The sequence below is a fragment of the Ornithorhynchus anatinus genome, chromosome 20 (genome assembly GCF_004115215.2).
Source record: "Ornithorhynchus anatinus isolate Pmale09 chromosome 20, mOrnAna1.pri.v4, whole genome shotgun sequence".
Classification (NCBI taxonomy): Eukaryota; Metazoa; Chordata; class Mammalia; order Monotremata; family Ornithorhynchidae; genus Ornithorhynchus; species Ornithorhynchus anatinus.
The window spans coordinates 25,085,670-25,228,222 of record NC_041747.1 but is presented as its reverse complement, the minus strand read 5'-3'; the positions used below and the strand labels follow the sequence as shown (position 1 = coordinate 25,228,222).

The window sequence follows — 142,553 nt, the reverse complement described above, 5'->3', positions numbered from 1 at the left end:
CATTTTGGAGATGAGGTAACTGAGGCACAGAGAAGTGAAATGACTTGCCCAAAGTCACAGAGCTGACAAGCGGCGGAGCCGGGATTAGAACCCATGACCTCTGACTCCCAAGCCCTCTTTCCGCTGAGCCACGCCGCTTCTCACGGTACCCATCTTTCTTGGTGCAGCCCCGGCCAGTTTCGTCTCTGCCCACCGTATATATTCTTGCCGTAACTCCCGCTGCGGGGGGATCCTTGGTCTCGCGGGGGGGGGGGGGTTCCCCGCCGGATCGACGAGTCTTCGGAGCACCCTGATTTCGGAGGAGAAGACGGGGGAGGAGATAGGATCTTCTTTTCAGTAGGAGTTGCTGGTCCCACCCCCACTGCCGCTGCGGTGGGAGCTGGGAATGGGAGTTTCTGCTGGAGCAACAGTGCATTATCTGAAACTCCCAATCTTCCCGCTCCTTTCTGCCTCAGTCTCCCTCCTGTGCCACCACCACAAACACCAACACTTCTTGCTCCTAACGCTCACCGCCGGTGTCGCGCCCTGCCACCGACTCAGGTTGGGGTAGCGTCGGCGGAGAAGCAGCGTGGCCTAGTGGATAGACCATGGGCCTGGGAGTCAGAAGGACCCGGATTCTAATCCCGACTCCACCGCTCGTCTGCAGGGTGACCTTGGGCAAGTCACTTCGCTTCTCTGGGCCTCGGTTCCCTCATCCGTAAAATGGGGATTGAGACTGTGAGCCCCATGTGGGGCGGGGACTGTGTCCAACCCGATTATCCTCTGTCTATCCCAGCACTTAGAACAGTGCCTGGCATATAGTCAGAGCTTAACAAACACCATAATTATTAGTATTATTATTATTAGGAGGGGCAGCCCCCGGTGCCCCCATCCCAAGCGATTACAGGAGAGGAGCAGCAAACGGCAAGCCGCAGTGGTGGCGACTTTGCTCTAACCTTCCCCTCTAATTTCACGCCACGGATCCGAAAGGTTGCGTGTTCCACAACTGCTTTCAAGCTTTTTTCTCTTTTTCTCTCCCCGACCACAGCCTTGCTTCTGTTGCCGTGAGAAATCTTCTCCTCGACACCTTCTGTCCTCTGCGTGGACATTCGGACTGCTGCTTCGGCCCAGCCGCAGCGTCCCGGCAGCCTCACCGAGAACACCGTCATTACGTGTCACTCGCTGCCTCGGTGCCAGCTGGCCTCACTGTATGCCTTTTTCTCATTTATCTTCCTCTCCCGAGTGACTCTCAGGGCTAAATATAAAGAGCTTCACCTAGGAATTGTGGAGCCGGAAGAAAAATCCACCGGGTCCGTGGCTCCTCCACTTATCTGGCTCGATCTTGGGCGAGTCATTTCACTTCTCTGTGCCTCAGTTCCCTCACCTTGAGGAAAAAGTGACACGTAAAGAAGGGCCCACGTGGGAGGGTCCCAAAACCGTGTTCCTGGACAGTTCTTCTTACGAAGAACAGTGTGGCCTAGTGGAAAGGCCTAGGAGTTAGAGGTCCGCCATTTGTCGGCTCTGTGACCTTGGGGAAGTCGCTTCACTTCTCTGTGCCTCAGTTCCCTCATCTGTAAAATAGGGATTAAGGCTGTGAGCCCCATGTGGGACAACCAGATCACCTTGTATCCCTTGATTCTATTTAGTTGCCATTGTTTTTACGAGATGGTCTTCCCCCTGACTCTATTTATCGCCATTGTTCTCGTCTGTCCTTCTCCCCCGATCAGACCGTAAGCCCGTCAAACGGCAGGGACTGTCTCTATCTGTTGCCGACTTGTTCGTTCCAAGCGCTTAGTACAGTGCTCTGCACATAGTAAACGCTCAATAAATACTATTGAATGAATGAATGAATGAACATAGACTGTGTCCAACCTGATCTGCTTAGCACAGTGCCTGGCGCGTTGTAAGCGCTTAACAAATACCATAAAAAGAAACAAAAAACTCTATTGTACTGTGCTCTCCCAAGCACTTAGTACAGTGTCTGTGAGCCCTTCGTGGGATAGGGACTGTGTCCAACCTGATTAGCTTGCATCTACCCCAGCGCTTAGAACAGTGCTTGGCACATAGTAAGCGCCTAACAAATACCATCATCATCTCATATGGAGTCTTTTCTTGGTAGGTGAGAGAAGAGGCCGGTACCTGCTATCGTTATGCTGAGTAAAGATTCTCAACAGCCTGGAGAGAATAAAACTCTTCAACCCGGGAAGACAAAGACTGAGAGGGATAAGATGGAGGCTTAAGGAAGAAAATGGAGCATGGACTTGTTCACTTGTTCCTCAAGTTCCTCAACATCAGGAAGAGGTAATCCCCACCGAAGGTGGAAGACGGTAGACTCCAAACCAGCGAGAGGAAAGATTTTGTCCAACAGAGGGAGGTAAGACGATGGAATTTGCTACCACAGGAATTTGTGTGGGTAGAAACCAGACACAGCTTCTTCCTCCCTCAACTGTGAGCTCCGTGAGGGGCAAGGACTGTGTCCAACCTAATTACCTTGCCCTAGCGCTTAGTACCGCGCTTGGCATAACGTGAACAGTTAACAAATACTGTTCTTGTTATACCTTCAGTGAGGGTTTGGATAAATTCGTGGATGAGAGGACTATAGAGTGTGGGAAAAGGGAAAGCTAACGGAAGTTAGTATGAGGATGGATGTCAAGGAAGACCACTCTTCCTTCAGGCGATCTGTACTCACCTGGTCCAAAGGACCGTTGGTCTTCCCTGTAACGGCATCTCCATTAGGGAAAGAGCAGGGGCCGGGGAGTCAAGAGGATCTGAGTTCTAATCCCGTGCCCGCCACTTGTCTTCTGTGTAACCTTGGATAAATCACTTCACTTCTCCGGGCCTTAGTTACCTCGTCTGTAAAATGGGGATTAAGACTGCTAGTCCCATGTGAGAGAGGGACTGTGTCCAACCTGATTAGCTTGTACCTACCCCAGCGCTTAGAATAGTGCTCGACGCGCTTAATAAATGCCATTATCATTATTATTAAATAAGGTCCTATAGGAATGCCAGCTCGTGGAATGATCGGAGAAGGCAGAGAGATTCCCAAAGGAATCAATCGACCACTGCTATTTACTGAGCAGTTCTGATGCGCAGAGCACAGTACTGAACGCTGGGAGAGTACAATGCAACAAAATCAGCAGAAGCTCGGGTCCGGACCATCCTGTAGATTTGACCGTGTCCACAGAGCAGCAGCTTGAATTGGAGAATCTCCCTACTGGGAATAACATTGTAAAAATTTCCTCAGGAGGTTAAACCGAATGCCTAGATTCGCCATGAGAGGGCCCTCAAGACCGTAAGAGTAGTTCATTCAACTAAACTAGGTTTTCGAAGATGATTTAGGGATGATAAGATCATTTCCCCCCATACGTGGATGACTGGAAAGCCCGTGTGACCAACGCACCGTGCCGTAGAGTCTGCGTTTAAGAACAGGGCCATTCCCCCCTCTAGACTCTAAGCTCGTTGCGGGCAGGGAACGTGTCTGCTCGCTCTAATAATAGTAATAATAATGAAGGTATTGTTAAGCGCTTACCAGGTGCCAGGCACTGTACTAAGCGATAGGGTGGATCCAAGCAAATGGGGTTGGACACGGTCCCTGTCCCACGTGGGGCTCCCGTTCTCAATCCCTATTTTTACAGCTGAGGTCACTAAGGCACAGGGAAGTGAAGAGATTTGCCCAAGGCCGCACAGCAGGCAAGGGGCGGAGTCGGGATTAGAACCCATGACCCTCTGACTCGCAGGCCCGGGTTCTATCCACTAGGCCACGCCGCCGCTCAGTTCATTCATTCCGTCCTATTTATCGAGCGCGTACTGTGTGCAGAGCACTGTACTAAGCGCTTGGAAAGTACAAGTCGGCAGCAGATAGAGACAATCCCTACCCAACCGCGGGTTCTGTTGCACTGTACTCTCCCAAGTGCTTAGTACGGTGCTCTGCTCATAGTAAGCGCTTGATAAACACCATCGATTGATTGATTGATTCAGGGCCTGTGTCTCCGCCAGCCTGCCTCGGTATCCTGATGGGAACTGTACTAAGTGCTTGGGAGAAAACAATAGAACAGTAAACAGACACATTCCCCGCCCACAAGAAGGTTAAAGTCTAGAGGGGTTTTACAGCCTAGAGCGTGTGAGGCTCCAGCCCGTAGCCGTGGGCTCTCTGGGTCCTCTCACCCTTCCCCTTCCAGTTTGATTGAATTCAGTATGAAAGAGTAGACCTTGCTGCCTTCTTTGGGGAGAAGGTTGGGCCAGAAGGGCATCCGGTTGACCGAATAATAACAAGCATAATTATTATTATGATTGTTATGGTACTTAAGAGAAGCAGCGTGGCTCAGTGGAAAGAGCCCGGGCTTGGGAGCCAGAGTTCGTGGGTTCGAATCCCGGCCCTGCCACTTGTCAGCTGTGTGACCGTGGGCAAGTCACTTCGCTTCTCTGGGCCTCAGTTCCCTCACCTGTAAAGGGGGATGAAGACTGTGAGCCTCACGTGGGACAACCTGATGACCCTGTATCTCCCCCAGCGCTTAGAACAGTGCTCTGCACATAGTAAGCCCTTAAAAAAATACCAACGTTATTATTATTATTATTATTAGTATCATTATTAAGGGCTTATTCTGTAGCAAGCACTGGTCTGAGTGCTGGGCTAGATACAGGTTATTCAGGTTGGACACAGTCCCTGTGTCCACACTCTTAATCCTCATTTTACAGATGTGGTAACTGAGGCCCAGGGAAGTGAAGTGACTTGCCCAAGGTCCCAGAGCAGACAGGTGACAGAGCGGGATTAGAACTCAGGTCCTTCTGCCTCCCATGGAGAAGGCAGTCAGTGTGAAACAGAAATGGTTGCCCTGCTTACTGCGGAGGCCCCGAACTGAAGACTCTCTCTCCGTGCGTAGCACTTTCTTCCTCGCTAAAATCGGATCGGTAATACTGACCTAAATCGGAGGAGAGCTGAGAGGCTAAAAGAAAGATTGTAAATTGAATTACTCCTACAACTTCGAGAGGCTCAAATGAAAGGCACTTCACGGAGGCCCGGCATCATCACGACTAATGGTATTTGTCTTCTTCGAACGTGTCAGGAGACAGCTCTCGATTTAGTCGCTTCATCGGCTCGGCAGTTTCTCGCCCGGAAGAGAGAACGTCTTCTGAGCCGGAGAAACCCCGTCATGAAACTTTTATTCGCTCAGAAATCTGTCGGCGTCATAAAAAGTGAATTACGTTTCCGCGCCCCTCCCGCCGGAGCCCTCTAAATTCTATGGATCGCCGAATGGTCCGTTTGGTCCAAGGAGTTTCACTGGGGCCGGGAACCAGGATCCTCCTATCGGGCCTTTTGCGGAGCCCAGCCAGAAAAAGGAGAAGTTCGAACCGGAGTAGATTGCCTGGGGGATGGGTGGGAGCGGAGGGGAGTTTGAGTGGAGGAGGAAATGGCAGGAGAGATGGAGTGCGTAAGATAGTGGCTGTAGGGTAGCAAACTAGACTTTCTTTTTGGGTCTGAGCCTAGGGTAGGGGATGGGGAGATGGAGGAGGCAGAGGAGTAAATCGGAGGAAGGGCTGTTCTTGAAAGTGGAATAAGGTAGTCATAGCTTACAGTTCCCTGGGCTGTAAACTCACTATGGGCAGGGAAGGGTGTGGCGTACTCTCCCGAGTGCTTAGTACAGTGCTCCGCGCACAGTAAGCGCTAAATAAATACGATCGAATGAATGATCGAATGAACGTTCTGCCCCCTCCGCCTCCGCCTCCCATCTCACCACCTCACCGCTCACTCCCATCCCCTCCACGGGGAACCTCCCTGCCCCCCGCCCCCTTGGCCTCCTTTCTGTCAGGCTGCTGGAGACGGAGTTGAGGCCGGAAGATCGCAGTGTGGGCCCCGGAGGACAGGAACTGGGATCCGCTCTTTGGCGTTCACCTCAAGCACCGGTGGAGAACGGAGGAAAAGCCTGAACCCCCTGTGGGCCAGAGGGAGGAACTATAGAGGAGAAACTGAGCCAAATCCCGCTGCCCCGTGGCCTGACGGGACAGCGGAGGGCCTGGGGCAGGAGGATGGAAGGGTCAGACGAATCCCAGAAGGATATCTGCTGTGAGAAAAGGGAATTTTCTCAAGAGGATCAGCATGGTCTAATGGATAGAGCATGGGCCTGGTTCTAATTCCAGCTCTGGTATTCGTCTGCTTTGTGACCTTGGGCAAGTCACTTGACTTCTCTGTGCCTCAGTTATCTCATCTGTAAAATGGGGATTAAGACCGTGAGCCCTATGTGGGACACGGACTGTGTCCGACCCAATTACCTTCTATCTACCCCAGCGCTTAGTAGAAATGAGAAATACCACGGTTATTATTATTTTTATTAGTAGTAGTAGTAATAAGAAGAAGAAGAAGAATGCAGTCCTTTGTCGGAGAAGCAGGGTGACCTAGTGGATAGAGCATGGGCCTGGGAGTCAGAAGGACCCGGGTTCTGATCGCGGCTCTGACACTTGTCTGCTGTGTGACCTTGGGCAAGGCACTTCACTTCTCTGGGCCTCAGTTTCCTCATCTGTAACATGGGGATTAAAACTGTGAGCCCCCTACGGGGCGAGGCCTGGGTCTAACCTGATTAGTTTGTTCTACCCTAGTGGTCAGTACAATGCCCGGCACATAGTAAGTACTTAACAAACGCCATAAAAAAAGGAAAAAAGCTGAAAAGAAACCCAGTGAACCATTAGAGAAGCTTGGAGGCCGTTCAAAACCAGCATCTAAGAGAGACGGATAAACGTGGGCCACGGAGCGAGGAGGCAGATGACCGAATAGAAAGCCCACAAAGCAGGAGAGAAGAAGCTGGCCAAGGGAGAAAGTCATCCTTCAAAGGACGAAGAGCTCACTAGAAGGACACAGAGAAACCCATAAAGAGTAGCAGGCTAGGTGCAAACAGGAAACTAAGTAGCTAAAAAGGAGTTTGAAGAGGACTTTGCGAGGGGTGCCAGAGCTAACAATAAAAATTCTTCAAGTACATCAGAAGCCGGAAGCCGACTAGGGAATCCATAGAGCCACTTGACGATTATGGGGCAAGAGATGAAAAAAAGTTAACCGTCAGGATCAGGGAATTCTTCACTTTGGTTTTTACTGAAGACTCGTTTGTTATGACAATGAGGTCGGGGGAACTGGGTCAGATGGTGGGGGCCTCACAAAATGTCTTAGGTCAGACGTGTAAATGAGGAATCCACAGATCACTGAAACTGGTCGGCCTCCACTGAGAACATGGAAAGGACTCGGCGGGGAAGGTGCAGCGCTCTTTACAAAAAGGTATGATCTATCGCTACAAGTCGCCACCGGAGTAGAGGATTGGTAGTTCTCCAGTATGACATCCTTCTACAGGGAGGGTTCCTGTCAATCACTGGTATTTATAGATCACCTGCTGTGTGCACATAGTACTAAGCACTTGGGAGAGTAAAATGCAAGAGGAACATCCCTGCCCACAAGGAATTTACAGTCTAGCTAGGGTGACAGACATAAAATGATTATTAATGATAATAATAATAATGTCGGTATTTGTTAAGCGCTTACTATGTTCAGAGCACTGTTCTAAGTGCTGGGGGAGATACAGGGTAATCAGGTGGTCCCACGTGAGGCTCACGGTCTTCGTCACCGTTTGACAGATGAGGAAACTGAGGCACAGAGAAGGGAAGGGACTTGCCCACAGTCACGAATAAGAGGAGGAACTGCTCAAATAGCAGAGTATGTATAAAACAATATGTACAAGTGTGCAAGAAGAAGTAGCTAGTGAAAAAATACCAGGATGTTGAAAAAGTATGACGATGATAGCAGGGAGGATGTAATCTGGGGAGAAGAAAATTGAATTTGGGATACCTCCTAAAGGAGGTGGAATTTCCAAGAGGAGCTGAGGCACAGAGTTGTTAGGTGACCTGCCCCAGGTCACACAACAGGTTGGCAGTAGAACCCAGTCTCTCGACTCTCTGCGCCATGCTCTTGCCCCTAATAATAATAATAATAATGTTGGTATTTGTTAAGCGCTTACTATGTGCAGAGCACTGTTCTGAGCGCCGGGGCAGATACAGGGTAATCAGGTTGTCCCACGTGAGGCTCACAGTCTTAATCCCCATTTTACAGATGAGGTCACAGGCACAGAGAAGTCAACTGACTTGCCTAAGGTCACACAGCTGACAAGTGGCAGAGCCGGGATTTGAACCCATGACCTCTGACTCCAAAGCCCGTGCTCTTTCCACCGAGCCACGCTGCTTCTCTAGGCCATATTGAGACGTTCCCCGGGGATTCTATTCTCTGTTGATGAACAAACGGAGGCCTCTAAGAGTCAGATCCCCAACACCAAGACCCTGAGCACAGCCATTCCTGGGTCAGACACTGGTCTCTCCCTCTAGACTGTAAGCTCATTATGGACAGGTATCACGATCTGCTTAGTCTCTTGTCTTGTATTCTCCAAAGCACCTAGACAGTTCTCTGTACACAGTAAGTGCTCGGTAAAAACCAGTGATGGATTGACCGATTGACTGGCTGGCCCACCCAGGCCAGGATTCGGACTCGGTTATGGCAACAGGCCACTTAGAGGCCTCATGTATCATCTCACATCCCTAACCTTTCCTCCACTAGCCCTTCTTAGAGTCGTGAATCTATCAAACCCCCTTGGAAGCTTCTAGCATCCCTAGCTTTTCCCTCTATATTCCTTTCCAAGTAAGCCATTATAGGCCACTCATCCGTTGCCGAACTGTACATTCCAAGGGCTTAGTACAGCGCTCTGCACACAGTAAAAGCTCAATAAATACGACTGAATGAACGAGTGAATGAATCCAGGAATTCACCAGGTTCTTCTCTCTGCCCAGCTTCCTGTGGTAAGTCACCAGTTTCACTGGGTTTGTTTGGAACCTGTCAACTGCAAGCTTTGAAGGGTGCCACCTGGCCCTGGGACAGCGGGGGATCATCCACCAGTCTGAACAACTTTTCTCAGGACCTTGGGCAAGTCGCTTAACTTCCCTGTACTTCAGTTTCCTCATCTGTAAAATGGGGATTAAATACCTGTTCTGTTTCCCCCTTTAGACTGTGAGCCCCAGGTGGGACAGGGACAGTGTCCGATCTGATGGGTTTTTTTTTATATATAGTATTTGTTAAGTGCTTACTGTGTGCCAGGCCCCGTTCTAAGTGCTGGGGTAAATATAAGTTATTCAGACTGGACAGTGTCCCGCATGGGCCTCGTGGTGTTAATCCCCATTTTGCAGATGAGGGAACTGAGGCACAGAGAAGTGAAGTGACTTGCTCAAGATCACCCAGCTGACAAGCGGAGGAGCCGGGATTAGAACCCAGGTCCTTCTGACTACCAACCCGTGCTCTACGTGCCCCAGCTCTTGGTCCAGTGCTGGGCACGTAGCGCAGACCGACCGCCAACGCTGCAACTGTTATTATTATCAAATCCACCCCCACCCCACCTTCACGTTTCCAGACCAAAGGGCCACATCCCTTTCCTCTCTCCTCCTCCGGACGGGGCAGGCTGGCATCGTAGCCTCAGCTGACCTCCGTTCCGGCCCGGGAGAAGAATGCGGGAGCATCGGTGTCTCTTCCTGGGTGGCAGAACAGGGCAGGTCTGCCTTGGATTTCCTCCTCCATCCACAGAAGTCCTTTTTTCTCGGCCTCGAAATGAGGTACTTGGCATGTTTCATCTTCAAAGTGCCCTGCAAAAAGTAATTAATGAATCCCCGCAGCAGGGAGCTGGTGTTATTATCTCCACTTTATTGGTGGGGAAACTGAAGTAAAGAGGCTGGGACACGTCCAAGGTCGCAAGGAGAGACAAAGCTCGGGTCTCCCCGACGCCCCAACCGGTACTCGCTGCCACGGTCTGCTTCTCCTCGGGACAGCTCCGTGGAAGTTGCTCTTCTGGGAGTTTGGTTGCAGGGTTTAATAATTAATAATAATAACCGTGGAATTTCTTAAGCGCTCATTATGTGCCACGCACCGTACGAAGCGCTGGGGTAGATACGAGGTCGGCGGGTTGGACGTAGTCCCTGTCCTTCGTGGGCCTCACAGTCTTACTCCCCATTTTTCAGAGGAGGGAAATGAGGCCCGGAGAAGATCGTATCCACCCTGATTTAGCTCGTATCTACCCCAGCTCTTAGAACGGTGGCTGGCACATAGTAAACGCTTAGGAAATACCATCAAAAAAAATAGCTGATCAGGTTGGACAGAGTCCATGTCCCACCCGGGGTTTACACTCTTAATCCCCATTTTACAGATGAAGTAACTGAGGCCCAGTGAAGTGAATTGCCCAAGGTCACACAGGAGACTCTGTGCCTCAGTTACCTCATCTGTTAAATGGGGATTCAATTCCTGTTCTCCCTCCTACTTAGACCGTGAGCCCCATGTGGGACATGGACTGTGTCTGACCTGACTATCTTGTATCTACCTCAGCTCACAGTACATAGTGCTTGGCACATAGTGAGTGCTTAAAAAAATACCACAAACCGTTATCACATTAATCCTCGTCCCCCCACGAGTGCACCAAGACCCCAGAGGGAGGGGGACCACAGTGGTCCTCCATTTCCGGAGTGGCCCAGCTCTGGAGAAGGCACCCTGGAAGGTCTTCTGGTCCGGCCCAGATCCTCCACCCCACCCCGATTCCGGTCTCTGCCCCGGACCCCGGGAAGCATCTAATGACCCCACAGCTCCCGGCTACATCTGGGCACCACTAACTTAATCACCGTCCCGATTAGAAGAGACAGAGAGACGCACGGCCCACCAAGCCCCCGCCACCCACCCTCCCACGCCAACCCGGGGAGACACCCGCCGGCCCGGAGAGACAGCCCCGGAGACGGCGCTGGAGATACAGCTGCAGATGGCTGCTTCCCCGGCCAAGATAAGCCCATCATTTCGTGCCACTGATTCTCCGGGCCAAAACGAAAGATAGTCTTATCTGCGGACCGCGGGCGGGCACCGGGCCTGGCACCGGCGCCTGCCTGCTGGGCTCGTGGCCATCTCCTCTGGCACGGATCTGGATGGAGTAGATCGCTTCTCGCCGGCTCTGGACCCGCGCCGGAACGACGCACCCTTCTGTAAACCGACAGGCAGTTTAGTCCCCAGCGAACCGGCGGGGTAGACAAGCAGAGGAAAATGATGAAAATAGCTAATCCGAGGACTCGGATCCACTTTATTCAAGTCCAGGTGACCATACCCTTGTATTACTGGCACATAGTAAGCGCTTAACAAATACCACCATTATTTTTGAAACATCATTTTGAATAGCAGAAGTCCCTCTTCAGTGCCAACAGATGTGTTCTGAAGAGAGCAGCAAAACCTCCTCTCCTCCTCTTTGCACTATCATTTCAGTGAATGCTAGGCGATGGACTTCAAGCTGGTTCAACCCATATGGATTTTCTGGGGATCGTCATCCTCATCCATGTTATTTATTGAGCGCTTATTATATGCAGAGCACTGTCCTGAGCGCTTGGAAGAATACAGTACAACAGAGTTAGAGGACGGTAAGTTACCATCTAGAGGATGGAAGTGGTATGTGATTTCTTATTTTATCTTAGTGTTGCTTTTTAGGTGCCACAGGCCTGGGCGCTATAAAGCGAAAAGAGTCACCTGGAAACACTCTCTCTCTCTCTCATGGATTTCCCGGTCACCTAGAGGAACACAGTCTGGAGTCGGGCAATGACAAGTGAGAGAAGTGATGCCCAAGTGTCTTGTTTCTGCCTCTCAGGTAAGTTCTGGGCCTCCGTGACTGGTGACTAGAAAGAGGCCCGGAACGAGGCAGATGCTGAATTCCTTCCTTTTTTTTGCTCACTGGGAACAAGTCAGTGATATTTATTGAGTGCTTACCCGGAGCGGAGCACTGAGCTAAACACTTTCCAAGGAGGCCAGGTCCTCTGGGTAGCAGCAGCAAAGTCAAGGCTCAGACAGGACCTGACCCTTCAGAGACGGTGACCACAGTCCCCAGCTAAAGGACAGTCTTCCCCCGAGCGAAGGCCACCGGGGACGCTCAGCCCCGCTGGCTCCGCGGGGACGGGTGTCGGTCGGGGGCGGGTGACGACGCCATCGACGGCGTCGACTTGGAACCCAAGGAACGACTTCCCGTGAGTCCTTCTCAGATGAAGCTCGGGGAGAACGTTTGTTTGACATTTCTGTGACCGGGCTGGGTCTATGCTAGGCTAATAACTCACTTCTGGGACCCTGGTATTATTTGTTTGATTCTATTGCCTCTAAAGGGAGGTTATTCATTAGCATTATGTGAGCACTTCACTAGCATCTGGGAACAATAAACCAGTTCCGGCGGGGTGTGTGTGTATGGTGTGTATGTGTGTGGTGTGTGTGTGTGTCTGTGTTTAGAAAGGGGTTCTACTTTGCACAGTAACAGTATTTCCCAGTACAGCTCCCATCTTGGAAAGCAGGATGCTGTAGTGGATAGAGCACAGGCCTGGGAGTCACAAGGTCAGGGGTTAAACCTTGGGCAAGTCACTTCACTTCTCTGGGCCTCAGTTCCCTCATCTGTAAAATGGGGTTTGAGACTGTGAGCCCCTTATGGGACAGGGACTGTGTCCAATCCAATTTGCTTGTATCCTCCCTGGTGCTTAGTACGGTGCCTGGCGCATAGTTATGGGCTTGACAAATACCATCTCTATGTTAAGTATTCTCTTGAACAAGCAGCACACCCATATACTCTTTCCCAGCATTTAATACAGTGCTGTACGCTCAGCAAGTGCTTAATAAATACTAATATTACCACTAGCTGCATGGCAGGACGGATCGATTGATTAAATGATCTCTATTATATAGGGGAGGAAATGGAGGGACAGAGAGGATAAGCAACTTGCTCAAAGACACACACAGCAGGCCCGTTGTAGAGCTGGGACTTGAATCTAGGTCTCTTGCCTCCCAGCCCCGTACTCTTTCACCAGGCCACACTGACTCCCCTGATAGCAGGGATAATAATAATAAGAAGAAGAAGAATTGTGGCACTTGTTAAGCACTTACTAAGCTCTAAGCTCTGGAGTAGATTCAAGCTAATCAGGTTGGACACAGTCCCTGTCCCACATAATCCCCATTTTATAGGGAAGGGAACTGAGGCGCAGAGAAGTTAAGTGACTTGCTCAAGGTCACACTGCAGAGAAGTGGCAGAGCCGGGATAAGAACCCAGGTCCTTCTGACTCTCAGGCCTGTGCTTTACCTCTCAGCCATGAAGACACTCAAACTCCGATCTTGGAATTAAATGTCCCTCCCATCCTCCTCGTCATCTCTTCAGCATATCCTGAGGAAGAGACTGTGGATTTGGCTGGCCTCCTAAATGAAAGAGCACGTGAGGCTCTCGTCCATATTGCCCTGGGACAGCAATCTGGCCAACGGGAGCCCCGTGCACATTTCTGCCGCTCGACTGTGTGCCGGGCAGAGGAGACCTCCCCTCATCATAACAATATTGATAATTGTGGGATTGGTTAGGTGCTTACTATGTGCACTGTGCGCTCAATTCAGGTTAATCAGGTTGAACCCAGCCCCTGTCCCTCACAGGGCTCACGGATGGAAGTCCTGGGGGACAACAGATATTCAATCCCCATTTTACAGTTGAGGAAACAGAGGCCCAAAGAAGTGAAATGACTTGCATGAGCTCACACTGCAGGCAAGTGGTGGAGCCGGAATTAGAACCCAGGTCCTCTGACTCCCGGGCCTGTGATCTTTCCGCTAGGCCACACTGCTTGCTCAAAAGATGGGAGGAGCCTCAGGAAGCCTGAACGAGCCACGGTCTCCATCTTGTCAGACCCAGTATTGCAGAAGCCTCATCAAGGATCAAGGGTCCAGCAGCCAAGGGGGTTCTCCTTGTCGATCACAGAGAGAAAGGTTGAAGGGGACGCTCTCGGGAGGGGACAAAGCTAGAGCCCCTTTGATGACTACTGGGGTTGGACTGGGGGGAGATCATCTGTCAGGGAAACTCTCTGACAGCACAAAGGTGCTAGAAAGGACACGTAAATTACCACTATGTTATCGTGCTGACTTTTCACCCCCAACTTCTTCCATGTTCACTCATTCACCCGTAGGAGAAGAAGGTTATTATTCACACACTCTCAGAGACAAAGTAGGAGAAGACAGAGAGGCCCAGGCAGGAGCGGGACTGTGCCTGAATTGATTATTTTGGATTTATCTCAGTGCTTAGCATAGTGCTTGGCACATAGCTAGCGCTTAATAATTGCCCCAACTAACTAAGGAGACACACTAGTTTTCATGAAAGAGAATGGAGTGTTAAAATGAAGAGGAAATAGCCTGGAAAATTCAGTAGAGCCTCCCTAAATCAGACTAAAGGGGCAGAAAAAAGTCCAGACAAAATTGGTGAAAAGTCTGAACCGCAGAAATACATTTAAGCACAATTTTACAATAGTGCCGTAGGAGAGTGTCTGTCTGTCTTTAAGTGCTTTTGGGAGTAAGCCAAGTGCAAGTTTAGTTTCCCGGTTTCGGTTCTATGCTTTACTCATCTCTGACCATCTCCTTAAATCTGCCCGTGACAGCTGGAGATTAAAGTCTTTCCCTCCTGGCCTCCCCTGCTTCCTTTTCTGGCCCTTATGGAGTTCAGTCCATCCATCGGTGGTATTTATTGTATACTTACTGTGTGCTGCAGAGTCCTGGACTGAACGCCTGGGAGATGATGAGGCAGTTGGTAGACAGGATCTCTCAAGGAGATTACACAAGAATGTAGTTAACTGAAGTCTGCCTGCCTCCCCCATTAGAGTGTGAATTCCTGGAGGGCAGGAAGCAGTCAGTCAGTCGTATTTATTGAGGGCTTACTGTGTGCAGAGCACTGTACTAAACCCTTGGGAGAGTACACTGTAACGGACACATTTCCTGCCCTCGAAGAGCTTACAGTCCAGAGACGAGTTTATAGCCTTTCGTTTATTTCATTTTAACGTCTCGCATGTCTTTCACTTTAGCAATACACCCCAAGGGCCCTCTTGAATGAAGGAGCTTTAGAAAATGTATTTCCAGAAGTGATGGTTTTTTACTCTTTGTCCATCATTTCTCCTCGCCACTTCTTCTCCCCCTACATCGCTTTCCCTTCCACCCGTACTTTCTCCGCATACAGTAAACACTCAACGGATCCCACCGGTGGATTCACTTGACTTTGGAGGGTATTAATAATGTTGGTATTTAAGCGCTTACTATGTTCAGAGCACTGTTCTAAGCACTGGGGTAGATACAGGGGAATCAGGTTGTCCCATGTGGGGCTCACGGTCTTAATCCCCATTTTACAGATGAGGTAACTGAGGCACAGAGAAGTTAAGTGACTCGCCCACAGTCACACAGCTGACAAGTGGCTGAGCTGGGATTCGAACCCATGACCTCCGACTCCCAAGCCCGGGCTCTTTCCACTGAGCCACGCTGCTTCTCTATAGCCACGCTGCTTCTCTAGGGTAGGTGTAAACACTTAAGCTTCCAGTAGCTCAATCACAGGTAATCCCGGAGAGATATTTCCCGGAGTGGGAATGAAATAATTTGCTGGAAAGATTTTCCATTAAATCCTTCCCTGAAGCCCAACCCTTCATTTGAACATGTGTTTATGCCGTTCCCCCCTCCCCCAGAGCATTTTATAAACCTTATTAACACCTCCCAGGGTGTGTTCATTAGATTAATTCCACACTCCTTGGGTGTGGATGGGCACCGGGCTGATCTCTGGGCCTACGCACACCCCAGGTGCCAGTTTATTGGCTGGCGGGACAGTTTTCTCACGTCTCATATCTGTCAGTCGACAAAGCCGTCACCCCCAGTGGAATTTTGGCCAAAGGCGGAAAACCCTCCCTCTCCTTCCTGACCGAGTCTGCCGTTTCATAGGCAGGGTGTTCCGGTGAGAAAAAGACCTGTAAAAGTTTACGATTCGGTTCGGTTTTTCCAAGAAAATGTGTGCCGAGAGCTGACGTCAGATCCCTCCTCGATCGGCTTCTCTCCTGCCAGTCTGACGTGGGTCAAGCCAGGCGATCGGTCCTCGAGTGAGGGGGTCATTCGATTCATATTTGCCAAATCTCACCCCTGGGCCTAGGCGAGGAAGAGGTATGAATCAGGTGAAAATCATGGATCCTGTTACTCTGATAGACTATTATCATTATTAGTGTCACTCTCCTAGTTTGGGCCTGGCTGTGGATCATTATGCACGGTGACTTGATACTGATTGTATCGTATGCTCCCGGATGCTTAGTACAGGGCTCCTTCCACTGTGAGCACTCAGTAAATACCATCGATCGATACCATTTTGAAGTAATCATAAGACCTCAGGGGTCCTCAGAGAAGGACAAACTTTCCAGGTAACCAACCGCATGCTCTTTGTAATAATAATAACAACCACATAATAATAACGGTAATAATAATGATAATTGTTAAGTGCTTACTATAAGCCAAGCGCCATACTAGACCAGAGAAAATCAGGTTGGATACAGCCCCCGTGCTGTACGAGGGTCACAGTCTAGGAGCCATATTGAATCCCCATTTTATAGATGAGGAAATGGGAGCGCAGAGAAGTGAAGGGATTCGCCCAAGATCACACGAGAGTGACGGAGCCGGGGCTAGAGCCCAAGCCCTCTGATTCCCAGGCCTGGGCTCTTTCATTCATTCAATCATATTTATTGAGCACTCACTTTACTAAGTGCTTGGAAAGTACATTATAGCAATGAAGAGAGACAATCCCTGTCCACAACGGGCTTTCGGTCTTTCCACTAGGCCACAGAGCCTATATTCTCCCAGGTGCTCAGTCCAGTCATGGTTCATTGGAAAGAGCCCGGGCTTGGGAGTCAGAGGTCATGGGTTCGTGTCCCTGCTCGGCCACTTGTCAGCTGTGTGACGGTGGGCGAGTCATTTCACTTCTCTGTGCCTCAGTTCCCTCATCTGTAAAATGGGGATTAACTGCGAGCTCACGTGGGACAACCTGATGACCCTGTATCTACCCTAGCACTTAGAACAGTGCTCTGCACATAGTAAGCGCTTAACAAATACCAACATTATTATTATTATTATTACCAGTGCTCGGGCACACTGTAGGCACTCAGGAAATATCACCGTCTGAAATGGGGGTGGCCTGGCTTCGGCAAGGCCCTCGGTTGACTTAACCAGTGAGGCGGCCCATGGTTCACTGATGCAGGGCTGCGGATTCAAATGGCGGCGGAGCTCTGTCCTGGATCAGGTGAGGAGGAGGAACCCCCACCCGCCAAAACAGACTGGAAGGACCCCCAGCGGACCATCGGGTCCAACGGCGATGCGCAGGTAACGAGGGATGTGGAAAACTTGGGGCGGTTCCCCGAGGAACTTCAGGCATGATTAAAGGGTTGGAAACCGAGATCTCCGAGTCCGAAGAATTGGGATTATCTAGCCCCACAGAGATAAGCCTGGGGGACAATTTAATCACAGTCTTCTACTATGCCGATAGTTCTCACCCAGAGGAGAGTGATTAAATAACCTCCATTCCCACCCAGGAGAGGAAACAGGCTAAAGCAGCAGCAGGATTTCCCCTTGCCAAGAGGAAGTATTTTCGCTCAGTGAGTGTTGTCAACCCAACGGGTATTTATTGAGCACCTACTGGGTGTACCACACCTTACTAAGTTTGGGAGAGACGAAAGAGGTAACCGCCTCGCCCTCCCCCAGGACCCCCCGTCTTCCAGCTTGCCGTTGCCATTCAGATGTCCAGATCTTATGGGATGATGATAATAATAATGGTACCCGTTAAGCCCTCACTATGTGCCAAGCACTGTTCTAGGCACTGAGGTAGCTACAGAGTATCTACGTGAACGCTTTGGCTCGTCGGAGTCCTCCTCTCCTCCGTATCGGATGGAAGCGCATGGAGGGCAGGGTCGGAGCCATTTTAATCGCGCGCAGTGCCACGCGCGGGTAGGCATTTAATAAACCCTCTGCTGGCATTCCGACAAATGAAGACTCGGTTCTGTCCTCCTCGCTCCTGTAATCGTTACTTTTTAGTTCCCATAAATGTCAAGGGAGTCACCAGAGAGGACTTTTGTCATGCTTTAGTAGAAGCGCCGGAAGGGCCTGTGAGGCGGCACCTCGCTGTACCAGACCGGGGCGCGGCGGGGGACGGGGGAACCGACGCTGAGCTCGGGAAATCTGCCTGGGCCACCCGCAGTCACCTCGGTGTCACCCGCAGACACCGCAGTGTCGCCGTGACCTTTAGATCCTCAGGCTTCTTGCCCAATTACCCTCGACCCAGCGTGGCTGTCCGGCTTGAGAAGCAGAGTCAGGCGGAGGTTCTCAAGGATTATCGATGGGGGTCGAGGAGTAATAATAATAATGACGACGATGTATTCGATAGGCACTTATTATGTGCAGGCACTGTACTAAGCAATGGGGTGGATACAAGCAAATCGAGTTGGACACAGTCCCTGTCCCATGTGGGGCTCACAGTCTCAATCCCATTTTACAGATGAGGTAATTGAGGTACAGAGAAGTGAAGTGACTTGCCCGAGGTCACACAGCAGACGAGTGAAGGCACCTTTGAGCTGGGCTCCGACACTGGCCTGCTGGGCGACCTTGGGCAAGTCGCTTAAGTTCTCTGAACCTCCCTTTCCTCGCCTATAAAATGGAGATTAAAGACCCCAGCAGAGATGACGGATTTATCCACACTACAAGCGTTCCCTGCCACCTTTATTCCCACTCCCTCTACATGTCCTCCTCCGCCCCCACCTCCCAGTGACTGACAAACTCCCTCCTGCCTATCCAGGCCAAAGCAATTCACAGAGGGTCCCGCCTGAGGCCTTTCAAGCGTCAGGATGGAGCCCCCAAAGTGCAGCCAATCCACTTGATGCGAGACGTCCGGTCACCCCGCCAATAGGGGAAGGAGGGCTCTCGCCGGTCCACTTAGTGACCCCAAATCTCACCCTGTTTTTGAGGCGCTCCGGGCGCACGTGCCACGCTTCATTATCAACGACTCTCAGGGGACAAAAATAACCGTGGGGTGTGAACAGAAGCTTGGCTCCCAAACACAGTCTATCAACCCATCGTCTCTGTTAAGGGCTTACTGGGTGTAGAGCACCGTACTAGGCGTTTGGGAGAGTACCCGTAAAACAGAGTTGGGAGACAGGTTTCCTGCCCACACGAGCTTACGGTCTATTGGAAACAGACATTTTTATGTCAATAAAATATGCATATGAGTATAAACGCTCTGGGGCCGAGGAAAGGATGAATAAAGGGAGCAGATTCAAGTTGCACTTCAGCTCTCCCTTCCTTCCCCCTCCCTTCACCCTCCTTCCCTTTCTCCTCCCTTCCTATTTCCTCCCTCTTCCCTAGCCCGGAGACGATTTATGAGCCGGTCCCCGGGAATCTGTACGCCAGGAACAGACATTCAACAGAAACCTCTAAATCGAGAGTCTCCCCCATTCATCGTGACACCCAAACCGTCTTTTAAAAACCGACCGGTCCCTGCCCTGCCAATAAACACGGAGATTAAAGACCCGGAAGCCTAAATTAGCAAGGGGGCACCGATGGCTCCTTACTTCTGGCTTTATTTGTTCTCTCGCTGCCCCTTTAAGGGAACACCCTGCTTAATTTAAAGCCTGTCGCGTATTTGAAACGAGTTCTCTCGTAGAGCTCCCGAGGTCTATCTTCTCCATCCTCCCAACGGGCCCTGTGGCGACGCTGTTCATAATCTCTGGAGAAATCAAACCTCGTGTTCTCCCGGTTCCCTGGGGAATCTGCTCCCGTCACCTTGCTTTTGGTCCGGGCGGGAGCGGTGCTGATGGGGATTCGGGAGCAAGGAGGGATATGTGTGTGTGTAGGGGTGCGTGTGCGTAGGGGGTGTGCATACGTGTGACCGTGCTTTCCCGGAGGTAATGCGTTTCCCCGGGCCCTCTGCGGACCGGTTCTGAGCCCCACGAAGGGTTTCCCGGACGGGTGATTTCCCACCAAACTGACAAAAACTCATCCTTAGGAATTTGGTAAGATCTCCGTGGAATGACAGTCACCCAGGCCTCCGGAATGTGTCTGTCCCGTCATTCATTCAGTCGTATTTATTGAACGCTTACTGTGTGCGGAGCACTGTACTAAGCGCTTGGGACGGTAAACAGACACGTTCCCTGCCCACGACGAGCTTAGAGTCTAGAGGGGCTTTTACGGAGCCTGTATCGTGGCTTTTGTTGAGTGCTTACCGTGTGCAGAACACAGCAAGCCCTCGGTAAATCCCACTTATTGATTGATAGATTGATAGAGGGTATGACTGGGAATGAGGTTGGGGGTAGAAGACCCCCGGTGTGGGGGATTCTATGGGTCTTGCTCTTGGCCTGACTAGGCCCCTCCCCACACTTTCCAAAGAAACCCGCGGAGGCCCTCCCGTTGTTCGCTGGGCCCGGGAGAGGGCCGGCTCGCTGACCTCTCCTCAGGGGACGTATGAGTCGAGACTGTCCGTCACGTATAACCTCCCCACCAGTGGTTCTCCAGGATGACCATACCCACTCATTTTGGCGTGGCCACTGTCCAAATAATAAAAGGCCACGGTCAGAGTAATCAAACTAATAAAAGCTGTCCTTGGAAAATTTCCATTTTTCATGCGTTTAAGTTCTTAATTGGTAACAGACCGTCATCTTAAAACCATCCGTCATTATTAGCTTAATTTTTAAAGGGCCCCAGCCACAAAAATGTTCCGGTGGCCATCTTCTGAGGACGGCACTGCTCTCGAATGGCCTTGCCCTTGTGGAGCAGTGTGGGCTAAAGGAAAGAGCGCGGCGTTGGGAGTCAGTGGCCCTGGTTTCTAATCCTGGCTGGGCCACTCGCTTGCTGTTGACCCTGAACAAGTCACTTAAATTCTCTGCGCCTCAGTTTCCTCATCTGCAAAATGGGGATTCAATACCCGTACTCCCTCCGACTTAGATTGGGAGTCCCACGAGGGACAGGGACTGTGTCCCATCGGATCATCTCATATCAACCCCAATGCTCAGTACAGCTTTTGGCACCTAGTAAGTGCTTCCCAAATAACACAATGATTATTATTTTCCTCTCTGGGGCAGACTGGGAGCGACGGGGGGTGGGGAGGAGAAACTTGAATAGAAAGGTGGCTTCTGGCCGGGAGAGCAGGCGCCGGCAGGCGAGAGGAGCGAAACCCTGAACAAAAGCGGGCAGGGATTTCCTCTCTTTACTGCTGAATTGTACTTTCCAAGCACTTAAGTACAGTGCTCTGCACAGAGTAAGCGCTCAGTGAATAAGACCGACTGAATGAACGAATGAATGAAAAGTGGGGAAGACTGGGGGAGGTCTGTGTGGAGGCTGGTTGAGTCCATCCTGCATAGACCTGGCCTCCACCTGCAGCAGGGAGACTCCTCTATCCTCCCTCTCTCCATCCATCCCTCCGTCTCTCCCTCCCCGTTCCCTCTCTTCTCTCCTCTGGGGGCCCAGCCTTCTGTTCTCACCCAGCTGATTTGGGATGGTCTTTCCGGTGAGAAAAAATTACGGATGTGCAAATCGCTCTAGGCTCAACGTAGACTTGCTCCGGGTGGACCAAAGCAATCTGCCCATGGCCCTGAGAAGCTGACCCCTCCCCTCCCCTTCTCTCTCTCTCTCTCTCCTCCTGAAGATGGAATCCAGATGGGGAGCTGGCAAGGAATATCCCAGTAGCCTATGGGATTACTGCAGATCATGTAATATGAGAAACCAAATCTCGTCGCTGAACGATGAACGAATCCCGAAGGAAGGCCAGACTCGACGGGAATTGTTGTTTCAAAACTCCTTCGTATTGCAGATGGCCATTAGAGGGAGCCTATATCATATCCAAAAGGGCGGAAGAGAGGGATTGAGAAGCAATCGATCAGTCGGAGTCGTTAATTGAGCGCTGATCGGAGACCTTTCATCTGAGAATCTCAAAACACGTTACACATTATCTCAGAATATTCCTGGGAGGCCAATAGGAGGCATGTATCATTAGCCCCATTTTACAGGGGGAAAACCGAGGCCCATCCCCCATTTGCTAAGCGCTCCGGAGACTAGACGCTCTCCGTGCCCCCAACGGGCTTACGGTCTAGAAAAGCAGCAGAACCGTTATTACTTGCTCCAAAAAGTAACGTTCCGGGAAGCAGCGTGGCACAGTGAACGAGCACGGGCCTGGGAGTCAGAGGACCTGGGTTTTAGTCCTCGCAGTGCTACTTGCCTCCCCATTTTACAGATGAGGTAACTGAGGCACAGAGAGCGCTCAGTACGGTGGCTGGTACATGCATAGAAAGCACTTGAGAAGAATGTCATTAACAACAGCGACAACAATAACGCTGGGACCCGGGAGAACAATCCCGATCGAATCCACTGGAGAATCCCTCTCCGGGGAAACCCCCCAGACCTGAAGCCGGCGAGAGAGAGGTCTGACAAGCTTGACCTGCGGCTGGCTTGTGGGAAAAGAGATCTGATCGGTTTTATTAATCGTTAAAGACGTGAAAAATTCCCATAAAAACCGAGCCGGGGAGGCAGAGTCGGGGTGCTTCAAGCCCCCACCCCCCGACAGAAGAATGCGGGGGAGTGGGGGGGTTTTAGGCCCCAGGGCGGACGGGCGGGGACGAGTTGATGGTCGGCCTAAGAGTCTCACCGAGGGGGGCTTGAGTGCCCTCTCCCTTCTGCTGAAAACCTCCCAAACAGTGGCCCTTCGGCCTCTCTCTGCGGGGATGATAATAATAATAATAATAATAATACTTGGCATTTATAGAGACCTTTCATCTGAGAATCTCAAAACACGTTACACGTTATCTCAGAACATTCCTGTGAGGCCGATAGGAGGAATGTATCATTAGCCCCATTTTAAAGAGGGGAAAACCGAAGCCCATCGTCCATTTGCTAGGCCCACGGAGCTAAGAAAGGGGCCCCGGTTGCTTGAACCTGCAGTGCGGTTCCCCGTAGATACGTGCTTATTTATCTCAATCCCATTTCCACTGTTGGGAAAGTTTCTCCTTCCGGGAGATACTTCAGTCCCCCGACGCCGATGTCCAGATGCGAGCACATCTGGGCCTCGGTCGTCTGTCCGGCTTCGGACCTTTTTCTCCCTCGGCCTCCTCGTCTCTCAGTCGATCGATCGCAGGCGTTTGTTGGGGGCTTTCTGTGTGCGGAGCACTCTACTAAATGCTTGGGAGAGTACATCGTCTCTGCCCCCAAGGAGCTTACCATCGAGGGAGGGAGACTGACACTACATTTTTAGTAAGTGCTTACAATGTGCCAGGTACTGTGCTAAGTACTGGGATCTGTACAAGATAATTAGACCAGGCAGTCCCTGGTCCATACCTGTGAGCCACAGAGGAAGAAGAGGTATTTTAATTCCCATTTTGCAAATGAGGAAACTGAGGCACCAAAAAGTGAAGTGACGTGCCCAAAGGCCGCACAATAGGCAAGGGGCAGAGCCAGGATTACAACGCTGCAGCGTGGCCTCATGGAAAGAGCCTGGGCTTGGGAGTCAGAGAGGGTGGGTTCTAGAGAAACAGCGTGGCTCAGTGGAAAGAGCACGGGCTTTGGAGTCAGAGGTCATGAGTTCGAATCCCAGCTCTGCCACTTGTCAGCTGTGTGACTGTGGGCAAGTCACTTCACTTCTCTGGGCCTCAGTTCCCTCATCTGTAAAATGGGGATGAAGTTTGTGAGCCCCACCGGGGACAACCTGATTCCCCTGTGTCTACCCCAGCGCTTAGAACAGTGCTCTGTGCATAGTAAGCGCTTAACAAATACCAACATCATCATTATTATTATTATAATTGTTATTATCAATCCTGGCTCCTCCACGCGTCTGCTACGTGACCTTGGACAAGTCACTTCACTTCTCTGGGCCTCAGTCCCCTCATCTGTAAAAATGGGGATTAAAAAATGTGAACCCCCGTGGGACAATCTGATAACCCTGTATCTACCCCAGTGCTTAGAACAGTGCTCAGCACATAGTAAGTGCTTAACAGATATAACAGTAATAATAATGATAACCCTGGTTCCTCGATTCTCACCTAAATGCTTTATCTACCATTCTGCACCGGCTAACCAGCTGCCTTCCTTTCCTTTTCTCCCACTCCCTTCTGCCCTGACTTGTTCCCTTTATTCATCTCCCTCTCCCAGCCCCACAGCCCTTAGCTCCGTAGCTGAGATTGATTTATTTCTGTTAAAGTCGGTCTCGCCCTCTAGACCGTAAGATCGTTGTGGGTGGGGAATGTGTCTGTTATATTGTTGAATGGTGCTCTCCCAAGCACTCAGTACTACTACTAATAACAGCGTGGCTCAGTGGAAAGAGCAAAGGGTTGGGAGTCAGAGGTCATGGGTTCTAATCCCGGCTCCGCCACTTGTCGGCTGTGTGACTTTGGGCAAGTCACCTCACTTCTCTGGGCCTCACTTACCTCATCTGTAAAATGGGTCTGAAGACAGGGAGCCCCATGAGGGACAACCTGCTCACCTTGTATTCCCCCAGCGCTTAGAACAGTGCTTTGCACATAGTAAGTGCTTAACAAATGCCAAGATTATTATTATTATTATTGCAACGATGGTATTTGGAAGTGCTCATTACGTGCCCGGCACCGTACTAAGCGTTGGACAGTGCTTTGCGCACAGTAAGCGCTCAGTAAATAGGAGTGACTGACTAACCCTAAGACCCAAGGAGAAGGAGGGCGGTCCAGAACACTGGGTCTCAGAGGCCTTTCACCTGAGCACCGGGTCTTGAGCACTGGGGGAGAGTCACAGCAGGGGGAGGCTGTGTTGAGCGAGTGCCGTCGGAAACTGACAGGAGACGACGCGTTCCCCGAGAAGCGGTGTGGTGCAGCGGATAGAGCCCGGGCCTGGGAGAGAGGAGGTCACGGGTTCTATTCCCGGCTCCACCGCTTGCCTGCTGTGTGACCTTGGCCAAGTCACTTTACTTCTCTGTGCCTCAGTTGCCTCATCTGTAAAACGGGGATTGAGGCCGTGAGCCCCACGTGGGACGGGGACTGCGTCCAGCCCGATTTGCTCGCATCCACTCCACCCCACTGCACAAAGGAAGCGCTTAACAATTGCCGTTATCGATATTAAAGCCCGCCAGCCCCCCCGGAGGAAGAGGTCTTTCGTGGGCCGGGCCAGCACTCATTAAGGCCTGCGTTCCGGGAGGCCGGCGGGTTCGAACAGCGGACAGGTTGCTAAGCGGACGTTTAAATGACGATGATGACCCGCGTTAAGTGCTTACTGTGTGCCGGGCGCTGTACTGAGCGCTGGGGCGACTCCAAGCAAATCGAGTCGGACACAGTCCCTGTCCCCCGTGGGGCCATAACTGACAGATGACATAACTGAGGCCCAGAGGAGTGAAGTGACTTGCCCGAGGTCAAACAGCAGATAAGTGGCAGAGCTGGGGTTGGAACCCATGACCCTGTTGCGGGCTTCCCTGCAGGATGTGCCTGTTGATAATAATACTACTATTACTAATAATGCTGCTGCTGCTGCTGCTGCTAATAATAATGTTGGTATTCGTTTAGCACTTACCAAGTGCAGAGCACTGTTCTGAGCGCTGGGGGAGATACAGGGTCATCGGGTGGTCCCACGTGAGGCTCACGGTTAATCCCCATTTTACAGATGAGGGAACTGAGGCACAGAGAAGGTAAGTGACTTGCCCACGGTCACCCGGCTGACAGGTGGCCGAGCCGGGGTTCGAACCCGTGACCTCTGACTCCGAAGCCCGGGGCTCTTTCCACAGAGCCACGCTGCTTCTCTAATGATGATATTTGTATCGTATCATATCTCTATGATGATATCATATCTCCGTGCTGCTAGTTGTCGCGTGCTTACTCTGTGCCAGGCACTGTACTAAGCGCTGTTGGGCTTAGCTCCCTCCTCTCTCAGCTTGCAGGTGCTGCTGTTACTTGTGCCTCATCAGCACAGCCGCCAGCCCAGCTGACAGTGCAACCCCAATAGGCCTCCGGGAGGAGGTGGGGCCCGTTCACGAGTCTACGCACCTCACCCTCAGCGTGCTCTTTGAGAGGCTTGGATTCCTGGCTCTCCAGTCAGTGTATTTATTGAGCTCCTACTGCTTGCGCTGCACTGTACTAAATACTCGGGAGGGGGAGAAAGGAAGCGAAAAAAAAACCGGTCCCTATCCTTAAGGATCTCAGAGTCCAATATTTCAGAAACATTGATTTTTTTTTTCCCTACTCCTGTTCTTCCCCCGCCTAATTTTCTCCAATCTCAATCCTGCTGTTTGCTGTTCGTCTCCGCAGTCAGGCTGGTCGGAGACACCCCAGTTTGGAGCAGTGCCTTCCGGAGCCGTGAGTCAGAGTTTTAACTTTCGTTTTTATGGGCACCCACCTCATCCCTACTGCTGTGCTCCTACCCGTGCCATCTAAACACTTCAAGACTTCCCATAGCCAATTTTGGGGCATATCTCACAGGCCCTATTATTTAAGCACTAACTCGTGTATATAGCCCCTTCTCCCTCTTATCTGTAATTGATTTTAAGATTGCAAACTCCTGGGGGGAGGGGGGCGTCTAGTAACTCTATTATACTCTTCGAAGAGCTCGGGACACTGCTCTACCCAGAGTAAGTGCTCAGTAAATAATTCACTGATTTATCAATGTTACGCCTGGGAGAATTCAATCGAATTAATGCATCTCTAAGGATTCTATATTATAATAATAACGTTGGTATTTGTTAAGCGCTTACTATGTGCAGAGCACTGTTCTGAGCGCTGGGGTAGATACAGGGTCATCAGGTTGTCCCACGTGAGGCTCGCGGGCTTCATCCCCATTTTGCAGATGAGGGAACTGAGGCACAGAGAGGTGAAGTGACTTGCCCACAGTCACACAGCTGACAAGTGGCAGGGACTTACAATCTAGGAGAGGAGACAGACGCTAAAATAAAATTAATAATAATCATGTTGGTATTTGTTAAGCGCTTACTATGTGCCGAGCACTGTTCTAAGCGCTAGGGTAGATACAGGGTAATGAGGTTGTCCCACGTGAGGCTCACAAATTACAACTAGGGGGGAGCAACAGAGTATAAATATATGGGGAAGAGTTCTCCGGGAAGTGGGGAAGTGGGAGTAATCAATAAATCCGTGCTAACCAAGCGCTAAGGTGATGCGGTAGTGCCGAAATCCGATTTGCTTGTATTCATTCACTCGTATTTATTGAGCGCTTCCCGGCTGCGGAGCACTGGACTGAGCGCTTGGAACGGACAATTGGGTAACAGAGACGATCCCCGCTCAACCACGGGCTCACAGTCTAGAAGGGGGAGACAGACAGCAAAACAAGTCGTCGGGCATCAATACCATCAAAATAGATAAACAGAATCACAGACATATACACATCATGAATAAAATAGAGTAATAAATAATATATACAGAGAGACACAAGTGGAGGGGAGGGGAAGGGGTTAGAGCACAAGGAGGGGATGGGGGGATGGGGAGAAGAGGAGGGGTGGAGGGAAAGTCTGGGAAGGCCTCCCGGAGGAGGTGAGCTCTCAGTAAGGCTTTAAAGAGGGAGAGTTGTTAGTAGAGTGCGTGACACATAGTAAGCGCTTAACAAATTCCACAATTATTACCATTAAATGGCAGGGAGCGGGTGTGGGCTTGGAGAGAGAGAGGGTGGGGAAGGCCCGCAGGTGAGCTATGCCAGCATTCACAGAGCACTGCACCAAATGGGCGCTCGGTAAATGCAACTACCGACGGGTGGCACGGGAAGACTCTTAGTGACTCATTTGGGAGCAGGGTAGCATCTCGCCCGAGTCTTTGCCCCATCCCTGCCTCCTCACACGTCCAACGCAGGAAAGAGGGAGTGGAAAAGATGCCAGCCACGTGTCTGGGTACGTGAGGATTGAATTTTTCCCTCTCCCATCATAGCTCGTTGGGGGCAGGGCCCTTATCTGTTTACTGTGTATTGTGCTGTCCCGAGCGGTCAGTGCAATGCTCTGCACACCGTAAGCTCTCAATAAATACGACTGACTGACTCAGAGAGACATTTCCAGACTAAGCCCCCTCGTTTTCCCCGCTCCCTTTCTCTTCTGCGTCGCCTTCGCAGGTGGGTCTGTCCCCTTTATTCATCCCACCCGTCGTTGGGCAGGAATCGTCTCTATCTGTTGCCGAATCGTACATTCCAAGCGCTTAGTACGGTGCTCTGCACCCAGCAAGCGCTCACTAAATACGACCGAATGAACGAATGAATCCCCCCTCAGCATTTATGGCCAGATGGCAACGGAGAAGGCTTGGGAAGCAGAGGACGTGGGCACATCCTACAGCGGAGAAATGAACTTCGGCTTACCCGGGGCCTCTAAATGACGCCCTTATAGAGTAACGATAATCATGTCGGTAGTTGTTAAGCACTTACTATGTGCCGAGCACTGTCGTAAGCGTCGGGGGAGGTACGGGGTCATCAGGCGAGACTCACAGTCTTCATCCCCATTTTACGGACGAGGGAACGGAGGCCCAGAGAATAACGATAATCATAATAATGTTGGTATTTGTTCAGCGCTTACTACGTTCTGAGCGCCGGGGTAGATACAGGGGAATGAGGTGGTCCCCCGCGAGGCTCCCAGGCTTCATCCCCTTTTTCCAGATGAGGGAACTGAGGCCCAGAGAAGTGAAGTGACTTGCCCACAGTCACCCAGCTGACAAGGGGCAGGGTCGGGGTGAGAACCCATGACTTTCCGACTCCCAAGCCCGGGCTCTTTCCACCGAGCCAGGCTGGATGAGGTCCCCGAGGCGCGGAGGAGTGAAGTGACTTGCCCAAAGTCGACCGAAAGAGTGAATGTCGAAAGACCCCCGCCGCCCCTTCCCTCCCACCACCCCAAAGAGGAGGCTCCGTGTCTCTCCTTCGGCCCCGTGGGTCGACTAACCGGGCAATTTAAATTCCCGGCTTTACAGCCCCGGGGCATTTCCCAAGAAATGCCTGGTTTTTAGAAACGGCTCTTCTTTAATCTCGATGAATCACTCCGGCTGAATCAGCCCGCGAGCTTTAATGAAGTGTTGTACGGACATCATTTTAACAGTGCTACAATGGTCCTAATGAAGTGATAATTTATGGATGCAAGAGGCATGTGAGGCAATAGGTAGGTGGCTTGTCGGTTTGGGTGAACGCTGAAGCGAAGCTGAGGCGTCTGCGGGACTTAAAAGCTGTTTATTACCATTGGTCCACTCACTTCTTCTACACACTGGCCTGTTAGGGGAAAAAATCAGATTAGTAAGGGGAACGATCAAGAAATGAGCTTAGAAGACTAAAATGTGTCATACGGGAAAAGGAGCGGGGCAAGCGGTAATGAAACCCGTCTGAAAGTGTTACATCAGCAGGGCTCCTCCCTCTCCCCCTTAATCGATGTTCAATTTTCATCTCGATATTTTCTCTCATTCCTTTTCCGAGGGCAATCGATTCCCGAAAACGCCAACGGAGTGAGGAGGTTCTTTTTACAACGCGTAGGGAGTCTGAGCTTTTAATAACAGCGATGATAATTGTGGTACAGTGCTCTGCGCACAGTAAGCGCTCAAGTATGACCGATTGATGGATTGACTGATTGGTATTTAAGGACTTCCTGTGTGTCAAGCACTGGGACAGACACGATGCGATCACATCAGACACGGTTTCTTTTCCTCTTGGAGTTTACGGCCTAAGGGGGAGGGAGGACGGGTATTTCATCCCCATTTTTCCCAATGAGGAAACCGAGGCACGGAGTTCAGTGACTTGCCCGAGGTCACATGACAGGAAGGTGATGGAGACAGGCGTTTTGTTTTTTTATGGTATTTGTTAAGCGCTCACCGACCTCTGGGGTGGATACAAGCCAATCACGTTGGATACAGTCCGCGTCCCACATGGGGCTGGCGGTCTTCATTCCCATTTTACAAAGGAGGTAACTGAGGTACAGAGAAGCGAAGTAACTTGCCTGAAGATCGCGCAGAAGACAAGTGACGGAATCGGCGTTAGAACTCAGGTCCTTCTGACTCCCAGGCCCGTGCTCTTTCCACTAGACCACACTGCTCTGGACCCTTAACGCGCTCTACGGATAATGGCAGTGGATAACTGAAGAGGGTCTGGGACAGGAAATAAAGGCAGAGAGAGTAATGGAATTCATGTTGCCCGTGTTCCAGGATCTGAGCGTGCAGGGGTTTGAAGTGGAGCACCTTTTCCCCGGCCTGCACCACCCGGGACGGGCTTCAGTGGCAGGTTCCAGCTGATCATTCCGAATTCAAGTGGGTGGGTGAAGTCGGGCAAAAAAACCTCCCACCTCGAGAGAGGTGGCTGGTCAGCGTGGGCCAGGGAAGGTGGCAAAAGTTCATCCGTGGGTCTTCTTCGCCCCAGTGCTTCGTAAAGAGCAGTGTGGCCTAATGGAAAGAGTTCTACTCCCGGCTCTGCCACCTGTCTTCTGTGTCACCTTGGACAAGTCACTTAACTTTTCCGTGTCTCACTTCCCCTGTTCTCCCTCCTACTTAGACTGCAAGCCCCGTGTGCGACAGGGACTCTGTTCCAACCTAACTCATTTGTATCCCTCCTGCCCCCCTTAACCCATGTTCAGTTTTAATCTCAACGTTTTTCGTCATTCCTTTTCAGAGGGGAATTGATTCTGGAAAATTCCAATGGAGTGAGGAGGCTCTCTGTGCAACCCGTAGCGCTTTGAACAGTGTTTGACACATACTGAGGACTTCAATACCATTAAAAAAAATTAGATCTTAATCCATTTTTACTATTCCTTTTTCCAGAGAGGAAATCCTGTTAGACGTCCCCTTGAGGCAGCCAGGGAGGAAGGAGGAAGTCCGTGGTGGGTGTGAACCGTGTTGCAGTTCCCAGAATCCTAGATCAACCCCAACTAGGGCCAACACCTTCGCACCCAAACCATTCTGGACTGGACCTTCCCCCGCTTCCAAGCCTAATTGAAGGCTCATCTCCTCTAAGAGGCCTTCCCTGACTAAGCCCTCCTTTCCTCTTCTCCCTCTCCCTTCTACACCACCCTGACCTGCTGCCTTTGTTTATCCCCGCTACCCCAGCCCCATAGTACTTATGTACTTATCGGTCATTGTTTGATTTATATTAATGTCTGACACCCCTCTAGAACATAAACTCGTTGTGGGCAGGGAATGTGTCTGTTTATTGATCTACCGAACTCCCCCGAGCGCTTAGTACGCTGCTCTGTACGTAGTAAGCGCTCAATAAATACGATTGAATGAGAGGGATTTACCCGGGAGGTTTCACACAGTCCAGGGTGGCAGTTCCCAGGCCCAGTCTCTCTCTCCCTGACAGAGATCCCTCCCCTCGAGCTCATCTGAGAAGCGGCACGACGTAGTGGATAGACCGTGGGCCCGGGCGTCAGGAGGTCGTGGGTTCTAATCCGAACTCTGCCACTTGTCTGCTGTGTGACTTGGGACACCTCTCTGCGCCTCGGTGACCTCAGCTGGAAAATGGGGATTGAGATCGTGAGCCCCTTAGGGGACAGGGACTGTGTCCAGCTCAATTTGCTCGTACAGCGCCTGGCACACGGTGGGCATTTAACGGACACCATTATCATTATTATCATCCCAACCCCTCCCGCCGCAACAGAAGCTTGGGTCCCACTCTGCAGCCCTCCGTGGAGAGAGGAGTTGTTCTTGTACTGAGACGTGCAGGGAGGACAGGACGGGACAGGATGGAGGCTGAGTAATGGAAAGCCTCCTTGACAGAAAACGCCCTGCCTTGACTGATGTCTTCTTCCCGCGTCCTTAGCTCGTGCCCATCCGCGGGAGAGACGCGGAGGAAGGGACACAGCCTTCGCCTTCATTTGGCTGCTTTTTATGGAGTCTCATATTTCAAAGCCGTTTTCACTTTGTGCGGCCTCAGCGACTGCCGTGAGGCATCGTTGGGTACAGATGTGGTTAACCGGGGACGGTTCCCCGTGTCGATCGCGCCTCTCCGGAGGGTGTAGACACTACTCGCTGCCAACCGGTTCCCACACTTCGGGGCCCAAGATGGGGGAAGACCTGGTTTGGCTCCTACCCTTGCCAGAGCGGGTTTTTCGGGTAGGGGGTTGGAGGGCCACCTGGATCGTCGTCCCTCTTCGGAGCTGCTGGCGCTGAGCCACGTTTGGCCCTCTAAACGCTAACTGTGGTATCTGTTCAGCGCTTGCCATGCGCCAAACGCTGTACTAAGCGCTGGGGTGGTTACAAACAAATCGGGTTGTACACAGCCCCAGTGCCATGTGGGCTTCACGGTCTCAATCTCCATTTTAATAATAATGATGTTGGTATTTGTTAAGCGCTTACTATGTGCAGAGCACCGTTCTAAGCGCTGGGGTGTACAGGGTGATCGGGTTGTCCCGCGTGAGGCTCACGGTCTTCATCCTCACTTTACAGATGAGGTAACTGAGGCACAGAGAAGTAAAGCGACTTGCCCGAGGTCACGCAGCAGACGAGAGGCAGAGCCGGGATTGAACTCACTCTGGGCAGGGAACGAGTCTGTGGACTCTGTGGCGTTATGCTCTCTACGTGACCGTGTGCGTGACTCTCTCTGTGTCTCTGTGTGGGTTTCTGTGTATGTCTCTCTCTGTGTATCTCTGTCTCTTTCTTTCTCTCCCCATTCCCCACCCCCAGAAGCTAGTTCGAGGAAGACAGGGTTCTCAGAGCCAGCAGGAAGAGCTTTTCAGTAAAGCGGCCCTGCGGCCCCTCTCCCCGGGCTCCGAAGCTCACCGCCACCGGGAAGCCAACAGAGCCTGAAGCCTACGCTCTCCCCGCGGTTGCCTTCGGCACTTTCTCTTCAACCGGGTCTTCCAGGAGTAGGGCCGGGGAAGGGCCATTCGTGCTTCCTTTTCTCTAAGGTTGTCTTGGGAGACGTTACCCCTGGTGAGGCTGGGATAATGAGATGTTTTAAGGAGATGTTCGTCCCCTCGATTCTATCTATTGCCATCGTTCTCGTCTGTCCGTCTCCCCCGATTAGACCGTAAGCCCGTCAAAGGGCAGGGACCGTCTCTATCTGTTACCGATTTGTCCGTTCCAAGCGCTTAGTACGGTGCTCTGCACATAGTAAGCGCTCAATAGATACTATTGAATGAATGAATAATAATTATGGTATCTGTTAAGCGCTTACTATGTGCTGAGCACCGTTCTAAGCACTGGGGTAGATACAGGGTAATCAGATTGTCCCACGTGGGGCTCATATTTTTTAACTCCCATTTTTACAGGTGAGGTAACTGAGGCACAGAGAAGTCAAGTGACTTGCCCAAGGTCACCGGCAGACGAGTGGAGGAGGCGGGATTAGAACCCTCGACCTCTGACCCCCAAGCCCGGGCTCTTTCCACTAAGCCACGCTGCTTCTCTAGCAGGGCATGAGGCTCCTGGTCTTAATCCCTGTACCAAGTGCTTAGTACAGTGCTCTGCACATAGTAAGTGTTCAATAAATACTATTGAAATACTATCCAATGAATCCCTATTTTACTGATAGGGCAACTGAGGCACAGAGAAGTTAAGTGACTTGTCCAAGGTCACACAGCAGGTAGGCTGCGTTCTCCCTCCCACTTGGACTTTGAGCCCCACGTGACCCCAGCGCTAAGCACAGCGCTTGGCACACAGCACTCGCGTTCTTCTAATGATGCCAAATGCTTCCTGGATCCTGAGCAGCTGGTGGGTAGGAGGGACTTCCCTTCCTGCCTCTAGGTACCACCAAAGGCACCACCACCTCCCAAACTCTCTTTCCCTCTTTCTCATTCACAAACTCATTTTTTCATTCTCCCTATCTCCCCGTCTCTCTGACTGTCTCTTTCCGTCTCTCCCAATAGCAGATGCAGTTGAGCCTGACCATTGCTGGCTGCCTGGAGTTCCCTAGAAATCCAGAAGTCAACTCTTCTCTGGGGCCACGGGAGGGAGGAAGCTGGGGCAGTGAACAGCGGAGGATAGACGGTCCTGTTCCTCAATCAACCGGTTAGTGATGATGGTCAAAAGACCGATTTTCAGTCCAAGTGGAAAATGGAAAATTACCACCATCGGGAGACCAAGGGAGAAAGGGACCCAGAAAACGATGGCGGTAGATACGACTGAGATCGAAAACACCCACGGCCGCGGTTTTCAAGTTTCCGTGTCTTCTAGCCAAGGCCACCGTGGTTAGGTAACTGCATATCTGGATATCTGGAGTCCCAGTGCCCCGGGGGACTGGATTCCGTTCTTCCATCTCTCACCTTCTTCCAGAGTCTTTCCTCTGTTCTCTCACATCCTCCATCCCTCAGGTTTTCTTCCACTATCCTCTCTCTCTCAGGGCCTCTTCCCCACATCTCGTCCTTTCCCCTCTGTCCCCGTCTCCTTCCCAACCATCCCTCGGAGGCCCAATAACAATATAAGATGGATCAACTCTGCCCATGGGTAATTCGCGGAAGACAACGTAAATGAGATCCGGTTTCGCCGCCTTTGCAGATGCATTTTTTAATACCTCGGCCGCCTGTGAGGTCACTTAATGCGTTCTGAAAGTGAAGTCACTTATCAACATAATTTTTATTGCATTTACGTGCTGCTCGTTCCCGTGGGCATGGTTAACCCTAAAATCTCTGTGTGTATGTGTGGTACCTTTCACCTGGGAGCCTCAACCTCTTTACAAGCCCGGAGATTGTCTTTCTTTTGGGCAGAAGGGTAAACGGAGGCAAAGTGAGGTTTCCCTCTACATAACCGAGGACCGGAAGAAATAACGTTAAAGGCTCAGACCACCGGGCCATCCAGTCCGGGATCCCATCCCACGCGGTAACAGCGAGATGCTTGACGGTTGTCCTCCTTGGCATTGACCCTAAGGCAGTGAGTGAACCCTTAAACATCTCGAACCCCATAAGCCCCACGAGGGCCTAGGACTGTACCTTGTAACTTGTACTTTCCCTCTCCACCACCCAGCGCTTAGCACAGATGGTCCATCCGTTACCACGGCGATGGATGTTCGCAAGATGGCCACCATCACCCGAGTCCTCCAAGCCCCATGTGGCCACTGTTGGAGACAGAATCCCGGACGGGAGGATGGCATTGCTTCAGGTTTTAGGTTTTTGTCACGAGCAGGACTTTGGGGACGAAGCTGAAAGAGCACCAGCCTCGAGACCGTAAGCTCTCCCAAGCACTTAGTACATGAGAAGCAGCATGGCTTAGTGGAAGTCACTAAACTTCTCTGTGCCTCAGTTACCTCATCTGTAAAATGGGGATTAACTGTGAGCCTCACGTGGGACAACCTGATTACCCTGTATCTACCCGAGCGCTTAGAACACTGCTCTGCACATAGTAAGTGCTTAACAAATACCAACATTATTATTATTATTATTATTAAGGATCCCGGGCTTTGGAGTCAGAGGTTGTGGGTTCTATTCCCGGCTCCGCCACTTGTCAGCTGTGTGACTTTGGGCGAGTCACTTCACTTCTCTGTGCCTCAGTTACCTCAACCTTAAAATGGAGATGAAGACTTCTAAGATCCACTTGGGACAACCTGATTACCTCGTATCTACCCCAGTGCTTAGAACAGTGCTCGGCACATAGTAAGTGCTTAACAGATACCATTATTATTATCAGTGCTCTGCACACAGGGTAAGCGCTTAGTAAACACTGCTGATTGACTGAAGCGGAAGATGAAGTGGGCGAGAAAGAAGGGAAGGACAGAAGAGGCCGGCTGCCTGTGGTCTGTTCTATATTTTTCACTCTTAGAGCGAAACACCTCCCAACCTGCACTCTTTTTTCAGTTCCTCGCAGTAACGATCTTTGTTCCCTGTTCTCCGGACCTTGGTTTCCGGTGTCCCGTGACTGGGCAACCAGAGTATAAGCCTGCTCAGGCTTTCTCCAGGGAGGCTGCCCGGCTGTGGGGCTCTGGTCCTGATGGGCTGGTTGAACCTGGACATCCAGTCATGGGAGCAAACACGACAGATAACCGACTCAGGGACTGGCCCATGAAAAGGACTGGAAAGGGCAGGTGGATGCTCCCAGAGGATCATGTGAGTCTAAGGCGAAGGAGAATAGAGTCCCATCTCCCGGCGGGACCCTCTTGGGATAGAACAGGCTTTGGAAATAGGGCCTGAAACCTTATAATAATTAAGGTATCTATTAAGCACGATGTACTAAGCGCTAATACCCAAACCAGGACAGTGTCCCCACCCGACGTGGGGCTCGCGGTCGGTCATTCAGGCAGTCAGTCAGTTGTTTTTATTGAGGGCTTACTGTGCGCACAGCACTGTAGGAAGCACTTGGGAGAGTTCAGCGTAACGATATAATAGACACATTCCCTGCCCACAACGAGCTTACAGTCTAGAGGGGAAGGCAGATATTAAATAAATAAAATTACCGACGTGTAAGTGCCGTGGGCCGGGAAGGAGGACGAATAAAGGGAGCAAGTCACGGTCAAATAGGGAAGAACATATATTTAATTCCCATTTTATGGCCGAGGAGACCGAGGCACCAAGAAGCTAAGCGACTTGCCGAGGTCAAACGGGCAGTTGGGGGAGCCGGGTTTAGAACCCATGTTCGATAGACACTCTCCCTGTGTCATCCCGCCTGGCATTCTGTCTCCCGCTGGGGCGGCAGGGTCTTTGGAGCAATTGTCTCGAAGGGGAGAAGGCTCTTGGTCACTTTTCTCTGTCCTGGGGTTCACGTGGGCTCCCCCCTAGCCGGGAAACTGCTCCTCTCCCTCCTTCCTGTCCGTGAGGTAACTTCCTGCTGTGGCACCCTGCAATTTGTTGCCAGTTAATCAGCGTCTCTGATGCCATATAACAGGGTTTCCAGAACAGCTCCCCTCGGCAGGTGGGACTTTGAGGAACCCAGGCGGCAAGCCTGGCGGGCCCCTTGCCGGGAAGCAGGTCAGGCTGCTCCCGATCCTTCCCCTCCCCCGATCCCCCCCCGGGGTCCTGGCCGGCTCCTCCGCATTCCCCGGGGTCCCAGTGCTGAGCGCGATGTTCCGAGGACACCCCCACAGCGTGCCGTTACTGCCGCCGAGGGGAGCGGGGTGAGCGTGGGGGGCGGGGGTCACGGAGACCCCCTCGGACTCCAACAGCAACCGACGGGATCTTGCTTTCATCCCATCCCATCCCTCCTGGCTCCTTGGGGACACTCAAATGGCCGTGGCAGGGCCGGGGGAAGACACGGACACCGAAGGCGAGAGGCAGCGAGGCCTAGTTGTAAAAACCCGGGCCTGGGAGTCGGGATACTTGGGTTCTAATCCCGGCTCTGCCGCTGGCCTGCTGGGTGACTGAGGGCAAGTCACTTGACCTCCTCTGGGCCTCAGTTTCCTCACCTGTAAAACGGGGAGAAGATCGCTGCTTTCCCTATCTCTCAGATTATGAGCCCCAACTGGGACGGGGGCTATGCCTAATCCGATTATTCTGCACCTACCGCAGAATTTGGCAGAGTGCTCAGCACGCAGTAAGCATTTGATAATGACCCCGAGTATCGTTTTAATGTGGTATGCCTTCTAAAGTGGTATGGGAGACTGTGGTGGGGGACAGAACTGTCCCAAATCAGGTGTTGAGGTTACTCAGTCACTGAGGAGAGTTGTCAGAGCTTTGCCCTGCCTCCTCCCTGACCCCCATCCCCTTCAGGAGTTGGTTGGCTGGAGGGTTGTTGATCAGAATGTGTGTCTCTATTCAGTCAGTCAGTGGTATTTATTGAGCACTTACTATGCGCGGAGCACCGATCCTGGTTCCTCCGCTCGTCTGTTGTGCGACCTTGGGCACTTGGCTTCTCCGTGCCTCAGCTACCTCATCTGTAAAATGGGGATTGAGACTGTGAGCCCCATGTGGACAGGGACTGTGTCCAACCTGATTTGCTTGTATCCACCCCAGCGCTTAGTGCAGCGCCTGGCACGTAGTAAGGGCTTACCAATACATAATTATTATTATTATTGTTATTAATGGAACTAGCAGACATGCCCTCTGCCTTTAACAGGGTTACAGTTTAGAGAAAGCAGGAGGAGACTCCAAAGAAAAGGACCGCGTGTCAGCTTGGGCCTCAGAGTCCCTTGGCTTTTTGACCGATTGAGCTCAGGGCGGAAGTCCCCTAGCAGACAAGTCCTTGCCCTTTTCTGGACTACAGCTGGCCCTGGAGGAATAACAGGGATAACAACAGCGTTTGGCACATAGTAAGCGCTTAACAAATAGCACAGTTATCGTTATTATTATTAATAAGATGCCCCGCTTTGGGCTGATAAGCATCTTTCATTTCCCAGGAGATGGGGGATCCGGTGACCCAGGTCAAAGCGGGTTATGGGAGGGGTAAGGGTGGTCAGGATTGGGTTGGAACCGAAGCCGTGGTGGCCAGGTTGGATCAGAACGGGGCTCGGGTGCAACCGAGCCCACACGGTGGTCCCCGAGGACTGCTGGGACTATACCTGCCGTATGTCCCTGAAGGGCGAAGGACAATCACTCAGGTGCAAAGCTGCAATTGCAGCTGTAATGCAGCCTGTCTGGACCCAAATAGCCCTCGCTGGAGGGAGGCTCAGGGGCCAAGAGAGACTGAGCCTTCTCAAACCACAAGTGTGGAGTCTGAACCCACGTAGGTCCGTAGTATGAGGTGGGTCTAATCTGGGAGTCTCCCTCGTTTCCTTTGTTTAGCCAAGGGCAAAAGGACATAGAGTAGAGGAAGGGCCACTTAACTCACAGCTGGGCTACTTTCCCCTTGGGCTAATGTCAAGGCCGTCTGCTTCGACCCGTGTCACCAGACCACCCGTCTTCTGGGAGATGAAAGATGGCTATCACCCCATCCAAAGTGGGGCATCTTAATAATAATAATATTGTATGCTATTTGTTAAGCGCTTACTAGGTGTCAAGCACTGTACTGAGTGCTGGGGTGGATATAAGATCACGAGGTCCCACGTGGGGCTCACGATCTAAGTAGGAGGGAGAACAGGTATCGATTCCCCAGTTTTACTGATGAGCGAACCGAGGCCCAGAGAAGTGAAGCGACTCGCCCGGGTTCACAGCAGGTATGCAGCAGAGCTGGGATTAGAACCCAGGGCCTTCTGACTCCCGGGCCCGTGGTCTTTCCTCTAGGCCACACTGCTTCTCAATATTGTTGTATCGTACTCTCCCGAGCGCTCAGGGCAGTGCTCTGCACGCAGTAAAGGCTCAATAAATATGATTGGCTGATGGATTGACAAAAGTCACGTGGGTAGGATGGGGCTGAGGGAAGAGGCCTGTCCCCCGCCCCCCGAGCCTGAGCGTGTGTGGTAACAGGTAGCTCCTGGCACGGCCTGCCCGCCACCAGAGGAGGCTTAGGCCTTGGGGCGCTCGATCCAGGGTCTCTCCCAAGTGCCAATTACACCCGAAACTTCCAGTCTCGCATTGAAGTGTAAATTCGGCCTGAGTCAGGGCCTGTGTTGTGGTGTGTGTGTGTGTTCTTGGGGGCAGGGCCCTGTCATCGTACAAATCAATCAATAAATCAGCTATTTCATTGGCGTGGATAGAAACCGGGATATCAAACATCCAATTTTATGGCAAGTTAAAATGGATGTTAATTCAAATCCCTTTGTACCGAAACGGATCATCTGGGTCTCTCCTGAAACCCCGCGTGTCTAGATGCGTATTTATCGGGCCTGTCGACTGAAGAAAATAATTGCTGTCTTCCCCGAAGCTCGGTGGCCGGCGTTAGGCTGGGGAGAGCCGGGTGATTGGTTGTCGGGATCAAGAGGGTGGACGAGGCCCAGTGAAAAGAGCACAGGGCTGGAAGTCAGGAGACCTGGCTTTTGATCCCAGCTCTGCCATTCGTCTGCTGTGTGTCCTTGGACAAGCCACTTCTCTTTATTTCCCTGTGCTTCAGTTTCCTCACTTGTAAAATGGGGACCTGTTCTCCCTCCCCATTAGACTGTGAGTCCCAGGTGGGACAGGGACTAGCACTTAGCACACTGTCCAGCACCTAATAAGCACTTAACTGATATAACTATTATTATTATTACTAATTATAATAAGACTCCCACACAGTCATCATCACCATCAATGGTATTTATTAAGCACTTACTGTGTACAGAGCACCGTACTAAATGCTTGGTAGAGTACAACAGAGTTGACAGATTCGTTCCCTGCCCACAACGAGCCAATAGTCTAGAGAGAACTAACTGTAACACAAACACACAAACTCCCCCTCTCTAAAACTACGAGGTCCCTCCGGGATAAGGACCCTATTGAATCCTCGGCCCACAGTGAGCACTCGACAAATATCACGAGCATTATCGCAACTCGGAGCGTCGGGTCCGGTCGCTTTTCCGTACCATCGTTTGGCCAAATTTGTTTTCTCAGCAATGGTATCCAAAGGACCCAACGCAGAGCATCAGGTGCCCTTTTGGATACCGTGGCTGGGAAAACAAAATTTGGCCAAACGATGGTACGGAAAAGCAACTGGATCTTATACTTTAATAATGCCCAGACCTCCGGCCTCTATCCGGACTCTGGGAAGGGGGAGATTTAAAAGTGAGGGGACCAAAAGAGAGAGGTTTTCCTCCTGAGATGAAGCACTTTCGTTTGACCTGAGGGCCTGAGATTTTTTTTCCTTTTATGGTATTTGCTAAGCTCTTGCTATGTGCCGGCCACTGTACCAAACTCTGGGGTAGATAGAAGCTAATCAGGTTGGACGCGGTCCGTGCCTCACGTGGGGCTGGGCGGTCTTAATCCCCATTTTACAGATGAGGTAACTGAGGCCCAGAGAGGTAGAGCGACTTGCCCAAGGTCCCACAGCAGGTATGAGGCAGAACTGGGATTAGAACCCAGGTCCTTCCGACTCCCAAGCCCGTGGTCTATCCACTAGGAGGTTCACGGAGGAGACCAGCCCGCGCGCCTGGCCCCGGTGGCTCCCGGAAGCCTCCCTCCCCTCAGCGACCGGGGATGAGCAAGGCAACCCGGCTCCCGGCAGTGGGTTTTTCAAGTGGGAATCGGAAGAGTTTGTGGGTGAGCGCGGGGGAATTAGGGAGGTTCCCCTAGACGTGGGGCGCCCTTTTATGATGGGAGGGATTCTTTTTCATGTGGCCCCGTAAAACAAGTCGGAGAGGGGCAGAGTCTCGGGTCAGGGCGAGATTCAGATTTCCAGGGGCCTGAATCAGCTTTATTCAAATTTCCATATGTAGGCTAAGCAGGGGTGGAGAGGAAACGAAGAAAAGTGGAGGGAGTAACACACGCCTTCCTGGCTAGGAGGTGAATGGCTAATGGGCACCTCGACCTGGCCAACTACCGTGTTGCCTCCCAGCGAGCCGAGAATAAATGACTAGGCCCCGTTCGCTCACGCACCTCCGTCTGTCGTCCCTGCCCCGACCCCGAGCTGCCTGACAAGTGGGGCCCGGTTTCCCGGCCAGGCCACACCTCGTTTGGGATTGGCTCCGAAGGAGGGGGAGGACCGTGAGGGCCAAGACGAGCCCGTCTCTCTCTCTCCAGGCCTCTGCTGTCTGACTTCCACTCACAAATGCCGCCCGCCTGGCACATCCTTGTCTGTACCTTCCTCTGTCTGTCTGGGCTGGTTGAAGCGGTGACCAGGACGTACTATATTGGGATTGTGGAAGAACACTGGAACTATGTGCCCCAAGGGAAAAACCTTATTACAGGAAAGAGTTTCACAGAAGACAAGTGAGTGAAGCCGGGTTTCTGGCGGGGATCTCTGGGCTCGGCTCCTTCTCGATCTCCTCGGGTGACGTGGGGGGCTCGGGAGGTGGGGAGACGCGGCCATTCACGTTTTGGGTCGGTGGGGTAAACTGACGGTGGGGAGGCCGATTTGGCTGGGCTGGGGAGAGGGAGGACCCTAGGTGCTGGTCATTTTGGGTGGGAATTGAGAGTTTGTACTCACAGTAAGTTTATTTTGTGAATGTCATTTCACAACCAGTACATTTCAAGGTCCTCAAGGGCAGGAATCATGTCTACTGTGTTGTATTGTACTCTCCCAATCGCTTAGTAATAGTGCTCTGCATGTGGTTAAGCGCTCAATAGATACCGCTGTTTGGCGACCAACCCTATGTCGGGGGAAACTCACTCCGATTCACTCACTCCGATTCACTGGTGACCATGGTTTGGGGACTGTTAAATGACTTAAATTGAGTACAAATTGTGAATTTTCATAAATTTCCCCCCCTAATTTTTCAGCGCTAAAAGCCACATGCTGTTTAGTTTTCCTCAGGAAAAAGTGATGCCTTTTATAGGCTTAGAAGAGAAAGGAATGAGTCTTTTGTTTGTTCATAAGTGCAAGTAATTTTCTGCTCTGTCTCTGGTGAGGAAAATCCATTCCCTCCCTGCTGTTTCTACAACAGGGCCAAACAGCCCAAATCCATATTTTGGATGTAGTAGTGAGTTACCGGGACTTTTATGTCTGAATTTGAAGAGAGGAGGGAAAGGAACGGATCGTTTTCCTCTGAAATGTTCCCTCATTGGTGTTTGGTGTCTGGAATTTTTCACTTCCCTTAGAGTTACCTCCAAATTTCCTATCTCCTGTGAGAGATGCTTGTCTGTCTCCCTGGTCCGGTGGCTAAATAACTACTGGGGTGTTGATTTTAACAACAGAGCCGAATAAGCATCCTGTGAGCATCCATGAGAAACAGCGTGGCTTAGTGGAAAGAACCCAGGCTTAGGAGTCAGAGGTTATGGGTTCTAATCCCAGCTCTGCCCCTTATCAGCTGTGTGACCTTGGCCTCAGTTACTTCATCTGTAAAATGGGGATTAGGTCTGTGAGCCTCACACGGGACAACCTGATTAACTTGTATCTACGCCAGAGCTTAGAACAGTGCTTGCCACATAGTAAGCCCTCAACAAATACCATCGTCGTCATTATTACTTTATTCACTCATTCATTCATTTGTGTTTATTAAGTACTTACTTTGTGCAGACCACTGTACTGAGCATTTGGGAGAGTACAGTACAGTGAGTAGACATGATCTCTACCTTCAAGGAGCTTTCAGGCTAGAGGGAGAGACAGATATTAAAATAAATTCTAAATAGGGGAAGCAGTAGAGTGAGTGTTTACTTGAGTGCTGTGGAGGGCAGTGGGAGAGAGTGAGGCTCAAAGTCAAAGCAGGTTCGATCTCAAGTGCAGAGGCAACATAGAGGGGAGGGAGAGCGGAGGAAGAGGTTAGTTAGGGAAGGCTTTCCGGAGGAGAGGTGATCTTAGTAGGGCTGAGGTCTCTCGGATCTGACCGTAGACTCTAGACTGCAATCTCGTTATGGGCAGGGAATGTGTCTGTTATATTGTTACACTGTACTCTCCCAAGCGCTTGGTACATCGCTCTGCACCCAGTAAGTGTTCAGTACATACGATTGACTGAGAGGAGAGGGAATTCTAGGCTGGAAGGAGGGTGTGATAGATAAGACTGAGGTACAGCGGGTAGGTTTGCATCGGAGGAACCAAGTGTTCAGGCGGCGTTATAGTAGGAAATCAGCAAGATAAGGTAGGAGACGAGGAGCTGTTTGAGTCCCCTAAAGTAGATGGAAGGAGTTTCATTTGACCTGAAGAAGAGCAGCGTGGCCTAGTGGAAAGAGCCCGGCCCGGGAGTCAAAAGGACCTGGTTCTAATCCCGGCTCTGCCACTTCTCTGCTGTGAGAACTTGAGCGAGTCTCGTCACTTCTCTGTGCCTCAGTTACCGCGTCTGTAAAAGGGGGAGTGAGACTGTGAGCCCCGTGTGGGTCGGGGACTGTGTCCAACCTGATAAGCTACTATTGACCCCGACATTTAGTACACTGCCTGGCACATAGCAGGCGCTGACAAATACTATAAAAAAATAATAATAATAACAATAATGTTGGTATTTGTTAAGCGCTTACTATGTGCCGAGCACTGTTCTAAGCGCTGGGGTAGACATAGGGGAATCAGGTTGTCCCACATGGGGCTCACAGTCTTAATCCCCATTTTACAGATGAGGTAACCGAGGCCCAGAGAAGTTGAGTGACTTGCCCACAGTCACACAGAAAAAAATGTGGAGATGGATGGGCAACCGTGGAGGTTTTTGAGAAACAGGGAGTCATGTGCAAAATGCCCCGTTTGCCCAAAACAGCCCCGACTTCCTGGGCACGGTTCTAACCTCGAACATCCTCGTGTTCAATCCACGGACCTTCTTGGCGGGAGAGAGATCTCTTCAGGATCCTGGGGAAGCCCCGTCCGCCATCCCAGTGTTCATTTCGTCCCCTCACAGGAGGCATAGCTTGAGAGTAAGTAAGAGTGTGAGCTGGGGGCAGTAGGAGAAGAGAGCGTACAGTTAATCAAGTGTCTTAAAGCCAAGGGGCACGGGTTTCCGCTCGTTGGGAAGAGGAGAGCACAACCCCCGGAGGACTGTGAGAAATGAGGAGATGGGTGTGGGATGACGTTTCAGAAAAATGATCCGCTAGTCCACGAGACGGGACGGGGGTGGCCCGTGGAGAGCTTCGAGGTTGGCGGTCTCCAAATGGAGAAGCTCTCCGGCCGAGGGGGTTTCTTCTGCAGGGGCCCGGCAGGACCTCGCGCTAACAGGGAAAGAGCCAGTCGGGCGGATCGTGGAGCTGGATAGTCATTCGTGTGTGGCAGATGTTTCCTGAGGGCCCACGGTGGCACGGTAGAGGAGCCTCAAGAGCTGAGCCGCCATGCACGGCCCAATCTCGGCTTGAGTTCTGAGGTGGCTGGGGCCGTGTGGTTCGTCATCAGCCTACGTCCTGCCCCTGCCGGCGGCCACGGGAGAGAATGGTCCAGGGGATGGGGAGAGAAGAGACGTGTTCCCCTCTGCATCCTGCGCCCGGGCAGGCTGACCCTACGCCAGCCGGGGCACCTGCCTAGCAACGCTCTGCCCAGACGGTCAATCCCCCCGACTGGCCCAGGGGAATTCTGGTAACTCCTCTTTTTTAAGGAAACGGTCACACGCCCGTCGTGAGGTTGGGACACCACAGCTAGCCCCCTCTTCACCCTGCGGGTCACGCTGCCGCTTCCCCCACAGGATGGGGATGGGAGAATCGAGCCGTTGGATCGTTCCTTATGGTTCATTTTTTGTTTCCCATTTGGTAGAAAGCCCACCCAGGCACTGAAGTGCTATTTGAGGAGGAGGAGGAGGAGTATTAGGAGGAGGAGAAGGAGAAGGCTGATGATGGTTGGAAGTGGATGCCAGGGTTCCGGGTTCCAAGACAGCTTGGGGATGTGAAATTCCTCAGACCAACCCCTTTCACATGAGTTGGCTTCAGGTTGCCAGCCCTCAGGATACGTAAGATAATGATGATGATAATAATAATAGTAGTAATAATGCACTTACTAGGTGCCACTGTACTAAGACCTGGGGAAGGTACAGCACGATTATTATTATTATTCTTATGGTATTTGTTAAACCCTTACTATATTCCAAGCACTGTTGTCAGCACTGGAGTAGATACAAGGTAATGTGTGAGCCCCACGTAGGACAACCTGTCTTAATCCCATTTTACAGATGAGGTAACTGAAGCAAAGAGAAGTTAAGTGGCTTGCCCAAGGTCACACAGCAGACAAGTGACGGAGCCGAGATCAGAAACCACGTCGTTCTAAATCAAATGCCAAGTACGGTGCTCTGTACACAGTGAGCGCCCGATAGATACGTTTGAATGATTAAAAGATCGATTGAGAGGCTGTAGCCTGTTTGGGAATGTTTATATGGTGCTGCCTCCTTGGCCTTAATTCGATCAAACGATCTGTTCTGATTTGCTCAGAAAAACCGCTGGCATCTTCATCCAAAAAGGCCTTGGATAAGCGATCCTGAATTTGGTGTCAGAGGCTCTGAGGGAAACCCCATATAATAATGATAATGATGACATTTGCTAAGTGCTAACTATGTGCAAAACACCGTTCTAAGCGCTGGGAGGATACAAGGCGATCAGGTTGTCCCACATGGGGCTCACAGTCCTAATGCCCATTTTACAGTTGAGGTAACTGAGGCACAAAGTGACCCAGCCAGGCCAGCTAATCAACCAGTTTAGCCAAAGTAATAATAATGTTGGTATCTGTTAAGCGCTTACTACGTGCAGAGCACTGTTCTAAGCACTGGGGTAGATACAGGGGAATCTGGTTGTCCCACGTGAGGCTCACGGTCTTCATCCCCATTTTACAGATGAGGGAACTGAGGCCCAGAGAAGTGAAATGACTTGCCCGCAGTCACACAGCTGCCGAGTGGCAAAGCTGGGATTCGAACCCATGACCTCTGACTCCCAAGCCCGGGCTCTTTCCACTGAGCCACGCTGCTTCTCTAGAGTACTTATTGAGCACCCGCTGTGTGTGGAACTCTGTACCGAGCGCTCGAGGGAATAGAATGAAATCAATAGACGTGATCCCTGTCCTGGCCCGGCTGGGTTTTCAGTGCCGCAGGAGAGGAAGATTGAAAATCGGTTGCAGATTGGAGGAAGTAATGAAGTCTAAAGCTACATAAAGAAGTGCTACAGGGCCGGTGTAAGGACCCCACTGCTTAGGTAGGTGCTGAGGGGGCACCTTCGGGGGTAGAGAGATGAAAGATTAATCAGGGAAGACCTCTTGGAGGAGAGGAGATTTTTAGTAGGGCCTTGAAGATGGGCAGAACGGTGGTCTGCCGCATATGAAGGGGGAGGGGGTTCCAGGCATTTTATACTGTCCATACCTTTATACTCCTTTACTTCCTCATGTCTGCATTGTATTCTGTATCTGTCTCCTCCGCTAGACTGTAAACTCCTCGGGGTCCGGGCTTGCGACCGTTCACTCAAATGTACTCTCCCAAGCGCTCAGTACAATGCTCTGCACACAGTAGGTGCTCAGTAACTACTCTCGGTTGATTGATTTACTGTTTAGCGATAGGGTCACCCCCTTTCAAGTTCTAGTTTTCCTGCTGCTGCTGCTGCCCATTTCGGGGCGAGGAGCAGCAGGGAGATAGAACCCTTCTGACGGAGGATTATAACTCCCAGTGGCTCAGGAGGGTTGTAGTCTGCTTGTTTGGGGGCTGCCTTTCTCAAGAAGCTCGGGGAGACAAAGACGGCCCCCGATGGCCCTCGATAGGCGTTTCTTTCCCAGATATTTCTGGGAAATGTCACCCAAAAGGAAGAGCTCTGCAACCGAGGAGTGCGGCACCTACTCCAGCACTTCCTGTTGAGCCCGAGCCTCTCCCCTCTCCCCTTCTTCCCTTCCCTTCCCCCAGCCGCCTCCCCTCCCCACCTCGTCCCCGGCTTTCATACTCCAGATCCCGGCTAGGGCCGCCAATTATATAGTCAGCCTAATTACAATGCATCTGGATTTTTCATGCTGGAAATACCTTGAGGTAGACTGAGTCACACAGCATATGTGGGTTGATTTTGGGTGTTTTTTTTTACTATGGGGGCAGTGTGGGGTGGGGGCAGGGGGGGTGTCATGATCCAGTCAAGTTTTCCTCTCATTAGACGTGAGACATCCCATCACCCGGCAATTAAAAATGCCCCTTCTGACCCCTGCTGCCGGTCTTCACGCTTTGTTGTTCCTCGTTCTCTGCCCCACCTAGGCACCTTCCCTCTCATCTCTGCTCCTCCCCACCTCCCGGCTTCCTCGCCCTCACTCTTCTCCAGCGGGCCTTTGTACATATCTATAAATTATACAACAGAAATTATTTATATTAATGTCTGTCTCCCCCTCTAGACTGTAATGTCGTCGTGGGCAGGGAATGTCTGCTTATTGTTGTATCGTACTCTCGCAAGAGCTTAGTACAGCGCTCTGCACACAGTAAGTGCTCAGTGAACAACATTGATTGACTTGATAGAGAAGCAGCATGGAGTAGTGGATAGAGCACGGGCCTGGGAGTCAGGAGGTCATGGAGTCAGAAGGTCATGGGTTTTAATCTCAGCTCTGCCCCTTGTCTGCTGTGAGACCCTGGGCAAGTCGGTTCACTGCTCTGGGCCTCAGTTTCCTCATCTGTAAAATGGGGGTTGGGACCGTGAGCTCCGTGTAGGACAGGGACTGTGTCCAACCCAATTTGCTTATATCCACCCCAGTGCTTAGTACAGTGCCTGGCACGGAGTAAGCACTTAGCAAATACCATAAAAATTATTATTATGACTATTATTATTGACTTCCTGCCTCCCTCTACCCTACCTGTATTCATCTTCCCCATTCACCTTGTTCCCCAAATTCCCCAATGCCATCCCTTCTTTTTTATTGGCATTTAAGTGCTTTCTATGTGCCAGGCACTGTACTAAGCGCTGGGGTAGATATGAACTAATTAGGTTGGACACAGTCTTAATCCTCATTTTACTGGTGAGTGAACTGAGGCCCAGAAAAGTGAAGTGACTTGCCCGAGGTCACACAGCAAACGAGTGGCGGAGGCCGGATTGGAACCCAGGTCCTTCTGACCGCTAGGCCTGTGCTCTATCCACCAGGTCACGTTGCTTCTTGATCTCCTTCAATCTATCAATCAATTGATGGTATTTACTGAGTGCTTAACTGTGTGCAGGGAACTGTACTACGCGCTAGTGAGAGTACAGTGCATCTGAGATGGAAGACACTTTCCCTGGTCACAGAGAGCTTATAGTATACAAGGGGAGGCAGACGTTAGAATAGATAATGGATAGGAAAATCGAGTATAAGGCTATTTACTATAAATGCTGTGGGGCTGGGGTGAGTTTCAAAGTGCTTAAAGGAGTTTACGGCTAAATTCATAGTTGAGCCGGGGGGAGGATGGGTGGGGGGAAAAGTGGCCTTATTCAGGGAAAGCCTCTTGGAGGAGATGTGATTTTTGGAAGGTTTTGAAGGTGAGGTAACTGGTAGAGATGAAGGGGAGAGAGTTTCGGGCCCGAGGGGATACTAGGGAGAATCTGTGAAGGGGAAGAAGAGCCCACAACAGAGAGCTCTCTCTGTGCGACCTAGTCGGCTTCTTGTATCTGCGGTCTTGCGTGAAAGCTCCGTGAGTGTGCTATGTCGGGGACACAACACCTCGGTAGAGACACCCGGGAACTAGCTCACTAATGGTCTCCTAGGGCGGACGGTGGGACTTCGATCCGTAAGATCACATCCAGGAAAACAAACGCGGGGCTGAGAAACGGAGAGCCGGTTTAGAGATCTTCCTCCGCTACTGATTTTTCTGGGCTCTGCAGATGATGGGGTAGGTAGCCGCTTCGGGCCTAAATGCTCAGACTGTGAGCCCCACGTGGAACGGGGATGGTGTTGGAGCTGATTGCTTTGTATCTATCCCAGCGCGTGGAACAAAGTAAACGCTGAGCAAATACCGCAGTTATTATCATTATCGTTCTTCTCACCTCCCTCGCAAAGAAATGAGAATAAAAATGCCCACTCCTTCCCAGAAACCACCTGAGAATAGTTGTGATAATGAGAGACAGCGAGGTCTAGTGGAAAGAGCACAGGCCTGGGAATCCGAAGGACCTGGGTTCTTATTCCGGCTCTGTCACTTGTCTGCTGTGTGACCTCGGGCGAATTCATTCTCTGGGCCTCAGTTACCTCATCTGTAAAACGGGGATTAAGACTGTGAGCCCCGTGTGGGATAGGGACTGTGTCCAACCCAATTTGCCTGTAATCATCCCAGTGCTTGGAACAGGGCCCGGCACATAGTAAACGCTTAACAAATACCATATTAAAGAAAAAGAATAACAAGCAAGCACCCTTTTGTCTCTGCCGCTGTGCTCCTCACACGCGCTGCCGTTCCTGTTTCAGACTTGCCATGCTCTACCTCGAGCGAGGCCCCAACCGGGTAGGTAGCGTCTACAAGAAGGCCGTGTACAAGCACTACACTGACGAGACCTACTCCACAGAGATCCCCAAGCCCCCCTGGCTTGGCTTCCTGGGCCCCATCCTGAGGGTTGAAGTGGAAGATGTGGTGGTCATCCACCTGAAGAACTTCGCCTCCCGCCCCTACTCCCTGCACCCGCACGGAGTGTTCTACGCGAAGGATTCGGAAGGTAAAACCCTGTCCCGTCTGCTCAGTGGGGCAGAAGTCCCTCAGGGACAGTGGAGGATTTGGGGAGGGGGAAATGGTTAAGATTTGATGCTTAATGATCTTCCCTTCTCGTCTTTTCTACCATCCTCATTTCTTTCCTCTTTTTATTTCGCCTTAGCCCTATACTATGTCTCTTTTCCCTTTTGTATCTTCCCCATCTCTCTTTTTCCCTCTTTTTATTTCACCTTAGCTGTTTACTTTGTCTCTCTTCCCTTTGTATCTTCCCTGTCTCTCTTCCTTTTCTCCTGCTTCTCCTCCTCCTCCTTCTTTTTTTCTTTCCCCCTGTTCTTTTGGGTCTTGTTTCTTCCTCCTCTCTCCCTCTCCCAACCAAGGTCTGCTTGGAAGTTTCGGTAGCTTGGAAGCAGTGAAGACTGTAAGCTCATGCACAGGAAACATTTCTACCAACTCTATTATATTGCTATAGTGTACTCTCCCGAGTGCATAGTACACTGTTTGGCACACAGTAAGCGCTCAATAAATGTGACTGATTATGATACAGTCAAATCAGATGCAGTTCTTGTCCCACATGGGGTTCACAGTCTAAGGTAAGAGAAAACAGGAAATTAAACCTCACTTGGTGGACGACAGCATGACCTACCTGGGGGTCAGAGGACCTGGGTTCTAATGTCAGCTCTGCCGCTTGTTTGTTGGGTGACCTTGGGCAAATCATTTTGCTTCCGTAGGCTACAGTTTCCTCATCTGTAAAATGAGGAGGAAATTCCTACTCTCCATCCCTATTAGACTATGAGCTCCGTGTGGAACAGGGATGGACTCTGACCTGATTATCTTAAATCCACCTCAGTTCTTAGTTCAGTATTTGGTACATAGAAAGTGTGTAACAAACATCACAATCATTATTATTACTTTACAGATCAGTAGTAAATCCAAGGCAGAGAAATTGATTTGCCCAAGATCATGCAACAGGCAAGCGGTGGATTCAGAATTGGGCCCAGGCTCTTTTCCACTGCGCTTCACTGGCCTTCCACCATTCCCTGACCATGCTCCCTGACGAAACCGACCTCCCACGCTTACCTTACGCAGGGTGACCCTGGTACTTCTCTCCTTCCTCATGGGAGAGGCACATTCTTTTGGATGCGATGAAAGCCTCTGCAAGCAAAATTATCAAAATGGGGCATGAGTACTGACTGGGGAGACACACGGAGATCTGCCTGTTAGCATTGCTAAGGAGGGCAGGGCGGCAGGGACAGGTGTCCGACCTGGGTGGCTCAGACGATTACAGCGATGTTAGACAGGGATCAGGAATTCATAATTCGGTGGGTTTTCCTGCCCCTGTGGCAACTGCAAGTCAGAGCTTGGGGGTGAGAACCCCCACCACAAAGAAATATCGATTTGTTGGGCGTTGAGACCCTAGCTGTGGATTTCTGTTTTGAATGGACACTATGTCCATAGTATCTTCTTTATCCTACTGTAGTCTCCCAAGTGCTTAGTTTTGGACTTTGCCCAAAGTGGGGGCTCAGTGAATATCACTGATTGATCAAAGTCCAAAAAGAGACGATGATAATAACTGTGGTATTGTTAAGCGCTTACTCTATGCCAGGCACTGTTCTAAGCGCTGGGATAGATACCGATCAGGATGGACACAGTCCCTGTCTCACATGGGGCTCACAGTCTTAATCCCCATTTTATAGATGAGGTAACTGAGGCCCAGAGAAGTGAAGTAGCTTGCCCAAGGTCACAGAGCTGACGTGGCAGGGCCAGGATTACCACCCTGAACCTTCACCCCGGTCTTCCTCCGTTTCTCCTTCTAAACCCAGCTCCGCCACTTGTCCGCTGTGTGACCTTAGGCGAGTTACTTAATTTCTCTGGGCCTCAGTTACCTCATCTGTAAAACGGGGATTAAGACTGTGAGCCCCAGGTGGGACATGCACTGTGTCCAACCCGATTATCTACTATCTACCCCCAGCACGAGTACAGTGCCTGCCTGGCACATAGTAAGTGCATAGCAAAAACCATAAAAAAAAAAAAACCAACAAACTTCCTGGATAGAGAATTTCTTCCCATTTTTCATCGTCCTGCTTTGCTTTGATGGTTTAAGGGAAGGTTGGCAGAGCCTTGTAAATATCTCTCTCATGAGGTTTACATCATCACTGGCTTTAGAGAATTATTCTATTGCAACTCATTTCTGGGCGACTTCCCCCCAACCTTTTAGATTTAAGGACTTGCCCTCGGCAGCTCTGCCAAGATCCTGCTGTGCTCCTTGAGTGGGAATCCGCTGACGCAATGAACTAAACACTACCCAGCTGCCTTATGGAGATACAGCTGCTTCACTGAGTCCCACAACAAAGGGAAGGCACGTGTTCCAAAATAAAACCTGGGGCCTGGCCAGAGTACATTTTTTTTTATAACGGTATTTTTTTTAAGCACTTACTATGTGCCAGACAGTATACTGAGCGTTGGAGTAGTTACAAGCTCATCAGGTTGGACACAGTCCCTGTCCCACAGAGGGATCACAGTCTTATCCCCATTTTACAGATGAGAAAAGTGAGGCACAGAAAAGTGAAGTGACTTGCCCAGGCTCGCACAGCAGATGAACGAGTTCATTGTGGGCAGAGAATGTGTCTGTTTTTTGTCGTATTGTGCTCTCCCAAGAGCTTGGAAGAGTGCTTTGCACTTAGTAAGTACTCAATAAGTATGATTGAATGAACGAATGAGTGGCAGAGCTGGCATTAGAACCCAGGTCTTTCTGACTCCCGGGCCGGTGCTCTATCCACTAGGCCATGCTGCTTCTTATATTTTGGATGGGGTGACTTATTCTCGGTAGATAGCGTGGCCTAAGAACCAGAAGTCTAATCCTAGCCCTGTCACTTTCATTCAATCATATTTATTGAGGATTTACTGGGTGCAAAGCTCTGTATTAAGCGCACTTCTCTGCTGTGTGATCTTGGGCCAACCATTTCACTTCTCTGTGCCTCAGTTACCTCACCTGCAAAATGGGGATTAAAACTGTGAGCCCCATGTGAGACAGGTACTGGGTCTGATCTTACTACCTTGTATCTACCGTAGCGCTTAGGAGAGTGCTTGACACATAATAAGCACTTAACATATACCTCTGTTAACTGGGGAAGGTCAAGAATACATTCCTGACTGGGATTTTCCCTGTCATTCATTCAGTGGTATTTATTAAACGTTTACCCTGTGCAGAGCACTATACTAAGCGCTTGGGAAACTCTCCCTCCATCTAGCCGCAGGGGAATCAATCCTACCCACTGCCCCCACAGGGTAAGGGGGAGAGGGGGAGTGGCCACGAGCAAGTTCTCTCCTTTCCCCGATTTAAAACTGCTCTTTCCGTTCCTCATAAGAACAGGAGGACATGTGCAAGGCTATTTCCAGTTCAGATCAGTGGTCCATTTTCCTGAGGATTCTGCCTCCGGCGGTGGAAACGTGTGATTTTTTTCAATGGTATTTATTAAGCGCTTATGTGTCGAACACTGTTCTAGGCACTGGAGTTGATAAAATTCAATCAGATTGGACACGGTCCCTGTCCCTCATGGGGCGCAAAGTCTAGGAGGGAGTGGGATTGGATCTCAATTTCACAGTTTTGGAAACTGAGGCACAGAGAAGTTAAGTCCCAAGATTGCAGGAAGCAATTAGCAGAGCCAGGATTAGAACCCAAGTCCCCTGGCTCCCAGGCCTGAGTTCTAGCCACTAGGCCACGCTGCTTCTCGGGTTGTAGGAGGGTCCCATCCCTGGCTCCCAGACTACCGGTCCTAGCCCTCTGCAAAACCTTCTGCGTAGAGACAGACCTCAGATTAGAAAGATTAGAAAGGAAGAGATTCCTGCCTTCAGAGATCAGAGAGGAGGAGCTCAAACCCTTTAAGAAATGTTTCTCCATCCTGAAGCTCCACAAAGGGCAGCTTCAACTGCTTCCGCCTGGTTTCTCCCCGGAGCTGGAGAAGAAGCGGGCCGCTCTTCCTCCCCGGCCCCGAGAGCCGTTGGTAGACCATCCTTCAGCTAACTCTTCTCCATTCCAGCCCCCGGGGCAGTTGGTCACTGATATTCCTAATTTTCCCCATCTCCCATTCCTCTTGAGCAGAGGAGTTTCCCGTTCATTTCGAAGACTTATTGAAGGCCCATCTCCGCCTACAGGCCTTCCCTGACTAAACCCCCCTTTCCTCTTCTCTCATGCCTTCTGCACTGCCCTGACTTGCTCCCTTTATTCATCCTCCCACTCCCACAGCACTCATGAACATATCCGTCATTTATTTATTTGTACTGATGTCTGTCTCCTCTCCATCATTCCAGATCGGAGAGTCCTAATCCTCCAAGGAATTACAATCCCAAGCGTCTGGATTCCTCCTCAACTATTGGGCAGAGAGCCAATGACTCCCAGTTAATAATAGTAATAATGATGGCATTTGTTAAGCACTTACTATGTGCGAAGCACTGTTCTAAGCGCTGGAGAGGATACAAGGTGATCGGGTTGTCCCACGTGGGGCTCACGGTCTTAATCTCCACTTTACAGATGAGGTAACTGAGGCACAGAGAAGTGAAGTGACTTGCCCAAAGTCACACAGCTGACAAGTGGCGGAGCTGGGATATTACCCAATTTATTTTTGTTAATGAGGTGTACATCCCCTTAATTCTATTTATCGTGATTAAGTTGTCTTGTTTTTGTCCTTCTGTCTCCCCCGATTAGACTGTGAGCCTGTCAGTGTGGGCCGGGATTGTCTCTATCTGTTGCCGAACTGTACGTTCCAAGCACTTAGTACAGTGCTTTGCACATAGTAAGCGCTCAATAAATAGTATTGAATGAATGAACGAATTAGAACCCGTGACCTTTTAATCCCAAGCCCAGGCTCTTTCCACCGAGCCACGCTGCTTCTCTAATATTATCAGTAATAATGATGATAATAACTGTGGCATTTGTTTAGCATTTACTATGTGCTGAGTATTGCTGTGAGAGGTAATGTGGCCTTGGTGGATAGAGAATGGGCCTGGGAGTCATTCACTCATTCAGTCGTATCTATTACATGCTTACTGTGTGCAGAGCACTGTACTAAGATCTTGGGAAAGCACAATACTAAAATAAACAGTGACATTCCCAGCCCACAACGAGCTCAGAAGGACCTAGGTTCTAATCCTGGTTCTGCCGCTTGTCTGCTGTGTGACCTTGGGCAAGTCACTTCACTTCTCTGTGCCTCAGTTACCTCAACTGTATCAGCTGTGTGACTTCGGGCAAGTCACCTAACTTCTCTGTGCCTCAGTTACCTCATCTGTAAAAGCGCTTAACAGTAAGCGCTTAACAAAAACCATAATTATTATTATTTTTAAAATGAGGATTAATACTAGAGACAGGGTCAGGGACTGTGTCCAAGCTGATTATCTGAGTACAGTGCACATAGTATGTGCTAAACAGGTACCATAAAAAATTAAGCACTGGGATAGACAAGACGACTGGATAGGTTACAGGCCCTGCCCCGCGGAGGGCTCACGGCCAAAGGGGAGGGAGGACAGATAGGGAATTTCCATTTCACAGATGAGGAAACCAAGCCCGGAGAAGTGAAATGACTTGCCCGAGGTCACCCATTCATTCATTCAATAGTATTTATTGAGCGCTTACTATACGCAGAGCACTGTACTAAACGCTTGGAATGTACAGATCGGTAACAGATAGAGACAGCCCCTGCCCTTTGACGGGCTTACAGCGGGCGGAGCCGGGACGAAGGAGTCAGCGGGTCTCCTGACTCCCGGCGCCGTGTCGTCAGCCACGGAGTCATGGTCTTTGTGTTTTCTTGCCAGGTGCCCTCTACCCAGACGGGACCTCGGGGAAGAACAAAGATGATGACATGGTCCTACCCGGGAGAAACTACACCTACGTGTGGTCCGCCAAGGAGGAGTACGCCCCAACTCCGGCCGATGCCAACTGCCTGACGTGGGTGTACCACTCTCACATCGACGCGCCCAAGGACATATGCTCCGGCTTGATCGGGCCACTGCTGGTCTGTAAGAGAGGTACGGAGCCAGGTCCCACAGAAGGACTTGGTCCCCGCTATGCTCGTCTAATAATAATGTATTTGTTAAGCGCTCACTATGTGCCGGGCACTGTACTAGGCGCTGGGGTGGATACGAGCAAATCGGGTTGGACACAGTCCCTGTCCCACGTGGGGCTCCCGGTCTCCATCCCCATTTTCCAGATGAGGGAACTGCGGCCCGGAGAAGCGAATCGACTTCCCCAAGGTCACACAGCAGACGAGTGGTGGAGCTGGGATTAGGACCCATGACCTCTGACTCCCAGCCCCGGGCTGTATCCACTCGACCGTGCTGCTTCTCACTCCGTCTACTTTCAGATGGCCCAGTACCGGTTCTGGTCTCCTCCTTCACCTCCCCCGGCCCCAAAATCGTGCCTCTTTTTCGGGGATTTCTTCGAAGTTGAGCTTAGAGGCGCCATCTCCGTCACCAGTGGGAGTGGCTGAGGGGCACCCCTGGCACAGCCCCAGCCCCGACCTATCGACTGACCAGGGGGTGGTCTTTATTGAGTCCCCTCCCTGTGCGGAGCACTGGTAGAGCACCTGGGAGTTGTCCAGAAAAAAGAGATGAACTCTTCCCTCAGGGAGTTGACCGTCTAGCAGGGGAGACCACTAATCGATCAATGGTATTTATTGAGCGCTTACTATGTGCAGAGCACTAAACTAAGAGTATGGGAGAGTATAATACTGTGTGTGACCTTGGGAAAGTCACTTCACTTCCTCTGTGCCCCAGTTACCCGTTCTATAAACGGGGATTAGGATTATAACCCCCTCCCCCGTGGGAGAGGGTCTGTGTCCAATCTCCCCCGATTAGACTGTAAGCCCATCGATGGGCAGGGATTGTCTCTATCTGTTGCCGAATTGTACATTCCAAGCGCTTAGTACAGTGCTCTGCACATAGTAAGCGCTCAATAAATACTACCGAATGAATGAAAGAACCTGACTTGCTTGTATCCCTCCCAGCGGTGTGTACAGTGCCTGGCACTTAGTAAGTGCTTAACAAATACCATACTATTATACGGCGGAATTAGCAGATACGTTCCCTGACGTTTCAGTGAATTACAGCTAAAAGGAGAAATCGAGGCTATAATGTATGTATATGTGTGACGGGACTGTGGGAAAATAGTGCTTAGGTAAATAAATCAATAATGATTATGGCATTTGTTAAGCTCTTAAGGTAGGGCGGGAAGGCCATCCTATGGGATTGTGGAAATTCCCATAGACACAATAGAAGGACAGGGATTGTGTCTAACCCGATCGTGCCGTATATTCTCCAGTGCTTAGTACACTGCTCAACACAATGCTTAAGAAATGCTATTATTATTATACTAGCTGGCTGCCCTTCCAGGGCACTGCGCTTGGGAGAAACCAATCCACCAATCGGTGGTATTTTTTGGGTGCTTACTGCTTGCAGAGCGCTGTACTAAGCGCTTGGGAGGGTACAGTATAACAGAGCGGGCAAAGCATGCGTTCCCTGCCCAGAACCAAGAAAGCAGCCTCCCCCGATTAGACCGTAAGCCCGTCAAACGGCAGGGACTGTCTCTATCCGTTGCCGACTTGTTCATCCCAAGCGCTTAGTACAGTGCTCTGCACATAGTAAGCGCTCAATAAATACTATTGAATGAATGAATGAATGACTTCTCCCGGCTGATCGCTTGCTCGCTCAAGGTAAGCACGAGCCGTCTGTGGGTGAATCCGGGTCAGCTCTGTTGCATCACTTGGATTCACCCACCCCTTCTCCAACCCCCCCGGGATGCCATTTCTTTCCAGCACGGGGCAGGGGGAAATGGGGCTCCCGGATGTAGGAAGCCCACGTCCGGTGAGGCAATGATGTCCTCTGGTGTTTCCTGTTCCGACGCTAAGAGTGCCTTAGGACACATTGTGGGGAAGAGACTCTGTAATTATTTTATATTGCCTCTTGCACACAAATGCATCCCAACCACTTTACAGCATTGGAAAATGAGTTGTGGAATTATATAAATGGAAGAGAGCTAGGGAGGTCAACTTAAGAGCAGGTGGGCCTTAAGGATGTGACTGAATTCAGTTTGGATCCTTGGGAATTTAGCGTTTAGCTCCCGTTGGCTTGCTCTCTGCCCTTACGGTCCTCTAGACTTTAAGCTCGTCGTGGGCAGGGAATGGGTCTGTTTATTGTTCTGTTGTATTCTCCCAAGCCCTCAGTACAGTGCGCTGCACACAGTAAGCGATCAATAAATGCGATTGCCCGACTGACCTTCCTTCGAACACGAAAGATGCCAGTGGAGCCTTCGAGATGCGTAGGTTCCAGTGTTACCTCCTGCGTTCTGGCCTGAAGGCTTGGCCGTGGTGTCCTTGGCAGAGGAGGATATCGGGAGTACTGTAGGTATTTCCACCCCTGTGTTTGCCTGGCGCGTGGCTCAGTGGAAAGAGCCCGGGCTTAGGAGTCAGGGGTCACGGTTCTAATCCCGGCTCCTCCACCTGTCAGCTGTGTGACTTTGGGCAAGTCACCTAACTTCCCGGTGCCTCGGTTACCTCATCTGTAAAATGGGAAATGAGACTGTGAGCCCCACGTGGGACCGCCCGATGACCCTGTATCTACCCCAGCGCTTAGAACAGTGCTCAGCACATAGTAAGTGCTTAACAAATACCGACTTTATTATTAGTGGGGAGAGTTGAGAGGCTCCCAATCTGAGTTACCATGAAGCGTATTTAAATTATATATTACAGATTACTTATTTAATAATAATAATAACAGTGTTGGTATTTGTAAAGCGCTTACTGTGTGCCGAGCAGTGTTCTAAGCGCTGGGGTAGATACAGGGTAATCGGGTTATCCCACGTGAGGCTCACAGTTAATCCCCATTTTACAGATGAGGTAACCGAGGCACAGAGAAGTTAAGTGATTTGCCCACAGTCACACAGCTGACAGGTGGCAGAGCCGGGATTCGAACTCATGACCTCTGACTCCCAAGCCCGTGCTCTTTCCACTGAGCCACGTGTCTGTCTCCCCCTCCAGACTCTAAGCTCATTATAGGTAGGAAGCCTGTCTGCTAATTCTGCTGTATCGTACTCTCCCGAGCACTCAGTACGGTGCTCTGCACATGGTAAACGGTCAGTAAAATACCATGGATTGATGGATTGATTTCAGGTGGATCACTGGTCAGAAAACGGCAACCATTTCCTTGCTCTCTTAATGGTAGACAGAAGAAGTTGAAATAGGGTAGCCCTGAGGCAGGAAGGATTGAGACTGGGGAGAAAACTTGCAGCAGTGGGAATTTACATTAGGGCTAATGCTAAAGAGGAAGATTTGTTAACAGGCCATCTGACACAATATGGGATTACTCAGGGAAGTTGTGGAACTGCTCTGAAAGGATGAGACATTAGAACATGTTCTAACTAAATTTATTAATCCATTTTATTCCCCAAAATGGTTTGAATGGTTTATAGATTTGTAATTTATTTTAATGTCTGTCTCTGCCATTAGACTGTTAAATCTGAGACATGAGAACATGTTCTAAATTTATTTCTTAATCTATTAATGCAATTTTAATAATTTATAGATCTGTAATTTATTTTAATGTCGGTCTCTCCCATTAGACTATACGTATAGAACTCTCCCAAGTGCTTAACGCTGTGCCCCGCACATTGGAAGTGCTTAATAATTACCACTGACTGATTAACTCACGCAGGCTGGTGGATGGATGAGATGACCTCTCGGTATCTCCTCCAGCCCTCTAATTCTTTGACTTTTCACTCTTGCCATGGCTGCATTTCCTGCATTTCCCGTGGCTCGGTGGCCCTGTCTTCCCACCGCCCTGGCCATGGAAAGGGGGCTTGACTCCTTCACCTATCCAGCATACGGTTTACCCGGGAATGTAACCCGCACTTGCCTCTGCCCTGCAGGAACTCTGAGCGGCTACGTAGGGACCAGGGCCGACGTGGACAAGGAATTCGTGCTGATGTTTACACTGGTGGACGAAAATCAGAGCTGGTACCTCGATGAAAACATCGAGCATTTCTGCTCGGATCCCGACACGGTTGACAAAAACGATGCGGTTTTCCAGCGGAGCAACAAAATGCACGGTGAGTGTCCTTGGGGAGTCTCACACACTCTGGAGAATAATGGAGCACACTCGGGAGAATAATGGATAATAGATAAGGTCTCTGTGTGCTCTTTGTTTTGAGGTCAAAGTCCGGCACCTACTATGTAATTGATTAGGAGTGTGACAATTGTATGGGAGAGTTAGCCACACTATCTGTTCACTCAGACCTAAGCAGAGGATGGAGAGGCACAAAGGGAAAATAAGGAAAAAGCAGCATCCCCTTCCCTTACAGCTAATAAGTCAGTCATTCATGGGGTTCAGTTGCTTATGCAGCCTGTATAAGTGATAATATTTCAGGGCAGGGCAAATTCTCTCCGGCTGCCCAGAAACACAGTGGAGCAAAGACATTCTGCAAAGAGAATCCGACCCTGGCCTAGTCTGAACCGTTTTGAAAATTCCCTCTGGAGACAGAATAGTCAACTGGAAATCACTGATAGTAAATCACTTCATTCGATGGTCGGTTTGAGCTCCTGATCCATATCACCTCTATAGCATCAACAGCACAGGCTGAGAATAAGCCAATTTACAACGGCTTCTTGGGTGGCGTAGATAGTCACTATGAAGCAGACTGGCCCACTAAGGGATTAATTTAGTAGCCTCATTATCTCATTGCTTTTCATTGCTGCTGCAGAGGTCCTAGCCAAAATGAGAAGCAGTGTCGCCCAAGCGGAAAGCGCATGGGCTTGGGAGATGGGCTTTTTTTAATGGTATTTGTAAAGCGCTTATTATGTGCCAGGGACTGTTCTAAGCTCTGGGATAGGTATAAAATAATCAGATTGGACCCAGTCCCTGTCCCATATGGGGCTCACTGTCTTAATCCCCATTTTCCAGATGAGGGAACTGAGGTCCAGAGATGTGAAGTGACTTCTCCGAGGTCACGCAGCAGACAAGTGGCAGAGCTGGGACTAGGACCGAGGTCCTCTGATTGCCAGGCCTTTACTCTTTTCACTAGGCCACACTTCTTCTTGCCCAAAGTCACTCAGCAGGCCGATGGGAATGTCGGGATTAGAACCCAGGGTCCCTGGTTCCCAGTCCTGTGCTCATTTCCCACCAGGCATCGCTGTTGCTCTACAACAGCACCTACAGAGTTTAGAACAGTGCCTGGCACATAGAAATCTCTTAACAGATATCATTATTATTATCGTCATTATTATTATTAACAGAGTGAGCTCTCAGTAGATGCCATAGTGTTCTGCCCAAAACATTCATTCAGTCGTATTTATTGAGTGCTTACTGTGCCCAAAGCACCATACTACGCACTTAACACATGCACATACTGTCCATGAAAAGCCTTCATCCCGCTTTGCTCCGCACCCTCACGGATTTTGTTTCTTTTCAGCCCTCAACGGTTTCCTTTTTGGAAATCTCCCAGAGCCGGCCATATGCGCCGGGGAATCGGTGTCCTGGCACCTGTTCGGGATGGGGAACGAGATCGATGTCCATTCCATCTATTTCTACGGCAACACCGTCAGCAGCCGAGGGCATCGGTCCGACGTGGTCAACCTGTTCCCGGCCACCTTCCTGACGACCGAAATGAGGGCCGACAACGCCGGGAAGTGGATGATCACGTGCCAAGTCAGCGACCACCTTCAAGGTGAAGAAGCCCAGGCCGGGGGCAGGGGGAGGTGGGGAAGAGAGAGAGGGAGAGGCGCTGGCTTCCTTCTAGGAAGGCCAGGAAGCCGCGTGGGAAGTAGAGAGAAGCAAAGCTAAATATTCCAAGGACAACGGATGCTCATCCAGTAATATTTGAACAGCTGTTGCATGCAGAATACTGTATGGGCACTTGAGAGAGCACACGAAAATGCTTAGCTCCCGCCCTAGAGAAGCCTACAATCTAATGGGGGAAGATAGGCAGATAGAAATATTTACATGTAAATCCCAATCAAGCCCTCCTTTTCCTGGCTCCCTTCTTTCTTTTGTACCACTTATGCACTTGAATCTGTGACTTTTAGGCATTTGGTATTCATTCATTCATTCAATAGTATTTAATAATAATAATGTTGGTATTTGTTAAGCGCTTACTATGTGCAGAGCACTGTTCTAAGCGCTGGGGTAGACACAGGGGAATCAGGTTGTCCCACGTGGGGCTCACAGTCTGCATCCCCATTTTACAGATGAGGTAACTGAGGCACCGAGAAGTTAAGTGACTTGCCCAAAGTCACACAGCTGACAAGTGACCGAGCCAGGATTCGAACCCATGACCTCTGACTCCAAAGCCCGTGCTCTTTCCACTAAGCCACGCTGCTTCTCTATTGAGCGCTTACTATGTGCAGAGCACTGTACTAAGCGCTTGGAACGAACAAGTCGGCAACAGATAGAGACAGTCCCTGCCGTGTGATGGGCTTACAGTCCCCACAGCACTTAGGTACATATCTTTAAATTATACATTATAAATGATTAATGTATATTAATGCCTGTCTACCTCTCTAGACTGTAAGTTCTTTGTCGGGAATGCTAGTGCTTTGTACTAAGCACTTAGTACAGTTCTCCACACACCGTAAGCACTCAATACCACTGATGGATTGATTGATTAATGAAAGAAAATGATGCGATTCTAGCTTTGAGGTCTCAGTAGTAAACTCTGCTGACCCACAGATCAAAATGGACTCCATTCTGGTGATGCAAATCCCATCAGGGTCGGGGGAAACAGTGACCTGGCCCACCCTCAACTCTCCGCTGTCTGAGGATCCGGGTGCCGGGAGATGGATGGATTCCCCTTTCTCTTTCTTTGGCTCGGGCCACCTAGTGTCCGTTAGCCCTGGAAACGCAAAAGGAGAATAAAGGATGGCTCTCCAACTAGTCAACTTTTCCATTTTTTTCCCCCCCAGCTCTGATAGCAGGGTTTGGTAGGGAGAGAGAGAGAAGTTGAGGCAATGAGCTAAGATGAAGTTTAATTCACATCTAAAATGCACTTGCAAGGAGAGGAGCAAACAAATTTGAGAATGAGATCTGATCCAGCGTCCGTCCATGGCCTATTGGACAGAGCACGGGCCAGGGAGTCAGGAGGACCTGGGTTCTAATCCCGACTCTTCAAGTTGTCTGTCGTGTGACCTTGTGAAAGTCACTTCCCTGTGCCTCAGCTCATCTGTAAAATGGGAAATTAAGACTGTGAGCCCCATGTGGGAGGTGGTTTGTGTCCAAGCTGATTACCTTTTTTGTACCCCAAGCGCTTCTTACAGTGTCCGGAACACAGTGCTTAACGAATCCCATTTTAAAAAATTATAGAAAAAGAGTTGACATTTGCCCTCCCAAAAGACAATCTGGTGGTGCCCTGCCCTGGGCTCTCGAGATCGTCTCTGGGACAACGGGCACTAACGTTAGCGTCTGCTCGGGTCGTGACTCGCGGCCTCCGTCTACCTCACAGCTGGGATGGTGGGCCAGTACAGCGTCGAGACCTGCAGGAGCGGAGGCCCCCCGAAACCCAAGCTGCAAGGCCGCCGGAGGAGCTACTTCATTGCAGCCGAGAAGGTGCTTTGGGATTACGGTCCCGCCGGCTATGACAAGTTCACCGGCCTGCCATTGAACGCCACTGGAAGGTAGGCTCCTCCTCCCTGCGACCCTCTCATTTCCCTTCAGGAGGACGTTCTCCCTGCTGCTTAGAAAATCTTTGCCTGGGTTTTCATCTTCCCACTCGGAGCTCCTGGGAAGGGAATCTGGGGGAAAAAAAGGCACCTACAGGGAGCAGGAGATGCTACTCTTAGCCGATAGTATTTATTGGGCACTCACTGGGTACCTTTTAAGCTTGCTGTCGGGAGGGAACGGGTCTGCACGACTCTTTTGTATTGTACTCTCCCAACTGCTTCGTACAGTGCCCTGCACATAGCGAGTGCTCGGTAAATGCCGGCGATGACGATAATGAAGGCAGAGCACCGTAGTGTTCGCTAGGGAGAGACAACGCTTTAGAGTTGGTAGACGTGGATCCCTGCCCTCAAGAAGCTTACAATCTACCAGGGCAGACAGGCACTCAAGCAGGTAACTGTGCAAACACATCAGGACAAAGAGCCTGAAGAAATAATTGAATGTGCGGAGCAGGCGTTTGTTGATAAATAAAAATGGATTCATACGTGAGGACTGAGGAGGGGATGAAATTACACAAGTGAATTGGATCCCTGTTTGGCAGGGAGGGATGAGGCTTCATCTTGCTGGGATCAGGATGCTTCCCCCTCTAAACTGTAAGCCACTGTGCACGGGGAACGCGTCTACCACCTCTTTCGTACTGTATTCTCCCAAGTGCAATGCTCTGCCCATAGTAAGCGCTCAGTAAATACCATCGATAGATTGAAAGTTTGGCCGCTGTGAAAGACAGCCCAGGAAAGCCAAATGGAAAACTAGTAAGCTCATCTCTAGACTGTAAGCTCGTGGTGAGCAGGGAATGTGTCTGTTGTTCTATTGTCGCTCCCAAGTGCTTAGTACAGTGCTCTGCCCACAGAAAGCTCTCAATAGATATGATCGAATGAACGAATCGAATGAGCTAGGAGGATGCGCTTCGGTTCGCAAGGGGCGCCGCAATAGAAACAGGGCAGCTTTAGGGAAAATGCAACCATTTTCGGGGCGATTGCAAATCGGAGTTCTGACCAGCTTCTCAAAGCCCCGAGGGTTGGGTGGCCGCTCTGGGGAGCTTCCCCGGAGGAAAAACTCCCGTCTTCTCGGTGACTCCGGGAACTTTTTGGAGTGAGAGGTGCGCGTGCCCAAATCTGTTCTCAACCAGGCCCCCCCCCCCCCCCCGGTCCTTTCACAGTGACTCTGAGCCCTTCTTCACCCAAGGAGACGCTAGGATAGGAGGAAAGTATTGGAAAGTTCAGTATGTGGAGTTTACCGACGCCACGTTTACCCGACGAAAGAGCCGGTCTGAGAGAGGGACCACCCACCTTGGAATACTTGGTACAGTACATCGTTCCAAATATCTCGATTCGAGGAGATTTGTTTTTTTCATTGGTGCAGACGGATGTCAATTGAGCGTTTCCTTCCTCTTCCTCCTCCCTCATGCTGTCCGCTCTGGTTGCCCGCTAGGCCCGGTCATCAAAGCTGAGGTGGGGGATACCCTGTCGGTGACGTTCTCCAACAGGGCGGACAAGGCCTACAGCGTCCTGCCCCATGGTGTGTTCTACAGCAAGGAGTCGGACGCGGCCCCCAACGAAGATGGTGAGTCCCAAGGTGGCTGGGGTGATGTGGGTCGGGAAGCAATTAGCAACCACCCTATCACCCGTTCTTCTTTCGAAGGTGGGCCCTGTTTTCCTGTGGATGCTTCAGGAGGGCGATTCTGCTGCCTCTTTCTTTCCTCTAATAGCCTCGGTCAATTAAAAGCATTTATTGAACCCCTACTGTATGTAGAGCCTAATGTTTGAGAAGATCCCCCTTCTCTACTCCACCAAGCAGAGATAAGGAATGACCTCCTTTTCCTTCTCCCGAAGTAGCTCGAAAACTCATTCACGTTCATGCTCCAAGATAATGTGCGAGGAAGTGGCTGTGGGATGTTTCTTCATTTTTATTATTGTTGATTAACGTCACCACCCAAATTGGAGGGTGTCTATAAACTATGAGAGAGGGACTCCAAACCTTCCTGTGGATGCAGCCCCACCACCATCACCGTGGGGGGAAGGACTGGAAAATCCTTTCCCCTCAATTGATAGTATTCATTGAGCACTTACCGTGTGCAGAGCACAGTACTAAGCACTTGAGAGAGTATAATACAGCTAATAGACAAAGAGCTTACAGTCTACAGTCTGCAGAGCACTGTGCCTACTCTCTTGAGAGAGTACAATAATAGACACAATTCCTCCCCCCCACCCAGGAGCTTTCAATCTACTGGGTGCAGAGCTTGTCCTCAAGGAGGTTCCCATCTAAAGGGGGAATTGCTCTCACTCCAATTCACACATCCTCAAGCCCACCCAGGTTTTGCTCCCCTTGGGGGGAGTTGGGAGGAGGAGATTTGGTTCAGTTTCTCACTCCTCCTACCTACCCTCAAGGTCTGTGCTGCTTGTCTATCCCCTCTCCTACCCTCCAACCTCACCTGTGGCCTCTACTTCCTTCCAGGTGGAATGGGACCTTTGAACAGATCAGTTAAAGGAGTAGGTTCCCGAGGTTAATAAGGATAATAACTGTGGTATTTTAAAAAATATTTTAAAAAATATCTTAAAAAGCACTTACTTTATGCCAAGCGTTGCAGTAAGCACTGGGGTAGGTACAAGATGGTGTTGGGTACAAGATGGTGGAACTCAGTCTCTGTCCCACTTGGGGCTCACAGACTAAGGAAGAGGGAGAACAGGTATTGAAGTCACATTTTACAGATGAGGAAACAGGCATAAAGAAGTGAAGTGACTTGTCCAAGATCACCCAGCAGGCAGGTGGCAGAGCTGGGATGAGAACCCAGGTCCTCTGACTTCCAAACCTGTGCTCTTTCCACTCAGTCTCACTGGTTGCACGTCAGAGTCCTACAGGAAATGTTTGGTGGTGATGGGCCCTTGAGCGTCCTTGTGTAGACTTCTGTATCTGCATCTCTTTCCGCCAGGGACAGGAGAGTGTTCCGGCTGTCTTTTCCCTCCCTGGTCCCCTCGGGTTTTGATTCTCTCCCTCCCCAGTCAACCCTAAATGGCAAAGGTGTGATCCCTTATCCCAGTGTCTAAATCTCTTCCCTGACATTTTCCCCACAGCGCCTCGGGGTCGACCATCCTCCAGAGTTTCAAAAGCTCCTTCTTCTCTCCTCCTCTTTCCCAGCTCCACTTTCTCCCCATTTCCACCTGTGCATAACATCTCCATCTCCCTTCCTTTCCTTTCCCTACCTCCATAACCCTGTGTCCTTCCAGATTCACCCCCTGCCTCTTCCACAAAGGTTCTCGCTTAAAAGAAATAAACCACCGGAGGTGATATCAAGACTAATAATTATGGCATTAAGCACTTACTCTGTTTCAAACACCACTCTAGGCACTGAGGTACGAGGTAATCAGCTCTAATGCAATTCCCATCTGACGTGGGGCTCTGTCTGAGAGGTCAGGAAGGTAGGTTTCTCCTCCCCATTTTACAGATGTGAGAACCGAGGCCCAGAGAGGTTCTGTGACTTGCCCAAAATCGCCCAGTGGCCAGGCCAGCAGCAGAGCCGATCTGGGTCTCCTGACTCCTGACTTACTACTAGGCCACACTGCAGTGGATCTCTCTTCCTCAATGAGAGAAGACCATAATCTTCTGAGAATTTAATCTTTTCTCATTCCACAGTGAGAGAAAGACCACGCTGTCTACCATGTGGCCCAATGCTTAGAGCACGGGCCTGGGAGTCAGAAGGACATGGGTTCTAATCCCAGCTCTGTCACTTGTCGGCTGTGTGACCTGAGACAAGTCACTTCACTTCTCTGTGCCTCAGTTACCTCATTTGTAAAATGGGGATTAATGCTGTGAGTCCCATCTGGGACCTGGACTGTGTCCGACCTAATTAGCTTGTATCTGCCCCGGTGCTTAGAACAGTGCCTGGCACACAGTGAGTTTTTAACCATTACCATCCTCGTCATCATAATATCACTGATGTCCCATGAGGTAACGGTTGAATCAGTTTTTGTCTTTTCCAGGGTTTCAGAAGATGGGAGCGCACGTCCTACCGGGAGAGACCTTTACATACAAGTGGACGGTGCCCGAAAGCGTGAGCCCTCTGGCCAGTGACCCCCCCTGCCTGACCTACCTGTACTTCTCAGCGGTTGATCCGATCAAGGACACCAGCTCCGGCCTAGTGGGACCTCTGGTCATCTGTAAGCCAAACTCTCTGAACGAGGATGGAACCCAGGTACCAAATCGGGCTTCTCCAGCTCCTTAAACCTTGACATTTCTCGCTGGGGATTGAATCGAAGGGCCAGTTATAAAATGAGATGCTCTCTCCACTGGTTTTCGCTGCAAAAATCAGAGTGGAGATGAAAAAGCACTTCTTCTCTGGGATTGAATTTGCAAAACTTCATTCTAGCGTACTCTCCCAAGCGGTTAGTTCAGAGCTCCACACACCGGAGGTGCTCAGTACCTGCTACCGCTTGATTGAATCGATCGATTGATTGATTTGTGAAACGGCAGGGCAGGTCCCCCTTTTCACTGTTTGTAGAGTTTGTAAAATTGGATTTCCTGGCAATCCCTCTAAGCCAGCGAAATATTTGATACCGGGAATGGGTGATGGGCCATTCTGTCTTGAGGATTATTGTGGCATCTGTTGAGCACTGTGTCCTCTGGACCCAACACTGTGCTGACTGCGGGAAACAGAACAAGGAGACCAACCCTATGACTATACATGATGAGGAGAACATTGCAGGATAGAGGAACCATCAAAGACGGTGTTGTGGAAGCGTGATTGGAATCAAATTGGATTAGAGTTTAGAGAGCATAGGATAAGGAACAATTCTTCAGATGGCTTTAGTCTCAATGAATTAATTAAACCTGAATTTAATCTGGTTATCTGAAGATTTCAGCTCTCATGTCTATATTTCTTACAACCAGTCAGCTTTGTGTATATCCAGAGTCCTGAAAAAAACATAGGAAATACCCTCGGGTTTTAGTAAATCATCATAATAATAATGATAAAGTGCCGCACAACATTTTATTTACAATATAATAAAAATTGTCCCGAATTTCCCCATGGTTTGCCTCAGTGACCGTAGGCAGTAAGAACCACCGCAGATTGATTGAAGGATTTGCCACAGGGTACTAATCTGCTTTTGCCGTTTTCTGTTTTGTGAATTTGTGCCCTTTAATTTCACTGTGGAGTCTCCCCTCCAGAGGGTCCCCATGAGCTCTGTCAGGGAAGGAGACACCCTCAGTCCTGCCACGTTTCATGTTTTCACTGTGCATTTTGATTAGCTTGTAGTTAGGGAATTTAGGAAAATTCATCTGACAACACAAGCCTCTTGGGCTGCGGTGTGCTGCATGTTGGAAGAAATAGCCTGTGAACGTGTGTGGCATTGGAAATGAGAAGCAGCATGGTTCAGTGTATAGAGCAGAGGCCTGGGAGTCAGAAGGACCTGGGTTCTAGTCCTGACTCCTCCACTTATCTGCTGAGTGACCTTGGGCAAATCACATCACTTCCCTGGACCTTAGTTGCCTCGTCTGGAAAATGGGGGTTAAGACTGTGATCTTCATGGGGGACATAGATTGTGTCCAACCTCATTACTTTCTATCTCCCCTAATGCTTAAAACAGTGCTTGACACATAGTAAGCACTTAACAATACCATAAAAAAAGCTAATTGTATGGGAACAGCATCAGAAGAGATATGTTGGGAATGGGCACAGGTACACAAGTACATGGCAACAAACTGGGTGAGTACTATAGCATAAGTTTTCCTTTTATGTCAGGTTTCACAGGAGTGCAACCCCCACATTTTAGGAGAACTGGGGTAGATACAAGATAATCAGGTCCCACCTGGGGCACACAGTGGAAGTAGGAGGGAAAACAGGTATTGAATCTCCTTTTTGCAGGTGAGGGAACTGAGGCACCGAGAAGTGGAATGACTTACCTTAGGTCCCACAGCAGGCATGTGGGGGTGGGTTATGAGGAAATAGAGCTCAGAGTGAGACTTGTACTTGTGTTTCTTGAGCTCCCACTTAGTGCAGACACTTTCCTCAGCCTCATTTGAAGCCTTGAGTTGCTCAGCGATCTCCATTGGTTATGACACTGAATCCTGACGTGATTTTGTGGGTCGTTTTTGACGTCTCCATTCTTCCTTTATGGTGATCTATATGCACTTTTTCTGCCTCTCTTTCCTCTCCATAGAAAGGAATAGACAAAGAATTCTACCTCCTCTTCACTGTCTTTGACGAGAATCTAAGCTGGTACCTCGATCAGAACATTCAGAAATTTACCTTGCGTCCCTTTGGTGTTGACAAAGAGGATAAAGAATTTGTGAAATCCAACCGAATGCCTGGTACTTAAATCTTTTTAATGTCTGAAAGTGAAAGATTTCCTTCCTTACTTTAAAAGTGTGAAACATGTTGACGCTTGTAAAATTTATATTTCACTGCCGTCTGAATCATTCTTCTTTGGAAGAAATTTTGAAGGCCATTCCATTCATCGTCCTTATTGGCATTTTGAAGACATTTCGAGCTGGGGCCAGGCTGCCTGAGTTCTAATTTTGACTCATCAAATGCCTGCAATCAGGTCACTTCAGTTCCTCAGTTTCCCAATCTTTAAATGGGAACATTGAAACTTATCTGTCTCACCAGGAGGTTGTGCAGTTTAATTAATACCTGCAGGACCTTTTATGAGCCCCAGATGAAGCAATGCACCTTCTGTAGATGTTTAGTTATGTTATCAGGTAGCCCATTGCATCACAAATGTGAAAAACAAATCAATGAAATACCAGCCACAGGGTTCATAGTAAAATCAGTAAGCCTTGGGCTCTTAGAGATCTCATACATCATTTGCTAATTATTCCTTTATAATCATTTACAGTTGCCTTTGGCAAAAGGTAACTTGTAAAAATGTGAGCTGGGTGAATACAGTCATTTGTGGATCTTCATTTATGAAGGATTAATCAAACATATCTATTATTAATAATAATGCTGAATGCTTACTGCATGCTGGGCACTGTACTAAGCGCTTGGGAGAGTACAACACGATATGACAGACACATTCCCTGCCCACAACGAGCTTATAGTCTAGAGGAGATTCCTTCACATTCACGCCCTCCATCTCAGACAGGGAAATAGCAGGGCTCCTTGCTGATCATGTCTAACGCTGGGGCGGCCGTGAGTGAATCAATCAATCATATTTATCGAGCACTTACTATGCGCAGAGCACTGTACGAAATACTTGGGAGAGTACAGGACAATAGAATCGGCAGGCACGTTCCCTGCCCGTAACGAGCTCCTCTGGGAAGGCAGGATGATGGGCCTTGACCCAGATGGCCTATTCTCGGTATTAGGAGCCGATCAGCTGGACACTCCCTGCTCCGCACCGCCCTCGCAGCCTAAAGCCAAGCCTGAGATTTCAATCAATCTATCGAAGTATTTATTGGGTGCTTGCTATGTGCAGAGCACTGTACTAAGTACCCTCTAGACTGAAAGCTCAATATGGGCAGGGAATGTGGATGGTCTTCCAATGACAGTGAGCCAATCCTGGCTCATCCCCATTCTCCAGAGAGGCAAAGGTTGGTCCGGAACTGCACTCCCGGGATCCAGATCTCTGTGCCGCCTCTGTGGGCTAAAGGGGAGGGAATCCGAATTCTCAGGGCTGGGAGAAAGGGATGGGGATCTGGATTCGCTAAGGGTCCCAGCTAGAAACCTCAAGGGAGCCCCGGGTGGGCTTGGGCAGGACCAGGCCAGGCTCAGGTACAGAGCAAGGCAACCAATTGCTCGTTGAACTGGGAGCTGTCAGTCAGCAGATGGGGAAGGTGCAGGTCCTGGCGAGGGTGGGGGTGAGGGGTGTGGGAGATGTCCAGCTGTGAGCCTGTGGCCTAAAAAACTGGCTTCGGGAGAGCAGGGAAGGATTGTGGACAGCTTCCGGGCAAGGAACACGTCCACCAACTCTGTTACATCGTACTCTCCCGAGCACTTGGAACAGTGCTCTGAGCACAGTAAGCATTCGATTCATTCATTCGGTCACATTTATTGAGTGCTTACTATGTGCAAAGAACTGTATTAAGCGCTTAGAGTACAGTGTAACAATAAACAGACACATTCCCTCCTCACAACGAGCTTAGCCTCAATAAATACAATTGATTGGGCAATAAGTACTGATGAATGACAATTTCCCAGCCTATTTCCAGGACAGTTATGTGTACAACTCCATCCCCTTCTGTTTTAATGCCACAGAAAAATGCTTAAATTGTATTACCTCTCTCTGAAAAGGATGATGCTACTTTGTGCAGCAGAAGAACTAGGAATATTATAGTACTCTAATTAATGGTTTGACTGTTTCCCCCTCCTTCCAGCCGTAAATGGTTACATGTACGGAAATCAGCCGGGCTTGAACATGTGCAAAGAAGATAAGGTTTCCTGGCATCTGTTTGGGCTGGGGACGGACACGGATATGCACGGAGTTCATTTCCAAGGGAACACCGTCCATTGGAGAGGAACCCACAGGGATACTGTTGCCCTTTTCCCTCATTCCTCTCTGACTGCGTTTATGCAGCCAGACCACACAGGTAAATTTGTCGATCGTAGTCTCCGGTGGCCAGATTCTGGCCCTGCCGTTGAGCCTGGGGAGCTCTCCTGCAGGGGAATTGCTCCTTTGGAAGTCAGAGGAAACAAACTCGTCCACAGGGTGAGGAGCAAGAGGGGACGCTGGCCGGTTTGTGGGTTACCATCGCTTGGCATGGTTTCATTCGGTCGGGACGTAGCCTCCAAACACCTAAGGGAGAAAGGGCCCACCGTGTGGGTCTGGGGGTTGAGCCACAAGAGAGGGTATCTCAACTCCTGTGGAGGACGCCTGATCTCCCTAGACTGAGCTTATTGCTCTCTGAGCTGGCAGGGCCTTCATCAGTCATCCGGGAGCTATCCGCAGAACACCCGCCGGGGGTGCAGGTGACGGAGTTGTTTGATTTGTTCTAATGGTATTTGTTCAGCACTTACTATGTTGATTCATTCTTTCTTTCATTTAATTATATTTACTGAGTACTTACAGTGTGCAGAGCACTGTACTAAGTGCTTGGGAAAGTCTAATACAATAAGCAAACCCATTCCCTGCCCACGACAAACACCAGGCACTATATTAAGCGCTGGGGTAGATACGCGCTAATCAGGTTGGACACAGTCCCTTTCTCATATGAGGCTCACGGTCTTAATCCTCATTTTTACAGATGGGTAACTGAGGCCCACAGAAGTGAAGTGGGTCTCCCAAAGAGGTGTGATGGGCTCTGCCGCCCCCAGGCACTGGTGGCCTCCCACTGGTGGACCATCCACCCAACAGCTCGGTGGGACCCTCCCCCAGGCCTGCATCCCGTGGCCCAGGAAAGCCCAGAGGACCCCCAGGGACAACCAGGGTGGCAGCCCGTGAAGGGCAGGGCAATCAATCAATGGTGTTTACTGATTGCTTACTATGTGCAGGGCACTGTTCTAAGCGGCTTGGGACAGTACAGTAGACAGGTAGACAAGTCTCTGACCCCCATCTCCTCGGTAATGCACACTATATAATTCACGGACTTCATCGCTTTGCAGCATTCTCCCAGTTTTGTGTTTTCATTCATTCAATCATATTTATTGAGCGTTTACTGTGTGCAGAGCACTGTACTAAGCGCTTGGAAAGTACAATTTGGCAACACACAGAGACAATCCCTACCCAACAACGGACTTATAGTCTAGAAGTGGGGGGAGACAGACAACAAGACAAAACAAGTAGACCAATAGCATCAATATAAATAAATAGAATTATATAGACCTCATTAATAAAATAAATAAAATAATAAATATGCACATACATACCCAAGTGCTGTGGGATAGAGCAGAGGGAGGGAGCTCTCACTAGTTTAGGCCTAAATCCTGTCCAGAAAGGAATCAGCCTTTTGAAATGAGTATTCCACCTGTTTTGTCAGATTTATTAATTGAGATTTTACTTGTTTGCTTCAAACACTGATTTGTGTTTAGTGGTCCCTCGGTGCCATCAGTGAAGACCTGGTCAGCAGTGTACCTCCGATGCTTAAACTACAAAATCTTTGCCCAAGAATGGCCCAAGATAGGAGCTCTATAATCTTTGCCTTGTAAGCAGTTTTAGTTTTCCTCATTTACAGTCCAGTTCTTCATCATCATCATCAGTGATATTTATTAAGAGCTTACTATGTGCAGAGCACTCTACGAAGCGCTCGGGAGAGTACAGCAGAGTCGATAGACACTTTCCCTGCTTACAACGAGCTTACACTCTAGATATCAGATGCGATTTCAAAAAACAGAGGGATGCCTAACACACATAGCTAGTCACGCTCAATTCCCTCTTCCAGGATGAAGGGGAACAGCAAAATAAACCAAGTTGATAAACTCGGGGGCTAGGAACTACTGAATGACTGGAATACTCTTGTAGGATACAACACCCATTCCACTGATTGGCCGGAACAGTCTGGAAGGACCCAGCACCTCATTCCGTGGATTAGCTAGGATACTTTTGCAGGACCCAACATTCATGCCACGGATTGACTGGAATAGTCTGGAAAGACCCAGCACCTCATCCCTTCCCCTCATTCAAATCTCTCTCTGTCAACGGGAAGGCCTCGTGGATAAATGTCTTTTAGCCGGCATGGGTAGCAGACATGCTAAGTATGAGGCTATTTACCTACTGTGGTTTGAATCTTATTACTGCTCTTCTAACCCATTGTGCCCGATAGAATATTTAGAATACGTCGAGTCCAACACTGCCTTATACTTGAAGAACAGAATACCTCAATGCATTTTTTCTCTCCCTTATTTGAAAAAGGGACCCTAGAAGGTCCACTAATCTCAAAATCTAAGAGGTGTATCCAAGTGTTTAAATACCAGACAACCTAGACGTGTGCTTAGAGAAATAAACAGCCCCTTCAGAACTCTTTGCAGGTCCTACAGTTGCTTAGAAGAATAGGAAAAAGCAGGGGTGGGCTAGCCAGGGTTAATCAGAAGAGAGTTAAAATCCTTCTGAGTAAAAATGCATAACAGTAAGTAATAGTCATGGCAGAAAGAGCATTTATTCAGCATCCACCGGAGCCAATACACTGTACTAAGTATTTGGGAGAGTACACTAGAATAAGTAGCCACATTCCCTTCCACAGGGAGCTTACACTCTAATGGGGAAGCATAGTCTCTAATGGGATCTGGTGGTATTTTTGTTTTACAGGATTGTCATTATTGGGTCAGACCAAGTAGTGCACCCAACCCAGTCCTCTGTCTGACAGAAGTCACAGGATGCTTGGAGAGACAGTATGACCAAAGGTAGCCCTTTCAAATGTATAGGAAGAAGACTAAATGCATTACTTTAGGAACCCTAAAATTAGGCCCGGTCGGGCCCAGGGTTATTGGAACACTTTTCCACAGAATTTCTGGGACAAACAGATTTTCCGGTTCAGCAGACACAACCTTTAGGAAAGACTCAGTCAAATCTCTGAGGTGGTAAAAATGAGTTTCGGCAGGACAAAAACATTTCTGACAGGAAAAAAAAATGATCTTCTCAAGTAGAACTTTTCCACGTGACTGTGTCCCTCATCGAGGAGGTTTGGTGACTAAAGGAAAAGTGGCTGAAAGCTGGTTAGTCAAGTTTCCTTTAGAGAAAAATGTGGACGTTTGCTGTCTTTTAAGAAAAGTAATATCAAGGTCATTTTCTCTCAGGCATTTTCAAAATGGTCTGTAGGACGATGGACCACTTCACTAGAGGAATGAAGCAGATCTATGAGGTGAACACCTGTGGCAATCCATCCGCCCCAGCACAGCCCCATGGGACAATCCGAGTCTTTTACATTGCGGCCGAGGAGGTGGAGTGGGACTATGCCCCCAACAAAAATTGGGAGCTTGAGAAGCAGCACATGGATTTTGGAAGAGAGAGGTACTATCAATCAATCCATCCATCGGTGGTATTTATTAAGTGTTTACTCTCTGGATAGCACCAGACTAAGTCTTGGGAGAGTACATTATAATAACGTTGATAGATACAGCCCATGACCTCAAAGAACATACAGTTAAGAGGGAGAGAGGTACGAAGCCAAACCCTTCAAATAAACCCCAGTCACCGGGAAATGTTCCGGACGGGGCTAAACTTGGAGACGGCTTGGCTTTTCTAGTTCTTGAATCAGGGCTCTGAGCTGGGGATTTGAATGGGACTCGTGAGAAGCGGCGTGGCCTAGTGGAAAGAACACGGACCTGAGAGTCAGAGGACCTGGGTTTTGATCGTTCTAATCCTGGCTCTGCCCCGTGTCTGCTGTGTGACCCTGGGGAAGTGACTTAACTTTTCTGTGCCTCAGTGACCTCATCTGTAAAAATAGGGATTTAGAGGGTGAGCCTCATGTGGGACATGGACTGGGTACAATCTGATTAGCATGTACCAACTCCAGGGCTTAGGACAGTGCCTGGCGCATAGAAAGCACTTAACAAATGCCATAAAAAAAGCAATGGGGAGAGCCCCCGATTAATAATAATAATAATGATAATGGCTGTGGGATTTGTTAAGCCCTTATTATGTGCCAGGTACTGTTCTACCCGTTACCAAGACCTGCCGGTTTCACCTCTACAATATCGCCAAGATCCGCCCTTTCCTCTCCACCCAAACGGCTACCTTACTATTACGGGCTCTCGTTATATCCCGGCTAGACTACCGTGTCAGCCTTCTCTCTGACCTCCCTTCCTCCTCTCTCGCCCCGCTCCGGTCTATTCTTCACTCCGCTGCCCGGCTCATCTTCCCGCAGAAACGATCTGGGCATGTCACTCCCCTTCTTAAACAACTCCAGTGGTTGCCTATCGACCTCCGCTCCAAACAAAAACTCCTCACTCTAGGCTTCGAGGCTCTCCATCACCTTGCCCCTTCCTACCTCTCCTCCCTTCTCTCTTTCTACCGCCCACCCCGCACGCTCCGCTCCTCCGCCGCCCACCTCCTCGCCGTCCCTCGGTCTCGCCTATCCCGCCGTCGACCCCCGGGTCACGTCCTCCCGCGGTCCCGGAACGCCCTCCCTCCTCACCTCCGCCGAACTGATTCTCTTTCCCTCTTCAAAACCCTACTTAAAAATCACCTCCTCCAAGAGGCCTTCCCAGACTGAGCTCCTCTTCCCCCTCTACTCCCTCTGCCATCCCCCCTTTACCTCTCCGCAGCTAAAGCCTCATTTTCCCCTTTTCCCTCTGCTCCTCCCCCTCTCCCTTCCCATCCCCACAGCACTGTACTCGTCCGCTCAACTGTATATATTTTCGTTACCCTATTTATTTTGTTAATGAATTGTACATCGCCTTGATTCTATTTAGTTGCCATCGGTTTTTACGAGATGTTCTTCCCCTTGACGCTGTTTATCGCCATCGTTCTCGTCTGTCCGTCTCCCCCGATTAGACCGTAAGCCCGTCAAACGGCAGGGACTGTCTCTATCTGTTGCCGACTTGTTCATCCCAAGCGCTTAGTACAGTGCTCTGCACATAGTAAGCGCTCAATAAATACTATTGAATGAATGAATGAATTCTACTACTACTAATAATACTACTGGTAATACTAGTAACAATAATAATACTGTTCTACTACGTAGATGCAAAATAATCAGGTCGCAAAGAAGTCCCTGTCCCAATTAGGGCTCCAAGTTTAAGGAGGAGGGGGACTAGGTATTGTATCCTCCTTTGACGGCTGAGCAAACGGAGACACAGAGAACTTAAGTGACTTGCCCAAGGTCACCCAGGAGGGAAGGGGCGGAGGGGAGATCAGAACTCAAGTCCCAGGCCCAGGGTCTTCCCAGGAGGCCACACTGCTTCTCTGTCCATCACTGGAAGGGAATCAGAGGCAATGGGTTTTGGTCCCTTCTCGAAGCTCTCATGTTCCAGAAGACAGTGCCCTATTTATCCACGAGGATAGGGTAGTGCCATCTTCTGGCTAAATGAAAATTTCCCTATACATTTGGAGGTCACGCCTCCCTCCACCACAATATAATGAGTGAAATATTATTTCACTCAGTTTCACGCAGGGGGAAAGGTGACTTTTGAATCGGTGGTATTATTTCATGGAATTCGGCCACTCCGGGGAATCGGCTAAGCGGTGGTGTTTCTCCTACGTAGGTATGGGGAAATATTTATGAACCACACGGAGAAGTGGATCGGCTCTCAGTACAAGAAAGTGGTTTACAGGGAGTATACGAATGGGGAATTTGTGGAGATCAAGGCGAGATCACCCCGAGAGGAGCATCTGGAAATCTTGGGTAAGTGACCCCCCAGCCACCCACACCCACCCTCTCACCTTCAGCCTGCTTCCTTAAGAAACAGACCCTCTTAGATGTTTGGCTGCAGTGGGCAGGAAGGAAACAGCTCTATCAATCGATCAATCAGTGGTATGTATTGCGTGCTCACTGCAGACCAATGTATTAGACGCTCGGGAGAGTAAAGTATGGCTCTGACCTCTTCCAGTTAGTCGGTCGCTATCCGACCTGTTCCTTGTAGGGAAAACTTCGTTGATCTTCTCCATCGTGGAGGATGTTTTTAGAGGGGGAACTTTGAGGCCAGGAAATACTTACCTAATGGGGCTTCCTAGTTCCAGATGTTGCACGAGAACATAAAGGACAGTCAAAAGAGAATTACTTAGTATCCACAATCATAAAGCAATGAATCAATCCGTTACTGAGCACTCGCGTGGTGCAGAGCATTGTACGCGGTGCTTTTTTAATGGTATTTAAGCGCTTACCATGGGCCAGGCACTGTAGTAAGCGCCGGGGTAAGTACAAGCTAATCATGTTGGACACTATCCCTGTCCCACATGGGACGCAAGGTCTTAATCCCCATTTTACAGATTGGATAGCTGAGGCATAGAGAAGGGAAGCGACTTCCCCAGAGTCACACAGCAGACAAGTGGCGGAGAGACGTTTTGACTCTCAGGCCTGTGTTCTAGCCACTGGGCCATGCTGCTTCTCGTTGGCACTCGGCGAATCCCGTAGCTGGGGCGATCCACGTCCAGGCTAGAAGCAGACGGTGGAGAGAACACACTGTGCGAATGGGGCTTGGAGGTGTCTGACATCCACAGGCACCTGGGCTTGGCCAGGGTGAGGTTGGCTGGAAAAGAGAAGCAGCAGCTACCACAGAACCTTTCCAGCTGTAAAGCGTGGGCTCATAGTGCTTGAGTTTGAATGGGAGGAACAAAGCTGATCGCCACAGGCCTGTTGTTTTAATTTAGGACCCATGATCCGGGCAGAGGTTGGTGACTCCGTCCTGATCGTATTTAAGAACAAAGCCAAGCGGCCCTACTCCATCGCTGCCCACGGCGTAGAAGATATGGATGGTGGCAAAAGGCTCGAAGTGCCCAACACCAGGCCAGGTAAGGGGAATCATCAACCCCGATTCCACTTTACTGGTAATTGGGGTGTTTATTAAACACTTACTAAGTGCCAAGCTCTGTACTAAACTCCGGGGTAGATTGCAAGATAATCAGGTCCCACAGGGGCTCAGACTGTCGAATCCCCATTTTGCAAATGAGGGAACTGAGGCACAGAGAAGTGAAGTCATTTGCACAAGGTTGCACAGGCAGACAAGTGGCAGAGCCGGGATCAGAGCCCAGATCCTCTGAATCCCAGGCCTGGGCTCTTTCCACTAGGCCACGCTGCTCCTCTGTCCGTCTGTCACCTAAATCACATGCCTATGCTTTCTTCCTGAGAGGGCTCCCAATTTTCCCACCCTCTGTGCAACCTGCTTTGAAGTTGGTTTGAAAATGTCAGTCTTGGGATTTACTACAGGAAGGTGAGAGGTAAGGATTATGGTGAAGCTAGGCTTTAAACTGATAATAGGACCTTAAGTATGCTATATAAATATATATTATGTCTATGTGTGCTGTTTATAGGATATGCATTATAAATATATATGTGCAATTGATTGGGGAAGGAAGGGGGAATAGAAAAACTGGGCACATCTCCATTCTTCATTGTCACTTCTATAATATTTTCTAAAGTTCTTCTCTTAATGACAGAGTTAGAGATCGGCGAAAATCCAAACCAAAGGTCCATTTTGGCACTCCCAAACTATTTGGCGGAACTTGGACTATTTGCCAAAGACGGGGAGATTTTTCTAAACGATAGAAACTTATCTTGCGGAATGCTTCGGTAAATCGAGAGACTACAGTCTGACTTAGCCAACTGGGTAATTTTTCATCTCCTGTGTTTCAGGCGAAATAAAAACCTACCGGTGGAATATCCCTAAAAGGTCCGGCCCGGGTCCCTCTGACCCGAATTGTATCTCGTGGGTGTATTATTCCACGGCAGATTTTGTGAAGGTAACGATGATGGTGGCCAGAATCCAAGATGCTTTAAATAGAGGCATTGTTTTGACTTGATGTTCCGGGTGGTTAACAGACAGCGTTTTGTGGTTGGAGGGTCTGTCTCATGGACCAAAAAAAAAAAAAAAGTTGAAAAATTGAAAATGCTGGTGTCGTTCTCAGTGATCCAAGCTGCACAGGATACTGAGTGAGTTGGCAGCGGGGGTACTGGGAAAACAAGAATAATAACCCCCCACCCTGCCAATCAAGGGGACCCTATCATTAACCAACCCGCCATCCTAATTGGCAGATTGCAGTTCAGACTTTTCCACCTCCCTTCCCTCCCACATATCCTGTCACGCTTTTCCATTTCCTCACCCCCAAACCCCAAATTCTCACCACACATCCCACTGCACCCTTGAAACGACGCTCCCATCCTCCCAGAGTCCGGCCACACAGGGTGACAGGATGAGCCACCAGCAGCCTAGGATGAGCTTCTTGGCCAATCAAGAGACATATTTGAGAACGAGATTTGGGGGGAAACATGTCTGCCCCACTTCATTTTGAATCTGCTCTGTCCTTTCATGCCAAATTGAGGCAAACATACTGGCTGGGAGCAAATCCACTATCTTTGCTCTTCTTCTGGTATTTGTAAAGCGTTTACTATGTGCCAGGCACCGTACTAAGTGCTGGGGTAGATAAGCTAATCAGGTTGTCCTCAGTCCTTGTCCCACGTGGGGCTCACGGACTCCACCCCCAGTTTACAGCTGAGGTAACTGAGGCCCAGAGAACCAAAGTGACTTGCCCAAGGTCACACAGCAGACAAATGGTGGAGCTGGGATGAGAACGCAGGTCCTTCTGACGCCCAGGCCCGGGCTCGATCCAGTAGGCCACGCAGCCTTATCTCTCCCTGGTCAACAAGTCAGGAACTGTTAGCATCACTAAGGAAAAGGAAGTTATCCTCCTACAAGTGCCATTTGCCGACCCAATCGTTGTGCCCTGGAGGTTTGGGGCATTTAGGCGATAAAAAGAAACAGAAGCAGAGCCAAATGGAAGAGAGATCACAGTACAGCAAGGGGCGATGTGGCCAGGGTGGCTACCTCTCTGCTGGCTCTACTTCAAATTACAAAGAGAGGACCTCAACTCTGCTGTCCCCTTCTCCCCCTCCACTCCTCCCTGATACCCAAACGCTGAGTCCCTGCAATCTAAGGAGCTATTCATTCATTGAGTTGTATTTACTGAGCGCTTACTGTGTGCAAGGAACAAAAATCGAGTTAACTGTGCCAGATTTTCCTCCAGCAACACTTCATCCTGCATCATTGTGCTTACCGAGTGTCCCTTAGATTCAGACCCCATAAACAGAAACTCTCAAACGTGTGTCTTAAAAGTGTCTATTTTTGCATCGTGGAAACAGACTATTAGGATGAAAAAAATTTAACACCAGCAGATGGCTTTACAACTACGTTACCGTCAAACTACATAGAGAAGTTATCACAATTAAAACTGGAAAGCCTAAAACTGACTAGCAGTGTAGGCGTTATAGTTTAGGGAGATGGCATTAAGGACAAAAGAAAACATAATTTATTAAATTTCTCTAAGGTCAGCTTTCTGAGCTTCATTAAGCCCCCTGCCAAATTTCCTGGGCTCTGGCCTTGGCTGCCCCAAGCCTCTAGCGCTTTCAATGACTATTTCTGGTTACCAGCGTTTGGGTTACGAGGATACTTAGTTCTCTTCTAATACCAGGGTTGCATTTTGGCCACACCTCACATTAGGAAAAGCTCCCATAGTCATCCAGTCACACACACAGACTGTTATGCCATTGTGGTTTACCCTATCCAAAAAGGCTTGTGTTTTGAGATAAACATTCACCATTCCTTAGCAGTGGTCTCGCCAAAATGCTTAGAGAAAACAGGCCCGGTGGCAGATTGTGGTTAATTGCTAGGATCTTTATCTCTCCACTCCTCGGTTTCTCCTCCTCCCTCTCAGGATACCTACAGTGGTTTGATAGGCCCACTGATCACATGTAGAGAAGGAATACTAAATGAGATGGGGCGAAGAAGTGATGTCGATTATGAGTTTGCGCTCCTGTTTTTGATCTTCAATGAGAATGAATCCTGGTATCTGGATGAGAATATTAAAAACCATCTTGATAAGGACCCTGCTGATTTTAAACCCTCCGATGACTTCGAGAAGAGCAATAGGATGCATGGTAAGTTCGACTTGGCCTGGGAAATGTAAGAGGGCTTAAGGCTCTCTTCCCATCTCCACAAAGGAAGAAGTATAATAGCTATAGTAGTAACACCGGTATTCATTCATTCAGTCGTATTTATAGAGCGCTTAATATGTGCAGAGCACTCTACTAAGCACTTGGGAAGTACAGTTCAGCAACAAAGAGACAATCCCTGCCCACAACAGGCTCACGGGGGAGGCAGACATCAAAAGAAGTAAACGGGCATCAGTAGCATCGATCTAAATAGAATTATAGCTATATACACATCATTAAGACAAATAAATAGAATTATAATTATAAATATGTACGTATATACACAAGTGTTGTGGGGCGGGGAAGGAGTTAGAGCAAAGGGAGTGAGTCAGGGCGATGGGGAGGGGGAGCAGAGGAAAAGGGGGGTTCAGTCTGGGAAGGAAAAGGGGGCTTAGTCTGGAAAGTGGGAGTATTGATAGTTGGAGAAGAATTGGTAATAGTAATAGAAGTGATAGTAATCGTAATAGCAGTAATAATGGTAGTAGTAATTTTTTCTTGTCTTATGCTAAGTCATCTCCGACCCCTAGCGACACCGTGAACACATCCCTCCCAGAACAGCCCATCTCCAACCTGCCATCGTTCTGGGAGCGGATCCATAGGTTTCTTGGTAGAAATCCGGAAGCGGTTTACCATCGCCTCCTTCCACGCAGTAAGCTTGAGTCCCCACCCTCCACCCTCTCCCGCGCCGCTGCTGCCCAGCACAGGGGAGTCTTGCCTCATAGCAGACGGCCTGCCGCCCGCCAGCCACTGCCCGAACTAGGAATGGAATGGACGGGCCTCCGCTTGGCTCTCCCTCCAGTAGTCGAGACTGGCAGAGGACTGGAAACTCTCTAGGTGTGACACTGAGAGGGAGGTAGTAGTAATAATATTGGTAATAATCCTAATAGTAGTAGCAGTTTCTGTGGGCCAAGCGCTGTTCTAAGCGCTGGAGTAGATACAAGGTAATGAGGTTGTCCCACGTGGGGCTCCCAGTCTTAATCCCCATTTTACAGATGAGGGAACTGAGACCCAGAGAAATGAAGTGACTCGCCCGAGGTCACACAGCAGACAAGTGTGGAGCCGGGAGTGGAACCCACGACCTCTGACTCCCAAACCCGGGCTCTTTCCACTTAGCCACGCTGCTTCTCGTAGGATGCCGTTAATGCTAGTGATATTAGTAATGCCATTAATAGTAGTAGGAACCTTTATTGAGAGCCCTTTTGTGCACAGGATTGTTTTAGGCACTTGGGAAGTACAGAGTAACCAAGTGACGTGTTCCCTGCCCACCAGAAGCTTACACTCCAACAGGGGAGACAAACGTAAAAATATTTACCAGTAGGAATATCAAAAACAAATGAAGCAGGACATAGCTCTCTGAGGACTAAGGAATAAGTCGAATAAGTGTTTGAGTTGACGGAAGGGATGCCGTGATTCCGGGTGCTGGAAAATCAATCAGGGTAAATTCGTTGGAGGAGACGGCCTCAGATCCCTCAAGCTCTTGACCTCTAGACCTTTGAGCCAACGATGGAACCCCAGAAGGAGGAAGGTTGTATTGAGGTGTTCTACCAACTGTCTGGCTCCCTCCCATACTGCCTTCTGATAGAGCTTTAAAATGGAGGAAACGATTGAAGTTTTCTTATCAGAGGGCAGGCGTGGATTGTTGAGGCACCGCGAAACTCTCCATCAATTGATTTATTCAGATAATTTTGCTTATCCCCATTATCAGGAACCACTATGTCATATCTCGGGTACTAGAAATGTGTATTTAAAGGGGTATCCCTAGGACAATCCTGGTTCCCCAGTTTTTAGGCTATGATGGTAGCACATACAGAAGCAGTCAGGGTGGTTGGCAAAGGATATCATCTTTGCAGATGATGGGCAACTATCTATCTGTAAATCGGGGAGATGGGCATCAAGGAATCTAGAGTTGTAGAACGGCTCAGGGGTGACTCATGGCAGGGGCCCTTCCCAACTCTAAACCCAGTTGACCTCCTCAAAGAACCTCTGAGATCGTAAAGCACTTCCCATTTTATCGCTTCCGGAAAATCGTTTTAATGAACTCGAGGAACTCCAGAAGTGTTTGTTCAGGTTAAATTTGTTTTGCTAAGGACACAGCCTCGATTGGGTGACTCACCCTTGCCTGTCTGAGCATTCCTGTCCTTGATTCGCTCTGTGTTTGTTCTGGAGGTAATCAGTGGGGCTGAGGAGTCTCTTGAGAATATCTTTCAGGGGAGGTCTGTTGTTTTAAACTAGGGCATGAGGTGCAGGGGGAAGGAGAGAGGTTGGAGAACAGTAGTTGTAATTGTAATAATAGTATTCAGTGGTATTTAGTGAGCGCTTGCTGTTTGCAGAGCACTGTACTAAGCATTTGGGAGAGTGTAATACAACAGAACTGGCAGAAACATTCCCTGCCTCCAGGAATCTTACAGTCTAGAGGATTGATTAAGCACTTAGCAGGTGCAGAGCACTGTACGAAGCACTGGCAAAGCGTACGCAGGCGGGGACTTAGACATGCAGATTGAAGAGGCAAATTATGGCACGTTCCAGAGGTGTCTTCTAATCTTTTGGGCTGGTTGCATTGATCAGAAGCATCTACTGAGCACCTATTGAGGGTAGAGCACTGTACTAAGCACTTAGACTGCAGCAGAGGTAAAAAAAAAAAAAAAGTGTCCCCACCCTCAAGCAACTTATGGTCCTCCGACCAATAAGTCGTGGTTTTTTGGTTTGTTTAGGGTACTTGTTAAGCGCTTACTTTGTGCCAACCACTCTACTAAGACTGTGGTAGATACGAGACTGAGTCCAAGCTGTTCCTTCCCTTTTTCAGCAATTAACGGGAAGATCTACGGGAACCTCCACGGCCTGGTAATAAAGGAAGATTCGAAGACCGACTGGTACCTGTTGGGAATGGGAACGGAAGTGGACATACACACCGTCCACTTCCACGCAGAGAGCTTTATATTCAAGGTGAGCGACCCACCTCTCCCGGCCTGCCCCCTCCTTTTGAGCTGGTGACCGTTTGTAAAGAAGAGGGGTTCAGCTCCAGCCCAACTCAAATGGGCCTGGGTCAGCGTGGGGCTCTTTTGCCGGTCCATTCCAGGGCAAGGTAGTACCGGCATTTTGATTCAGTCTGAGTTTACCGGGCCCTGAGGTCTTGGGCAGCTTGGTTCTCGGCGGCTGAAGGGCCGGAGGTCCACTATCCAATAATGATAATAACAAAAATAATGGTACTTGTTAAGCACTGGCTGTGGGCCAAACACTGGTCTAAGCTCTGGGTTAAGTACAAATTAATCAGGTCAGACACAGTCCCTGTCCTATAGGAGCTCACAGTCTTAATCCCTGTTTCACAGATGAGGTCACTGAGGCCCAGAGAAGTTAAGTGACTTGTCCAAAGTTGCATAGCTGACATCAGCGCTTAGAACAGTGCTTGGCATATAGTAAGCGCTTAACAAATACCATCATTATTATCATGTGGTGACCAGGCAGAGAGGGTCACGCTGCTTCCCCTAGTCATGGCTCTGGAGGCCCAGGATATACCCCAGGTTTCCACAGATTTGATCTGGACACCCTCCACCCCCCAACCAGGAAGACCCCAAACTCAGCTCCTCGAAGGTCTTTTTTTATGATATTTAGGCCCATGTTCTATCCGCTAGACCATAGTGCCTCTCTGAAGCCTTAGGTCTGTTACCCCCGGGGGCACTTTTCCTTGAGGAACTCAAGTTGGTTGAGGTAGAATTGGGGAACTAGCCGTTTTTCAATCCCCACCACCAGTTTTGTAAGAACAATAATAATAATAGTGATAACAATAATAAATAATCGAGGTATTCGATAAACACTTAATATGGGCCAAGCACTGTACAGAGGGCTGAAGTAGATCCAGTGCACTCAGATCAGACAGCGTTCTGTCTCCGTGGGCTCTCGTTTTTCCCACAAAATAGAGAAGTTATTCGGTCGTGTAGTTGCTTGCACTTGGAGACAGTTTGTAAAAATAATAATAATAATGATTATTTTATTTAAGCACTCTGTGGCAAGCACTGTACTAAACGTTGGGGTAAGGCACACTACACAGCCTCAAATCTCACCTCTCTGTTGCTGAATTGTACTTTCCAAGCACCCAGTACAGTGCTCTGCACGTGGAAAGCTCTCAATAAATACGATTGAATGGATGTAAGTAGTAGAGGTGAATGATTTTGTTAGGCTAAGGGTCTTCTGGCTGCATTTCGTCTGTCTTATTGAACGTTCACCCTCCTTGCAAGGTGACAAGGGAGGGAAGAAGACTGTCCTAGGTGTGGTGTTTTGCCTCCTGCAGATGGACAAGTCTTACCGAGAAGACGTACACGATCTCTTCCCGGGGACCTTTCAAACCATCGAACTCATAGCGGATCACCCGGGAACGTGGCTGCTGCACTGTCACGTGACCGATCACATCCATGCCGGCATGGAAACGACCTACACCGTCCTGAGGAACATAGGTAGAGCCACTGGGCCCCTGCTCTCCCGCGGTTCCTTCTCTTAAAGTTCCCAGAACACCGCTTGGGTCGGAGTGTTCAGAAACGCAGTACCTTCCCTGTGTCTGTAGAGCACATTTATGTTCTCCCGGAGTGCTTTCCACAGGAACGATCTAACCCGGGCCGCACAACGTCCTTCTGCAGTAGGGAGAGGCCGCGACGATTATCTTCGTTTTGCAGATGAGGAAACTGAGGCACAGAGAGGTCGAGCAAGGTGATCCAGCAAGCCAGGGGCTGAGCTGGAACCGGAGGCCAAGACTCCGGCCTGCTGGCCCCGACCGCTTTCACTAGGCCCCAAAGGGACGAGGGAGGGAGCAGGAGGAGTATTACTGAGGGCCCACTGGATTCAATTCATCGGACTAAGCGTTCGGAGAGTACTCAGCAGAGAAGTGCCTCGTGTTGAGGAAAGCAAGGCAGCATTTCAAAGCCAGTTGAAAGTACTGGTGAGGCCCATCCCGGAAAAAGTTCACCCCCATCTCCCGAGAACCCCCATCCAGGCGGCCTGCCTTCTCTGGCCTACAGGGACCGGTTTTAGCAGCGGGATGGGCAGTAGAGTGGGATGCTGCTGAAACAGCCACGGGGCCTCCCAGCACGGCCGAGGCGGGGAAGGCTCCTAAATCATCTGTCCAATTAGCCCAGTAGTTAGAGACCCCGCGGCTTTTAGAGGAATTCAAAGCGAGTGGGTAGCTTAGCCCCCGAGGGTGGAACAAAATCGTCGGGAAGCATTAATTCTCAACATCATCTCTCTCTCCTCGGCTGGCTCTCGTCAACGAAACGTGCTGCTCCTCTGGTCCCGGCAGACAACAGGATTCCTTACTCGACCAAGGTGCCTTTTGAAGAAGCAGCCCCTCCGGCCACCATACCTACGGATGGTATGGAAGCCCCTTTCCGTCTCCCATCCTGTGAGGGAGTGGTTGAGAGGGAGGATGGGGTGAGGCCCCTGGACGGCAGCCGCTCACGTACCCAATTCTCATTTTCACAGACGGAAGTAACCAAGAGAGGATACATTTCTTGGGCAAAAAGCTGGATCCCAGAGGGGCCAAAGCGGCCCTGGTCAGCCTCTTTATCATCGGATCTCTCCTCCTGGTCGCCGTCGTGGTCCTGTTCCTCAGCCTCCGCTCCGTTCGGAGGAGGATGGCCTATCGAGCGGTGCACACGTGCGCTCTCCCGACGGACACTCTGTAAGCCGGTCCCCTCCCCGGCCCTCCCTCCCAAAAGTGGGGGAAATAGCGGGCCCGGGTCCCCAACCTGGACCTGCGACTAAGTTCACAAAGTTGGCAATAGACGCTGTACTCTACCCCGGATTGGGCCCCCAAAGCCGCTCTCAATACTGCAAAGGAAACGCAAGCCGCTTGCCGTCCTTGTGTGAAACGGGCTGTGAATCGCTTTCAGGCGCAAAACACAGGGAACGCGAAGTGGGGAGGGAAAAGAAAGAAAGAAGCATTGGCTGGACAGAGAAATGTTGAATCTGAGTCACTCCCTAAGTGAGATTACTTAAGAGGGATGCAGGGTTTTGCCTCTGACTTAGGAGACGATGCCTTCAGGGGTGACCACGATCAGTATCCAGATTGACAATACCATCACGATCTAGATATCAATGGGAGAGGACTGATTTTTTTCCCCTCCATCCGACAGGGTAGTTTCTACCTTAAAGTATTTCAGGGTCAGAAACCTCTACTAGGATTTTAAGCATCTGCAGGCAGAATTTAACCTAGTGAATCTGAACACTTAACCAATTCTCCTCTCTTCTTCCTCTTTCACCAACAGGTCGTGCACTGAGTTAGTTACGGGAAAGATGGGGTTTTTTTCATTTTAAATTGCTGCTTTTTTTTTTTTTTTACATAAACTACAGAGAGACATTTGAACTTTTACAACTCACTTAGACCTAGGTTTTACTATGACGTATGTCTGTGGACGAGGTTTTATATCAACAAGTGTCTTCGTACTGATGCTTCAGAACCGAGGAGGGGTCGAGTCTGAGAAAACATCCCGGCAGACAGATTCTTCCACTGTGGCTGGTTGCCCCCGAGGCCTACTCCTCTGGCTTCACTCTGAAAATGAAGGTTTATTATTCCTGTCTGGGAGAGCAGGTTTTAACGTCCTTCTCCTTCTTAAGCAACAGAAACAACATTCTGCAGTATGAGAAATAGCGTCAGTAGGTTTCTGTCATCACGAGGGGCCTCCGAACCAACAGAATCTGTCTGGACCCCGGGTTTAAGTGGGTCTTTCGGAACTAGCACATTCTCGTTATCGGATGGACCTAGGGGGAGAGATTTAGAAAACAACAGCCCTGATTGGGTTGTGGAGTTCGGACCCCTGGCTTCTTGATTTAAAAAAAAAATTACTTTTTTTAAACACCGTAGCATCCTTTCAAAGAACTGCCAGGCCAAGAAAGTCCTCTCCTCCTGACCCCAGGGAGCAGAATAAAAATAATAGCAAGGGTCTTTATCCCTACCCTGAAACCACCTTTCCAGACTCAAGGCAGGGTACCACTGTACACTCTCCCAGACGTTTAGTACAGTGCTCTGCACCCAGTAAGTGCTCAATCAATAGGATTGATTGATTGATGGGCTAGGCGCGGGGCTGTGTTAGGGCTCACGTAGGGTGTCTTTGTTAGCGGCAGAGTGTCCGGGCACACGAGTAGAAGTAGAAGCTTTGGTGGAGGGATCTTTCATAAGGAAAAAAGGGTAATTTAGAAGGATCTTTGATGGCATCATACCCCTGAACAGTGACTGGATCACTTGTAGACTACTGTCCTTTCCTGTTCCAATTTCCTCTGTTAGGGAACCCCCATATATTTCCAGGTCTGGGCTCATCTGCCCGCTCATTAACAGCCTGTGAGTCAGATCGTTTAGTACATTGAACACGGCATCCAGAGATGGATCCTGGGCCTGCTGGACAATTACGTATAATCCCAAATACTTTAGGTTAACCCTTTCGGTCCTTTTTTTTTTTTTTAATTGACAGTAGTAATCTAATTCCTTAGAGATGTTTCTGTCTTTAATTTTTTTAAGTGGAGCCATAAAGTAGTCTGACTGTAGCAGGTTCTCTATTAAATATAAAGTGTAGCATACCAGACTGTTATTTGCATTGTTTCTTTTTGTCAGAAGCTTGTAAAGTAATAGCGGGGAAGCTCCGCCACGCCACAATTACCCGTGCTGGGTCAGCAGTGGGGGTGGGTGGGGGAAGGGGGCAGGGAAAGGACAGCGGGCCTGGGGACGGGGAGGAGAATGACGGAGGGCCAGTGCCCTGAGTGGAGAAGGCTGAGGCAGTCGGGAGGGCCGGGGCGACGGGGGGGACCGGGAGGAGAGCAGCGCTGACCCCACCTGCCCAGGTTTATGGCTGTGGAGTTTTGGCAAACTGTCCCAGGAGCAACTCGGACTCCAACCTTCAAGCCTTCCCCCAATTGGTCCCGCTATTTTCCTCCCCCTCCTGGTTTCATTCGATCGTATTTGTGGAGCGCTTATTATGGGCCGAGCCCGTTTTCCATCAAGGGGACTGGTGGATGATCCTGAGTCAACTGAAGTTGAAACTGGGACCCCCCCCCCCCCCCGCTCCCTGCCATGGGATTGATGGCGGCCTCTTCCTTGCTTCCTTCTTAAATGTGGCGTAATAGAGCACCAGCCTGGGAGTCAGAGGACCCGAATTCTAATCCCCACTCTGCCTCTTTTCTGCCTCTAGGGCAAGCCACTTAACTTCTCTCTACTTGTTTCCTCATCCGCCAAATGAGGATTTAATACCTGTTCTCCTACTTAAACTACGAGCCCCTTGTGGGACCTGATCGACTTGGATCTACACCAGCGCTTAGTACAGTGCTTGACACATGGTAAGCACTTAAATGTTACTATTATTGTCATCATGGCCTTTCCCTGACCACCCCCTAGCTAACTAGATTCCCTCTGCCCTGAGGTAAGCCCTGCCTTTCTTGGGGTCGACGGATGGAAAGTGCCCTTCGGATGGACAATAATAATGTTGGTATTTAAGCGCTTACTATGTGCCAAGCACTGTCCTAAGCGCTGGGGGAGATACGAGGTCATCAGGTTGTCCCACGTGGGGCTCACAGACTTCATCCCCATTTTACAGATGAGGGAACTGAGGCCCAGAGAAGTGAAGTGACTCGCCCACAGTCACAAGGCAGACGGGTGGCAGAGCCGGGATTCGAACCCGTGATCTCCGACTCCCAAGCCCGGGCTCCTGCCACCGAGCCACGCTGCTTCTCCGTAATCCGACAATCCAAGTGCGCCGGGCAGTCCAGGTAGGGGAGAAGTAATGGGGGAATTAAACAGGGCCCAGAATTTGCGGGGGACACCAAGAGCAGCTGCCCAGCGCCAGTGGAAGTTCCCCAGGTATTTCTGGAACTACCAGGGGCTTGGAGAGTCCACCCCCCCTCTAGAATTTATTCATTCAATAGTATTTATTGAGCGCTTACTATGCGCAGAGCACGGTACTAAGCGCTTGGAATGTAGAATTGCAGAAAGCACACGAGTTCCGTGGCTCAGTGGAAAGAGCCCGGGCTTGGGAGTCAGAGGTCACGGGTTCTAATCCCCGCTCCGCCACTTGGCAGCTGTGTGACTTTGGGCGAGTCACTTCACTTCTCCGAGCCTCGGTTCCCTCATCTGTACAATGGGGGCGAAGACTGTGAGTCCCATGTGGGACAGCCTGGTCACCCTGTATGCCCCCGGCGCTTAGAACAGTGCTTGGCACATAGTAAGCGCTTAACAAATGCCATCGTTCTTATTATTATTTGGCGACGGGGGATGCCGAAAGGTGCTCCTGTGGGATCTGTCTGGGATCTGGGAGGCGGGGCGGCCTGATGGAAAGATCACAGGACTGCGAGACAGCGACCCGGGTGCCAGCCTCCCTTTTGCCGCTGACCCGCTGGGTGACCCTGGACCAGTCACTTGACCTCTCTGGGCCTCTGTTCCTTATCTGTAACATGGGGATTAGGTAGATTGCCCGCCCTGTGTAGGAGAGGGACTGGATCCAATCTGATAACTGCCCCTGCACTTGCTGAGGCCAATCTGATAACCTGGGCCGTACCTCGATACTTAGCACATTACAGGCTCTTAATGAATGTTATTATTATTACTATCAACATCAAAGGCCATATCAGCGTGGTGGGACGGAGCCAGGGTTCTGAGAGCTGGCTGCAAGGTGAGGCGGAGTGGCTGTGTGCGTAGTTTAAGGGTCCCCCTGCCCCCTGCCAGCAACTAATAATGTTGGTATTTGTTAGGCGCTTACTATGTGCACAGCACTGTTCTAAGCGCTGGGGGGAGGTGCAGGGGAATGAGGTTGTCCCGCGTGAGGCTCACAGTTAATCCCCATTTCACAGCAGCAGCGTGAAGCAGAAGCAGCGTGGCTTAGTGGAAAGAGCCCGGGCTCGGGCGTCAGAGGTCGTGGGTTGTAATCCCGGCTCCGCCACTTGTCCGCTGTGTGACCTTGGGCAAGTCACTTCACTTCTCTGTGCCTCAGTGACCTCATCTGTAAAGATGGGGGTTAAAAAAGGTGAGCCCCACGAGGGACAATCTGATTACCCTGTATCTACCCCAGCGCTGAGAACAGTGCTTACCGTAATTATTATTATTACAGATGAGGGGACTGAGGCCCAGAGAAGTGAAGTGACTTGCCCACAGTCCCACAGCTGACAAGTGGCAGAGCCGGGATTTGAACCCAGGACCTCTGACTCCAGAGCTCTTTCCACTGAGCCACGCTGCTTCTCGGCGTGTTGGGGCAACAGCAGTTCCCAAGTGTCAGAGCGGCAGAGGCAACGAGGGTGGGTCACCCCTGCCCCTCCCCAGTCAAACGCTTTCTCCTGTCCTCCTTTTCTACCTCCTCCACCTCTTTTCTGTTTTCCCTTTCTCTACCCACCTTCCAAGAGGTCAGCAAACATAAAAATCTCACCTTAAAATTGAGGGAAGGAGGAGGGTAGGATTGCATTAGAGGAGCAGCGTGGCTCAGGGGAACGAGCCCGGGCTTGGGAGTCAGAGGTTCACGGGTTCGAATCCCGGCCCTGCCACTTGTCAGCTGTGTGACCGTGAGCAAGTCACTTCACTTCTCTGTGCCTCAGTTCCCTCCTCTGTGAAATGGGGGGGGAGACTGGGAGCCTCACGTGGGACAACCTCATCAACCCCCGTAGCTACCCCAGCACTTGGAACAGTGCTTTGCACATAGTAAGCGCTTAACGAATACCGACATTGTTATTATCCCGGCTCTGCCACTTGTCAGCTGTGTGACGAGTCACTTAGCTTCTCTGTGCCTCAGTTCCCTCATCTGTAAAATGGGGGTGAAGATGGTGAGCCTCACGGGGGACCACCTGATGACCCCGTATCTCCCCCAGCGCTTAGAACAGTGCTCTGCACCTAGTAAGCGCTTAACAAATACCGACATTATTATTGTTATTTGGTGTGGTGGACTGGACTAGGCGTTTGGGAAGAACGGCGTGTTCCCCGCGTGGTGGAGACCAACGGCCACGTAGGAATGAGTCCTAATTCATTGAATAGTATTTATTGAGCGCTTACTATGTGCAGAGCACTGTATTCGAATTAGCCTCCATGTGTTCATTAGCCTCTCCACCTCCCAAGGAGATGGGGCTGGACTAGAAGCCCGAGGTCACTGCTGACGGCCCTTTTGGGTACCGGTCACGTAGGTGCCTGTGACATCGTGTGTGTTACACTGGACATACGGTGTCATTATTATTACGGCATTTGCTAAGCGCTTACTATGTGCCAAGCACTGTTCTAAGCGCTGGGGAGGACGCAAGGCGATCGGGCGGTCCCACGTGGGGCTCCCAGTCTTCATCCCCATTTTACAGATGAGGTGACTGAGGCACAGAGAAGCGACTTGCCCAAGATCGCACAGCTGGCAAGCGGCTGAACGGGGATTTGAATCCACGACCCCTGACTCCCCAACCCGGGCTCTTTCCACTGAGCCACGCTGCTTCGGTATGTAATGACATAATAATAAGGACGATGGTATTTGCTAAGCGCTTGCTACGTGCAGAGCACTGTTCTAAGCGCTGGGGGAGACGCAGGGGAATGAGGTTGTCCCCCGTGAGGCTCGCAGCCTTCATCCCCATTTGACAGATGAGAGAAGTGAGGCTGAGAGAAGTGAAGTGACGTGCCCACAGTCACACAGCTGACAAGGGGCAGAGTCGGGACATGGCACGCACCGTGTTACAGAAGTCCATCACAGTCCCCCAACGCTCGCAGCGTGGCTCAGTGGAAAGAGCACGGGCTTTGGAGTCAGAGGTCATGGGTTCGAATCCCGACTCTGCCGCTTGTCAGCTGGGTGACTTTGGGCAAATCACTGCACTTCTCTGGGCCTCAGTCACCTCATCTGGAAAATGGGGATTGAGACTGTGAGCCCCACGTGGGACAACCTGATCCCCTTGTGTCTATCCCAGCGCTTAGAACAGTGCTCGGCACCTAGTAAGCGCTTCCCAAATACCAACATTATTAGATTAGAGAAGTAACGTGGCTCAGTGGAAAGACCCCCCAGGGTTGGGAGTCAGAGGTCATGGGTTCTAATCCCGCCTCCGCCACTTGTCAGCTGTGGGAGTGTGGGCGAGTCACTTCACTTCTGTGGGCCTCAGTCACCTCCTCTGTCAAATGGGGATGAAGACCGTGAGCCCCACGTGGGACGACCTGATGACCCTGTATCTCCCCCAGCGCTTAGAACAGCGCTTGGCACATAGTAAGCGCTTAACAAATACCAACATTGTTATTAGTGGGCGGGGCCTGGGGTGCACGAGGCTTTGTCATTGGGCGGTTTGGGGGTGGGCGGGGCCTCGTATGGGGGGTGTGGTGGGCGGGGCCTGGGGTGCGAGGGGTCTTGCCATTGGGCGGTTCAAGAGTGGGCGGGGCCTGAGGTGGGCGGGACCTGGAGTGAGCGGGGCCTTGCCATTGGGCGGTTCAAGGGTGGGCGGGGCATCGGGTGGGGGGGTAGAGGGCGGGGCCTGGAGTGAGCGGAGCCTTGCCATTGAGCGGTTCGAGAGTGGGCGGGGCCTCTTCTGGGCGGGCGGGGCCTGGGCTGCTCGGGGCCTCGCCATTGGGCGGTTCGAGAGTGGGCGGGGCCTGAGGTGGGCGGGACCTGGAGTGAGCGGGGCCTTGCCATTGGGCGGTTCGGGGTGGGTGGGGCCTGAAGTGGGCGGGGCCTTGCCATTGGGCGGTTCAAGAGCGGGCGGGGGCCTGTCGTGGGCGGGGCCTCGGTTGGGGGCGGGGCCTGCGGTGCGAGGGGCTTTGCCATTGGGCGTTTCAAGAGTGGGCGGGGCCTGAGGTGGGCGGGACCTGGAGTGGGCGGGGCCTTGCCATTGGGCGGTTCAAGAGCGGGCGGGGCCTGTCGTGGGCGGGGCCTCGGTTGGGGGCGGGGCCTGCGGGGCGAGGGGCCTTCCCATTGGGCGGTTCAAGAGGGGGCGGGGCCTTCCGTGGGCGGGGACTAGAGTGAGCGGAGCCTTGCCATTAGGGCGGTTCAAGGGTGGGCGGGGCATCGGATGGGGGGGTAGAGGGCGGGGCCTGGAGTGAGCGGAGCCTCGCCATTGGGCGGTTCGAGAGTGGGCGGGGCCTCTTCTGGGCGGGCGGGGCCTGGGTTGCTCGGGGCCTCGCCATTGGGCGGTTCGAGAGTGGGCGGGGCCTCTTCTGGGCGAGCGAGGCCTGGGCTGCTCGGGGCCTCCCCATTGGCTGGTTCGGGAGTGGGCGTGGCCTCGGCTGCGAGTAGGGGGCGGGGCCGGGAGTGAGCGGAGCCTTGCCATTGGGCGGTCGGAGAGTGGGCGGGGCCTCTCCCGGGCGGGCGGGGCCCGGCCTGCTCGGGGCCTCGCCATTGGCTGGCTCGGGGTGGGCGGGGCCTGGGCCGGAGGTAGCGGGCGGGGCCGTGAGGAGGGAAGGAGGGGGGGGAGGAGAGCGGCAGTGCGCCTGCGCAACGGGGAAGGACCGGCCTCCCGCTCCCGCCGCTTCGGCCGGGGGCCAAGGGGGAGCCATGAGGCCTCCGGACGGGGAGGAAGAAGCCTAGAGGAGGAGGAGGAGGAGGAGGACCCGGGCCATCAGGGCCCACCATGGCCATCGCCCACCTGGCCACCGAGTACGTCTTCTCCGACTTCCTGCTGAAGGAGCCCCCGGAGAGCAAGTTCAAGGGGCTGCGACTGGAGCTGGCCGTCGACAAGATGGTCACCTGCATGGCGGTGGGGCTGCCCCTGCTGCTCATCTCGCTGGCCTTCGCGCAGGAGATCTCCATCGGTGACGCCTCCCCCCCCTCCCTCCCTCCCCCTCCCCCATTCATTCGTAGTGACGGAGCGCTTCGTGCAGAGCGCTGGGCTAAACGCCGGCTCCCTCGGCGGACGGTGAGGCGGGAGGGGGTCGGCCGGGCCGTCGTTGTCGGTAGCCTCGTCATCCTTATTCTCGGGACGACGGTCGGTGGAACCGGCTCCCGATCACTGTCGGTAGCGTCGTTATCATTATTATTATTGGTATAACTGTTGGAACCGGCTCCCCGAGTTAATCAGGATGATGAGGTTGGACTCGGTCGGCCGGCAGATCATTGTCGGTAATAATAATAATAATAATGTTGGTATTTGTTAAGCGCTTACTATGTGCCGAGCACTGTTCTAAGCGCTGGGGGAGATACAGGGTCATCAGGTTGTCCCACGTGGGGCTCACAGTCTTAATCCCCATTTTACAGAGGAGGGAACTGAGGCACAGAGAAGTGAAGTGACTTGCCCACAGTCACACAGCCGACAGGTGGCAGAGCTGGGATTCGAACTCATGAGCCCTGACTCCAAAGCCCGTGCTCTTTCCACTGCGCCACGCTGTCGGTAGCATTGTTATTATTATTATCGGTATTTTTGTCGGTGTAACTGGCTCTCGGAGTTAAGAATGATGATGATGTTGGAATCGGTTGGCCGGCAGATTATTGTCGGTAGCATTGTTATTATTATTATCGGTATTTTTGTCGGTGTAACTGGCTCTCGGAGATAATAATGATGATAATGTTGGAATCGGTCGGCCGGCAGATCATTGTCGGTAGCATTGTTATTATTATTATTATTATTATTATTGGTATAATTGTTGGAACCGGCTCCCGGAGTTAATAATGATGATGAGGTTGGAATCGGTCGGCCGGCAGATCATTGTCGGTAGCATTGTTATTATTATTATTATTATTATTATTGGTATAATTGTTGGAACCGGCTCCCGGAGTTAAGAATGATGATGAGGTTGGAATCGGTCGGCCGGCAGATCGTTGTCGGTAGCAGGGTTATCATTATTATCGGTACGATTGTCGGTATAACTGGCTCCCGCAGTTGGTAATGGCGATGAGGTTGGAATCGGTCGGCTGGCAGATCATTGTCGGTAGCATTGTTATCATTGTTATTATTGGTATGATTGTTGGAACCGGCTCCCGGAGATAAGAATGATGATGAGGTTGGAATCGGACGGCCGGCAGATCACTGTCGGTAGCGTCGTTATCATTATTACCGGTATGACTGTGGGTATAACTGGCTCCCGGAGTTAATAATGATAATGTTGGAATCGGTCGGCTGGCAGATCATTGTCGGTAGCAGGGTTATCATTATTATCGATATAATTGTCGGTGGAACTGGCTCCCATAGTTAATAATGATAATGATGGTGGAATCTGTTGAGCGCTTACCATGTGCCAAGCGCTGTTCTAAGCGCTGGGGGAGATGCAGGGGAATGAGGTTGTCCCCCGTGAGGCTCGCAGTCTTCTTCCCCATTTGACAGATGAGGGAACTGAGGCCCGGAGAAGTGACGCGACTTGCCCACAGTCGCCCAGCTGACAAGGGGCCGAGCGGGGATTCGAACTCCTGACCTCTGACTCCCAAGCCCGGGCCCTTTCCACCGAGCCACGCCGCCTCTCTTATTTACCGAATAAGTGTCGGTGAATGATGCTGGCTCCCCGAGCTGATGATAACGTTGGAGTGTGTTGGCTGGCAAATCGTTGTCGGTAGCCTTGTCATCATTCTTATCGGTACGGCTGTCGGTATAACTGGCTCCCGTAGTTGGTAATAATGTGGGAATTTGTTAAGCGCTTACCAACCGACTGGTCCTTCCAAGCGCTTAGGCCGGTGCTCTGCACATAATAAGCGCTCAGTGAATACTGTTGAATGAATGAATGGATGCTGTGTGCAGAGCACCGTTCTAAGCGCTGGGGGAGATCCAGGGTCATCAGGTTGTCCCCCGTGAGGCTCCCGGTCTTCATCCCCATTTGACAGGTGAGGGAACTGAGGCCCAGAGCAGTGACTTGCCCACGGTCCCGCAGCTGACGAGCCTCGGAGCCGGGATTCGAACCCATGACTTCCGCCTCCCCAGCCCGGGCTCTTGCCACCGAGTCACGCCGCTTCCCTACAATGATGATGGCATTTGTTAAGCGCTCATTGCGTGCCAAGTCCCGTTCTAAGCGCTGGGGTAGATACAGGGGAATGAGGTTGTCCCCCGTGAGGCTCGCGGTCTTCATCCCCATTTTCCAGATGAGGTGACCGAGGCCCAGAGAAGTGAAGGGACTTGCCCACAGTCCCACAGCTGACAGGCGGCAGAGTGGGGATTCGAACCCATGACCTCTGACTCCCCAGCCCGGGCTCTTGCCGCTGAGCCACGCTGCTTACTCTGTGCGGAGCACTGGGCTGAGCGCTGGGGTAATCATCATCGTAATAATGTTGGGATTTGTTGGGCGCTTCCTACGTGCGGACCACTGTTCTAAGCGCCGGGGGAGATGGAGGGGAATGAGGTTGTCCCCCGTGAGGCTCCCGGTCTTCATCCCCATTTGACAGATGAGGGAACCGAGGCCCAGAGACGTGAAGTGACTTGCCCGCGGTCACACAGCTGACAAGGGGCAGAGTCGGGGTGGCATTTGTTAAGCTCTCAAGTGATCCTAATAATGTTGGTAGTTGTTGGCTGGCAAATAGTTGTTGGTAAATGACGTCGGCTCCCATAGTCAAGCGCTTACTCTGTGCAGAGCGCTGTTCTAAGCGCTGGGGGAGACAGAGGGGCCGTCGGGTTGTCCCCTGTGAGGCTCACGGTTAATGCCCATTTTCCAGATGAGGTCGCTGAGGCCCAGAGAAGTGAAGGGACTCGCCCACAGTCACACAGCTGACAAGGGGCAGAGTCGGGATTCGAACCCGCGACCTCCGACTCCCAAGCCCGGGCTCGTGCCACTGAGCCACGCGGCTCCTCTGAGCACGGGCCAAGCCCTGTTCTAAGCGCTGGGGAGGGGATCCGGTAAGAATAATAAGGATTATATTTGTTAATTGATTAATGGTGCTATCTGTTAAGCGCTTACTATGTGCAAAGCTCAGTTCTAAGCGCCGGGAGGATACGAGGTGAACAGGTTGTCCCGCGTGGGGCTCACAGTTTTTACTCCCCATTTTCCAGATGAGGGAACTGAGGCACAGAGAAGCTAAGTGACCTGCCCAAAGTCCCACCGCTGGCACGCGGCGGAGGCGGGATTCGAACCCCCGACCCCTGACTCCCCAGCCGGGGCTCTTTCCACCGAGCCACGCTGCTTCTCTAGGTACCGGAGGCATAGAGAAGTGACTTGCCCGAAGTCACACAGCTGACAAGCAGGATTAGAACCCAAGACCTCTGACTCCCAAGCCCGGGATCTCTCCACTGAGCCCCGCTGGACTAGATTGTGCCCTCCCCGGCGCACGATCAGCCCTCGGGAAAAACCGTGAGCCCCTTTTGGGGCAGGGATGGTCTCTCTCTGTTACCGGATTGGCCTCTCCCAAGCGCTTAGCGCGGTGCTCCGCACGCAGTAAGCGCTCGCTAAATACGACGGAACCAATGAACGAGAGGGAACACGAGGAGAAGCAGCCTGGCGTAGCGGAGGGAGCCCGGGAGTCAGAAGGTCGTGGGTTCTAATCCCGCCTCCGCCGCCTGTCCGCTGGGTGACCCTAGGCAAGTCACTCCGCTCCCCTGGCCCTCAGTTTCCTCGCCTGTAAAATGGGGGTGAGGACGGGGACTGGGTCCGACCTGATTACCTTGTTTCTGCCCCAGCGCCCAGTACGGTACCTGACACGTAGTAAGCGCTTAACAAATACCATCATTCTTATTAATAGGTTGGAACGGATGGCCCCAAGCCGAGAGGCCGAGGAGAGGCGGGACCTCGGGGACAGAGGACGGGCCCCGGCAGGTAGTTTTAATCGTTGTGTTGTCCTCTCCCGAGCGCTTAGCTCAGTGCTCTGCGTACCGCAAGCGCCCGCTAAATACCACCGAAGGAGTGGCAGAAGGATCTGGGTTCCGATCCCGCCTCTGCCACTTGTCTGCCTGGGCCCTGGGCATGTCACCTCACTTCTCTGGGCCTCAGTCACCTCATCTGGAAAATGGGGATGGAGACCGTGAGCCCTCTGATTGGCCACCCCAGTGCTTAGTACAGTGCCTGGCGCATAGTAAACGCTTAACAGCTACCATACTCTTTATTACTGTTGTCTGCCCGGTGACCCTGGACAAGTCGCTTCACTTTTCTGAGCTTCAGTTTATTCATTCAGGCATATTTATTGAGCGCTTACTACATGATGATAATGTTGGCGTTTGTGAAGCGCTTACTACGTGCAGAGCACTGTTCTAAGCGCTGGGGTTAGATATAGGGTAATCAGGTGGTCCCACATGAGGCTCACAGTCTTCATCCCCATTTTCCAGATGAGGGAACTGAGGCCCGGAGAAGCGAAGTGACTCGCCCACAGTCGCCCGGCTGACAAGTGGCGGAGCCGGGATTCGAACCCGTGACCTCTGACTCCCAGACCCGTGCTCTTTCCATTCATTCACTGAATGAAGGAATTAGGCCACGCCGCTTGTGTCGAGAGGACAGTGCAGTTCATTCAGCCGTATTTATTGAGCGCTTACTGTGTGCAGAGCACTGTACTGAGCGCTTGGAAAGTTCAGTACGGCAGCGGGTAGAGACAGTCCCTACCCAACGACGGGCTCACGTGCCCTCACCTCTCTGTCACACGCTGGGGAAGCAGCGCGGCTCAGTGGAAAGAGCCCGGGCTTGGGAGTCAGAGGTCATGGGTTCGACTCCCGGCTCTGCCACTCGTCAGCTGTGTGACTGTGGGCGGGTCACTTCACTTCTCTGGGCCTCAGTTACCTCATCTGTAAAAAATGGGGATTAATTGTGAGCCTCACGTGGGACAACCTGATTACCCTGTATCTTCCCCAGCGCTTAGAACAGTGCTCTGCACAGAGTAAGCGCTTAACAGATACCAACATTATTATTGTTATTACAATAGCTTACTGATGCGCGATGGCCAAGAGAAAAATAGGCTCAAGTTTAGAAGAGACAGAGAGAGACGAAAAGAGACAGAGAGAGATAAAAGAGGGAAGGGAGGGAGAGAAGTGACCTGATCTCTCCGAGGTGTCCTCAATAAACTACACATGACGGACACGTTACCTGCCCACACTGAATTTACGGTCTCGAGGTTTACGGATGAGCTTCATTCAGTCCTATTTATTGAGCGCTTACAAGGTGCAGAGCACTGTACTAAGCGCTTGGAATGTACAATTCGGCAACAGATAGAGACGATCCCTGCCCAATAACGGGCTTCATCTGTCTAAAAAAGAGGGTTTTCCTACTCCAAGTGTGAGCCCCACGAGGGACGGGGGCTCCGTCCGGCCCGATTACCTTGCATCCACCCCAGCGCTCACAACAGTCCGCGGCCCTAGGTAAGCGCTTAACGAGGACCGTAATTACTATCATTATCATTTCTCGGGACGCTCCTCTCCTTGACCTTTGTGTGTGTGCGGCAGATTACCCCTCTGAAAATGATTACCTTCTAAACTAGCTGCGATTTTATTCCCCGGGTGGCCAAGATGAATCACCGGCGAGGAGGAGGTGTGACACCGACCCGAGGAAAGTTGTAGCCGTCACCTGAGGAGAAGCTAGGTCAACAGTCTTCCCCAAGCTCTTAAACGGATGGAGTGAGGGCTGCACGTTACTGAGATGTGGAAGTGTTTGTTTATTTTTTCTTTCAAGCCGCGTCATACCCCAAAGTATTTTAGAGCCGGCTAAATAAATGCACAGGAGCAGAAAGTAGAGTGAAATGGGGTGCCGGGTAGTGAGATATGACATCTAAACGGGCGGTAAAAAGACGTGCCGGGCAGCGCGAGCCTAAAGCCGTCCGTGACGGGGAATGGATTTTTTGTCGCCTTCAGTCCTTCGATGGTATTTATTGAGCGCTTACTGTGTGCGGAGGAATGTGTCGCGCGCTTGGGAGAGTTCCCTACGACAGTTGGAAGGCTCGTTCCCCGCCCGCGAGGAGCTTCCGGTTGTAGCCGTGTCCCGGTGGATCGCTGGAGAGGCCGTGCTCTGGTTTTCTCCAGATGATAGGCGGGATTCGCGGTCGGGTTTATGGCCACCAGTTGCGGGCGGAACGGCCGCGGTGGCTCCGGTCTTTGGTTGCGGAAGAGGCCGCTCAACAAGGAGATTGACATCTCCTCCATGAGGCCTTCCCTGACTAAGCCCTCATTTGCCCTCCGTGCCGCATCGCCCGTGCATTTGGCCCCGTGCCCCTTCAGCACTTTAATACTGACCCCAGGCCCGAGGCGTTAGAGCAGCGCTTGGCACCTAGTAAGCGCTTTACAAATACCGTGGTTATTATTATTATTATCATCATACTCTACGTCTCCCCAGTCAGTCCTCAGCTTCTAGCGGTTGCCCATCCACCTCCCCATCAAACAGGAACCCCTTACCTTGACTTAAAAGCGCCCAATCCTCTTGCCCATCCCGCTGATTTTCTACCACAGCCCGGCCTGCACGCCGCTTATCTAGTGCCAGCCTGCTCGCTGTCCCTCAATCTCGTCTATCTCACCACCAACCCTTGTCCTCCCTCTGGCCTGGAACTCCCTCCCCATCCATATTTGCCAGACTTCCCCTCTCCCCTCCTTCAAAACCTTATTAAAATCACATCTCCAGAAGGCCATCCTCGATTAAACCTTCTTTTCCTCTACTCCCTTCTGCATCTCTTGGATTCGGACCCTGTGGGCACACGATAGCCCCCTCAGCCCCACATTCATTCAGTAGTGTTTATCGAGCGCTTACTATGTGCAGAGCGCTGTACTAAGCGCTTGGCAGGACTTTCATATCCCTAATTTATTTCTATTAATGTCCTTCTTCCATGCCCCGCCCCCACAACTGTGAACTCATTGTGGTCAGGGCAGGGAATGTGTCAGTTTATTGTTGTATTGTACTCTCCCAAGGGTTTAGTACGGTGCCGTGCACACAGTAAACGCTCAAAAAAAAATGATTGTATTAATGAATGAACGATAAACTGACGCATTCCCTGCCCTGACCACAACGAGCTTGCAATACAGAGGGAGACAGACATCAATACAAATAAATAAATGGCAGCTCTGTACAATATAGAGGGAGGGAGATAGACGTCACTACAAATAAATAAATGGCAGCTCTGTACATAAGTACTGAGGGGCTGGGAGAGGGGAAGGACAAAGGGAGCGAGTCAGGGTGAACCAGAAGGGAGTGGAAGAAGAGGAAAGGGGGGTGGTGCTTTGTCCAGCTCTTAGAACAGTGCTTTGCACATAGTAAGCGCTTAACAAATGCCATCATTATTAGTCTGGGAAGACCTCCTGGAGGAGATGTGGGGGTGTTTCTTGCAGCCCGTTTGAGACCCCACGGGCCCTCACATAGGAAGCAGGGGGAGGTCCCAGGGGTGGGGAGGGGGTGAGGTGTCCATCCCCTTGATTCTATTTATCGCGATTAACTCGTTTTTTGACCGTCTGTCTCCCGCGATTAGACTGTAAGCCCGTCAGTGGGCGGGGATTGTCTCTTTCTGTTGCCGAATTGTCCATTCCAAGCGCTTAGTACAGTGCTCTGCACAGAGTAAGTGCTCAATGAATACTATTGAATGAATGAATGTAGGGAGGCGACTCTTCGCTCCGTCCCCGTCGTCACGGAAGAGGGGAGATGCTGCCCTTCCAGCTCACGCTGATGCAAGAGAGGAGTTTTAGCCTCTGGAGCCCGGCGGGCCCTGTGGCTCCCACAGGGCGATGTGAAATTTTGTTTCACTTCACTGCTCCGGAGAGGAAGCCACCACTGGGTCCTGGCTTTGGTTTCTTGGCTCTGATCCCAAAGTTTTAAATCGCAACATAGTGTGGAGAGCGGACCAGGCAGGGCAGGAAAGTCCAGGAATGAGCACAGACAGATAAACAGGCCCCGTAAGGCCGAGGCCCAGGCTCCTGCCCTCGTTTCCCCCGTGAAACGCCGGATCTCTGACCTAGTTGGATCCCTCTCATGGGTTTCGGGAGTTGGGGCCAGAGCCCGGCAGGGCCCAGCCGGGCCGGGGCTTTGGGGGCTACTGACTTTTCATTGAGCTCCGGCTTGTAATCGTAAATAACTGATTAAAGGGCCGCCTTCCAATTATACACTTGTCACTCATTACGAAGTAGGTCTTGGGGCTTAAAAAAAGAAGCCCTTCCTGTTGGCGGTGACTGTAATTTGTGACGGTCACACATGCTGCCAGCATCCAGGGAGGGCGGGACTGGATCAGCAGGCCGAGCCTTCCAGGCATCTCCACTCAGGGAATTAGTTCAGGTTGAGCGCTAAATAATGATAATGTTGGTGTTTAAGCGCTTACTATGTGCCAAGCCCTGTTCTGAGCGCTGGGGTAGATACAAGGAAATCAGATTGTCCCACGTAGGGCTCAGTCATCATCTCCATTTTACAGATGAGGGAACTGAGGCCCAGAGAAGTGAAGTGACTTGCCCAAGGTCACAGCTGACAAGTGGGGGAGGCGGGATTAGGCAGAGGCCAGGACGTTCTGGAGAAAGTATATTCATGGAGTCGCTATGAATCGGAAACGACTCGAGGGCACTTAATAGCGAGCACGGTGTTGGACAGGGATTGTCTCTGTTGCCGAATTGTACGTTCCAAGCGCTTAGTACAGTGCTCCGCACACAGTAAACGCGTAATAAATACGATCGATTGAATGAATAATAATAATATGAACACTAATCAGCCTTCTGGGCCCACGTGCTCAGGAGTCGCGTATCTTGGGAGAACCCTTCCAGGCCCAGTTGCAGTGGCCGGAGCAAGGAGGGGCACAGCTGGCAATCTCGCCACACTTTTCTGGTAATCAATCAATTCATAGTATTTATTGAGCACTTATGTGCAGAGGACTGTACTAAGCACTCGGAGAGTGCAGTATAGCATTTGAGCCAGATGAGCCAAGCCTTCCTTGAGCAGGTAGGCTGGTTTTGAACGTGGCTCTTTAAGAATGAAGAGGTTTTGTCAGAACAAGTTTTGTCAGAAAAAGAAACTCAGAAACTTGGTTTCTTTTAAGTGGAAAAAAAAATTGGCAGCTGTCCATGGCCTTAGTGAAAACAGAGCGCCTTTTATATTGATGAGGACGTTTATTAAGTGCTGATCATGTGCTAAGCACTGGGGCAGTCTCGAGATAACTAGATAAGATATGGACCCTTTTTCACTTAGGGATGCCCAGTCTAAGAGGGAGGGGGAAGAGGTATGTTATCCTCATTTTACAGGTAATTAAAGTGAGTCGCGGAGCGCTCAGTACAGTACCTGGCACATAGAAAGCACTTAACGAATACCATTATTATTATTATGGGACTTGTCCAAGGTTACACACAGGCAACCTTGGTAGAGCCAGGGCTAGTTAACATGTAACAACCATGATTTGTTTGGGTGATAAACACCGGAATTTTCTTAATTTTGGAAAATAAGCGTTTTGTTTTATCCGGATCACACTGGGAACAATGGAAGAATGCAGTTTCTTAAAATCTATCTACTGCAAACGTGTTCGGAGGAGCACAAACACGTTAAAATTCAGGAGTGTGATTAACTTCGCTTAGAATCCTGTTTGGAAACCTTTAAAACTTTTTGTGGAGTTCCTGTAGAGTACTAATTAGGATTTGTGCTAAGCCCTGGTGTAGATGCGTGATGATCAGGTCAAGGTCCCTGTCCCACAAAACCCTCCTAGAATAAGGGGAGAGTATCATGTTTGCGTAGTCGTTCGCTGGTAAACTCTATTTAAATTGGTCCTGCTAAATGTTTCAGACATTCAAAAGGTTTTGCAGAGTAGCTGGGTTCTAATCCGTGTAGATTTAGTGGGGAATAATCATTTTGACTTGCCTTTGTGTGGGGTAATAGGCTCCTGATGTGGAATGTTTGCATTACAATAACAGCACTTTCTCAGGACAGACTTGCTGAAAATGATTCCAGAAGTGATTTCTATTCATCTGTTTTCTTGGCCTTGTACAGAGTTTGATTTCCCAATGATAACCAAACCTAGAAGGGGCCTCAAACGATGTCTGCGTTATTGTTTCTTTTATATTTGAATCCGATACCTTTTGTTGTCAAGTTTAAAAAAAAAAAAGGTTCTGCCGGTGCTAATTTTGTTGACAGTCTGGGATGATTTCATTTTGGAATGTTGCTCGTTCTGTCTGGTTGAATTAGCCTTAGACTGTGAGCCCTGCGGGAGTCAGAGATTAGGTGCCATCCGATTATCAATCCGTCGTATTTGAGCACTTTACCGTGTGCAGGGCACTGTGTTAAGCACTTGGAAGAGTACGAAACAACAGCATTGGTAGACACATTCCCTGCCCATAATGAGTTTACAGTTTTAGGAGGGGGAATCTTTGTAACTATGCAGAGTGCTTAGCACGGGGCTTTGGCCCATAGTAAGAGCTTTAATAAATGCCAGAGCTCACTAGTGTAATGATGGTATTCCTTAAGTGCTTACTATGTACCAAGCACTCTTCTAAGTGCTGGGATAGATACAAGGTAAGTAGGTTGCCCCCCGTGGGGCTCACAGTCTTAATCCCCATTTTACAGATGAGGTAACTGAGGCACAGAGAAGTGAAGTGGCTTGTCCAAGGTCACACGGCAGACAAGCGGCGGAACCGGGATTAGAACCCACGACCTCCGACTCCCAAACCCGGGTTCTTTCCACCGAGCCACGCTGCTTCTCTAATCAGGACTCCCTGGTCTGTTCTTCAATGGGATTTAAGGACCTTGGGATCTAATTTATCAGGTTTTTTACTTCTTGATGAAATGAGATGCTGTATTGCATATAAAGAAGCTCCGCATTAATCAGAGTTGAGCTGGCCTTGACTCATTCAGTCGTATTTATTGAGCCCTTACCATGTGCAGAGCACTGTACTGAGCGCTTGGCTCCCAGACTGGCTCTGCCTGTCGACCAGCATTCCCTACTAGCCCTAGAAGAAGGGCTCGTAGTAATAAACTCGTCTCTAGCCCACCCCCTCAAACACAACGCAGAGTCCGGCAAGTTTTTCCTCCACAGGCCCAAAAGAAAATGGCCCAAAGGGAATGCCTTGTTATTTTTTTGATAGTATTTATTGAGCGCATACTATGTGCAGAGCACTGTTCTAAGCGCTTGGAATGTACGGTGCTTGCCGGCTAGTGAGGACCTGGACATTATTGGATCTCTCCAGCTTGGAGAGGGAAAAACAATATGTGGAGGGTTGAGGGTATAAACAGGGGACAGCGAAGGTTAGTGGAAAGAGCAGGGGGTGGGAGTCAGGAAACCTGGGTTCTAGTCCTTGTTCTGCCTCTGGCCTGGTGTTGGTTCTTGAGTAAGTCATTTAACCTCAGTGGCCTCTGTTTCCTCATCTGTAAAATGGGGGTGATCAACTGTGAGCCCGTTGTTGGGCAGGAATTGGCTCTATCTGGTGCCGAATTGTACATTCCAAGCCCTTAGTACGGTGCTCGGCACATAGTAAGCGCTCAATACATAGGATTGAATGAATGTAAAAAATGATATTTGTTTAAACGCTTAGCATGTGCCGAGCCCTGTTCTAAGCGCTGGGGCAGATACTAGGTGATCAGGTTGTCCCACATGGGGCCCCCAGTCTTAATCCCCATTTTCCAGCCGAGGTCACTGAGGCACAGAGAAGCAAAATGACTTTCTCACTCCACTAACCCACAGCCCTGGATCACCTCCTCCTTCCGCCTCCTACGCTCCTATGCTCGAGCTGCTGAGCGCTGCTGGCGAAAGTCCAAGCACCAAGCCGACCTCACACACTTCAAATTTATCCTTTCCTGCCTTAACTCTGCCCTCTCCTCCGCCAGGCAAAGCTTCTTCTCCCTCATCGACACCCACGCCCGTCACCCCCGCCGATTGTTCCGGACCTTTAACTCTCTCCTTAGGCCCCCTGTTCCTCCCCCTCCCCCATCTCTCACCCCCAATGATCTGGCCACCTATTTCCTCACGAAAATCAACACGATCAGGTCTGAGCTCCCCAAAGTCACCCCTCTGCCTCTCCCCTCCCCCCCACCAACCCCCTCCCATACTTTCCCATCCTTCCCTGCAGTATCCTCAGAGGAGATCTCCTCCCTCCTCGCAAGTGCCACCCCCTCCACCTGCGCCTCGGACCCCATTCCCTCTCACCTTCTTAAAACCATCGCCCCTGCCCTCCTCCCTTCCTTAACTTCTATTTTTAACCACTCAATCTCCAAGGGCTCCTTCCCCTCTGCCTTCAAACATGCCCACGTCCCCCCCATCCTAAAAAAACCCGCTCTTGATCCCACTTCCCCCTCCAGTTATCGTCCTATCTCCCTACTACCCTTCCTTTCCAAAATCCTAGAACGAGTCGTCTACAATCGATGCCTAGAATTCCTTAACTCCCATTCTCTCCTAGACCCCCTCCGATCTGGCTTCCGTCCCCTCCACTCTACCGAGACTGCTCTCTCTAAGGTCACCCATGACCTCCTTCTTGCCAAATCCAATGGCTCCTACTCCATTCTGATCCTCCTTGACCTCTCTGCTGCCTTTGAGACTGTCGACCATCCCCTCCTCCTCCATACCTTATCTCACCTTGGCTTCACGGACTCCGTCCTCTCCTGGTTCTCCTCTTACCTCTTTGGCCGATCATTCTCGGTCTCCTTCGCTGGAGCCTCCTCCCCCTCCCATCCTTTAACTGTTGGAGTTCCTCAAGGGTCAGTTCTTGGCCCTCTTCTGTTCTCCATTTACACTCACTCCCTCGGCGAACTCATCCGCTCTCACGGCTTTGACTACCATCTCTACGCAGATGACACGCAGATCTACATCTCCGCCCATGTCCTCTCCCCCTCCCTTCGGGCTCACATCTCCTCCTGCCTCCGGGACGTCTCCACCTGGATGTCGGCCCGCCACCTAAAACTCAACATGAGCGAGACTGAGCTCCTCATCTTCCCTCCCGAACCCGGTCCTCTCCCAGACTTCTCTATCACCGTGGATGGCACGACCATCCTTCCCGTCTCTCAGGCCCGCAATCTCGGTGTCATCCTTGACTCGTCCCTCTCGTTCACCCCACACATCCTATCCGTTACCAAGACCTGCCGGTTTCACCTCTACAATATCGCCAAGATCCGCCCTTTCCTCTCCACCCAAACGGCTACCTTACTATTATGGGCTCTCGTTATATCCCGGCTAGACTACTGTGTCAGCCTTCTCTCCGACCTCCCTTCCTCCTCTCTCGCCCCGCTCCGGTCTATTCTTCACTCCGCTGCCCGGCTCATCTTCCCGCAGAAACGATCTGGGCATGTCACTCCCCTTCTTAAACAACTCCAGTGGTTGCCTATCGACCTCCGCTCCAAACAAAAACTCCTCACTCTAGGCTTCGAGGCTCTCCATCACCTTGCCCCTTTCCTACCTCTCCTCCCTTCTCTCTTTCTACCGCCCACCCCCCACGCTCCGCTCCTCCGCCGCCCACCTCCTCGCCGTCCCTCGGTCTCGCCTATCCCGCCGTCGACCCCCGGGTCACGTCCTCCCGCGGTCCCGGAACGCCCTCCCTCCTCACCTCCGCCAAACTGATTCTCTTTCCCTCTTCAAAACCCTACTTAAAAATCACCTCCTCCAAGAGGCGTTCCCAGACTGAGCTCCTCTTCCCCCTCTACTCCCTCTGCCATCCCCCCTTTACCTCTCCGCAGCTAAAGCCTCATTTTCCCCTTTTCCCTCTGCTCCTCCACCTCTCCCTTCCCATCCCCACAGCACTGTACTCGTCCGCTCAACTGTATATATTTTCGTTACCCTATTTATTTTGTTAATGAATTGTACATCGCCTTGATTCTATTTAGTTGCCATTGTTTTTACGAGATGTTCTTCCCCTTGACGCTGTTTATCGCCATTGTTCTCGTCTGTCCGTCTCCCCCGATTAGACCGTAAGCCCGTCAAACGGCAGGGACTGTCTCTATCTGTTGCCGACTTGTTCATCCCAAGCGCTTAGTACAGTGCTCTGCACATAGTAAGCGCTCAATAAATACTATTGAATGAATGAATGAACTTTCCAACGCCACACAGCAGACAAGTGGCAGAGGCAGGATCAGAACTCACGTCCTCTGACTCCCAAGCCGTGCACTTGCCACTAGGCCGTGCTGCTTCTCTAATACCGGCCTCTTCGAGTGCGGTGGGGATAACAAATACCACAATTTATTTTTATTTTAAAAAAGTGAAACCACTGCCCAAAAAGCAAAGTGTTAAAGCGTGGGAGGGTGGAACTGTATGAGGGGGCCAAATAAAGCCGTAACATGAAAATTTTAGCAGCTAAGAGGAGCACCTTGGAATTCCTTTGGGTAGAAATTCTAACTTAAATGAAAATTAAGTTTAATTAAAATTAAAATGGACGAGGTGTATCCCGTAGGTCCGTCCAAAATGAAAAAAAAAAGATGAGATAATGGATTGGGGAAGCTGTAAAACTAGGGCAGGGAGTAGCTTGTGTCTACCCCAGCTCTTAGAAGAGTGCTTGGCACATACTAAATTCGTTGTAGGCAGGGGAATGTGTCTGTTTACGGTTGCATTGTACTCTCCCAAGCGCTTAGTACAGTGCTCCGCTCACAATAAGCGCTCAATAAGTACAATTGAATGAATGAATAGTAAGCGCTTTAACAAATGCCATCATTATTAGGCCTGGGAGACTGGTTATTCCGACTGGCTGTTTGGGAAGAGATTAATTCATCGTATTTATTGAGTGTCTGCTGTGTGTAGAGATTAATTCATCGTATTTATTGAGTGTCTACTGTGTGCAGATCTCCATACTGAGTGCTTGGGGGAGTACATTATAACAAAATCAGACGACACATTCCCTCCCTGCAGTGAGCACATAGTTTAGAGGTGGAGGAAAGGTTTCTGGACAAGGTGGATGATTGTTAGGTTGTTTTGTTTGGGTTTTTTTTTGTTTGTTTTGGGGTGTTTTTATTTTGTTTTTATCTGAAACAGCTACTCTTAGAGCCAGCAAGGAAAGGTCATTTAATTTCCAGTAGGTGACAGGAGAGCCGCTCTAACCTTAACCCTCTAAAATTGATCAAGTTTACTGCACTGTTCTTGCTGGAGTGGGAGGAGAGGCAGGGGACAGGAAGAGTGGGGAAAAAGATAGGCCCACAGGGAGAGGATATTTAATTTTAGAAAAGGAAACGATGATAAAAGGAGAACTTGATTGGAAAAAATGCTGGTCTTTTTTTTTAATAAGAAGCTTACTGGATTAATAATAATGATAGTATTTAAGTGCTTACTATGTGTGAAGCACTGTTCTAAGCACTAGGGAGGACGCAAGGTGAACAGGTCGTCTCACGTGGGGCTCACGGTCTTAATGCCCATTTTACAGATGAGGGAACTGAGGCGCAGGGAAGTTAAGTGATTGCCCAAAGCCACACAGGTGACAAGCGGCGGACAAGAGGCCTTCCCAAGCCCCCCTTTTCCTCAGCTTCCCATCCCTCCCGCATCACCTCGATTTACTCCCTTTGCCCCCAGCCCCGTCCCGTGGCACTTACGTATATATACACATATCCATAGTTCTATTTTTTATATTAATGCCTGGTTACTTGTTTTAATGTATATTTATAATTCTATTTATTTATATTGATGCTTGGTTACTTGTTTTGATGTCTTGTCTTCCCCCTTCTAGACCGTAAACCCGGTGTGGGCAGGGAATATCTCCCTCTGTTGCTGAATTGTACTTTCCAAGCGCTTAGTACAGTGCTCTGCACACAGTAAGCGCTCAGTAAATACGATGGAATGAATGAATCAACCATTCAGCAGTATTTATTGGGCACCTTGTGTACTGTACTAAGCGCTTGGGAGGGGACAGAAGGAGCAAGGTCCTGGGAGTCAGAAGGTCATGGGTTCTGGATTGGCATAGCCAGCCCCTCCATTTTAGGAGCAAAACCCATTATTATTATTATTGTTAAGCACTTAGAGCAGGTGGGTTACAAGGCTTTGAAGTTGGGGAGAGAAGGAGGAGGGTGTTCTAGACTGGAAGGAATAATAATAATAATGTTGGTATTTATTAAGCGCTTACTATGTGCCAAGCACTGGGGTAGATACAAGGTCATCAGGTTGTCCCACGTGGGGCTCGCAGTCTTCATCTCCATTTTAAAGATGAGGTAACTGAGGCCCAGAGAGGTTAAGTGACTTGCCCAAGGTCACACAGCTGACAAGCAGCGGAACAGGATTAGAACCCACAACCTCCGAATCCCAAGCCCGGGCTCTTTCAATTAAGCCACACTGAAGGGCTGAGCAAGATGTTGGTGTTTAGGGAGAGCAAGGAATGATGCCCAGTGAGTTGGTTTGCTTAGGAGAGAAAAGCAGGATTGTTAGGGTTTAGCACCTCTCTGAACTGTAAGCTCCTTGTGGGCAGGGAACATGCCTACCAACTGTTGTACTCTCCCCAGCATTTAGTGGAGTGCTCTGCGCACTGCAAGTTCTCAATAAATTTATTCATTTATTGTGGATAGAGGCCTGGATAAGGGGAAAGAGCTCCTTGTGTGCAGGGAACGTGCCTACTATTGGCTTGTATCCACCCCAGTGCTTAGTACAGTCCCTTAACTGTCACTGTACTAAGTGATTAACAAGCAGCATTATTATAAATTATATAAATTAAATCATAATATTATATTATTATTATTAGAGAAGCAGCGTAGCTTAGTGGAAAGAGCCCGGGCTTGGGAGTCAGAGGACGTGGGTTCTAATCCCGGCTCTGCCACTTGTCTGCTCTGTGACCTTCGGCAAGTCACTTAACTTCTCTGTGCCTCAGTTACCTCATCTGTAAAAATGGGGATTAAAAAATGTGAGCCCCACGTGGACGATCTGATTACCCTGTATCTACCCCAGCGCTTAGAACAGTGCTCGGCACATAGTAAGTGCTTAACAAATACCATAATTATTATTATTCTAAAGGAGGCCGAGATTCCTCCCCTCAGGGAACAACAAGGAGGAGCTCATACCCTTTCAGAATTGCCGCTCCACCCTTCAACTGCTTCCGCATTCATTTGTATTTAGTGAGCATACTGTGTGCAGAGAACTGTACTAAGCGCTTGGGAAGGTCCAGTACAACAGTATACAGACACATTCCCTGCCCACGACGACCGTACAGTCTACAGCAAGCACCGCCACTTGTCTGCTGTGTGAACTTGGGCAAGTCACTTAACTTCTCTGCCTCAGTTCTGTAAAATGGGGTTTAAGACTGAGCCCTCTGTGGGACAGGGACTGTGTCCAAATCGATTGTCTTGTATCTACCCCAGTGCTTAGAGCAGTGCCTGGCACATAGTAAGCCCTTAACAAATACTGTTATCATTATTATTATTATTGTTAGGGGGTTATGTGAGCTGCCCTTCCTCCCCCGCCAAAAGCTGTTGGTAGCCCCGGGCCAGTTTTTCTTATTTTCCCCCTCTCCCATCCCTCTTGACCGTTCCTTTCTGACCGTTGGCGAGGAGGGGTGTGGGGGGGAAGCTGGCATTTCTGTTTGCTGACGCGCTCCGTTTGGTTTCCCCAGGGACCCAGATAAGCTGCTTCTCCCCGAGCACTTTCTCGTGGCGCCAGGGAGCATTCGTGGACTCCTACTGCTGGGCCGCCGTCCAACAGAAGCATTTTTCCCAGAGCGACTCGGGCAACCTTCCCCTCTGGCTGCACAAGGTATTTGCTCGTAACCCCGGCCCCTGTTCCGTGACTGGGGATAATAATAATCTGGCAGTGGTATTTATTAGTGATAATAATAATAATAGAGCTATTTGTTAAACATTTACTACGTGCCGTGCGCTGGGGCAGGGTCAAGGTAGGTCGGACGTATAAGTCATAAGTAGGAGGGAGAACAGGTGTCGAATCCCCCCCTTTTATAGATGAGGAAACTGAAGTGACTTTCATTCATTCAGTTATATTTATTGGGCGCTTACTGTGTGCAGAGCACTGTACTAAGCGCTTGGGAGAGTACAATATAGCAATAAACAACAGACACCTTCCCCGCCCAAAGTGAGCTTACAGTTTAGAGGGGGAAGACAGACAGTAATAGAAATAAATGACAGATATGGACAGATTAATAATGTTGGTATTTGTTAAGCGCTTACTATGTGCAGAGCACGGTTCTAAGCGCTGGGGTGGATACAGGGTAATCAGTTTGTCCCACGTGAGGCTCACAGTTAATCCCCATTTTACAGATGAGGTAACTGAGGCCCAGAGAAGTGAAGTGACTCGCCCACAGTCACACAGCTGACAAGTGGCCGAGCCGGGATTCGAACCCATGACCTCTGACTCCCAAGCCCGGGCTCTTTCCACTGAGCCACGCTGCTTCTCATGCTTCTCAACAGAAGTGCTGTGGGGCTGCGAGGGGGGATGAATAAAGGGAGCAAGTCAGGAGAGCAAGTCAGGACGACGCAAAAGGGAGTGGGAGAAGAGGAAAGGAGGGCTTAGTCAGGGAGGGCAACTGGCCCAAAGTCAGACAGCAGGCAAGTGGCCGAGCTGGGATTAAAGCCCATTTCCTCTGACTCGCAGGCCCGGGCTCTCACCTAGTTAGCCTCCTAACCTCGGTAGGTGGCTTCTCAACTACTCCAGGCAGAATACCGAGCTGAGCACTCGGCAGAGCACGATAAAAGATGAAGACCAGATAGATCCCCGCCCTCTGGGAATTTGCACTCTAAGCTTGTTGTGGGCAGAGAACATCTACCAACTCTGTTATATTGTTAATAATAATAATTATGATGTTGGGATCTGTTCAGCGCTTACTATGGGCCGAGCACTGTTCTAAGAGCTGGAATAGATACAGGTTAATCAGGTTGTCCCATGTGAGGCTCACAGTCTCCATCCCCATTTTACAGATGAGGTAACTGAGGCACCGAGAAGTTAAGCGACTTGCCCAAAGTCGCACAGCTGACAGGTGGCGGAGCCGGGATTAGAACCCATGACCCGTGACTCCGAAGCCCAGGCTCTTTCACTGAGCCACGGTTGTTCTTTCCCAAAGGCTCAGTACAGGATCTACACGTAGTAAATGGTCAATAATTGCAATTGATTGATCAGACATCTAGGAAGTACTAGAAGTTCTGATCATGTAGGGTTGGGAGACCACCTCAGCCCTTCCCTGGTGGTTCTCTGTGGAGATGTACCGGGCATACCAGAGAGGCCCAAGGACTCTGTGATGTTGCCCAAGTGTGGGTATTTATTGAACACCTACTCTGGGCAGAGTAGAAAATCAATCAGTCCTATTTATTGAGCACTTACTGTGTGCAGAGCAGTGTACCGAGCGCTGGGGAAAGAGCAATAGCGTTAGTAAGCCGGACTCCTTTCCTCAAGAAGCTTACACGCTACCGGGTGTAGAGCACTCGGCTAAGCACTTGGGAGAGTGCGGTAGAGTTAGTCGATCCGATCCCTACCGTTAAGGAGTTTCCGGTCTGCAGTATGCAGAACGCTGCACTTGGGAGAGTACAATCGAGTTACACAATCTGTGCCTTGAAGGAGCTTAGGGCGAAGGCAGCATTTAAGAATTTTTGAGGATCAAGAAACTTTTCCTGTAGCGTGCCGATGGTGTTTTCCGTGAAGAAAGCACCCCGTTAATGACCGAATCCGGAAAAGCCTCTCCAGAGGGAGAGAGGATCCTGTCTGTGCCAGCCACCATTTCTTAGTCATCACGAAAATAAGCGAGCGTTTGTATAGCCCTCGCGGGCAGAGCCAAGAATCAGCAAGCAGCAAATCTGTCGGCTTGTTGCAGTCTGAAAAGCTAAGTGCTGGCATCCACTCAGCTTTATTCTGGACTCACCGGGCGCGGAAGCCAGTGCCAGTTTTAAAGAAGGGAAAAACGGGGATCTGACTCATTCTGGCTTCTCTGAGCGTGACTTCATGGCATTTGTCTTATTGCGATGCCAACCGCCCGTTGCCTCGCAAGCATCTCTCTTGAATTGCGCTTTTCTGTTTGTGGTCTCGAGTTAAGCTCTGAGTGGTCAGAGGGAGTGCTTGTTAACCAACATGGTTCGAGGTCAGGGTAACATGCAGTCGACTGTCAAGTGGAGAAAGCGGGGGAGGGGGGAGTAGACAGATTTGGATGACAGAGACTCCCTCTGTGTAGAGTGTAAGCTTGTTGTGGGCAGGGAACGTGTCTACGAACTCCGTAGCGTACTCTCCCCAGTGCTTCGTACAGTGCTCTGCACTCCGTTAAGTGCTCAGCAAATATTACCGGTAGATCGAAGGAGCCTTAAATGCAGATCCCCCTGCCCCCCAGAGAGGAAAGCTCGCCTTTCCAGCAAAATTCCCCGAGTGCCACCACATTCCAGAGCTTCATAACCGTGCTCCCTCCCCCCCAAAGGAGGTGCTTCCATATCCCACTGTCCTCCCTGCTCTGTCTTCAAGGGGTAACTTTGAAGTGGGGGCAGGTGGTCACCCTCCTCTTTGTTTCAGCCCCTGACTGCAAACATTTGAAGAGCCTCAGGATGATGCCTGAAGCCATTAGGGAACCCCAGGCAGGGCGGGAGCCTCGAGATTCCCGGCTCAGTGGGATCTGGGCTTCCGAAGCCTCTGGCCCCTGTCCTCCAGCCTAAATAGTCCCGGTTCTTGTCACCTCAATCTAGAGTCCTTACCCTCCACCCTCAAACCCACCGCCCGCAGTCACCACCCTGGGGAACCCATCTTCTATATCTTCCACCAAACTCTTCTCCTGTGCTTCATCCGGTGCTTTGTACTGGCTTGGCAGGCGCTCAGCAAGTACCAGTGCACGAACTGAGAACAGAACTGGACATCAGATGCTGACTAGGGTCTGGCTAGGACTTGAGCGCAGCGGAGGAGGTGGGAGATTAGAGGAAAAGGGGCTTGTTGGTTTCCTCACGAGGGAAAGGCAGAAGAGTTCATTCCCCGGGGGAACACTCTCTATTGGTTTTCCTCTCACCGACCGGTCCTAAAGTTGGAAGATTTCACGATAAGCACCGCTAGATGGTAGTACAGCATCGATCATCTCTGCATTTGGGAAAGGAACCTGCTTTTCCCCTTACAGAGCACGCTTCCCCCCTGCGAGATTTCCAAATGTGGTGACATTTTGGTATACTAAAGTAGAGACTTAACCCTCGGAAAGGCAGAAAGCGTCCCCTCCGTCTCCCGGAGCTACGTGCCTGGCTCGGAAAGACATCTCCCCCCGGCCCTCCGGCCCCCTGCACTCCCCATCTAAAAGGAGATGCTGTTTAGGCCAGGCTCACACCTTTCCCCTTCTCTTCAGAGCCCCCTCTCAAGACGGTCCGTATTATTTAAGGTTACTGAAAGGAAAAGTACTGGAGCCCGTTTTCAGGGAATCCAGCCCCGGAGTGGAGAGGCTGGGCTCCCGGCAGGGGAGCGAAGTGGATGATGGAAAGGATGGCAATGGCACAGATGGAGAGTTTCCCCAGGCAGCCAGCCCGCCCGCCCAGCGGAGGAAAGAGGACCACAGGCGAGGCCCTGAGGGATCCGGTCTTCTGACTTGAGGGGGGAGTGGGGAGGCCGGAGGACAGGGAAAGATCTAAGCCTCCGAACTAGTGCTTTTCTTTCCCCCCAGCTCCCGTTTCAGGCGTGGTCGCCCGTGCTCCGTGTTAGGGTTGCAGGCTGGACTTTGTGCGCCATCACGCTCTCTCTTTTTTCCCCCCCTCATAGTTCTTCCCATACATTCTGCTGCTGGTGGCCATCCTGCTCTACCTGCCCAGCCTCTTCTGGCGCTTCACAGCGGCGCCTCACCTCTGCTCCGACATGAAGTTCATCATGGAGGAGCTAGACAAGGTGTACAACCGGGCCATCAAGGCGGCCAAGAGCTTCCGCGACATCGACGTGCGCGACGCGGCCAGCTCCGTCCTGGCCCTGAACGACAACGGCGGCCAGAGGTAAGGCCGGGGGGGCAGCCAGCTCGCCCCCCACCTTCTCCCCCCTTCCTCACCGAGGCTCTTGGGATCCTTTTTGGGTATGTGGGGCCCAAGGGAAAGAGCCCAGGCATCAGGAGATTTGGGTTCTGATCCTGCCTCTGCCACTAGCCTGCTGTGTGATCTTGGGTAAGTCACTTCACTTCTGGGTCTCGGTTTCCTCATCTGTAAAATGGGGGTTAAAATACCTGCTATCCCTCCACCTTTGACTGTGAGCCCCTCGAGGGACAGGGACTGTGTCCGACCTGATGATCTCGTGTCTACCCCAGTGTTTCGCACAGTTCTGGGTGTATAGTAAGCGCTTAGTGTCACCATTATTATTCCAATTGGATATTGCCCCTCTCGGCGCTGTGCGGTCATAAGAGCAATAGGGTATTTGTGAGGCACTTACTATGGGCCAAGCATTGAGGTAGATACAAAAAGCAAGCGTGGCCTAGCGTGAAAGAGCTCAGTGGAGCTGAATTCTAATCCCAGCTCTGCCACGTGTTTGCTGTGTGATCTTGGTCATCAAGACATTTAGCTCCTCAGTTGCCTCATCTGTAAAATGGGGGTTGAATCCTACTCCCTTCTACGTAGACTGTGAGCCCATGTGGGACAGGGACTGGCATTTACCCCAGCACTCAGTACGGTGCTTGGCACATAATAGGGGCTTAACAAGTTCAATAATAATACCATTCAGGTTATAGAGAATCCCTGCCCCACATTTGGCTTACTCTGAGGAGGGACAATAGGCACTGAATCCCCATTTTGCAGGTAAGAAAACGGAGGCACCCAGAAGTGAAGTGACTTGCCCACCATCACATAACAGTGGCAGAGCTGGGTTTTGAACCCAGGTTCTCTGACTCCCAGACTCATGATCTTAATACTAGGTCCCCCTGCTTGTCATTGCCCCTGGACACTCACCGTATCTGCTAGAAAAACCAGGAGGAGGGATCCAGGGCTCCAGGAATCCATTCATGTTTCTAAGAGTGATTTTTCCTACAGAAAACTTTGGGTAGGATTGGGTCTCCAGTGCAGGCTGCAATAATTGAGAATTTAAGGGGGTGAAAGAGCTCCTCTGTGTGTGTGTGTGTTTTTAGGCATTGTGTTGAGCGATCCTACACACGTACCCTCTCTGTGTACCCCTGCCTCAAGTTTATTTACAGCTTTCTCTCTAAGTAACCTATCTTTCCGATTTTTTTTTTTTTTAGTGTGTGGGAGATACCTGAAAACCACTTCAAGTACCCAATAGTGGAACAGTACTTGAAGACAAAGAAGCGGTCCAAAAACTTAATCGTCAAGTATCTCTTCTGCCGCGTGCTGACATTCCTGATCATCCTGCTGGCGTGCGTCTACCTGGGCTATTACATCAGCCTGTCCTCGCTGTCCGACGAGTTCGTCTGCAGCATCAAGTCGGGCATCTTGAGAAATGACAGCACCGTCCCCGAACAGTTCCAGTGCAAGCTGGTGGCCGTCGGCGTGTTCCGGCTGCTCAGCTTCCTGAACCTCGTCGTGTACGCGGCCCTGGCCCCCGTCGTGGTCTACACCCTGTTCGTCCCCTACCGCCAGAAGACCGACGTCCTCAAGGTCTACGAGATCCTGCCCACCTTCGACGTCCTGCGCTTCAAGTCGGAGGAGTACGACGACCTGAGCCTCTACCACCTCTTCCTGGAAGAGAACATCAGCGAGCTCAAGTCCTACAAGTGCCTCAAGGTGCTGGAGAACATCAAGAGCAGCGGCCCGGGGGTCGACCCCATGATCCTGCTGACCAACCTGGGCACCATCAAGACCGACGTCGTGGACGGGAGGGAGGGCAAGTCCGGGGAGGAGGCCGAGCCGGAGACCCCCGCCAACAGCCCCGGGGAACTCAAAGGTACGACGGGCTCTCGGGGGCCCCCTTTCCCGGGGAGCCCGAGGGCGGGGTTGTCACCTCTCTCTTCTCCATCTTGGGTTCCCTCTCTCCGGCCGTTGCCCCGTGCAGTCATCGGTCTGAGGTGTTCGGGGCTACAGCTGCTGCGCTGGGCCTGCTCTGACACCTGATCTCTTGGTGCCTCAGTTTACTCGACCGTAAAATAGGGCTGATACCCGGTCTCCGGGCCTCCTGGACGGTCGGCGGGGAACATTCCTGAGTCCTCTTGGGGTGGGCGGAAGGAGGATGACCCTCTTCCCCCTGCAGCTGCGCCGCAGCTGTCAACTGCGACTTTCCTGTTCGGGCCAGCTCAGGAGCTGTCGCCTCTTCTGGCTGCGCTGCCACCCCGCCACGGGTCCAGGCCCTCACCTAGGGGCGGTCAGTTCCCGCAGAGTCTCCGAAAGGGCAGGTGTTCCTGCCCAGGAGTGGGATGGGTTGGCGGAGGGACCTGGATGATTAAGGGGCAGATTCGGGGGGCGGTGATTTTACTGGACTTTGACTCCCTGAAATAACCTAGCAAAGAAATGGCATCACCAGGTGTATTTTCCAACTCTAAATCAACTAACGTCCCTCAGCGTTGAAGACAGCCGATGTGAACGCCCAGCGGCCTTGTTTCGGTGGTTAAAATGTGTCACTGCTGTTTTCAGTTTTGACAGATCGGGACCTGAGCAACGAGACAAAGGCGAATAACGAAGAGGCCAAGATCCGCCAACGCCTCCTCGATTCTTCCTGATGATCTTTCCTCTGGCCTTCCGCTGCGGACCTTTTAACGATGAGAGAGAGAGAATTGTTTTCGCTAATAATAGGCCTCGAAGCAAAGGAACGGGGAGTCCCCCTTCCACCTTTGAGAGGTTGTTTAATAACCGCGGGGGACGTCAGTGAGACCCTCTTAATGAAGGCTCCACGGTGAGTTTCCCATCCTAGAGAAAAATGGTCGGTGACCAGAGCCTCGGACAAAATGGTGAAAATGAGGCGGCAGAGAGCACCGTGGCGGGGCCTGGGGAGGATCTGTCCGTCGACATCCGCAGTAAGCGCAAGGGGATGCCCACTACATCCTCTACCTAATTGCTGAAAACCTCCGACCAGGGTTCGGAGGAGACGTTGGCACTACAGGTACTTGGGCTTCCTTGCTTCCACAGAGTCTGAAAGATCGGGGCAGTTAGGGCCGCTGAGCTGTCTTCACTCAGGGTTCCTTAATCCCTTCCACCCTTCCCCTTCCACCACTGACCGCCTCCGGACGGAGGGCCCGGCCCCGACCCCTCCCTCTGGGATAAGAAGGTGGGCGATGGGAAAAGCCACGCTTTATGTTCATGTCACATTACAGGGTATCAGCGTAAGGGAACCGATTCTCGCCTCAGTGGAAAAAAAAAATCATTCTAAGGTACTGGAGAAACAACTTCTCTGAAAAAGTCAGTGGCTTTCAGTCGCTCTTTTTAAAATCTAAGTTTAAAGGTTAAAGAGGAAAAGGTGGGAATTAATTTTTAATCAGAACTTTGATCAGCCACATATTTTTATGGGGAGGGGGGTGTTGGGAGGAGTGGGTAAAATCAGCATTTTTAAGGAGGGCTTCCAGCCAAGAATGAGGAGACATTTTTATCTGAAAACAAAAGAAAAACATTTTTAGGGATGGATTGGGGGTGGTTCTATTTTATTTTAAATCAGGGTCAGTCTGATTGCCTAATCACCTTTTAAGGAGCAGTGCTCTTGTTTCTTTGATATCATCCTTTCCCAAATGTAAGGCAGCTTGTTTTGGGAGACTGCGTCAGGGGCCAGCGACTAAAAGCCCCGACGTTCATTAAGCCTGAAGAAACCGGTGTTAATACGTTTTCCTCCTCTTAGGTGGCTATTTATTTTCTTTGTACTGCACTGTCTATATTATTTAAATCTGAGCTGCTGCATTAGTGTTGCTAGGCAGCTGGTGACTTTCTAGCCGTGGTGGACAGCCGGGCAGGAGAAAGCCAAGAGTTGGGCTAAGGTACGTCTAAGGGCATGGGAGACCCACCGAGGCTTATCTTACACCGGTCCCGTCCGGCGCATGCTTCAGGATGGAGAACCAGCTGCACGAGGAAGCAGATGCGAAGCAGTCACGGGATTCTCACCCCACCCCCACCCTGCATCCAATCACTGTGGTCACGGCAGCTCACCCCCAACCCCAGGATTTTTTCCTCTTTTGTAAAGCTCACCGGGAAGACACGGTGGTGCCCTCCTCAGCTTCCACCACCACCGTCCCGTCTGTCGCTTGGGTTCGTTTACAGAAATCCTGGAGGACTGGGCTGCTTCTGGAAGAGACTCACCGCTACGCTTGGTTTCCCTGGGGCCAGTATACCCCATTATTCATTGTCGTATTTATTGAGCGCTTTCTCTGTGCAGAGCACTGTACCAAGCGTTCGGGAAAGTACAGTACAACAATAAACAGTGACATTGCCTGCCCGCAACGAGCTCACAGTCTACGGTCTAGATTCTCCCCGTTGCCTCTAAGGGGGTGCCCCTTTCATTCGTCCTCTCGTGGCACCACATTATACATCCGTAAGCCTGGTTGGAGCGAAGCTCGGCCCCTAGGTGGGCAGGGGTGCAGTATTGTTGGATGCTTCCGGTCCGCGGCATCGTAACCCAGCAGACCAAGGTTGCCTTGGTGGTGGTCGTAATCCTTGAAATAGTATTCATTATGGTATTTAAGTGCTTACTTTGTGACAGGCATCGTTCTGAGCGCTGGGGGTAGACGCAAGATAATCAGGTCGGACACAGTCCCTATCTCACGCAGGGCTCCCAGTGTAAGTAGGAAGGACAGGAATTGAATCCCTATTTGACAGATGAGGAAACCGAGGTACAGGAATTCAGTGATTTGCCCGAAGCCACTCCCCCAGGAAAGTGGCAGAGCTGGAATTAGAAGCCAGGCTGCTCCTCTGCCGGTGGCCTCCAGCAAGCAACTTTTCAGGATTCCTGCTGGCCCAATTCACCTCACAAAACCCACTCCACCAGCCTACCGCCACGGCCCCGTCAGACGCGTTTTCTTTTCCATCGATGGGGGCACTAAAATCAGGCTTGTTTGATGCCACCCCGGCCGTAAAATGGAAGGAAAAGCCTGGACATCAGGCTCCGGTATGAAAAGCCAGCGCCGAAGAAAAGAACGAGGGAAGTTGTCTCTGATGTTCCCCTTTGACCTGCCAAGCCATCAAGATCGAGGCTGAGGAAATTCGTTGGCTGAAAGTTAAGGAGCTGGTGCAGCAGTGGAGAAATAACTCTACACTGCGACCCCACTAAGGGCAGGGCTCTTAAGATGGAAGTGGAGGGCAGCAGAAAGTGTTCTGAAAGCCTGGGGTCGATTAATGCCAAATACGGTTTGAGAAAGACATCAAGGGGTTGGGGAGTGGGAGGTGGGGGCTACTGGGCCTTCCGGCAGCCCCGGGACCTGGAGTCAGAGGCTGCCTGCTCGCTCTCACCCCCTTCCCCCCCGCAGAGCTCAACCCACTTCTTCACAAGGCTGCCCGAGGCCTGGTGTGCTTGTGTCTCTGGGCGGTGGACAATACCGTGCCCTGAACTGGGAGCCAGCACATATGCTTGGCCTTGACCCTCTCCCTTTTGTTCTTTCTTGCCTGGAGAGACCCGTGATGAGGACCCTGCCTTGTCTCAGTGGACTGTGGGGAGGAAGAGGGGCGTTTTTGGAAGAAGCTGGGGGGGGTCCTTGAAAAAGAGACCAGAGCGAACCCCTCCCCACACGCAAACCGTTGGACTTGCCCAGGCCTTTCTTCTGCCCTGTCGAGGGGCTCTCGGTGGTTGATTCCAACAGCCAGGAGGTCAGGAGCCTCAAGACGGGGTGGGGGTTGATGGAATTCTGCAGGTCCCATGCTGACGACTTCATGTTTAGTCCCAAACCATTCCTTCTGGCTAGCGCTCCCTCGTGAACGGAGGACAGAACAAGAAATGGTGAAGCAATCTTGGCACAGGAGTCGTTACTGACGGGCTTGGTGTATTGCATTTCTCCTTTTGCTTCTGTCCAACCAAACAGTCGGTCTCTCAAAGCGAGGAATTGCCTGGAACGATGTGTTGAATTCCCGAAAGCGGATCGGTACTGAGGAGGTTTCAGGGATTTCAGCGTTCTGCCCTTCAAGAAGAAAAACCTGTTAAAATATCTATTTGTGCATCGTAGCAAGTGGTCTGTATGTAGCGTCGGTGTGGGGTGGGGGCTTGTTTTGAGAAACTGATAAGAATGAAATGGGAATAGGTCCATCAGGCAGAAGGATCCCAGACCCGGCTCCATTTTAAGAAAAAGAGTTATTCTCTCCACTGGGCGGATTTTTAAAGCAGATGAAGAATGATGAACTAAGGACCAAGTGGGTTTTAACTCCACAGAGAACAAAGGAGTGAGGAGGGAGAGATGGGGCAAAATCATACTCGGAAACAAACGTTTTCCAAATAAAGGCCAGTTGGTCAACCTGAATGCCCCTAGAGGTTGGAAATCCGGTGGGCCTGGGCCAGAGGAGGCTCTCTTTACACATAGCGTGGTAAAACGTACTGTTCTGGTGTTGCACTGTTCAATGTTGGTCTCAATAAACATTTTCTGTATTAGGAAGTTAAAAGTCTGGGGCCTCTTTGTATTTTCTGCTGCCTTTGCGATGTACCCCGGGGGTATCAGGTGCTATGTTCCCCACCTTCACAGCCAGTCCTGTTCCCTAGGATCTGCCCCCTCCCTTCTCCCCCCCCCCCCAGGATGTCCCCTTTCCTTACCTCATTTCCACTTTGACCCGTCCAATCTCAGTCTCCGGCGGCTACCCGATTGAGCCTCACTTTTCCAGAGCTTGGAAACACCAGACAGAAGGGATGTGGGAAGGAGAGACGAGAATGAGCTAGCAACGAGGCAGAAGTGACTCAGCGCATCGCGGCTCGTATTTTGGGCTACACGTAGAATGTAGGAGTTCCAGACCCAGCAGCATTTGCTAAATGTGCGTAGACAACCAGCAGAAATAAACGATCATCTCTATCTTTGAGGATCCCCCAGGTTGATGGAGACCAGAACACAGATGGTAAACTCCCTGGTAAACAGCGATCAGGTCTAACTCTCTTTTATTCATCATCTTTCAGCTTAGTACCATTCTGGGCACACAGTAGGTGCTCAATAAGTACACCTGATTGCGAGATAAATTGAGCTATAATAATTAATGAAAGAGTAAATGTAGAGACACATCTCTCCCCCTCCTCTCCCATTGCGCCCCAACTCACACACTCTATTTCTTTCAGGCCAATCTCTTATCCCCAACCTCTTGTTCACGCCCTCCCTGGAACTCGCTTTCCCCCTGCCAGGACCCTCTGAAAGCATGTCTCCTCCAGGAGGCCTTCCCTGATTAATCCCTCATCTTCAAGAAGGCGCCTGGCCCGGGCCTCCGGGCAAATGACCAAGCCAAGGAGGCGGTCAGCATGATCCACTCAATCAATGTGTTATTTATTGAGCACTTACTGTGTGAGGAGCATCAGATCTGCCAGCCAGGGGCCCTGGGCTTCTTGTGAGTGAAAAGTAGCAGCCCCTGTGCGATATGGACCCCATTTCCATCTCCGAGTACTTGAGGTTTGCAAGTCTGTGGATCGTGTCCTCCACATCTCCAATCGGGCTTTAGCTGGCCAGAGGGAAGAGTCTCCTGGCCGCCAAGGGGAAAGCACTGGGATCCCTGGGAAGGAAGAGGATGACACAGAGTCATTGTGGAAGACTTCCAGGTATGGCCTGCAGTTTCACCGACTGAGTGTGGGGAGCTAAGGGAATCCAAAATATTCACCCCCGGAGCCAGTGTACCCCGACCCTATTCTCAAGCTGGTCCTATTCTATATCCAGCCTGTAATGTCATCCTTGACAAAAAAACAAAAATCCACTAGCTGGCCTGCCTTCTCTGAGGAAGGACCACTTTCCCTTAATCCCTCTGGGAGTCACAACTTCCATTTTGTTTTACATCTTCCTCAAATTCTGCGGTGCCCCACGGTATTGCAATCTCATCAGGACTGGAAAAGGGAAACCTCGTTCTTTGCAGCAGTGACAACTAGCTCCTCTGGGAGCTGGGAGAAAAAAATAATCCTACAGCAGTAGCCTGTTGTTCCGGCTAACCACAGGCTCCTCATCGTGGAGGAGATGCTACGGAACACACTCCCGAGGCAATCGGCACGGTGGGAATACTGACACGGAAAGACAGACACATGCAGATATCTCTGGTGACTTTTAAAAAATAAAAAAATGGTATTTGTTAGGCTCTTTCATTCATGCAATTGTATTTATTGAACACTTACTATGTGCAGAGCACTGGACTAAGCTCATGAAAAGTACAATACAGCAGTGAAGAGAGGCAATCCACATAGGAGCGTAGTAGGTGCTGAACAAATACCAGAGTCATTATTGTTATTTTTCAAGGAGAGAGGAACTGCAGGAACAGACCCTACCATTCGCGAGAACGGTATCGATCTCTGCGGCACTGAACCGTACTGGAGCCTCCGAGAGAAACGCTCAGAGGCTGCCCGTTCAGGGCCCGGCTCCTCTCTTTTGGCACAGGAGAGAGGTCGGGCTTTGCCCGCTTGGATCATGGAATGTGGGCCGTCCGTTCCAGCAGTGAGTACCGAGAGAAATCAAAGCGCCTTCCCAAGGATCAGGTAATGGCGTGCTTCACTTAAACAGGTGGCTCCCAGAGAGCTTCTGGATATGGGTGACATGCTATCCCTCGCGTGCCGACGGGAATGGATGGGGGCGTGGGTGGCCAGGGGCAGGGAGAGAGATTCTGGGCCGCCAAGCAGCCGGTAAAGGAGGTGAACAGTGAGAGCCAGGTCCGGCTTTCAACGGGAGTCCCCTTCCGAGGGCTTCTGAACCCCCAAATGCACGTCTGCCGCAACGGGAGGGTCCGAGGAGGGGGCACAAACAGAGCCGCCGATGGCGGCACCGGTCTGGCCTGGGAGAGGCACAGAGAGACTTTCTCAGACCCAGAAGATGTTTGAATTTGCCGGGGAAACTCCGGGATCTGAGGAGTCGGGAAACGGGCCTCGGTCCATCACCTGGTCTGGAGTGGCAGAAGGAGATTTGCATTTAACTAAGTCGGCATCGGGGAGGGAAGCGGAAGGGGCCGTCTCCGACTCGAGGGCAGGAGCTGAGGGGTCGAGTAGTGTGGCTTCCTGGGGAATGAGAGAGAGAGAGAGAGACTGACCAAAGAAGAACAGGTTACGCATTCTCATAGAAAATGTTGAAGTGTGTAGGCTGTTGCATAAATCGCGCAAGACTCCAAAATAAACCGTTGATGGGTCGTTAGAGTCCAGTCAAACTTTGCAGGGTGCTGATTGACTGGTTGAGTAGCCCCTTTCTGGTCAAATTGATCTTGAGGGAATCCGCTGAATTTCCTCCATTTTTAGCAGCAAGGGACTGAATCTGTGGAACTCTCCCTCTCATCCGTCTCCTTCATTTCCTCTCCTCTCCTCCTTCCTCTTGGGAGGTTTTCTCCTCAGACCGACAACCACAGTCCTGTTCCTAATCCTTAAAAACATTCAAGTCTGGCATAGAGTTCTCTTCAAGAGACGGGATTCTTTTCTTTTCTAATGGTATTTATAAAGCGCTTACTATGTGTCAAACACCGTTCTAAATGCTGCGGTAAGTGTAAGTTAATTAGGGTCGGATACGTTCCCTGTCCCATGTAGGACGTACAGTCTTTCCGTAGTTAAGTGCTCAGTGCATAAGATTGATTGATTGTTTTTTTACAAGGTATCTCTAGTTTCTATTTACTGTAAACTCAAGTGTCTCTTCATGATTTGATAATAATAATAATTTTGATATTTGTGAAGTGCTTTCTATGTGCCAAGCACTGTTCTAAGCACTGGGTAGTCACGTTGTCCCACATGGGGCTCAGTCTTAATCCCCATTTTCTAGATGAGGTAACTGAGGCGCAGAGAAGTTAAGCGTTTTGCCCAAAGTCACATAGCGTACAAGTGGAGGAGCCGGGATTAGAACCCTCATCCTCTGACTCCCAAGCCCGTGCTCTTTCCACTTAGCCACGCCGCTTCTCTATTATTATGTTACTAAGGTGGTTCCATCGATTGCGTATAAATTACTAATTACTGCTCCATTCCCAGAGGGGAGCTCATTAATGATAGGATTCGCCCCTCTCAGGATGGCACCTGGAGAGTTTCCAGTCCTCTACCAGTCTCGGCTACGGGAGGGAGAGCCAAGCAGAGGCCCGTCCATTCCATTCCTAGCTTGGTCAGTGGCTAGGGAGTGGCAGGCCGTCCGCTACAAGGCAAGACTACCCGTGTTGGGCGGCAGCGACACGGGAGAGAGTCGAGGGTGGAGATTCAAGCTGACTGCGTGGATGGTAAACCCCTTCTGTATTTTTACCAAGAAAACTCTATAGGTACACTACCGGGATGGCTGCAGATGGAGGCGGAGCGTTCTGGGTGACGGTTGACAGGACAAGACAGGGTAGGATTCACCATTATCTCGAATTTCCTCCTCTGTCCCAGAGTGTCTTGTTCCCATAGCGTAACGGAGCATCTGCCTCACTTGGTCTGTGCTGAGACCGGTGACTCCGCTGACCTTCTCGGCTCTGGTCAGCGAGCAGTGGGACGGCCTTGGGGTGACCGGTCAGGGTCTGCCCAGGGCAGGAGGAGAGGCCGGGCGCCGTCAGCTCCGGCTAGGGCTTGCCAGCTTTATGACGTACCACGGATCAGCTGGAGGTGGACACGTTTTGGTCTTAACTAGTGTTTTCTCTGGGTGCTGTTGTGAAAGTGCATTGAGCACTTTCATAATAATAATAATTTTGGTATTTGTTAAGCGCTTACTATGTGCAGAGCTCTGTTCTAAGCTCTGGGGTAGATACAGGGTAATCAGATTGGCCCACGTGGGGCTCACCTTTTTTAATCCCCACTTTTACAGACGAGGTCACTGAGGCCCAGAGAAGTTAAGTGACTTGCCCAAGGTCACACAGCAGACAAGTGGCGGAGTCAGGATTAGAACCCACGACCTCTGACTCCCAAGCCCGGGCTCTTTCCACTAGGCCACACTGCTTCATCCATCCATTCGGTCAGTCAGTCATTTATTGAGCACTAAATATGTGCAGAGCACTGTACTAAGCACTTGGGGGAGTACAACAGGCACATTACCTGCCCACAACAAGCTTACAGTCTTGCATTTTCTTATCAGTGAAGGAATGAAGCAGAGCCCAAACCCTGGGGAGCCCCCCTGATTCGGGAAGCAGCATGGCATAATGGATAGAGCCCAGGCCAGGGAGTCAGAAGGTCATGGGTTCCAATCCTGGCTCCACCACTTGTCTGCTCTTTGACCTTGGGCAAGCCACTTTACTTCTCTGTGCCTCAGTTACCTCATCTGTAAAATTGGGGTTAAAGACGGTGAGCCCCATATGGGCAGGGAGGGTGTCCAACCCGATTTGCTTGCGTCCACCCCAGCACTTAGGACAGTGCCTTGGCACATAGTAAGTGCTTAACAAATGCCATAATTAATATATTATCCCCCGACAGAGGACCCTGAGGCGTAGGTCACAGCCCGCAGGGGCGACCAGCCTGAGCTATCCCAGTCACCACCAAATGTTTCTCTCGCTTGGATACGTCTTTGGGTCCTCAGCCTTGGCTCGCTGGGATCTAAGCTCCCAAAGGGCCACTTGGTATGGTCTTGTCTGTCTGTCTGTGCCAGGTGGGTGCCAGATGGCAACTCTGAGCAAATATGTGGTCCAGCAGGCCTTCCTGATGGGAATAAGCTCCTTTAATCTGCTGCATTTGGAAACGCTTTTTAAAGAAATGCCTTTTAAGCCATCACTTGGAAGCAGATTGATCAGGGATGATTCAACAGGTTTTTCTTTAGAGGTAATATTTCTACAGGGTTGTTATGTTTTGTTTGTATGTGTGTGTGTGTGTCTTAAATGAAAGAACCCAATGTAAATGGTCTTGTCAGATCCTGGGATCTCTTAATTGAGAGAGAATAAAATCCCGACCCGACTCCGAAAATGTTTATTTCCTCTTGGGAATGTTTGAGAAGGGTTTAGCCTTCCCAGAAGAGATCTGGCACTCATTCTAAGAGATGGCTCTTTCTTAGACGAAATGGAAAAAAAGCGTAAAGTCTTTGTGTCGTGGCTTCGTAAAGAGCACAGAGTCTCATCTCAGTCCCAGGAACAGACTGACCTCGGCCATTTAAAATAAACCGGCGGAATGGGAATACCCAGCTGGAAGCTCCGGCGTAAGCCTCGGGCGTCCTTCTGAGGCTTCCCAGACTGAGACCCTGATGAGGCCTCTGGGGGCGGTTCTCTCACTCAGTGGATCAATCGGTGGTATTTATTGAGTGCTTACTATGTGCAGAGCACTGTACTAAGCAGTTGGAAGAGGACAATACCACATAGTAGGCGTAGTAGAGGAGGAGTCAAGGCTGAGGGACCATGGGAAGGGGCTGAGCGTACAGCCCTCGGGGCCTCCTTGCCATTTAGATGGAGGAGGAGGAGGAGTGATCCTACTTATTGAGCACCCACTGGGTGTACTGTACTGTACGAAGCCTTTGGAAAGAAAAATAGGTTTATGAAATAGATCATAATTTGATCTATTTCCTGGCTGCAAGGAGTTTACGCTGTAAGGGAGGAGGGGAGATGCTCATGTCTCCCTTAACCGATGATACTCTGCTTCTAGGCCGTGCTCTTTCCTCTGATTTGATTCGGCTCTTGTCTAGACTTCTTTAGTTCAACCCTGGGGAAATGGAAGTTAGGGAAGTTGGTGTTTTCTTTTTTTAAAATGGCATTTGTGAAGTGCTTACTGTGTGCCAGGTGTTTTACTAAGCGCTGGGGTAGGTACAAGATAATGGGGTTGGACGCAGTCCCTGTCACACTTAGGGCTCACAGTCATCATCCCCATTTAACAGGTGAGGTACCTGAGGCACAGAGAAGGTGACTTGCTCAAGGTCGCACAGCAGACAAGTGTTTGGAACCCAGGTCCTCTGACTCAATCAGTTATATTTATTAACAATAATAATACCTGTTAAGCACTTACTCTGTGCCAGTCACTGCATTTATTGAGTGCTTACTGTGTGCAGAGCACTCAACTAAGCTCTTGGGAGAGTACAACAGAGTTGATTGGCGTGATCCCTGTCGGCAAGGAGGCAAGGATCTGATAGTCTCAAGGGGGAGACGGATGTTAAAATATAATTGCGGATATGGACCTAAGTCCTGGTTGATAAGATGCCGGTTTAGGGCAAGTTCCTCTAATACTTCCTGAATACCTTCCAGGCACCGGGAGTTCCTTACAAACTAACAGAGGAGGAGGTGGAAGAGAAGTACTGAGTTGTGTTTCAGTCAGTGTATTTACTGAGTGCTTAATACGTGCAAGAGGACCGTACTAAGCGCTTGAGAGAGTATAACACGACAGAAGAGGTAAACGTTCCCTGCCCACAATGAGCTGACAGTCTAGAGAGGAGATATTCATATAAATAAATAATGTACAGATGTGTGAATATTTTCTTTCCTTTGGAAAAAATAGGAGAGGAGCACGGAACCGGAAAAGTAGTTCCAACACCGTCTCAGACCCTGGAGTTGGGCTGTTTCTCTCTGCCCAGAAATTCATCCCCTGATGGGAGTCGCAGCTAAAACGTTTTCCAGTCCCGCTGAGGCGAACACAGAACTGGAGAAAATCTCTAGCGCGTGCCACTCGCTCATCGTGATGATCAAACAAAATCCCACGGGGTCACGCTCCCTCTGAAGGTAAACTCTTTCTCTGTGGCTTTGATGTGGAGATCGTCTGCTCCGTGGGTGCAGGCGCGTGCGGTGAAGCGGATCGTGAGCCCGCTCCCAGCGTGCTTTCTGCTCTCCAAGGCACTGCAGGAGTGACTTGAAAATTCTAGAAAGTAAAGCGGTCTCCGTGCCGCATGGCTGATGTCAAATCATTCTCCATTGGAGGTTTGACATTAGAGAAGCAGTGTGGCCTAGGAGAAGGAGCACGGGCCTGGGATTTAGAGGACCTGGGCTTCAGAGGACCTGGGCTTCGCCATTTGTCAGCTGGGTGGCCTTGGGCAAGTCACTTCACTTCTTGGTGTCTTGGTTACCTCCTCTATAAAATGGAAATTAAGCCAGGCCCTTCTGTAGGGCAGGGACTGTGTCCAATTTGATTATCTCCTATCTACCCCAGTCCCTGGTATATAGTTAAGTAAACATTTAACAAATATCATAAAAATCTATAGTCATGATTAGTATTGTATTTATGTTGGGTTTAACTCTGTGTCAACCAATGTGCTCAACAAGATAATGAGTTTGGAGAGAGCCCCTGTCCCACAGTCTAAGAGGGAGGGAGAGTGGGTGTCTTATCCCCATTTGGCAGATGAGGAAACTGAAGTACCGGAAGGTTAAGTGTCTTGGCCAGGTTCACAGAGCAGGCCCGTGACACGGCTCTCCCGGTATCACGCTGTTTCCACTAGACCGCACTGTCCCCCTCGCCCTGATGCCTAAAGAGTTTGCTGCACTGGGGCCTTCTGACAGCGATGATGTTGATAATTGTGGTATTGAGCACTTTCTCTGTGGTAGGCACTGTACCAACCACTGGGGTGGATACAAGCAAATTGGGTTGGATGCGGTCCCTGTCCCGCGTGGGGCTCGGTCTCGATCCCCATATTACAGAGGAGGTAACTGAGGCCCGGAGAAGTGAAGCGACTTACCCTAAGGCACACAGCAAAGTGATAAAAGTGCAACCCAGTAGGGTCTCAGAGATTTTTCTGTGGGTTTTATGATTTCACCGGGAAAAAAATCTTTGCCGTCGTAACCGGGCTAGGGAAGGTCACGCCCGGGCTCCGGACGGGGAGGGGCGGGAGGACAAAGCCCCAACCTTGGGGGTGATGGTGGAGGTCCCAGCCGGCCCCGGGAGCCGGCAGGGGGAGATCCCGGCGTGGCCACCCCAGCATCCCCGCCGCCAACTAGGAGGGCTGGCTTGGGTGCAGGCAGGTGGTCGGGCCCAAGCCCTTCTGACACGTGAGGCGGGGGCCAGAGCTCCCCAAATCGGGCCCCGTGGAGAAGGGGAGCGGCCAGACCTCCAGGACCGGCGGACAGCACGTCAGCGGAGCCGGCCACTCTGCGGGAGGAGGAGGAGGAGGAAGAGCAAGAAGAGGCAGAGGTCCTGGTCCACAGTGGAGGTCAGCGGCGAAGCAGGTGAGCCCTCCACGTCAGCAGCGTGGCTTAGTGGAAAGAGCCCGGGCTTGGGAGTCAGAGGATGTGGGTTCCAAGCCCAGCTCCGCCACTTGTCTGCTGTGTGACTGTGGGCAAGTCACTTAAGTCACTTAAATTCTCCGGGCCTCAATACCCCGGGGATTAAGAATGTGAGTCTCACAAGGGACAACCTGATTACCTTGTATCTACCCCAGCGCTTAGACTAGTGCTTGGCACCAAGACAGCACTTAAAAAAGACCATGATAATTATTAATCTCCCTCCCCTACCCCTTTCCATTTTTTCCTTCTCCCCTCTTTCCTCTTTCTCGATTTGCCTGACCCCCACGTTTTGTGGACCCAGACCCCTCTCGGCGAAGCCTTAGGCCCCCGTCCCCTCGTTCCTCGTCCTGCCTCTGGTGAGGAGGGAGACCCTCCGACCTCTCCTCGGCCACCGCTGCCCTCGTGTGCCGGGTAGGCCGCGGCCCGCACCTCCCCGGCCCTGCGTAGGGCCCTGCGGGAGCCAAAAGCGGCCCCAGGGAAGCCTACGGGCAGTCCGGCGTGGTCCGGGTGGACTCAGGAAAAGCCCAGGGGGCCGGCAGCCCAAGCTTCTGTCCTTACCCTGCTCAGCCTCGGGCGAGCAGGGTTCCTTCCACCCCAGCCCTTGGTGCCATCATCAGGGTCAGTACCTCCCACCGTCCTCCCACCTTCTCACATCTCCTACCCCGGGAGGAAGAGGAGGTGAAGAGATGGGGAGGAAGCGACAGTGGGTCTGTCTCCTCTCCCATTTGCCCCGAGCTTGGGGGAGGGGGTGTTATCGTGAGCCCCCCTAGAAAGCCGCAGGGGACACAGTGTCATCGTGCTGAAACCACCTGTGGATGACGGTGAGGAGGAAGAGCGGGCCAGGAACAGGTCAGTGACGAAGGGCTCTTTGCCCCCAGTGGAACAGGAGGTCCACAGAAGCCAGGAGTCCCAGGCGGAGAGGGGGATTATCTCAGCCCCGGCTTTCTAATTAACATCAAGGGAGGCTGGCGGCGGCAGCAGGAGGTTCCGAGTCCTGGCATCTTCCGCTTCTACAGATGGAGGGGGTCGGGCCACCGGGAAGCAGGATGGGACTTAAACTAGAAGTGATATTCAGGGGTCCTGATTTTCCACAAAAATGTCAAGCTATTATTCTAATCTCTCCCCCGGCCCCTTTCTCTCGTTCTGAGAAGGCGCTCATCCTCTTGTCTTTAAAATGCATTTTTATGACTCCTTTTTTTTACAGGCTCAACGGTTCATTTGGGCAGACTGTAAAAATCGGCATTGGCAGACGGTGTGAGATCTCATGATGGAGAAGAGCCCCTATCCAAAGAAAGACGATAAGGTGAGTGACCCCCAAAACACTTGTTTATTTCTAGGTCTACTGCCCTGTGAAGAAGCAGCAGCAAGTGGTCCACGACACACACCCCAGGGCGTCTGGAGTCTGGAACTTTTTCCCTCTGAATCTCCTGCCTCATCTTGTATTTTTCCTTTAGGTAAGCACCGTGGGAGATATTCCTGAATGGAATAGGACAAATAGTTTTAGCCCAAGGGTGACTGTGCTCTGAGTTACAGCCAAATCCTTCTCTCCACAGTGAAAGACAGAAAAAAAAAAGAGGGGAAGAACACAGCAACTTTATCCAAGGAATCCCCTTTGCATGTTTTCTTTAGGTAACGGTGTTGGAGATTGCCCCGATTTACAGGAAACCATCGGTTCGGTCTCAAGGTAAGTCTTTGCTAGGAGTTTTTTTTTCCTTTCTCAGTGCAGAGAGATAAAGGGGAAAGACAGGCACAGCACTCTCTTCCCCTCCTTGCCTTTATTAATTTCCCCCCCAAATTTTATTTTTCCACAGCCAGAAGCCCAAAGTGGAATTAGAACCCTCATTCTCTGGCTCTGCAGGTGAGGCTTTTCCCTCCTGCACCACTCCCCACTTACTACTGTAGCATACCTTTGGGTTTACTTGCACAAAAATGATTAATAAAGAACACCTAGTATTCCTTCCTTCTCCAGCTTAGCAGGATCTCATAGGTAAATCAGTGGAGGATTCAAACCATCTCCTCCTCCTAGAAAGAAGGGATGATGGTATACATCCTCAACTGACTTATCCAGGAGGTCCGGCTAAACTGGAGGAGGAAGGAATAAAACTAATTTAGCAGTGAACCTCTGGCTAAACCCTGAGGTCCTCCAAGCTCAATCAGTATTATTCCTTCCTCCTCCCATTGATTGAGACCTTACAAATGATTTAGCTCTGCAGTGCAGCTAAACTGGAGGAGGAAGGAAAGAAATAGTTTTATTTATAGTTTTATTCTTCTGCCCCCAGAGTAGCAAGCTCTCACAGTTGATTTAGCTTTGAGGTCCTGCCAATCTCCAGTTTAACAGGACCTCAAAGCTAAATCACCTGGGTCTGTTTTATTCCTCTCTCCAGTTTAGCAGGACCTCACAGCTAAAGTCAATTTCATTCTTTCCTCCTATAGGTTAGCAAGACTTCACAGCTGATTTAGCTCTGAGACCCAGCCCACTGGGAGGAGGGAGGAATAAAAGCACCTCATTCCTTCTTTCCGGCACTAGTTTAGCAGGACCTCACAGGTAGGCAGCTTTATTTCTTCCTCCTCCATTTTAGCAGGGTCTCAAATCTAAGTCAGTTTGAGTCCTTCCTCTTCCAGTGGAGCAAGACCTTATAACTGATGTAGGTTTGAGGTCTTGCTCCACTGGAGGAGGAAGGACTCAAACTGACTTTAGCTTTGAGGGCCTTCTAAACTCAGGAAGTAGGAATAAAACTTAGGTGCTGCTATACTGTAGGAGGAAGGAATAAAACTGACTTAGCTTTGAGATCCTGCTAAACTGGAGGAGGAAGGAATAAAACTAAGTTGGTTTTGTTTCTTCCTCCTCCAGTTCAACAAGGTCTTAGCTCCTAGGTCTGACTAGACTGGAGGAGGAAGGAGTAAAACAAAGTCAGTTTTACTTCTTCCTCCTCCAGTTTAGCAAAGACTTAGCTTTGAGGTCCTGCTAAACTGGAGGAGGAAGGATTAAAACTGATTTAGCTTTGAGGTCCTGCTAAACTGGAGGAGGAAGGATTTAAAACTGATTTAGCTTTGAGGTCCTGCTAAACTGGAGGAGGAAGGATTTAAAACTGATTTAGCTTTGAGGTCCTGCTAAACTGGAGGAGGAAGGATTTAAAACTGATTTAGCTTTGAGGTCCTGCTAAACTGGAGGAGGAAGGATTTAAAACTGATTTAGCTTTGAGGTCCTGCTAAACTGGAGGAGGAAGGATTTAAAACTGATTTAGCTTTGAGGTCCTGCTAAACTGGAGGAGGAAGGATTTAAAACTGATTTAGCTTTGAGGTCCTGCTAAACTGGAGGAGGAAGGATTTAAAACTGATTTAGCTTTGAGGTCCTGCTAAACTGGAGGAGGAAGGATTTAAAACTGATCTAGCTTTGAGGTCCTGCTAAACTGGAGGAGGAAGGATTTAAAACTGATTTAGCTTTGAGGTCCTGCTAAACTGGAGGAGGAAGGATTTAAAACTGATTTAGCTTTGAGGTCCTGCTAAACTGGAGGAGGAAGGATTTAAAACTGATTTAGCTTTGAGGTCCTGCTAAACTGGAGGAGGAAGGATTTAAAACTGATTTAGCTTTGAGGTCCTGCTAAACTGGAGGAGGAAGGATTTAAAACTGATTTAGCTTTGAGGTCCTGCTAAACTGGAGGAGGAAGGATTTAAAACTGATTTAGCTTTGAGGTCCTGCTAAACTGGAGGAGGAAGGATTTAAAACTGATTTAGCTTTGAGGTCCTGCTAAACTGGAGGAGGAAGGATTTAAAACTGATTTAGCTTTGAGGTCCTGCTAAACTGGAGGAGGAAGGATTTAAAACTGATTTAGCTTTGAGGTCCTGCTAAACTGGAGGAGGAAGGATTTAAAACTGATTTAGCTTTGAGGTCCTGCTAAACTGGAGGAGGAAGGATTTAAAACTGAAAGTTGGTTTGTTTCTTCCTCCTCCAGTTCAACGAGGCCTTAGCTCCTAGGTCTGGCTAGACTGGAGGAGGAAGGGGTAAAACTCAAGTTTTATTCCTTCCTCCTCCAGTTTAGCAAAGACTTAGTTCTTAGGTCCTGCTAAACTGGAGGAGGATTAAAACTGATTTAGCAGTGAGGTCGTGCTAAACTGGAGGAGGATTAAAACTGATTTAGCAGTGAGGTCGTGCTAAACTGGAGGAGGAAGGATTAAAACTGATTTAGCTTTGAGGTCCTGCTAAACTGCAGGAGGAAGGATTAAAACTGACTTAGCTTTGAGGTCCTGCTAAACTGGAGGAGGAAGGATTTAAAACTAAGTTGGTTTTGTTTCTTCCTCCTCCAGTTCAACAAGGCCTTAGCTCCTAGGTCTGACTAGACTGGAGGAGGAAGGAATAAAACTGACAGTTTTATTCCTTTCTCCTCCAGTCTAGCAAAGACTTAGCTTTGAGGTCCTGCTAAACTGGAGGAGGAAGGATTAAAACTGATTTAGCTTTGAGGTCCTGCTAAACTGGAGGAGGAAGGATTTAAAACTGATTTAGCTTTGAGGTCCTGCTAAACTGGAGGAGGAAGGATTAAAACTGATTTAGCTTTGAGGTCCTGCTAAACTGGAGGAGGAAGGATTAAAACTGATTTAGCTTTAAGGTCCTGCTAAACTGGAGGAGGAAGGATTAAAACTGATTTAGCTTTAAGGTCCTGCTAAACTGGAGGAGGAAGGATTAAAACTGATTTAGCTTTGAGGTCCTGCTAAACTGCAGGAGGAAGGATTAAAACTGACTTAGCTTTGAGGTCCTGTTAAACTGGAGGAGGAAGGAATAAAATTGATTTAGCATTGAGGTGCTGCTAAACGCAGGAGGAAGGAATAAAACAATCAGCTTTGAGGCCCTATTAAACTGGAGGAGGAAGGAATAAAATTGATTTAGCATGGAGGTCTTGCTAATCTGGAGGAAAGAAAAAAAAGTGACTTAATAGTGAGGTCCTAAAAAAGTGGAGAAAGGAAAAAAATGACCCTTGCTCTTATTAAAGTGGAGGAAGGAATAAAAGTAATTTAGGTGTGAGGTCTTATTAGATTGCAGGAGCCAGGAATAAAATTAAGTTTGAGGTGCTGTTAAATGAGAGGAGGAAGGAATAAAAGTAACTCTGGGGTTGAGGTCCTACTATACCGGAGGAGGAAAAAAAAAAAGCTGCTTTAAACTGAGGTCTAGGAAAAAAAAAAAAGCTGCTATAAACTGAGGTCTAGCTAAATTCCTAAATTAACTTAGATTTTAAAAAGTGCTCAGTTTGTATTTCTTTTCTCTATCTTCCCCTCTGTCCTTTCTTTAGTTTACTCCAAAACTTTATTTTTCTGTTGCCAGGAGTCTTAGGCAGGACTAGAACCTCCAACCCGCGGCTCTGCGGCACAGTCTCTTCCCTCTTCCGCCACTGTAGCTGATTCCCTCACAGTGCCTCCCTAATACACCCTTATCTCCTCTTTCACGAATTAGCTAATAAAGAATAGCCCTCATTCCTTCCTCCTCCAGCTTAGCAGGACCTCCTGGGTAAGGCAGTTGAGGACTCGCACCATCTCTTGCTCCTAGGAGAAAGGAGTAGCCCAAAATTAACTCCTTCCTAGGAGGAAGAGATGATGGTATATGTCCTCAACTGCCTTACCAACTGCTTTACCCAGGAGGTCCTGCTAAGCTGGAGGAGGAAGGAATGAACCCTAACTAAGCTTTGAGGTGCTGCTAAATTGGAGGAGGAAGGCATAAAACTAATTTTTAGCTTTGAGGCCCTGCTAAACTGGACTAGGAAGAATTAAAACTGACTATTCTTAGAGGTCCTGCTAAAATGGAGTAGGAGAATATAAATATGTTAAAAACTTAACCTAAAATTAACCTATAAAAATTTAATTGAATAAATTTAATTTATTTTAATTTAAATAACCTATAAAAATTTAAGAACTTTAAATTTAGGTCCTACTAAACTGGAGAATAAAGAAATGTAACTTAGCTTTGAGAATTGTGCTTAATTAGAGGAGTAAGGAATAAAACTGACTTGGCTTTAAGGTCCTGCTAAAATGGAGTAGAATATAAATATATTAAATTTAACCTATTTAACCTATAAAAATTTCGGAATTTTAAATTTAGGTCCTACTAAACCGGAGACTAAAGAAATCTAACTTAGCTTTGAGAATTGTGCTAAACTGGAAAAGGAAGGAATAAAACTGGCTTGGCTTTAAGGTCCTGCTAAAATGGAGTAGAATATAAATATATTAAATTTAACCTATTTAACCTATAAAAATTTAGGAATTTTAAATTTAGGTCCTACTAAACTGGAGAATTAAGAAATCTAACTTAGCTTTGAGAATTGTGCTATACTGGAAAAGGAAGGAATAAAACTGGCTTGGCTTTAAGGTCCTGCTAAAATGGAATAGAATATAAATATATTAAATTTAACCTATTTAACATATAAAAATTTAAGAATTTTAAATTTAGGTCCTACTAAATTGGAGAATAAAGAAATCTAACTTAGCTTTGAGAATTATGCTGAACTAGAGTAAGGAATAAAACTGACTTGGCTCTTAGTTTGTGCTAAACTGGAAAAGGAAGGAATAAAACTAGCTGGGCTTAAAATCTTCCTATACTGGAGCGGGGAGGGATAAACCTGATATCTGTGAGGTCCTATAAAATGAAGATGAAGGGATTAAACTGATTTATATTTATGGGCCTGCTAAACTGGAAATGGAAGTCATAAAACTGACTAGGCTTTGAGGTCCTACTAAACTCCTGGAGTACAGACTCAAACTGATTGAGCTTTGAGGTGCTGCTAAACTGGAGAACTAAGGGATAAAACTGACTTAGCTTTAAGGTCCTGCTAAACTGGAGGGGGAAGGAATAAAACTGATTTAGCTTTGAGGTCCTGCTAAACTGGAGGGGGAAGGAATAAAACTGACTTAGCTTTGAGGTCCTGCTAAACTGGAGGGGGAATTAATAAAACTGACTTAGCTTTGAGGTCCCGCTACACTGGAGGGGGAAGGAATAAAACTGATTTAGCTTTGCGGTGCTGCTAAACTGAAGGGGGAAGGAATAGAACTGACTTACCTTTCTGGTCCTGTGAAACTGGAGGAGGAAGGAATCAAACTGATTTAGCTTTGAGGTCCTGCTAAACTGGAGGGGGAAGGATTAAAACTGATTTAGCTTTGAGGTCCTGCTAAACTGGAGGAGGAAGGAATAAAACTGACAGCTTTTTGGTGCTGCTAAACTGGAGGGGGAAGGAAGAAAACTGACTTAGCTTTGAGGTCCCGCTACACTGGAGGGGGAAGGAATAAAACTGATTTAGCTTTGCGGTGCTGCTAAACTGGAGGGGGAAGGAATAGAACTGACTTACCTTTCTGGTCCTGTGAAACTGGAGGAGGAAGGAATCAAACTGATTTAGCTTTGAGGTCCTGCTAAACTGGAGGGGGAAGGATTAAAACTGATTTAGCTTTGAGGTCCTGCTAAACTGGAGGGGGAAGGATTAAAACTGATTTAGCTTTGAGGTCCTGCTAAACTGGAGGGGGAAGGATTAAAACTGATTTAGCTTTGAGGTCCTGCTAAACTGGAGGAGGAAGGAATAAAACTGACTTAGCTTTTTGGTGCTGCTAAACTGGAGGGGGAAGGAAGAAAACTGACTTAGCTTTGAAGTCCTGCTACACTGGACGGGGAAGGAAGAAAACTGACAGCTTTGAGGTCCTGCTAAACTGAAGGGGGAAGGATTAAAACTGATTTAGCTTTGAGGTCCTGCTAAACTGGAGGGGGAAGGAATAAAACTGACTTAGCTTTGAGGTCCCGCTACACTGGAGGGGGAAAGAATAAAACTGATTTAGCTTTGCGGTGCTGCTAAACTGGAGGGGGAAGGAATAGAACTGACTTACCTTTCTGGTCCTGTGAAACTGGAGGAGGAAGGAATCAAACTGATTTAGCTTTGAGGTCCTGCTAAACTGGAGGGGGAAGGATTAAAACTGATTTAGCTTTGAGGTCCTGCTAAACTGGAAGGGGAATTAATAAAACTGACTTAGCTTTGAGGTCCCGCTACACTGGAGGGGGAAGGAATAAAACTGATTTAGCTTTGCGGTGCTGCTAAACTGGAGGGGGAAGGAATAAAATGGACTTACCTTTCTGGTCCTGTGAAACTGGAAGAGGAAGGAATCAAACTGATTTAGCTTTGAGGTCCTGCTAAACTGGAGGGGGAAGGATTAAAACTGACTTAGCATTTTGGTGCTGCTAAACTGGAGGAGGAAGGAATAAAACTGACTTAGCTTTGAGGTCCTGCTACACTGGAGGGGGAAGGAATAAAACTGATTTAGCTTTGCGGTGCTGCTAAACTGGAGGAGGAAGAAATAAAACTGATTTAGCTTTGAGGTCCTGTTACGCTGGAGGGGGAAGGAATAAAACTGATTTAGCTTTGAGTTCCTGCTAAACTGGAGGGGGAAGGAATAAAACCGATTTACCTTTCTGGTCCTGTGAAACTGGAGGAGGAAGGAATCAAACTGATTTAGCTTTGAGGTCCTGCTAAACTGGAGAAGGAAGGATTAAAACTGACAGCTTTGAGGCCCTGCTAAACTGGAGGAAGAAGGATTAAAACTGACTTAGCTTTTTGGTGCTGCTAAACTGGAGGAGGAAGGATTAAAACTGATTTAGTTTTGAGGTCCTGCTAAACTGGAGGGGGAAGGATTAAAACTGACTTAGCTTTGAGGTCCTGCTCAACTGGAGGGGAAGGAATAAAACTGATTTAGCTTTGCAGTGCTGCTAAACTGGAGGAGGAAGAAATAAAACTGATTTAGCTTTGTGGTCCTGCTACACTGGAGGGGGAAGGAATAAAACTGACTTAGCTTTGTGGTCCTGCTACACTGGAGGGGGAAGGAATAAAACTGACTTAGCTTTGAGGTCCTGCTAAACTGGAGGAGGAAGGAATCAAACTGACTTACCTTTCCGGTCCTGTGAAACTGGAGGAGGAAGGAATCAAACTGATTTAGCTTTGAGGTCCTGCTAAACTGGAGAAGGAAGGATTAAAATTGACAGTTTTTTTGGTGCTGCTAAACTGGAGGAAGAAGGATTAAAACTGACTTAGCTTTTTGGTCCTGCTAAACTGGAGGGGGAAGGAATCAAATTAGCTTTGAGATTCTGCTAAACTCATGGAGTACAGACTCAAACTGACTTAGCTTTGAGATCCTGCTAAACTGGAGGAATAAAGATTAAAACTGACTTAGGTTTTTAGTGCTGCTAAACTGGAGGTAGAAGGATTAAAACGGACTTAGCTTTTTGGTGCCGCTATTGAAGGAAGGAATAAAATTGACTTACCTTTCTGGTCCTGCTAAACTGGAGGAGGAAGGATTAAAACTGACAGCTTTGAGATCCTGCTAAACTGGAGAAGGAAGGAATCAAATTAGCTTTGAGGTTCTGCTAAATTCATGGAGTACAGACTCAAACTGACTTAGCTTTGAGGTCTGGCTAAACTGGAGGAGGAAGGATTAAAACTGATTTAGCTTGGAGGTGCTGCTAAACTGGAGGAGGAAGGATTAAAACTGACAGCTTTGAGGTCCTGCTACAATGGAGAAGGAAGGATTAAAACTGACAGCTTTGAGGTCCTGCTAAGCTGGAGAAGTAATCAAATCAGCTTTGAAGTTCTGTTAAACTCATGGAGTACAGGCTCAAACTGACTTACCTTTCTGGTCCTGCTAAACTGGAGGAGGAAAGAATAAAACTGAACAGCTTTGAAGTCCTGCAAAACTGGAAGAGGAAGGAATCAAAATGACCAGCTAAACTGGAGAAAGCCATTAAATTTACTTGGCTTTGAGGTCTTGCTAAACCAGAGTAAGGAATTAAGCTGATTTAACTTAGAGGTCCTGCTAAACTGGAGGAGGAAGGAATCAAGCTGATTTAGCTTTGCTTTCCTACTAAATTGGAGGAAGAAGGGATAAAACTGACTTACCCATGTGGTCCTGCGAAAGTGGAAAAGGAAGGCATTAAACTATCTTGGCCATGAGGTCCTGCCAAACTCATGGTGTCAGACTCAAACTGACTTAGCTTTGAGGTCCTGTTAAACTGGAGGAAAAAGAATCAAAACTGACTTAGCTTAGGGGTCCTATTAAACTGGAGGAGGA

The 142,553-nt window shown here is 50.2% G+C and overlaps 2 protein-coding genes and 1 non-coding gene across 3 annotated transcripts; all 3 read left to right on the top strand.

Annotated features, from left to right (window-relative positions):
* The first annotated feature begins 34,730 nt into the window (after nt 1-34,730).
* On the top strand, nt 34,731-89,364 carry HEPHL1 (hephaestin like 1). The gene is made up of 23 exons (XM_039915017.1): nt 34,731-34,763; nt 35,523-35,771; nt 37,994-38,160; nt 41,883-41,984; nt 49,369-49,613; nt 55,412-55,624; nt 59,517-59,696; nt 61,056-61,310; nt 63,081-63,252; nt 64,455-64,597; nt 64,727-64,858; nt 67,273-67,484; nt 69,451-69,601; nt 71,609-71,821; nt 74,961-75,174; nt 77,370-77,509; nt 78,475-78,615; nt 79,457-79,563; nt 81,532-81,754; nt 84,612-84,751; nt 86,094-86,256; nt 87,093-87,164; nt 87,275-89,364. Exons 1-23 carry the CDS (start codon nt 34,731-34,733, stop codon nt 87,475-87,477), a joined length of 3,870 nt encoding a protein of 1,289 aa, XP_039770951.1. The 3' UTR covers nt 87,478-89,364.
* A 5,844-nt stretch (nt 89,365-95,208) lies between these two features.
* On the top strand, nt 95,209-120,276 carry PANX1 (pannexin 1). Its single transcript, XM_029048435.2, has 5 exons — nt 95,209-95,519; nt 113,033-113,172; nt 117,133-117,356; nt 118,583-119,244; nt 119,928-120,276. The coding sequence occupies exons 1-5, from the start codon at nt 95,339-95,341 to the stop codon at nt 120,011-120,013; spliced, it is 1,293 nt and encodes a 430-aa protein (XP_028904268.1). The 5' UTR covers nt 95,209-95,338; the 3' UTR covers nt 120,014-120,276.
* A 7,116-nt stretch (nt 120,277-127,392) lies between these two features.
* LOC114805985 lies at nt 127,393-127,530 on the top strand. Its single transcript, XR_003754116.1, has one exon. It is a non-coding gene; the product is annotated as a small nucleolar RNA SNORA7 (small nucleolar RNA).
* Nucleotides 127,531-142,553: the final 15,023 nt, after the last annotated feature.

Excerpts from the sequence above, each read along its gene's own strand:
- HEPHL1 (XM_039915017.1), top strand. The coding sequence starts at position 34,731 with ATGGATGTTCGCAAGATGGCCACCATCACCCGA. Across the intron at positions 78,616-79,456 it reads AGTGCCCAACACCAGGCCAG|GCGAAATAAAAACCTACCGG; the intron begins GTAAGGGGAATC and ends CCTGTGTTTCAG. Across the intron at positions 81,755-84,611 it reads GAAGAGCAATAGGATGCATG|CAATTAACGGGAAGATCTAC; the intron begins GTAAGTTCGACT and ends TCCCTTTTTCAG.
- PANX1 (XM_029048435.2), top strand. The coding sequence starts at position 95,339 with ATGGCCATCGCCCACCTGGCCACCGAGTACGTCTTCTCCGACTTCCTG. Across the intron at positions 113,173-117,132 it reads TTCCCCTCTGGCTGCACAAG|TTCTTCCCATACATTCTGCT; the intron begins GTATTTGCTCGT and ends CCCCCCTCATAG. Across the intron at positions 117,357-118,582 it reads AACGACAACGGCGGCCAGAG|TGTGTGGGAGATACCTGAAA; the intron begins GTAAGGCCGGGG and ends TTTTTTTTTTAG.